Here is a 144,179-nt window from a genome sequence, read left to right on the forward strand (position 1 = left end):
AGCAGTGGTATTTTATGTCAGGCACAGTAAGTCATGCAATCAATTGCAATTAATTAAATTAATCTTGACAGCCCTAATTTTTATAGCATGTTTTGAAAAATGGACATTTTTGTCCACTGATAGCTCAGTAGGGTAGTATATTTTTAATTTTACACTACACAAAAAAATAATAATGCATCAAAACAAGTTTTGTTGGTAATAATCTTTGACATATCCAGAACTTTGCTTGAAAAAATCCCCCAGCAAACTAACATCATTTTAGAAAATAACTAATTTTTGTCATTTCTTTTGTTTGTTTGTTTCATTAAAAAACAATGACTTATTGCATTCAAACTGGCATTTAAGGTGTTAAAATTCCTCAAATATTTAGAAAATAAGGATATGTTGATCAGGAATAAAGTCAAAAATAACTAATCCAAAAACATGGGGAACAAATATATGTATGTGTGTATACACACACACACACACACACCCCCACCCACCCCCACACACACACACACACATATATATATATGGGCTATTAAATTTTTAGTACTCAAATTTCCCTATTTTCAGCACAAAATTTCAGCCATTAAAAGAAACACTTACGTCATAGTTTCATCATATTTCTTCTTAGGTATGACCCAACAGATGACACAGGATTCTGTTGTACCTGTCTAAAGTTCTCTTTTTCAGATGACGGTAGATGTTACATTACATTTGAAATCAAGGCTCAGGGGTCAGGAAGAACAGTGGACAGTCACAAAATCTAAGATGCTCTTCTCCAGTGGTTTCAGTCAGTGATGGTTTTTGGTGACATATTATCTGCTAATATTATTATTTTATAAGTAATAAAAATAGTTTTGAAAAATAACAACCAACTCACCTTCCCTGAGGTTTTGTCAAGAGAAAAAAGAGGGGCAGCAGACCGGCTGCAGACCCCAGCTCTCAGACGCCCCCCTTCTGTAGACCACCACTGGGACACCACCTCCATTCAGACAGGGTGACGTAATTTGCTATTACAATGAGTTTACCATTTCAGAAGCAGTTACTCTGATGATGGTGAGCTTTAGTTACGTTTGTGTGTTTTCATGGAGGACAGGCTTTTTTCTGTTGCCACATTGTTAAGTCGGCTGTATTAAATATTTTGTAATTCAGTTTTGTGGATCAGGTTAGTTACTTTTGATGTAAAAGGCTAAAAAGTTATTAATAAAACAGTAAGTTTTACTGTGGTTCACGCCATTCCTAGCCCAACCCTAACCCTAAACTCCTTTAACTACTTTTATCTAAAAATATTGATCAAGCACAGGAGACCTAACCTTGCAAAGCACATGGATACGCTGTTTCCTTGTTTCTCACTAGCGAATCCATCTTGCAAAGCTTCCATCTGAACCATCTGGGCTGGTTAGAAAGTGACAGGACCAATCAACGATGAGGGGCAGTACTTTCAGGTGCGGCAGAGTCATGACGTAAGCAAGCAGCAACAAGAGGCCGGTGCAGTTATGGTGGAAGAGCTTAGCGTGGATGCTGCTAAAGCGCCAGTTTCATCAGAACTTGACAACATTAAAGGAAGAACAAAGAATAGCAGTGAATTGTTTCCTTTTCAAAAACGACAAAAGTCGTGTACTGACATGTCTACAGTTGCCATGGTTCACATTATTCCTCGGTAGCTGCGCATGCTCACCTGAGTCGCGGCTACGTCACGTGTTTTGTTGCACTGATTTGTCCGTAAAGATGTGACAGACACAATGTTCATCCAATCACACTCCGAGTTTTTTTTTTTTTTCAAATCCTCTGCACTTACCCAAACAATTAGTATTGAAGGTTTTCTAGATGGATGTGTAAAACCCTAACCCAAAAAAATAATAAATGAACATTCCTAATTTTAACTTCTTGATTTTGTAGTTATTACATTTTATTATTAAACATATTTTACAGTTTGTTGTATTTGACCTTCTACCTGTTTTACAGTTATGTTTTATCCTTTTTTTTTTTTAATTCTAAAGCACTTATTTTATATGTGTGTGGGTTTCCAAATATGTGACCAAAGCTGGTAAAAACTCCTGCAAGTTGTCCAAGGTCATTTTTGAGTTTTTTACACATTATGAAAGCATAGATTCAAAGCTTTCAAATGGTGTATCATACACCTTAATCTGAGCATATTTTACAAAGATATGCTCATTTGAATGTTAACTTGTAGTTCCTGTTTGTTCTGAGAAAACCAGGCTCAAAGTTTCAGGACTTTTCCTACCTTCAGGTAGGCCAGGTAATGGGCGTGAACAATAGAGCCACATTTACATAAAGTCCACCCAAACCAAGCTTCTGAATCGGACTGGTGACGCTCATCAAAATATTCCTAAAGGAAATCCGCCTTCATCAAACTTTCACTGTTGAGCGATCCTGAAGTCATCCCAAGTCTGTTGATAATTCTTGCTGCTTCTTCATCGTCTCTTCTACTTTTCTTCGCTGCAGGGTGCATCTTGAGGCTTGTTAATAAAAGGTGATGACTAGAAACAGCTGTATTTACGTGCTGGGGAGGGGTGGCGTTTGAGCCGTGCGGTGTTTGTTATTGTCCATCTCAATGGGCGAAACTGGGAACAATGCCAGGCTGTGTGGCCAGTTATCACCCAGCAATATTGCTTTCCCCTCCCCTCAATCTCCCTGTAGTAACTTTGAAAACAGGGCATTTTAAAACACAATATTGGCTTTTAAATATCACATTTGTGTTACTTTTTTCATCGAATGAGTTGCATAAAATGAGAAAAAAAACAAAAAATGATCATTTTGAAGAAAACAACTTTGTATTTATTTTTCTCAACCACCAAAATGCCAACTTGTGGGAACTTTATCTGGCTTCGGTCACGTATTTTTGATCTTATGTCCTTATAGTCCTTACTTACTTCCTTACTTACAGTCTCAGAGAGCCCATGTTTTAAGTAGTCTTACCCTAAATGGACATATAGTCCAATTTTCTTTTAAAGGAATTTGTGTGTTTTTCCTTCCTGATAGAGATGGGATCTGAGAGCAGTGGTCAGCAGCCAGGATGTTTTGCATGGATGCAGTAATTCATGCTTAAAAGGGCTCCAACCAAGTATTAAGGGTATGAATTAACAAATGTTTCCGAAGGTTTACATTTCTGTTTTAGATTAGTAAAATTGTCATATTTTAAGATACAGATTTATTTTAATGATCTATAAGCCACAATCATCAAGAATGAAATAAAAAATGCTTGAAATATTTAATTTTATGTGGTATGAGAATAGGATACATGAATGTCTTTATGAATTAAATTACAGGTAAAATACAATTCCCGTGATATACCATTATTTTTAGATGTACCTGTAAATACACACTTTAATGCTTCTGTAGAGTAGATGGCAGTCACTGTTAAAATTCAATTCAAAATGGCACATTTACTTTTGTTTATGAATTACCTTTCCTTTATTTAGGGCAGGTGTCAGTGGATGACTTTAAAAACAAGGTCTGTATCCTGCAATGTTGGGAAAGAACAAAATGTGTGAATTCACACCAGAAAAAAACAACAAAGCAACAGTAATAATAATTATTATAATAATAATATCTAAAATGTTGCACAAGCAACCAAAACAAAATGTTTGCTTTCTACTCACATTGTGTGGATGTACACAGATTTTCAAACCTTGCAAAGCAGGCTGATTGTCCAGAATCTCTGTGGTCTTAAAATGAACTTGACCAATCAGCGTCCTTTGAGGACAACAAGGCAGTAGCTTCAGTCTACTGCCAGTCTTATTTGTTCTGTAAGCTTGTATATAAAATGTCTGCAGCTTGTGTAGTGTTTAGCTCAGATGTAGCTATAGTAAACGTTTTATCAGAAAAGGATCACATTTCTTTATAAACACTGAAAGATTTTCTTGGTGGAGAAGACGTTTTTGCACTTCTCCCAAACTATTCTCAGCAGCATGCTTCACTGTCCGTAGCCTGGTCCAGTGTCTCTGTGCCAGGCTCAGGTCACTACCAGGGCTGTGCACGCTTACCACTGTTATCTTGTCGCTCTGATTGGCCCGTAATAAATGTGACAGCCTGAACATTCATATAACCATGTTCCAAGTCTATCTGTTGTGTCAGGTTCTAAGATTCCTTCTCACACTGGGGCTCCTTATGCCATCTTTCTTGGACCGTAGTTCATCATGTCTAGCTGCTTTTTTCCTTATTCTAGTTCCACATTCTATGATAACACTAAGCTTCTTATTGAGGCTTGCATTTACAACATAATGGTAGTAGAGATGGCAAGGCTTCAAACTAAAGGAAGGCTTTCATTTACAGTTTTACAGTGATCCATTCATGCTTGCATTGTACTTTATTTTATTTAGAATGTCTTTTAGATTGAATGTTCACCCTTTGTAAATTGAGCCTACAGAATTTTACATGGCTGCTCTTAATCTTGGTTTTTCTTTTTCACTATCAACACCATGCCACATTTCCTGTGGATGTTTACGGATGTGTTGTCAGCCTGCACATGTAGAGTATACTATGGTATACAGTTTAGTTTTAGTGATGGTTTAAAGGGAAAGTGAAATGCAGAATTTAGGACACAGTAAGTGGTTCTTATGGACAGAGAGGCCTGGGATGAAGCCAATCCCTCCATCCTGTGTCTGCTTCTGCTTATGATTTGTTTCACATAACACAAGATATGGCCTCACAGTCTTGCTAAGTGATATTTCACATGGTCTTATTGTAGGGAAATTCTTGTGAAACAAACATCCCACCCAGCCCTGAACGGAAGCTGACCTACAGAGTAAAGTAGGAAGTTGATCTTTAGGTCAGGAACTCGTTTCACTTATTTCTACACAACCACACCATGATTCATCACTTCCATTGCTAATCAGTGATTGTGATCATAATTCCAGAGAATTGACCCAGTAGTTGACACTTGCAGAAACCACAAACACAGAGGCAGTTACAGTATTTTCAATGCCCCTATGTTGCATGTTGCAACACAGGGACATTTTCCACTTTGCTTAAAACATTTATAGCTGGAGTAGAGAAGTGGTCTCAGTAATCAAAGACACATAAAAACACAACTGCTGCCAAATGCAAGCAAGCACTATTTGATCATCACTTCTTCTTTGAATAAAATCACAACTGAAATTCCACACTTCTGTCCAGCATGTTTCAAGACAAGGTTATCTTGTAAAAATCAAAAATATTCCCACACTGCAGCTATAGTATCAGTTCTATACACTTTGGGCATTACTGAAAGCACTTTTGATACCTTCCTCACAATTGATGCACACCTTTGCCTCTGCCTGGAGGCCCCTTGGTGCATGAGTCCCCTGGTAATGCCTACCTTTGCCTAATGGTACATCTGCAGCTATACACACTCATTTTCCTCATAGCTATTTTTCACCCCTTTTAAAATGGACCTTTTCATCACTGATGTCAGGCTTCAGGTGTCAGGTTGGGCCTGGTTAGTACTGAGATGGAAGCAGTATGGTGGTGCAGTGGTTAAGAGGACTGTCACCCCACAACAGCAAGAAGGTTCCTGGTTTGAATCCAGGTCAGACAGAGCTCCTCTAAATGGAGTCTGCATGTTCTCCTCATAGATGCATGGGCTCTCTGCGGGTAGTACATGCTAAAACTTTCAAAATAAAATTTGATAAAACTTCCTGTTGGGGTTAGGGTAAGGGTAAAGGTAAGAGATAGGCTACTAATAGTTAAAAGTAAAAAAAAACCTGACCTGCAAAACTTAATTACAAAACATTTGATAAAGCCGAGTTTACAGTCTGCTTACAGGAAAAAAGCTCATCCTCTGCTAACAAATATGCATAAGCTACATAAACTGCATAGGTAACGAAGGTTAGGGAGGTGATGTGGGTTACGTAGCTAAGGTAGCTAATAAACCAACATCAGCTACATTAGCTAATGCTACATTTGCTAAAGCTCCCGTAGCTACATAGTTATCTGAGCTTCTTTTTTTCCAACTTCTCCAAGGCCTCTGACATTGTGGATCACAGTATCTTTCTGGATCACCCCAAATGTACTGGGTTTTCAGAGCGTGCTGTCGGATGGTTTGCTAACCATCTTACTGGCAGAACTCAGGCTTCATTCAGAGCGAGCTAAATCGGAGTTATGAGAAATTCACTAGGGAATACAACAGGGTCTTGTGCTGGGCCCTCTGGTATTTACCATCTATATGAATTACCTTGGACAGAATATGTCCAATGCTTCATTGCATTTTTATGCTGATGATAAGGTTATTTACTGATATGCACCTACACCTGCAGAAGCGTTTGCACATCTTCAGCATGCTTTTGACATGGTACATCTTTGTCAGCTGCAACATCTTCTAAATGCAGAAAACACTAAACAGTACTGTAACAGTGCTATGCTGTTTTCTAAAACCTGATTGAAACAATGCTAAAATATTATTTGACTCTAAAAAATCCTTTAATTGTTCACTGACGATCCTTTCAAACATTTTAGCTAAAATACATAATTTAGAAATTGGTCTGTAGTTATTTACATTAGTAGGTTCACCCCCTTTTAACAGGGGAGAACGAATGCAGACTTCCAAACTTTAGGTATTTTATTACTGATAAAACTCAGGTTAAAAATATGTGCCAGAGGCTCAGCAATAAAATCAGCAGCCAATTAAAAAAAAAGGATCTACATTATCAGGGCCAGCTGCTTTACCTGTATCCAGTCTCTTCAGAGCACTCTGAACCTCAGAGGCAGTCACAGCAGTAAACTCAAAAGGACAGGCCATGCCACCACTTGCAGATGTCGGGAACAAGGGTGAGTTTACACTGGCTGGATCAGCTTTAGTCAGCTCAGGGTGTAAAGACTCAAACAAGGAGCCAGCAGAAATAAAATGGTCATTAAAACAATTTAAAATGGCTGTCTTATCAGACAGGGGGCCAGAATCTGTAATTAAAGAACTTGGCAGGTCACTAGTCATTACATGACTAGTTGATTTTATGACCTGCCAGAATTTTTTGGGATCATTCAAATTTTTTGGTTGATTCAGTCAGATAAAAGTCAGATTTAGCTTTTTTAATAAGAGAAGTACATTTGTTCCTAAGCTGTTGAAAGCTGAGCCAATCTGCCTCAGATTTGGTTTTTCAAGCCCTTGCTCAGGCAATGTCCCTTTCCTTGAGAAGGTTTCCTAAGTCAGTGGAAAACCAAGGAACTTTCTGTCCCTTCACCCTGAATTTTCAACTGGGAACATGCTTATTAATGATGGGACTGAACTCATCATAAAAGTATTTCAAGACCAGCTCAACATAATTAAATAAGGAGATTCTGCTCCATTTTAACACGGCCAAATCATGCAGAAAAGCTTGCACACAAAAGTTTTGTGTTTCTGTGTTTCTAACTGGCAAATCCATCTTGCAAAGCTCCTGTCTGAACCATTTGGGCCCGGTTAGAAAGTGACAGGACCATTTAGCCTCAAGGGCCAGTACTTTTGGGCGTGGCGGAGTCGTGACGTAAGCAAGCAGCGACAAGAGGCCGGTGCCGTAATGGCGGAAGACATTAGCGTGGATGCTGCTAAAGCGCCAGTTTCATCAGAACTTGATGATATTTCTTCGTTAAAAGAAGAACAAAGAACAGCACTGAGTTGTTTTCTATTCAAAAACAACAAAAATTGTGTACTGACATGTCTACAGTCACCATGGTTCGCGTTATGCAGTTCTATGGGGTTTATTCTTTGGTAGCTGCTCACGCGTACCTCGGTAGTGGCAACAGCATCTCGTGTTTTTATGCTCTGATAAACCTCTGGTTCCAAATGTATGCCTTTGAAACAAGAGGAAAAAAGACCAGAGAAAAACAACACAAAAAACTGACCAACACAGCTAACCCAAACATCATACAAAACCAAAGCAAAAAAAAAAAATAAACTACATAGACTGAGACCAAGATAGTCAAATTCTGAATGTAAAAGGATATAAGCAATTTAAAGTGACAAAACCAATAGTGAACTAAAACAATGCAACATGGTAATACCCCTTACTTAAAGGATGTATGAGCAATAAAACAGAAAGAGAATCAGAAGTCATAGGAATCAAATGAATCAACTAGAACTATAGGTTACAAGGAGAGTACAGTCATGGATCAAGAAGAAGGTTGGGTGGTGTTTGACCCTGACCTTGACCTTCAGCATGCTCTTTGTTCATCCTTGAGTCAGAGTGGATATTTGTACGAAGTTTCCAGAAAATCCCTCAAAGCTTTCTTGAGACATTGCATTTGAAAGCAAAGGATAAACATGACGCCCACAGGACAACAACTTCCACAATGACATCAGTACATCCTTGAGTAAGAATGGAAAATATTCAAAGTTTGAAGGAAACCCCTTACACTGTGCTTACAAGAATGGCCTGGACATTTGCATGGATGTACAGAAAATCTATACATGCCCCCTGCACTTGATTATCATCCATGCAAGGGTTTGAAATGAACACAAGATTTCTATTGAAAGGATAAAACCTCAGTGAAAAAAACTCTAAACCCAGTTATGCCCTCAATATTTGACCCCACAAATCAACCACACAGACTAGTGAGCTGCAAAAACCTCCTGAGGGCTGAGTTGTGCTCGCTTAATGCCAGCCACCTCCATGTTAAATCTTTTACTGCCCACCATGCCAGCTCAGAGACATTCTTTATTACCTCCGCCAAGGAGGTTATGTGATCAGCAGGGTTTGTTAGTTATTTTGTTATCAACATAACTCAAAAAGTTATGGACAGATTTTGATGAAATTTCAGGAAATGTCAGAAATGGCAAAAGGAAGAACTGTTTAGATTTTGGGAGTAATCCAGATCACTGTCTGGATCCAGGAATTTTCTAAAGGATTCTGTACTATTGGGAGATATGGCTAATGGGGGAGGTCTGTGCTCTGCGAGTGCTTTTCTAGTCTTACCAATACCACATGGCTATCACAGCCCAAACAGCGCTGCCACCTTCAACTGATCCAGGCTCTGTACAAGTAAGCTCCAGGTAGTGACAATGCCTGCACAGGGTTCATATGTCTAAAAAGGGTGTTGTATGTCTAAAAACCCCTCTGTTTCAGCCCTGCTCAGAACTAGCTGTTTCTGTGTCTGTGGATTTAAATGTTACTGAGCTGTCTGACTCCAACCCTGACTCCGCCACTCTCAGGAAATGGATGTGGCTTCAGAGCGGAACTTTCTTCCAAGACGGGAGAGCCAGCTGAACCTGGGGGCGGTGCTAACTCCCCATGTGACATCATGAGGGGAAAATCTGAGAACAGCTTGTTTTAACACACATTTTCTGAAAGGTGGAGAAAGAAAGGGGGGGCAGAATAGATTTTTCTGGTGCTTGAGGGGATTGTGGACAGGCCAGAGGCACATGTTTTGTTAGAAAAGCCTGAAAAAGTGATTTTTGCACATGTCCTGTTTAATTTGAACGCTTCTGAATACTAACTCAAAAGGCCAGATAGACTTGATTAGATTTCACATCCATCCTTCCATCCATCTGTCCATTTTCTATTCTTAATACTGCCATCTGGGTCGCAGGGGAACTGGATCCTATCCCAGCTGTCTTTAGGCAAGAGGCTGGGTACACCCTGGACTGGTCACCAGCCAATCCCAGGGCTCTACATTTTACATTCATTGCAGAAACCTCCCATTTAAAGGTACAGTGTGTAAAATTGGGACTATCAACATCTAACAGTCAATTCTGGAGTGTGATGCTCATTTCTCTGGTGATAACTGTGGGAACCAGTGAAGTTTAAAAATCAATACATGCTTAACTGTTATTTGGTTCCTTCTATGGTGTCATAGAAACAGGCAAAATGCAAAAATCCAAGATGGAGGGGACCCTCCCTATGTATGAATAAAAGGCTTATTCTGAGTTAATTTAAAACATAAATTTAAAAAATGTGTTATCAGATGTCAACACTAATTTAGATCAATTTACTTATAAATGTTATGTTTCATTTTAACCAAGCTTGTTTTGCTAAATGCTAATAGGCTAAATATTACACACTGCACCTTTAAAGCATTTAGGAAGGGCAGGACTTTTCAAATAATTTTCAGAAGGTGATTGGATGAACGTTCTGTCCGTCACATTCATGACGGGTCAATCAGAGTGACAAGACAAATTAGGTAGAACACATGCACAGCTCCGGTGCTTAACAGCCTGTTGCTGCTGCAGTGTTTGTATGAAGGAGTTTGTGTGTGGTGAAAAATAATGGGACTGGGAGATATGCTAAAACATCTTCTCTGCTTAGAAAAGCTTTTGGAATGGCTCTTTGCTCTTCTTTGAATAAAGAAATGTGGTCAAGGTCTGTTTAAACTGATGCTTTTCTACAGCTACGTCCAGGCAAATCACTACCATGGCAGTAGCCATTGTATACATCGACTTACAGTACAACTCAACCCCACCACAACAATTACAAACTCAGGCTGAAATGGTCGGCAGAAGAGTGAAAACATCTTTTTCGTAACAAAAACAATTTCAGTGTTGCTCTTTTTACTTGTTTTAATAAAGAAACGTGAACAGTTCCAATAAAACTGCCACTATGCTACAGCTACTCCTGGGCTAATTGCTACACTGGCTCATAGTACAGCTACAACCTGCCCTTAGATACCTACCTTAAAAACTCATTCCCCTCCCAGACGCTGAATGGTCGGAACCCTGTTTGGTTCAGTAAACGTTGTAGTCTGGAGCTTTTCAATCTGGATTTTTCCTAATAACAGTCTGGCTAATCCATCTACTTTGCAAGGTCATCTGTTCACAGTAACAGTTCATTAATTTAATTCATCCAACCTGGAGTCTGTGCACCATTCTGGGGGTAACCAAAGATTTTAGGGAGTGTGAGTGGTCTCCAGCATTATATGTAGCTCTCCTCAGTCATGTAGTTGTTTAAACCGGACTGTGGTTGCAGAGAGAGAACCACAATCTGTTGGTGTGACTCCAGATCTTACTGTGTAGTGTTAAATACCTCAGCCAACACTGGTAACTGTTGATAGCAGCTGTATTGTCTGGTTCAGGATGATAAGGAGGTCTGTGATAGGCTGATAAACCTAAAAATAAGCACATGAACTGAACACAGAATAATAAATGGATACGAAAATACTTACCACACATCAACAGAATAGGATTTTCACTCCTGTGTGACATTAATGATGCACACTGACGGACTAGGTGTTTTATTTACTCACACTTACTCTCAGACTTATAAAGTGATGCATGCAGCATACATATGACCCCGAGAGACTCATTCAAAGATAACTGTCCACATAGCTTCATTATGGATTTTGTCATGTTTTTTTTAATTCGATGAGTCAATATCACTACAGGGAATCTTTCACCTGCTTCAACTGCGACAGCACCTCGCTGCTGCTTTGATAGGCTTCCACTTTAGTTGTAAGTGAGATCATAGATTTACAGACACCACCATAAACGATCAGATAAACTACATGGACTAAAGTTCTTGGTCACATCTGTTAATCATTGAATTCAGGTGTTTCAGGTGTTTCAGTCAAACCAGTTGCCAGGTAAAATCAAGCATCTGGCCATGCAGTCTTCATTTGCAAACATTTGTGATGCATAATGGGTCGTTCTGAAGAGCTCAGTGATGGGTAGTGATGGTACAGTGATATTTGCAATGAATGGAATTGGAAGACCATGAAAAATCCCAGGGCGAAGACACATTTATTTAATTTTATTTCTCTAACACTTTGAGGAGGAAATGAAGCAGGGTTTTATTTACAGTTTTCTAAAATTTAGATTTTTTTTTTTTTTCAACAGAAGTAAATAAGGAAATGAAAAAAAATGGATTTTGCCTCGAGGAGGAGAGAAGATTTGTTCCTTAGCTTTCTAAACATGTGCCAATCATTATCTAAACCAGTCTCACATTTTAGACATTTTAACCAGCATAACTGATAAAAATTAAAAAACATTTTAATCAAAAAGTCCTCCCATTTTAGTCTTTACCTTAGGTAATTTGTTTGAAATGTAGAGAGAATATGCTACAAACTCAATGGGAATTTTCAATCAATTTTTAGGAAATTGGATTGGATATTCTGAGGAATTGGCTTGGAAACCTAAAAGTATTTTCATGGAAATTGAAGTGTCAGCAAAGGTTTGAGGAAGATTTGCATTGAATATTTTCATAATTTTGGGAACTTTGTTCGAAAATTTTGGGTATTTTTTTAAAATGTAAATTGTGGAAATATAGTAGACATTTTTGGGAATTTTATTTTAAATTTGAGGGAATATGATTAAAATTTTAAAAATTTTTTCATGGAATTTGGGATATGTATCTTCAATTTTGGAGAACTGAATTTATTTTGGGGGGTGCTTTAATTTTTTTTTATATCTTAATTGGATTGTTTTTTGATTTACATTAATTTAAAAAAGGATAAAAATTGGGGGAAGTTTGATTGGGGATGCACGTGTGGATGGGTTTCCTTTGAAACTTTCATGAAATTTCATGTCAATTTCAAGTGGTTTGATGTTTGAAGTGGTTTTATGTAATTTTCATTGAATTTTGGAGAACATATGTGGACATTTTTAAAAATTTGATAAGAAATATCAGGAGGGAATTTGTGTGAAAATTGAATTTACATCGACTTCTAAGGAACATTTTAATAGGATGTTTAGGCTTTCTGAAACAGTTCCACTGTAACATTTGGGGATTATTTGGAAAACCTGTGGGACTTTTTAAGGGATACTTTAAGAATCTAGAGACATTTCTCTGATATTTTGGGGGATTTGTGTGGGTTTTGGAAAGGAAAATTTCAGAATCTTTAGTGTAAATATTGTTTCTGTTTGGCCTTAACAAGTCCTCATGATCCATCATTAAAAAAAAAACAAGAAAAAATTTTCCACCTAGACTGACACCGGCTGACGAACTGCTAAAGGAAACGCTCTTAAACTGATCCAGTGCTGGATTTTCTGCAGAAACAGGATCATCAGGAGATTTTTTTGGTTAAAAGTAATTCTTGTTCAAAGACAAGAATGAGCTTCTAAACCTGCCAGGTCCTACTAATCACTAGTGAGTGGGAGAAACCAAAAATGCTTTTGAAACAAAAGCTCAGGTCTCAGGAGGTTAAAATGATAAGATACTGACTTACTATATATGCACAGCAGAGAAATATGTTTTTAATGACCAACATTTCAGTCTCCTCAACAAAGCTTATCTAAATTTTCATCAGTTTTTACCTTCAAAGATCTTTTTTCTAGCTAGTCTGAGTCTCACTTATGGAAAAAAGGTAGTTGACTAACATCTTTGATCACAGTTTTAGTCGATGAAAATAACGCTGTTGATGGGCCCCTGGAGAATAGCTAATACTTGCTGACTATTGTGTGTGAAATAAAGAAAGATGAATCTTTGGTCGACTGTTGTTTTATCAGTATTAGCTTTTTGAGCCATTGAATAATCTCTTCTGCGCACCTTACAGTTTTATAATGCCTGTCCTGACTACAGAGTCTAGCATGTTCAACGGAGAAATACAATAGTCCTCAAAGTATATGTGGTATGAGTACGTTTACTGTCTGCCCGTTCAATATATTTGTGCTCTAAGTGCTGTAGAAAAGTGCCCTATGAGACAACCCTGACGGACGGGACTTTGACATAAAGCAAAAGAGCAAATATTAGCCTGGTGAGAGGGAAATCTGCCTGAGCGGGAAACAGAGCATTTATCAGTGTGATACTGAGCTGAGGAATGCCTCAACAGTCATGTTTCGGGAAAATGAGGTCTTTGACTGACCTCAGCCTCCCGATCACACTAGAGTGTTAACAAAGTGACACACCGACCAGAATGCGTGTGTGAGTGTGTCACAGATGCTTAAATATAAAGAGAAAAGTAAAACACATGACACATGAATAAATGTTTCATGACGAGCATGCATCACTGTAGTGAGGATTGCTTTCCAACATGGGTCCTGTCATAAGAAATCACATACAATAATGCTCTAAAGTAGGGGGTTCCAAACTTTTTTCAGCCCGGATGAGAAGTCTGCAGTCTCCCTGTGGTCGAAACCTACAAATACAGAACAGTGACTACCATAAACAAATCCACCTATGGGTGTTGAATAAAATGACCTTTTCTTTACATTTAAATATTTAAAATTTTTCAGTTCCTTGTGGCTGTTGTGCTTTTTTGGGAGCACTTGAATTCACTGTAAATTTTATACAATGACAATAAAGAAATCTAATCTGATCTAATATTTTGTTGGGATACACAATACTAGTACTCATGATTATTTATTAGCAGGGTTTTGTTGCTCTCTCTCTCTCTCTCGTGCAGTCAAGCCAGAGGGCACAGGCCACTACAACAGCATATGGTCCAGCAGTGGGTATGAGGACCTCATTCCGCTACCTAATGGCAGTCAGGGTACCTCTGGCTAGCACATGGAGGTCTGTGTGGGTCTCCAAGGATATGCCTCCCCAGACCATCACTGACCCACACGTCAAACTGGTCATGCTGTTGCAGTCAGAAGAACGTCTCCAGACTCTCTCATGTCTGTCACATGTGCTCAGTGTGACCCTGCTCTCATCTGTGAGGAGCACAGGGTGCCAATGGCAGATCTGCCAATTCTGGTGTTCTCTGGGAAATGCCAATTGAGCTGCACAGTGCTGGGCTGTGAGCACAGGCCCCACTTGTGGATGTCAGGGCTTCATACCACCCTCATGGAGTCTTTCTGACAGTCTGAGCAGAAACATGACAGTAGTGGCCTGCTGGACATCATTTTTGATGGCTCTGGCGCTCCTCCTGTTCCTCCTTGCACAAAGGAGCAGATAGCAGTCCTGCTGCTGGGTTATTGCCCTTCTATGGCCCCTTCCACGTCTCCTGGTGTACTGGCCTGTCTCCTGGTATCTCCTCCACCCTCTTGACAGTGTGCTGGGTGGCATGGCAAACCTTTTTGACACAGCGTGCATGGATGTACCATCCTGGATGAGATGCACCTGAGTAGCGTCTGTGGGTTGCAGATTCCGTCACATAATGAGGGCACTGGAAAAATGCAAAAGTAACCAAAAATCCTCCAGAATTAATCGATGAAACCAAAATCCTGGTTTACTTTAGAGTAAATATAACTTATAGGTCAGCAAAAAACCACTGTAGGGTCAGTGGCAGGTCAAGACTTTATAGCCATGTCATGGCCATCAGAGGAGTGATGCAAGAGGAAACTGTGGCAACTTTCCAAGGAAATCTCAACCCTAAAAATTTACTGTGAAGACAATTTTCATCACCAAAATGTGCACGAAATGCTGCTCATCTAACGTGTTACTATCGATAAAGCACATCTGTGTAGAGTGCTCATTTACTGGACTCTAAAAATTAATATTTTTTCTTACTATGAAAACTGTTTGAAATATTTAAGGAAGTACAAGCACAAGAACACATAAAAAAATCTATATAATTAGCAGTAATCATTTGTACTGAAATAGATCATCGTTGCAAAGATTCTACCAATTGTACCTTTTTTTTTTTTTTTTTTTTTTTAATTAATGCAAAATAAACAAAACAAACAAGGACCAAGACATGCGACAAGACAGGATACATACAAGCAGGCTGGTTTTACCATTTTGGGGGAAACACAATAGACAAAACAAAACAAACAAAACACACATTCACAAAAATAAAATAAAATTACTAATGGTGCTATTTGTACCTTTAAGTTAAAGACTTTTAATATTGTACATCAAGGATACATTTAGGATGTCAGTTGTTATCATGCATTGAAAGACATTTGTATCACCTTGAAAACACACACAGCTGTTGCACTCAAGTAAAAGTACAGTTACTCTGGTTAGAATTTACTTATGTAAAAGTAAAAGAACTGGTCTATAGATCTACTCAGTAGAAGTTAAAGTATTTAACTTAAAAGTTTACTGTAAGTACTGCATAGCTACTGAAAAGCTGTACAGTGAAATTGGATTTTTCTTTCTTGGCAAGGACAACAAGAGAATAGATCTAAAACCAGGCTGTTCAGGTAAAGGCACACTTTTATAGCAATGTTCAAATTAACTCTTTGAGTTAATTTAAACATGTTGAAAGTTTATTTGTCCACTTATAGTTAAACTACACTTTTGAGAGTGTAAAATATTTTACAGAGCTCTTGGAGATCCATGTCATTGTGGCAAGATGCTTTGTGCATCCTTAGGGAACACCTAAAGTCACAGGAACTTGAACTCAATGGATAACTTCACTCATGGTGCAAATGTGTCCAGCATGTAACACAACAACAATCCACCATAAGCATGACCAGAAGAATCCCAGCAGGAATCACTGTACTACAGGCAACATCCAAACACAACAAAACACATCTTAACACTCATGGCAGGCCGAGGGCATGATGGGTAACTCAGAATGGAGTTAAAATTAAACTTAAGGAGTTCAAATCAACTCTGAAATGTTTAACCCTGAAATATTGACACTCCATTTCTGCTGTTCATGGATGTGATGTGGAATCATTTTCTTGTTATGTGCTACTGTGTAGTCAACAGAGGTGGGAAAAATTGCAAGACTACTGTATTTAAGTATAAGTTAGCATAGTTACTCTGGTTAAAACTTTCTGAAGTAGAAGTTAAAGAACTGATTTCAAAATGTACTCAAAGAAGTACAAATACCCCAAACCACTCCTCAATAACAGTAACTTTATTTAAATGTGATTATTTAATTTCAACCCCTGCACCTACAATATTTTATATAAATACCAAAAATCTTATTTTAGATAGCATTTTAAAATTCCAAGGGTACGATTTTTACAAGGTAATTGTTATTTCAAGGTATTTCCATATAAGTTAGATTTAACCAGAACACAATTTTGAGTCATTGAAAACCTTAGGAACTCATTGAGGTTGTATAAAAAGGATTCTGTCCCCTTGAAATAAGTAATCAAGAAGCATCAAATATACATTACTCTAGATTAAAGCAACTGTGAGGATCTTTTACTTTGTGTGGGTTTTAGCATCCCAGTGGATAATGTATATGTTTTTAACTCTCCTATAAGATACTGGTTATCAGGATTTGGTAAACCGTACAAGTAAATTTCTCCATCTGTGTGGTCACATCTACTTTTTCTTTGAACAGTAACAAAAGTCAGATGAATAATGACATTCTTGGTCAAACGAGAATGGATTATCAAATTAATATCACTTTAAAGGTGGATGAAACTTTTGAACCATCAGGCTCTGAACTCAGTAAAAGTGTAGGATTGAGATGCTCTTTGGTTTGGGGTTCATTTAGTCAATTTAGTCAGAAGAAAACCAGGCACATGATGGTCACTCTCTTGGCATACTGCGCATGCGCCGGATGTGTGAGGACGCTGGCGTGTTTGTCGCCGCTTCACAATCCTAAGAAAACTGTCTGCTTTCGCTTAACATCGATTATTTCTTGTGGTTCTGCTGTTCCTCTGCTGTTGCTAAACCATCCAGTCGAGCGCTGATTGATATCAGTTAGCTCTAACTTTGTTACAACGAACCTTGTGTTGTCGTCAGCCGAAGTACTCACCGCCCCACAGCTGTTAGCGTCCTCCGGCTAACCTCTAGCCCCCTGTCTTAGCAAGTGTCCCACCGGAGCTCCGAATGTGCTTTTCCCCTTCGAATCTTGAGCATTCTCTCCTGACCACCTGTGGATCTTCCATCAGGTTTTCCCAGCTAGACGCATGTGAACCGTAATTCCTCTCGGATTAGCTGTTAGCTCGTAGCCGCCGATCAGCTGTTAGCGTCCTCTGGCTAACCTCTAGCCTCCTGGCTTAGCTAGTGACCCACCGGAGCTCTGACTGTGCTTTTCCCCTTCGAATCTTGAGCATTCTCTCTTGACCACCTGTGAATCTTCCATCAGGATTTCCCGGCTAGACACCAGTTTAGCTGTTAGCTTGTAGCCGCCGATCAGCTGTTAGCCTCTGTGGGCTAGCGGCTAGCTAGCTAGCAGCAGCCTGCTCCCACCGCTTCCTTGCGCAGCTAACATGGTTCTCCTCAAATACTCGCCCCAGCAGCTTCTCAACCTCATCACTTTCTCCACTCCAACCTGTCTTACAGACATTAAATCCCTTGGCCTTCTGCGTCGTCCTCGTTATATCCACAGAGCACAGAAACATAAGTTTGTTTACTCCAGCCATGCCGTCCCCACAGTCCAGTCGAACCGGCGCCCTGCCCACTCTCGACGACGTCATCACAACAAACCACACATACAGCTCAGTAACCTGAGACCTCTCAGATGCACCAACGTCCCTCCCACTCCCCTCTGCTTATCATCTTCAAACATTTCCACAACATTTATGCTGCAAAATGCCCGGTCCATAAACAATAAAGCCCACCTCATCCATCACATCATCACAGACAGGAAAGTAGACTTCTTATGTCTGACTGAAACCTGGCAAAGCCCAAACGACTACTTCACACTAAATCAAGCAACCCCACCTGGCTATGTGTATATCCAAAAACCTCACACCACTGGTTGCGGTGGGGGGCTGGCCATGATATATAGAGAAGATTTCCAGGTTAAGGAGCTACCAGCACCCAGCACCTCAGCTCTCGAGTGTCTAATCATCTCTCTCACTGGATCAGCTCCGCTACAGATCGTCCTCATCTACGGGCCTCCCAAAGCAACTACCACCTTCCTGTCTGACCTGTCTGAGCTCCTCACCTCTGTCTGCTCCAGGTCTTCTTCCATACTTCTCCTTGGAGACTTCAATATCCACGGTGACTCCACCAGCTGCACACTCACCTCCTAATTTCTATCACTACTGGACTGCTTCAACATCACACAGCATGTCCAAGGACCCACCCACTCCAAAGGTCACACACTGGATCTTGTGTGCTCCACTGGTCTCACCCCATTCATTCCACAATGCCTGGACCTAGCCATCTCAGATCACCATGCTGTTTTCTTCTCTATCCCCACCCCCCTCCCCAGACAGCTTACAAAACGCAACATCACTTTCCGTAACCTCAAGTCAATAAGCATCCCAGCCCTCAAGAACATGTTAGCTACCAACCTGACCACTACACACCCTATAACCACAGTTGATGCCCTGGCGAATCACTACAATACAGCACTATCCCTCAGCCTGGATTCTCTCGCCCCCCTGAAGACTCGCTCAGTCTCCTTTACCCACCCAGCCCCCTGGTACACTGCTGAACTCCGCTCCATGAAGGCTTCTGGCCGACAGCTGGAGAGACTTTCTAAAAAATCTGGCCTCACCGTCCATCTGGAGGCCTATAAAGAAGCGCATGTGCGCTCCTACAAAGAAGCTCTCTCCAGAGCAAAGTCCAGCTACCACTCATCCCTCATCAGTGAACAGCAAAACCATCCACAGATGCTCTTCTCCACAATAAATCGCCTTCTCCGCCCCTTTGACAACCTTCATCCCCCAGCCGACTTCAACCGCTGCACTAGGCACCTGCACTTTTTCCAGGATAAAGTTACCTCCATCCAGCAGCAACTTTCATCTGGACCTCCACCTCAGGATTTCACTTCACATCAGGACACCACTCCTCCGCCTCACTGACGTCTTTCCTGCTTCACACCCGTGGACACTCTCCAAGTGGCTGAATGGGTCAAGAAGGCCAAGGGATCCAGCTGCTCCCTCCCTCGACCCCATGCCCACACCACTGGTGAAAGCATCTCTGTCTGTTCTGTGCCCCATCATGGTAGACATCATCAATACCTCATTATCATCTGGAATTGTCCCCTCATCCTTCAAAACTGCCCCAGTAACCCCCATCATCAAGAAGCATGGGTCAGACCCGGAGGACCTCTCCAACCATCGACCGATCTCAAACCTTCCCTTCATCAGCAAAATTCTCGAAAAAGCAGTTGCTGCCCAACTCCAGCAACACATGTCCAACCATGAGCTCCATGAACCTCTTCAATCAGGATTTTGCACTCACCACAGCACTGAGACTGCCCTTATCAAAATAACCAATGACCTCCTCACAGCTGCAGATTCTGGACACATCAGCCTCCTCATTCTCCTTGACCTAACCGCTGCCTTCGACACAATATCCCACACCATCCTCCTTGACCGCCTGTCTCACCATCTTGGCATCACTGGTACAGCTCTCTCCTGGTTTCACTCATATCTCTCACAAAGAAAACAGTTTGTTACCATCGGCACCTCTCACTCATCCCCCGCCCCAGTTAACCAGGGCGTGCCTCAAGGCTCTGTTCTTGGACCTCTCCTTTTCACCATCTACATGCTTCCCCTTGGACAGATTATTCACAAACACGGTCTCAGCTTTCACTCTTATGCAGATGACACCCAACTCTATCTCAGCACCAAACCATCCACTCAGCTCCCTCCCCACTCCCTGGTAAACTGCCTCCACGGCATCAAAGCCTGGATGACCTCTAACCAACTCAAACTCAACAGCAATAAAACAGAGCTCATGGTGGTGGCCCCCAAAGCGCTGCTGCAGAAGGTTGGAGATCTCATGCTCGATGTGGACGGGACCTCCATCTGTCCGTCCTCCGAGGTCCGAAACCTGGGTGTCATCCTGGACTCCACCTTCTCCTTCCAGTCCCACATAAAGTCTGTCACCAAATCTGCCTTCTATCATCTCAAGAACATCTCCAGACTCCGACCATCACTGCCTGATTCTGTGGCTGAAACACTCATTCATGCTTTCATAACCTCCCGCCTGGACTACTGTAATGGAGTCATGTCTGGAGTTCCCAGCAAAACCCTGGACAGGCTTCAGTACGTCCAAAACTCTGCAGCTAGAGTTCTCACCCACACTAGACCCTGGCAACATATCACTCCGACCCTCATCCACCTCCACTGGCTCCCTATCAAGTCCCGTATCAACTACAAAGTCCTCCTCCTCACATACAAATCTCTCCATGCTCTGGCTCCCCAGTACCATTCTGATCTCCTCCATCCATACACACCATCCCGCAACCTTCAATCTTCAGACACCGGCCTACTTTCCATGCCCAAAACCAAACGCCGAACCTATGGAGACAGAGCCTTCAGTGCTGCAGCTCCCACCCTCTGGAACACTCTTCCTGCAGACATTCATAGCGCTCCATCTCTGGACATTTTTAAAAAACGTCTCAAGCACCACCTGTTCACCACAGCCTACAGTCTTCACTAAACCACCCCTTACACTCATCCTACCCCTCACATAGTTTGTCCATGTATATGTGTTCCTGTAAAGCGTCCTTGGGTTTCTTAAAAGGCGCTATATAAATTCAAGATATTATTATTATTATTATTAAAGGTCTGTCAAGCCAATCAATGGAATTTTGGATGAGACAGATGAAAATGCTGTTGAAATCATCAAAATATGATGAAATGAAGTTGTGATCACATTTTATTCTCTTGGAAAAAGTAGATTATAGCGCATTTTATTGGATTAATGTATTGTAATTTTAGTAGTCACTTTTTGTCAAATAGAAGACTTTCTAATATACAGTAATATATATATAGTGACTTGTCTTCTTTAAAATAGTAAATAAAGGACTGAGCGTTCCTCATTTAAAAAAAAAAAAAAAAAAAAAAAAACTCATGTAGGCTATTCAGGCTATCAGAGTCGCTCAGTAATAACCATGTCAACAGAACCGTTTAAACTGATTTAAGTTTTGCCACTGATGACAGGTCACTTTGCATCTATATTTACTTTGTTTTTGTTTCCCATTTATCTGGGGTTTGTACTAAAACAAATAGGCTGGAGCCAAGATTCTACAGAAAAACCCTCCCATTTCCAGACTGATTTACAGACAAGATTTCATTCTAAACAAGCACAGCTTTGATTCATTCAATGCTTGGAAGTGTAACCACTAATCACTGCCTTGTTTGAGTTTTTGCCAGTTTCACTTATTGCTAGATGTTAATCTTACAGTCCAGAAGTTTCCTTAACAAAATAATGTTTAGTTGTTTTACTGCCCTCAAATATTCTGTCTAAAAAATATTGAAGCCCCTCTCTAATTATTGCCTTCACAGATGACAGAGTGTTCTTTACTTTGGGCACTACAATGTTCCTGTTTTTCTCTAAGCTGTACTCTCAAAAGGAAAGTGTTAACATTTGCCAGAACTTCTAAGGTGTTGTTCCAACATTATCAGGAACTGTTTCAGTCGACAGAGTTCAACAGTATTTGTCTTCTCCTGTTTAACTGGTAACCCATAAAGTCACATTAACAAGTATAATGCAAACCCGTGTGAAGCACTGGCCTCCTTATTTATCTGTGTATTTCTTTCTATTAATACAAATGTTCTGATATCTGCTGAAATTAAATTGCTATTTTTTTACTTTAGTTTGTGTCTTTTATATTTAATAATAACATTTTGGAGCCTCCCAATAGAACATTCGAAAGTTTGCACCTCATTTGTTGTGACAATAATCACTTGACTTTTGTTAAACTAAAACCAGACTAAAACCTGCCCATGAGTGCCCTCTAGTGGTGTTAAGGTGTGATCTAAGGCCAAAACAAGTAGCATTAAATTTAACTCAAGGTGAACTGTTGTAAAAACAATGTCACTTCTTTTTATACAGCAGGACTTCAACCTAAAATTTCATTGAAGTAAACAATAAAACCACTGACCTGGACTCCTTTTGTTGGCCAGAAACAACAATCCACACTACCTTAATTCTTTTAATTTAAAGTAAACATTGCAGTCTGAATATACAAACTAGGACTAAATGATATTAAATTATTGTGAAAAGCAACTCTTTTTTCAAATGCATGATATAAGAAAATGTGAAATTAGCAATATTGTTCAATATTATGATAATCAAATAAAAGTGATAAATAAACTACTCCTGAATTTTATGCAATGGCATTTATTTTGCAACAACTTTCTCCAGGATCAAAAAAAAGAAAAAAAAAAAGCTAAACCCCCTTTTGTTGCATCTCTAAATTGGCATCAGTTAATGATGGATCAAAATTGTGTCAGATCACAGCAGTAATTCACTGGCCTCCATTCAACTGAATAATGAGCAAAGAGGAAAAGTGTTGTTTATGTGAATTATTTTTTTAATATTTCCTGCTGTTAGTTCAGATATTTGGTGCATGTTTACCAGGGATGCATTGGTTTAATATCCGTATAAGCTGATACAGGTCCTGTTGACAATCATCAGCCATTAATGTGCATAAATAGAAAGCAGTAGCCATTGATTTTCTGCTGTCTAATCAATTTCAGGCTGAAATCTGGTATATCTACTGTACTTGCTGAATGAAATAAGGAATTTCAACAGGCCAATAGACATCACCAGTTGGACAAACCCTGAACCATGGTCAAAGATAAGAGACGATATTGGCATCACGGGAGTGTTAGTGGTGAAGAAAAAAAATTGGTATCAGCATTGTTTCTTAGCTAAATTATTTCAAATATTGATATTATCACAGATTTTCCCATTCTGTGCATTAATCTGATTTATAATGCCACCCCAGCATAAACATTGTTATAGATTAGCCATTTAAGTTCACTTTTGACTGCACTGCACACTACAAAGCCAAAACAAGAGCATCTAAAAAAAGCAGAATCATGAAAAAGTTCATTTTTTCCCATGATTTAATTTAAGATGCAAAACTACCATATATTCTAGATCTATCTCATACAAAGTGAAAATATTTCAAGAGTTTGTTTTAATTTTGATGATTGCAGCTTACAGTTCACAAAAATCAAGAATCCACTATAATATTAGAATATCACAACACCAGTCCAACAAAGGATTTATGATACAGAAATGTTGACTGTTGGGAGAATTCTGCTAATTTTTGCTCTCAGTAACTGGTTTGAGCTCCTTTTGCACAAATCACTTTATCCATGACATAGAGCCAATCAGTCTGTGGCACTGCTGGGGTGTTATGAAGCCCAGTTTGCTCTGATAGCAGCCTATCATGAAGGACTATAAAACCTCCTGGTAGGCATTGACAGCATAGCAGCAGATGACATGGCACCTCAAACAATCACTGACAAACTTAAAACACTGAGCTTCAAGCACCTTGGATTCTGTGCCGCTCTGATCCTCCTCCAGACTCTGGGACCTTGATTTCCAAAAGAAATTAAATATTTACTTTGATCTGAAAACAGGACTTTAGACCACAGAGCAAAGGTCCAGCTCTTTTTTCCCTTAGCCCAGGTGAAATGCTTATGACATCTGTGGTTCAGGAGTGACTTGCCACTAAGAGCACGACACATGTAGCCCATTACCTGGACCAGTCTGTGTTTGGCAACTCTTTATCAACTGACTCCAGCCTTAGTTCACTCCTTGTGAAGCTCCCCTAAGTTCTTGAATCTGCTTTGTTTGACAGTCCTTTGAAGGTTGAGCTCATCTCTGTTGCTTGTGCACCTTTTCTTACCACACTTCTCTCTTCCAGTCAACTTTCCATGAATATGCTTTGATACGGCCCCTGAGAACAGCCTGCCCTTTCAGCATTGACCTTCTGTGACCCTCCCTGTGAAGAGTCAGTAGTCTTCTCCATGATTGCAGTTGTGTGTAACTGAGCCAGAAAAAAGATGAAGGTTCAGGAAACCTTTGAAAATGTGACTTTTCCACAATATTCTAATATTTTGAGATAGTGGATTTTTGAGCTTCATAAGTTTTTGTAACCAATACTAAAATAAAAGTAGTAGAGAAATGTTTCACTTAGTATGAGATTAATCCTGAATATATGAAAATGTAACTTTCTGAAGAAAATCGTGGGAAAATGGACCTTTATGTAATATTCTAACTTTTATACTGCACATGTATATTTGAATCCATATTGCTGAAATCTGTGGAAATCATTATCAATAAAATATAAAAGAATCAGTCTTCTTTTTTTCAGATTTTAATGGGAAAATTTTAAATTGGAGAGCTGGAAAATATAAGGTAGAAAAAGTATAAATTTAGTAGTTATTGCTGAAGAAGTCTCTCAGCTCTCTGATGGTGGGGGTGCAGCCCTGCGCACGGCTTTAGCCAAGGCCTGTTGGATGACCGGGTACAGTTTATAGCATCCCTCTATACAGGTTCGAACCCCAGCAGTCAGAGTCTCTTCAGTCATTTCTCCATCAGACTGCAGCCCAGAAATCTGGTTTAAACTGGGAAGAAAAGCAACTGTCAGACGACCCTGGTTCTCACTGCCGACGGAGCTACAGCTGTTTTCCTCCATGTACGTGGGATCAACCACATAGGAGGCACCATCCTGGCGGATGGAACAACCAAGCACCAGATCATACATTTCAATACCAGCGTCTGCAAGAGCAAGGGAGGCACATGTGACTGCATGGGCCAGAACTGAACCGCTGTTTTCAAGGACCATCACGTTGACCTCGATCTGAGAGCGGGGATATTTGTGGAGGCACAGAGCCGGCTGCAAACTCTCATGCAGCATCAGAGAGAAATCCTTGTCCTGACTTCCCTGAATCCAAGACCCCCTCTCCGGGCAGGAAAATGGAGCAAAACGCATGTCGGTAGTCAACCTGCATGCACAAAAAGACAGGGTTTATTGTCAACATAAAATCACTTTAACAGTATATTTTAAATACAGACAAGAATAGTCTTCATGAAATGTATGTTAAGCTTGTCATGGCACCGAAATTTTATACTTCAGTATAATCAGTGTGAATCAATAATTATTGATAAAATTTTTGAAACCCGAAAATAAAAATAGAAAACCAAGGCACCCACTGATGGATAACTTCTTGTCAAAACCCTCACAATTTGGGGGAATTTGTTTGGAAATTTTCAGCCATTTTCATGGAAATTTGGAAAATGTGTTTGTAATTTTGGGGAAATTGATGTGATTTTATATGGAAATTTTAAGAAATTTGATCGGATTTTTAGGGGAATTTTTCCCCATTCCTAACGAATTTCTGGGAATGTATTTGTTAATTTTTTAAACTTGGTCAAGGAAGTTAGCGAGTAAATTTGCTTTTTAATTTTTGGGAATTTCCTTGAAAGTGTTTAGTTTTAGTAAAACATTTTTTGAAGAAATTTTAGTGTATTTTTATTGGATACTTTGAAAATATGTTAAATAACTGTCACAGAAATTACAGGTAATTATTGAAATTTTAAGGAAAATTGTGAATTTTTGAAAGGCAAATGTCCAAGAAATTAAAAATCTTTAGTGGCTATTGTTCATGCTTGCCCTTGACAAGTCCATATGGTCCATCATCAAAACTACTTCCCCATCCCTCTCTCAATGACTGACACCATTTCCTACTGACTGAAGACAGCCAACAAGCAACCAACATGTGCTCTAAACACTGATCCAAACTGCTGCAATTTCTTGCGAAACAGGACTTTAAAGAGATGTGTGGATATCATATTTGTTAAAAAACTAATTCCTGTTTTAAGACAAGGCTGGGCTTTTTTTTAATTATCAGGTCCTACTGATCCCAAATAAGTGGAATAAATTGAAAATGCATTCAGAACAAAAGTTCGAGTCTAAGGAAGTTAAGGAAAAATCATAAATCACTGTACAAGCACCTTGGTTATCAAAAGTAACGACACGGTACTTTGAGTGATCTACTTTTTCTTTTTACTTCAGTAGGTTTATGGGACAGTAATTGTCCTTCCACTTAAGTATATTATCTCCAATGTTAACCGACTGTGTTTTTAAGTGCATTAGGTGGTGAAATAACATTATCTTTAACTGCTTATGGGGACGACTTGTCATTTATCAAAAGTAGACTGTGTAAGTTTACCAGTAACTCTTTAAATCAACAGTTTCTTAACATAAATGTTATGTATAGTTCAAAAAGCCTTCATACCTTCCACATTTCATATCTGTCTCATCTTTGCGCTCTGTCTCTCTGGGGCCGTAAACACAGCACATGAGCTTGGTGTTTCCAGCCTCGATGTACGCGGAGCCTTTAGCCTGGCTCACCAGCCCACAGCGGACGAACACCGGCCGGACGTCCACCTGATCCCGCTGCCGACCGTCCGCTCTGCGGCCATGCGGAGGGGGAACCACTGTCGGCTTACACAAAAACAGTGACGGGCTTTGGGAAACTTCAGGACCGCGAACACGTTTCGTGTCAGTCGGCATGGTGCTGCGAAATGGAAAACAGCCCGGTGTGAAGAACTCCAACCTCAAAATTGTCCCGCGGAAACAGAGCCAGCACATGAATGGTTCCGCCAATTTTTGAAGGGAAGTTACATCAGAAATTTACCACGTCCGATGAGTGATGCAACAACAGAAAATATCAAAATCAAAAGATGTCACACAAAGCCGATCCTAAACTAAATAAGCAGAAATGTGTCATAATTAGGAACACAAATATTAATCACATACACTTCTTTGTTGAACAATGCTTAATCATTCACGAAAGTTTTGAACAATTTTAAGATCTTGTGTATTTTAAACTCATTTTTCAAAACACCACATAAAACTCGACTTACAAAATTAAATACATGCACTGACAGCTGTGTCTTTTCCATTGCATCAGCCAAGCCGGTTTCGTTCGAACCACTGGTGTGGCGGGCTCGGCTGAGATTGACAGCGAGCTTCACTAATAGAAATCGAGAATCACGGATGTGCCGGCGCAGCCGACCAATGAGGACAAGCGTGGGCGTGTTCTCAAAGTCTGTGCTTTCCTTCTCGTCGAGCAGCGTGGGCTTAAGCTGTGTGTTTGGGAGCAGCAAGTAATTCATTCTGCCAGAATAGCGACTTCTGTGAGTATTAACACTTTCTTAGGAGTCATTTCATTATAGAAAGTTTCCTCAAACATTGAGTTGAATACATTTTCATTCACATGTGCGTCTTAAATATCTTTCTTTCACGGAGAAGTAGCTTGTGTTGCTAACATGTAGCCTGCTAACGTCAAGTTGTCAAGCTAACTTGTGCCTTTGCTCTCAGCAGTTTACAATCAGCTGATGATGCAGTTATGCGCCAAACCTGTTTTACAACCAGTCTGGGACCTTTTATTTAGTATGAGTTAAAACTTCTGGGGGCAAAATTATTCCCTGTGAGCTTTTATACAGCAGAAGTGAATGTAAAAGTGGTGTAGTTGGCATGAGAAGGTTATTAACCCATGATACCGTAAGGTTGTCAAATGTCTAACGACTCTTTTTCGATAATATATGATTTTACACGAGGGATTCTGTTATTCTGATAATCTAAATTATAGAACATGTACCAAAACCGCATCTACTTCATAAGACGGACCCACAGGAAAGAAATAAATCAAATAAAAGTACAGAAGAACTCCTACCCACTGTCTAAATTGCTTGAAATATTGGAAACCGGAGCGCAGATAATGATTTGTGAAATCTAAACAGTGTTCAGGAATTTGATTTAATCACTGAAAACAAGGCAAGTACTCTGTATATGGTGGCTATAACTTCTTTTGTAGTTGCTGTGACCTCAGGATTTGACTGATTCCTGTATGTATTTGTAGACTCTAAAAGACAGCAACTGATCTAGAAATTTCAAAACAAAGATTTGGCTACACAGTCTCCCCACAGACTTGGATTTAAAATTTATGGACATTAAAATGTTGAATTCAGATATTTTTTATTTACTGCCCACCTTTGCTCAACATAAAGTGTCTCCTGTGCTTCCGCGCTGTTTTCTGTCTCCCTAACCAAGTTTTATTTATCACTCTAATTCCCTTTTTTATTGCATGCTCTTTCTTCTTACCACCCTTTTTCAGTGGTTAAAATTTCCATCCCCTCACTCTAGTGTTGCAACTTTCTCCGGTTGCCAACAATGTGGTTTGGTAGTCAGGATGGGGACAGTGGCTGTTTACCATCTGCTTACCTGCCCCAGAGAGTTACAGGCACCAGCTGAGGGTTTCCTTTTCTCCCTAGTTTATGAAAGAATCCCTCATGGGAATTTAACTCTGCTGCCTTTTAATTAAAGACAGCATACCAAGCTTTTGACTCTGCAGATTTGGGGCTAAATACTAAATACTCATTTGAAATACTTAATTATTTCAAACTAAAATCCTTCATGCTCTGATCAGTTTTCTGCAGTGACTCTAAAGGTTTTGGTATTCTGTTCTTGCAGAATTGCTCCCAATATTTATTTTGAATTTTGACCTTTTTTTCCTGTTTTGCGAGTAACTTTTCCTCCACATGTGGTGAAGTTAACCCATCATAGGGTTTAATATGACTTTTATTGGTTAAGGAAAGAAATCAAAGTTATATGATGCATGCAGGTTTTACATGAAGCACCTCAATGAAATCCAGAGACCCAAATCATCAAGAGTGGCTCATCCAGCTTTAGGGAAAAAAGGACAAAAGAGAAACCACAAAAGAAGTATTTCAATTTTAAATAAACACTTTCATTCAGTATTGAGCTTCAACCTCAGAAGAAGCCATATTTAATGCTTGTCCTGGAGTCACAGAGAAACGGCATTGTTACTGTGGAGTGAGTTTTTTTTTTTTTTTTCACAAGTTTTTGTGTTTGCAACACAATTCAGTACTGAATTGGACTGGATTAGTGCTTCATGATTTGGTAATAATGTGCAATTTTGCTGGACTATATTGTGATTATGATATAACACAAGTGGTAACGTGAGTGTACTTGCTTGGTTGTCTGCAAGAATAATGATAGTTTTTAAGTGTTTTTTTTTTGTTTGTGTGTTTGTTTGTTTGTTTTTACTCAAAACATACAATTATTAAGAAGCATTACAAATGCAAAACCATACATTTTTATTGTACTGCTTTCAAAATAACTTGATATTTTCCTTAATGATAAAAAATATTTTCTTGTTTCGAAAAATAAAGGTACTTCTACAAAGTGCAATTGTGGCACTATTGTAAACAGAAAGGTCTTTCTGTGGGCATTTTTGTAAACCTTTCAAGTTTGCATTAATAAAAGAATAATTTCAGCCTTTTACGCGACTATATAATTGCAGAGTCTGACGTTTTGATAGCTATTAGTTTGATTGTGCAGCACTAGATTAGAGTTTCATCTTTTAATCTTTAACTACATTAGTTCCCAACTTGGGGTCCAGAACCCCCTGTTGAGGGGCATCGAAGATCTCAGGGGGGTGCAAGACTTTGTCTGCCGCTCTGTATTAACTATAATTATGATGAAACACTTATTAGATAATTTATACAAACATATTTTGCCAGAAATGAAACAATTAGAATTGAAGTTGATTTTTTTTAAATAAATTTTACAGCAGTGTATAGCTTTTTCCATATGGGTCCTGGGGGGGCTCAGCTTTTCTTATGTATGAATGGGGGGGACTTCAAGGAAAAAGGTTGGGAACCACTGGTTTAACTATAATGCACCATTTTTTTTTTTCCAAAGCCCAAGGTGAGTTATCAAAATCTGGACAATCTTAACCAGGCCTGCACAATCGGAGAAAAATATGTCATGATTCCTGACACTATTCACCCATAGAAAATGCTAAAAAGGGCTGTAGCAAATGGAGTGTGAGCATGACCATTGCATCCAGGCATCCATAGTTAAATAGTAAGCACAGTGAGTTAGTAAGCATTGCTTGTGTACAATAAATGCTCTTATTATTCACTGCGATAAACTCAGGCCTTCTGTGATTGCATTAATTTTGATGCTCGTACCATGATAGTGTTAAAATTCAGGTTAAGAGTTTAGTCCTAGTGTTAATTGTTAATATTATAAAGGGGAAAGCCATTCCTCAGTAGAGACAGATTGAATAGCAGTATTTATTAGGGATGCATGATTTTGGAATTTTTGCCTATATTTAATAATATTTACAGATTAATTTTAGCGGATACTGATACCAATATTCAAAGAAATTTCAGTCCTTTAGAGCAGTGGTTCTCAACTGGTCTGGCCTCAGGACCCACCCGTCCGTCCTACAACGGATCGCTACCCAAGTTTCCAAAAATGTTTCAACAACTCATGTTAAGTTAATTGAATATGCAGTTTGTAACATGATTGGACCAAAATGTCTGATATAAAAAGAAATGGGACAGAAATGACAAATTTTATATCCTCTTTCCCCATCATTATGTGTAAATTTTTGCAAAATTTCCAGAGAACTTGTGAAATTTCTGAATTATCATGGGAAAAGTAGCCATTTATTCAAAGAAGAGGAGATAATTTAGGTGAAATATTGATCAAACTTTCAAATTTACCAATGTCACAATAAAGCAGGGTAGAATAAAAGGTATCGATGCATGTCCAGAAAGGACTTCAGGACTTTTGCCACCTTTTTTTTTTTTTTTTTTTTTAGACACCTAGTCACAACCCACTGAAAACTGCCCCGCGACCCACTTTTGGGTCCCGACCGACCAGTTGAGAACCACTGCTTTAGAGACACACATTAAAGTTTGAGGATGACCAAGAAAACTAACTTTAGTCCTTAAAAACGCTTTTAAGTTTAAAGAATGAGGATAAATAGAGATAAAGACCTCACCTGACATAGGTCTGTTGGTTCAGCCTAAAACTCCACAAATTTAATGGTATATGGATACATTTTACAGTCAATGTATGCTGAAATACACAGGCAAAATATCAGATGTAAATATCAGCAGAAATTTTGATATCTGCCATACCAATATTTGCCTTTTTAAGCTAATATCTGCTGATACCAGACCAATAACATCATGCATCCCTAGTATTTATATATATATTTTTTAACTTAAGATCATTTTCAGTTCACTTTCTGTCTTTTGAGTGACCCATGAGTTTCATTTTTGCATTGCAGTCTGTGTAAGCAAAGGCACTTAGTGGCAGTTGTAACATGTTTGCATTTTTTTTTCTCTAATTATCATGTGAAGCAGCAGAAGTAGTGGTGGGTACTTTAAATACATTCAAACCTTCCACTTGTTACTTGGTGTGGTTTAGATTAAAGAAATAACCCAGATGAACTTCACAAACCAAATCTCCTATTAGCAGAGTTATTCACTGATGACTTATTGCAGAAAATTTCCACATAATCCAAAACTTATTGCTCCAGATCTATTCCTGTTACGACAGCTTGTCTGTGCAGTGAACAAATTCCTGAGTGCCTGATGGTTTATGACAAGAGCCAAAGGCCACTTTGTTGATGGGAAATGACAGAGTAGAGAAAGAGTCCACTGACAGCCACGGTCTGAAATTACTTTTTTCTTCTTCATGTGCCACTGTGGCAAGTAAGAAAAAAAGAAACCACGAGAGACCTCGGGGAAAATCGAAAAACGACATTGAAGATTTAGTTGATCTGTTTCCCCTTAACCGGATTATCAAGCTCTGGTGTTAGCCCATGGCAAAATTAAGTTTGACGATTTCTATCTGCTGTGATGCTACAATTAACAAGTGAACAAACATGATCATTCCATATAAAGTGACTGGGGGTTCTTGTCTGGTTTTATTCTGAAATGTGTCTATCACAGGGAGGGAGCTGAAGCAAATTTCCCCCCTGAGGCAAATGTGTAACTTGCTGGACAGCCTGGCTGGTTTTACCTGTTGTTACTAGTTTAATTGCCTTACGGTGTTTTATGACCAGTTCTGCACTGCACTGTTGCTGACTTTAAACGGCTTCATTAGAACCTTTAGACCAGCAGTGCTTTAGTGTCTCTGTTAAGCCAGCTGAAATAGTCAGATGATTCATTATAGAATCTACAAAATACTGCTAAATTAGAGGGTGAACAATACTATCGGTATGATACTGGTTTGATCAGATATTTTAAAAACTTGAAAATGTTCGTATTGGCAGATACGAAAGTTTCAGTCTTTTTACAGTTGATATGTTGGTCCTACATATCAGCAGGATTTAGAAATGTACCATATGCTTCACTCCTTAAATTTTAAAGTGGGCTTCATGGACTGAAGTTTTAGGTTTTAACTACTGCTGGGTTAATTTTTTTACACTTGTGTTTTATGTTTAGTTTCAAACCTTTTCAGGATTGTATCAGGGAACCACCCCGTAAACTTGTTTTTGAATTAAGATAATTTGTTTTAATTGAAGTAGAGTCTGAATAAAAACTGTCAGATTTTTTTCATACCCTATGACAGTGTCACTCACGGTCTGTCAGCAGATTGTCACAGTGCCTTACGTAGTTCCCAAAGGGGGCAGATGAATGTTGGTTTGACAGTACCGTCTAAGAATACATTTTTTATAATGTACACCCAAACAGACTACTTTGTCATCATCTATGAACCTGAAAGAATACATTAATCATTTATCAGGACTTGAATATTTATCTGATTTACTGTCACCAATTGTAGAACAGGACAGACTTGATGATTTAAAAAAAAATCAAAACTGGTGGGTGCATCTGATATTGACACAAGTTTTGGCAAAAAGGAAATTATAAATTTCATAGATCCTTACTGTTTTTATACATTTATAAAAGTATCATGACCTCCTCATGACATTTTTATAATGCATCTAAATTCCCCCTGCTAACTGTTGACTATTTTCAACAAGGATAAGATCAGAACAACAAACACCAGCTACTGTTTGATATGACTGGTTGGACAGGAGTACCTGTTCTTTAAGCTTTGTTGTTTTGTTATGCTGAAAAACTTTAACTTTTGCCAAATCAGCTCTGCGGTAGGCTTAAACTTTTGTCTTTTTCTGTTTAAATTGAAAATAAAGGTTCTTTGCTTTGACATCTTAAAGATCTGGAAATCAGACAATGAAAAAAAACATCTAAGTTTATCTAAGTTTAATGCACAGTTGTTGATGTAGAAAAAATGGTTCCAGCATTTCACTCAACATTTTAACTAATTTTAGGAACAGTTTGAATTAATCGGTGTCAATAATTGGCTATATTAATGTTTTAACTTTGAGTGGTATGCTGCTTTTACTTTATTTTCTTACTCAGTCACTAATTGTTTATTTTTGTTTTGTATTACCTTTTTATTTGTTTTTTTAATGTTGGTTAGTCTTAAAAAAAAAAAACAATGTGTAGAACATTTTTTGTCAAACTGATATACTGTAAAAAAAACTGAAAACAAAGTAATTGTTCTCTCTGTTATGGTAACTGTGTCAGTGTCAGTGTCAGTGACCCAGGATAATTTAATGAGGTGTAGAACTTAATTAAAGCAGTCTGACACCCTTGAGAGCTGCTTGTTCAAACATGCTGAAGTTTACACTCTCATTTATTTGCTTTTCTCATAGAGCAGGCTCAGAATGGACTCCTCTATGAGTGCAGCCCAAATCCGTCAGAAGTTCATTGACTTCTTCCGTCGCTATGAGCACCACTACGTCCACTCTTCATCCACCATCCCACTGGATGACCCCACGCTGCTCTTTGCCAATGCTGGCATGAACCAGGTACAACTTCAGCGCCTCTACATGTCTTTTCAAAATATCTGCTTCTCTCTTCTTCAGACTGGCTCTTGAAATATACAGATGAAGATGGAATTATAGCCCCCCCATGATAAGTATTTCCAAGTGCTTTTAAAGAGAGCAAGAAATTTTTACAACAGCTTTTCCAACATTTTCCAAACATTTGAGCCGTCATTGAAAGAAATCATCATGGCAAAAACAAAAGAAATCAGTGTGGAGTTGAGAAAAATTGTTGATGTGAACAAAACAGGAGAATATTATCCAAAGTTATCCCAGCCCCTAACCCTAGCCCTATTTTTCATTGGGTCTGGGTCATCGCTTTGTCTTCCAACATGACGACCCAAAAGGTACTTGGCTCCTGGGGACAACTCCCCCTAGAAGACCAAAGTGAATGTTATTGCCTGGCATGCACATAGCCTTGACATATATCCCATTGAAAATCTGAGGGTGAAGTGAAGACCAAGGACCATGCCAGAAGACCATCAAATCTGGAGGATCTTAAAGAATTTGCCAAATAACAATGGGCTGGGATTCCTCAGGAGATGTGTCAGAGACTTGTTGAAAACTAAAACTAAAAATGACTGCAGGCTGTTATGCAGCAGGGCTAATAATTTAGACCCTGGTGATTTTTTGTGAAATAACTTTGCAAAGTAAAATAATGTAAGTATCCAAAACAAAACTAGGATCTTTGGAAAAGCTTTTTAAAGGGGGGCTAATAATTTAATCCTCATCTGTTCCCACTTGTTTACAGCTTCCAGCCTTTCGTTCCAAAATTCTTGGTGGAAACTCTTAATTTCTAATTTATTTTTGCTCCATTTCCTTAGTTCAAGCCCATATTCCTCAACACCATCGATCCGTCCCATCCTATGGCTAAGCTGCGACGTGCTGCCAACACCCAGAAGTGCATCAGAGCAGGAGGCAAACACAATGACCTGGACGACGTGGGGAAAGATGTCTACCACCACACATTCTTTGAGATGCTGGGGTCCTGGTCCTTTGGGGACTATTTCAAGGTATTAAAGTGCCATCCTTTTCAGCTGTGTCTCTGCCAAAGTGCAGCAGCATGGTTTTAAGTCAACAGCCAAATTTTCAGTGCACCTTTTTCTTGATATCCTCAACTGTAGTTTGACTTTTCTCTGCTCCAGTTCTTTCTCACATTAGAATTCCCACCTATTCAGGTTTCTATATTTAACCTTTATTTACATGGTAGGATTTTGGCAATCTTGGTCTACTTGTTTGCTAGTTGTCCCAGTGATCTTGCTTTTATTTATTTTTCAGGTTATATTTGAGCTATTTGACATTTCATTGGTTGACAGGTTAACAGTGGAAGAGGTTCAGGTATAACACATAGGATGCAATATAACCAACGATTTTGCAGCCACCTGCACACTGTTACAGCTGCTCAAAGTGCTCTTGAGGTTGGTCTGATTTATTTTGACCACCAGTGGTATGCAGCCACACATAATTGTGTGTTTAAGTGTACTTCAGTGTCATTTCCCACAACATTGCTCATTCATTTGGGAGACAATATTTGGAAATTGTCTTTATTAACTCGCAAGAACTAGCTAAGGATCAGCAATACCCATTTGCGTGGTGGTGTCTGCAGAAGTGCATACGTTCTTAATTTACACCCCACATTTTTAGGGACCTATCTAGCAAAGAATAAACAGCCTGTTATAGCTTGCTCTCGTAGTTTGCCTAATAATATGCATCTGGTACTTCCATATTGACCTTCAACTCCTGCTGCTTTGCAAGAATCATTATGAAATTATGATGAGGGATGCAAAGCTAATTGAAAGTAGGTAGATAACTCATGGGATGGCAAAGTCTGATTGGCTTAACCTTTTTCCCCATCCATCTGAAATATGAAGGCAATAACAAATAATAGCTGAAAAGTCAAAGAAGAAAGGGTACAGTGGGTTATGAAAAATGCAGCATTCATCTTTATAACGACCATCAGAGGGGATTTTGGTAGTAACAGCTTGTAAACCAGTGGCTTTGTCGCTTCACATCCTCTGCGTATATTTCTAGTTTGTATGTTTGAGTTCTTTTGCTCTTCTGTCCTGATGTCTTTGCTCTTACTCTTCCCTTTGCTCATTTTGCATCTTTCCACCTCTCTCTGCAGCACCTGGCCTGCGAGATGGCCTTGGAGCTGCTGACTAAGGAGTTTGGCATTCCCATCGAACGTCTGTATGTGACCTATTTTGGGGGCAGCACTGAAGCAGGCCTGGAGCCTGACCTGGAGTGCAGACAGATTTGGATAGATCTAGGGTGAGCCCGACATTGAAAATGGATTAACTGCTGAACATGGAATATTGAGACTGTTTTGTCAGAGCATCTTTGAGCAACTTATCCCTGTGTTCACTCCTTAGATTTCCTGCCAACTTCTATGCAAATCATCCACAGCTGCATGTCATTAGTCAGGCTTTTAGCTACTTTAGTCATTGTCCTACTTTCCCTGCTCTACTACCAAGATAAACACCAGCTCAGTGGACGGCTGGTATCTTGTAAGAGTATTTTTATTTGGAAAACTGAGATAAAGTTGTGTGTAGGTGGCATCAGGTTAAAGTGGTGTATACCGACTGGACAGGAGAATCGATAATCACATTTAGTGCAGATAATGTGTATGCAGAAGTGTGTTGACTATGCATCTCTTAACTTAATTATCTATTTTACCGAAAATCTTTATATAAATAAAAAGCGTAAATATCTATTTAACTTAGTATTGTCAAGGGAAATGGATACCTGAAGTTAAAATGTGTGTAGGGCATTGTTAAAGCTGTTAGCTTATTAATGACAAGAATTTTAAATGTAAAAGAAATGCCGTTATGTGTTGATTTTCCTTTTTTTCAAGTTTTTCCAGAGAATGTGCCATCATTGTTAGATTTCTCAAAAATTAAAGGGAGAAGGTGCAATTAATTTTATAATTTTGTTGACTTATATTTGTTAAATTGTAGTCATGCTTTGTGGGAGAATGTGCCATGTTCATATTGCATGTTGCACAGGACCGCTTGATTCAGCAGCGTTATAAAGTGACATTGAAGAATGTGATGAGCTGGTTACAGCAATTATGTGCAGTGTACAGCTTTGCTTAAGAAAAAATGAGCAAATTTTGTCTGGGCTATAGACTGGACTGAATAGGAAATCCCAGATGACTTTTCTCCTTTTTAGAGTTATTGCATAATCTTGTGTGATTACTCCCAGAGGAGCAGTATTTCCTCTTCATCATAAATCCCACTGAGGCATCACACTGCCTGAAACAACTGCATTGTTCTTCTCTGTTTTTATTTCTCCACCAACCTCTCTGGAGTCATTTGGATCTTGTCAAGTCTAAAAAATCAAACCTTAACCATTTTAACAGTAAATGGTGTCAATCTACCAAGTTAATCGAAATTTCCAGTCATTTTTCCACTTTCTTTGATCTGTCACTTTTTTTTATAACACTGCTTTTTTTAATGCTACACTGTCAGTGTGTAAATGTGTGTGTAAACTTGAAGCGGCTAGAATGGATTCTGGCACAGCATCATAATTTTTTATTAATTTTCCCTTTAAATGATAAAATGAAATCCTGTATCTGCTCTGCCTTTACCCCAGGATGGAGGAGGCTCGTATCCTTCCTGGCAGCATGAAGGATAACTTCTGGGAGATGGGAGACACCGGCCCTTGCGGCCCCTGCAGTGAAATCCACTACGACCGAATTGGAGGCAGAGACGCCTCTCACCTGGTGAACATGGACGATCCAAACGTGCTGGAGATCTGGAACCTGGTGTTCATCCAGTTCAACAGGTAAGAGTTAAAAACACTCATACCAGGCAAGGATTGCTTTGTGGTTAGTTTGCACACTCCATGCACAAAGGCCATAGTAATGAGCAGCCCAGATTCTAGCCATGGCTCATTTTCTGCATGTCATTCTCCACTCTCTTTCTTCCTGATACGTGACTCCATCCGCTGTCCTGTATCTCCTATAAGCGCTTACAAAAAGCCCTGAAATAAATCTTAAAAGGAAAGACATACGTACGGTATGTTTAAAGAGAACAAAGAGGAAAAAAATAAAGACCAAGCCAAGTGTGTTGAAAAAGCTTCTGAACACGAAGTTTTTCAATCCAATTTTCTGCTCAGCCTTCAAAGCATCTATTTCCTTTCTCATGAGGTGGATTGTTCAAATTTTCTGCTTTGGATTCCTGCTACTGATGCTCAGTTTTTTATATATTTGGATTGTTTGGATATCTGACCAGCAGTTGTGTGAAAATAAATCAAACAAAACACAAAACTCTGCTTGTAGCAGTGTGGTTAACAGTGTTCATGTTTCAGCTTAAGCATTTCACTGTTCAGGTGCATTTTAGATCATTTTCACGGATGACTTTCTTCACAAGGACAAAAAAAGACAAACCCTAATCATAAATCAAGATGGCTGAAGAATTTTAGACACACCTTTGGCCTTGTGTGTTTTGTACACATGGTTATGAGTTCCTACTACACTATTATGTGTGCACATCCTTTCCGTGCAACCATTAACATTTCCTTGTATTGTCTGTGTATCCATGTACTCTTGTGCGACTGTGGTAAACAAGTGATTTTATTTGAAAGATGTTTATCTCATCAAAAAGTACTTTACGAATTACTTTCAGCTGGAATACATAGAAAACATTTCTAAATTTAGTGAAAAGTGCATACATACTGTATTTTTACTGGTCACTGAATCAGGGTTGTTTGTCTCAATTTTTAGAGAGTCAGAGACCTTGCTGAAGCCGCTGCCTAAGAAGAGCATCGACACAGGGATGGGTCTGGAGCGGCTGGTGTCTGTGCTGCAGAACAAGATGTCAAACTATGACACTGACCTCTTTGTCCCGTACTTTGAAGCCATTCAAAAGGTACAGACGTATCCTGTGTTGGTCAATGAAGGCACTTATTAGGACTGTAACCTTTAATTGAAATTCAAATTTTCGTTTGAACCAATGAGGAGAAAGTTCATATTAGAACTGTAATGAGCTGTTCAAAGTCGAAATACAAAACCAATCAGCACACCATGGCGCCTGAAGTAGTTTGACTTGTCTTCCAGTAGATGACACTCTTAAGGTCTTTGCAAACTGGGTCTGTTATTTTCAGCGACCTTTTTATCAGATCCATGATCCAAAAAAACATCACACACTTGAACCTTGCACACCGAGTCAGATACCTCCTACTAAAGACCAAAAAATCCATGTCCAGGGTGAGAAGGGTTGGCCACAGTTTTACTTAGGGATGCACTGATCCACCTTTTCTGGTCCCGATACTGATTTTGATACCTGGGCTTTGGGTATCGACCGATACCGATACTGATCCGATACCAGTGTTAAAAGAATAACCTGCATGCCCTACTGTAAATTAAGACTGGTAATTGTTCTGGGTAAAAGGCTAAAAATTAGTACATATAGATTACTGAAGTTCATATTTATTTAAACTATGAAGTGTTTAAATGTTTACCAGCAGTTTGGTAAAAACAGTGCTTCAGGACTTACAGAAATTACCATTCAATTATAAACTTTTATACCCTGTAGACTGGTAAAGCAGCAAAAAACAAAGAAAGTGCATCAGAGGTGACATTCCAGTACAAAACTGTATTACACAGGTGTTTTTAACCACATACTGTAAACAAAGTAACAATTCTGTGAGAAAATAATGCAAACAACCTTGTAAAAAGGCTTGGAGCTGGTTGCCTGGATCGGCACCACGGATCGGCCCTTTCCCAACGATACCCGATCCAGCTTTGAGGGGCTGGATACCCAATACCAGGATTGGTATCAGTGCATCCCTAGTTTTACTTGCACACCTCAGAGTCCTGGAGGCATACAGGTCATGGAGAGATTGAAGATTGCAGCCAATCACCCTCTCTGCAGAGTGGATGATATGCTGCCGCCTTTTTCTGTAGTCTGACACTCGGCCCCTGTGCTATCAGTGTTTTATTCTCATTGTTCACACAACTATTGTGATTAAGTATCATGCCATACATTGCTAAAGAGTTATTATTCTTGTGACTCAGACACTAGCAAACAAACAACAACATATGGAGTCATTAAACATAACATTTTAAGATCTCCTGCACACGTCATTCAAGAAGCTTTCTTTCAAGTACAGGAGACCATATGCTCTTGGTTTAAAACGTTAACTATATTGAATGTAAGACAAAGTTAAAGCTTCTATTATTGATTTTCAAATTAACATCCATGTTATTAATGACCTGACCCAGTGGTAACTCAGTAATGCTGCATTTTCTAGTTCAAACAATATTAACACTTGAGAATTAAGACGGATGATTAAATGTTTGTGTTTTCGTTTTATTTGGGCCATTTCTAAATGGCAGTTTAAATGCATATCCAGAGAAACAGAGTCTGAGCCAAAGTTGTGTTTTAGGGAACAGGTGCTCGACCTTACACAGGTAAAGTGGGTGCTGAGGATGCTGATGGAATTGACATGGCATACCGTGTGCTGGCTGACCACGCCCGCACCATCACCATTGCCCTATCAGACGGTGGCCGGCCTGACAACACAGGAAGAGGGTGAGCTGTGAACATTACAGAGAATATACTAACTAAGAACATAAACAAACCTGTGTCACCCTCTGAAAAAAGGTGGAGCACAGAACTCTGTAATTTCTATGTTGAAGACTCTAAATAAAATGTTTTTACAGTTTAATAGTTTCATTTCCAGATTTTACTGGAGTCATTTTTATTACTCCCAAACACATTATAGAGTATTTACATGTCAGTACTGCAAAATGGCTCAAGGAATGATAGTGTAGAGCCAATGTTCTTCTGTGTGTTTTGAACTTCATTGTTACCTGATTTGCTGTCTTCATTATTTTAGGTATGTGTTGAGGAGGATCCTGCGTCGTGCTGTCCGTTATTCCCATGAGAAGCTGGGAGCTCAGAAAGGCTTTTTTGCCTCTCTGGTGGATGTGGTGGTGGATTCTCTGGTGAGTTTTTTTTAATGGTGACTGTTTTTTGTTGTTTTTCCAGCATACAAGATAGATTACCTAAGCGTGCTGGGCATACAGTGCTGTGAAAAAGTATTTGCCCCTTTCTGATTCCTGAGATTTTTAAATATTTATCACACTTTAAAGGGATCCTGCATGATCAGACAAGTTCATCTTGTTGGATAAATACTTATATGTCTCAAATGTATATTAAACTAAAAAACTCGCTAAATATCCCACATATCAGCATTTTGAGTACATTTCAGCTCATAAACTCAGCAGGAGACCACCATGTTTTGATCCGCACTGATAGTGTGACGTCACAGTTCCGCAGCCCTCCTCTCCGTTGCTAAGCAGTAACCGTTTTTCAGATGTTATTTCTGCTTGCAGCTGTTGCTGCCATGAGTTTGCTGCGTGTTGGTTTTGTCTCCCTGTTGTCAAAGCTCTGTCATTCCTCTTAAGTTTTACCTCAATAAACCTCCTACAAGAGACTGGATTCAGTGTATGGTGGAAGCGTGCCAGGAGCTTTTCAAACGAAAGTATTCTGTACATACGAACGGAGTTTCTCCAAAAAAATGCTAAAGTGCACTTTTACTTTCAAAGGCACAAACCGGAAGTCCTTTCGTATTGTGTTTATTTTCATCTGAACCGTGTGGAAACAGAAAGCCTCGTAAAGAAGAGAAGTTCGTGGAACAACTTTATTAAACACACATTTTAGCTTGTGGCCTTCATCTGGTTCATCAAAAAAAAGATTTCAAACATTTTCTACCCATGTGGGTGTACATATTTGCTACAAGGTAAATATGGCTGTGTATTTATCATTTTCCTGTCTAGATGGATAGATAACTGCTCGTGTTGCAAATACAAAATAGAAGGGACCTCAAATTTTAGAATTCTCTGTGCGTGAGACATGCTGTGTTTCTGAGATGCAGCCCTAACACTGGCTGCCAGTCTGAAACAGGTTACAGCATAGGAACGGTGAGGATCACCGCAGAACTGTGACGTCACGGTGCCAGCGCAGACCAAAACATGGGGGTATATTCAGTATGTTCATGAGAGATACAAATATGTATCCAACAAGATGAACTTGTCTGATCATGCAGGGTCCCCTTTTAATGTTTCGGATCATCAAACCAATTTTTATATTTCACAGAGACAACCCAAGTAAATAAAAAATGCAGTGTCTGAATGATTATTTAATTTTTTTAAGGGGGGAAAGTGATGTGAAATATAAAAATTAGTTTGATGATCCAAAACATTTAAGTGTGATAAATATGCAAAAAACTCAGGAATCAGGGGGCAATGCTTTTTCACAGCACTGTACACAGGTTAAATTATTTGTGAACTATTATTTCCTTTATGAATGTTCAAGAACCTTATATTTTACCATAGGGATATGAAGTTTAAGACAAGGGTTACATGCTACTAACCCTAAACCTAAGCTGTTTTTTGTTGTACAAATAGGCAGAAATTTCAATATCATGCCAATAATTTCATGCATCCCCAAAAACAGGGCATTATTTTGGGATCTTACCCAACCTCTTTGTGGGTTTTTGTTGCTACTGCAATGTGAAATTGATGAGTTTCAGTCCTAACAAAACAAAAAACTATTCATGTTGTATTAGGTAAAGAAAAGTTACTTTGCCATGTTCTTCATGTATTGAATTCAATGCAAAAGTGTGCAGGAACCTTACTAACATTCAACATATCCTTATTTACCCTTCACTTTCCATCAAATTTCCTCTCTGATCTCCATATCCTTTTGTTTACATTCTCCAGGGTGACGCATTCCCAGAGTTGAAGAAAGACCCAGAAATGGTGAAGGAAATTATTAATGAGGAGGAGACGCAGTTCCTTAAAACGCTCAGTAGGGGGCGACGTATCCTTGATAGGAAAATCATCAGCCTGGGAGAATGCAAGACCATCCCAGGTATCTTTGGCAATGGCATGTCTTTAGATTCTGTATCATGTGAATTTTATTTTATTGAAGAGAGCAAAAATGCTTTAGCCACCTTGTTCCTTGTCCCTATGATACTCCAGTCACTTAGTAAATCATTGGGAGAATTATGTTTTTGCTATTTCCACTACTGTATCGGAGGTTCCACCTACATTCATAGCTACATTTCACCCCCAATGGATAGAGCTATTGTTTCTTTGAAGATAGCCTTTCTTTTCTAATGGCTTGGTGACCTTTTAGCCCTTTCACAATCTGCTGTAACATAATGTATGCTAGGCCTGGGTGATGAATCAATTTCATTGATTAATCCTCCCTGTGGAAAATCTAGATTTTGAAATGAAACTAGATTTTCTCATAAACTTCCTCCACCACTTCCCTTGGGCTTTGCTGAGTTAAGTACAGGACAGACTGGTTGGAAATGCATCCGGGGTCTTTGAGTACTGTAGCTCTAAACAGAAACCTGTCAGGCATCATAATCTTTTTTACTCTTTCTGTCTGTGATTCTAGGCGACACAGCCTGGCTGCTGTACGACACATACGGCTTCCCTCCAGACCTGACATCCCTCATAGCAGAGGAGAAAGGCATGGTGGTGGACTTTGCTGCTTTTGAAGAGGAGAAGAAGGCAGCACAGGTGAGCAGATGACAAGAGGAGTAGGAAACTTCTCTTACTTACTGGACTCAGATTTCATTGCTCTATGAGGGGGAACTCTGCTTTGTCCCTCTCCCATGAGAATAATATTTCACTGTGCATCAGCATTCTCCAATATTGCACTGTAAGTAAGAATCAGGAGCTATGCACCTGATGTAAACCTTTACCCTTAATCACCACAGAGCTGTTTTCTTATGCCACAATGTTTTGTTCTGTTGCAACAACATTTATGTCTTCCCTGGTTTACTGCAACCTCACACTGATTTCCAACACATCTAAGTCAACACAGAGATTGTCAAATTTTTCTTGTACTTTTTTGTACTTTGTACGTTTTGGATTGATTACATTTATTATTTTGTCATTTTAGTAAAAATAAGAAATATTAGACACCCTCATTGATGCTGTGGGATAACAGGGGTTTTTGCAAGATAAAAACTGAAGGATAACCAACTGTCTTTCCTAACTTTGAAATATTTTTTCTGGGCTTAATAGACAAACTGATAACAACAAATCAAGTTCAAGATTAATACTGTCATTCCAAATTATTGTTGTTATCCTTTTGTCAGTTGTTTATTCGCTGTCATCTGCTGCGCTCCCGCAGAAACTTGTAGTTGGGAGGGATGGGGGTAGAGCATTTGTTTTGGTCTGAAAATCTGCTCTAAATCTCATTGGAATGGTTTCATTTAACATCCATTTTTGGAGCTGGATATCAGGTCAACTGCACTCTATACAAATCTCATCTCAGATACACAGAGAAAAGAAATAACCATGTTTTGCGACATGTAGACGATTACTCACATTAAGAGGAATTATGAAAGGAAAAAATGTATATAAAGCTGTTTTAATTTGACTGTTTTCAGTATTATTTTAACCCCTTATTCTCCTCTACTAGCAGACACACAGAGCTTGATCCAAATCTACTTGTGACTCTAAATTTGTTTTAATTTGTGCTTCTTGGGAAAATTTGACATTTATTTCGTACTGTTATTGGGTTATTCATAATGTTAAGGAAGTTACAAGTACAGAACGATGAACATGTACCAGTAAAAACTTATTTTACTGTTTATCCCCCAATTTAATGTGTAAGTAAGACACCTGGGCACCTTGGTGTGATGAAAACTTTCTTAAACATAATTACAGAACGTTAGCCCACGAGGCCTGGCATTTAGTCTGTTTTATGAATAAGATCAAATAAACTAAGTTTATTATGAAATTATCTTGTTTTCCCATTTTTTGCTCATTTTTGTTAAAGCAAAAAGTTATTTTGATTCTATAATCAGATTGTACGGAATCAGATCGGACCAAATTGTTCTGTATTTTAATAATCGTAAGTGAATCGAATCATAGTCTGTGAATCGAGATTTGAATTGAATCATCTTGAGAAGACAAGATTCACACCCCTAACACTGATGGAAAACCAAGAGACAGCTTTGTTAAAGACAGTTATAAATCTTCTCAAGAACTAAATCTGGGGTTTCACTTTGATTTCCAGCGTGAGTCACCGCTGCGTCAGGAAGCAGAAGGGGAGAGGGAGCAAAGAGCTAGACGTAAAAGAGAGGATTCTACAATAAAACAACTTTTGCAGATCGCCAGTGCATTCTATTTCTTCACAATCTGAGACCATCCTATTGCGCACCCCTAAGTGAAAGCTGTGTTTTTAAGTATTAGTAGTCTTATTTTTATTCTTTTATTTCTCCTACAGGCTTTTAAGAGCCTACTGTACTGCTGTTGCCCATGGTGTGTTAAAGTGTTACTTACGTGTTAATAAGAGATGTCTGTGTGGTTGTAGTTGAAATCCCAGGGTAAGGGTGCTGGAGACGAGGACCACATCATGTTGGACATCTATGCCATTGAAGAGCTGAGAAACAAGAAGATTCCCGCCACAGATGACTCTCCCAAATACAGATACACCTCTGACCATAACGGGAACTACAGTCAGTGATTTTCCTTCCTCAGAGATGTCATTTTCCTTTAGTGTATATTCAGGACATTTTCACTCTAGCCCTGATCTTTTCTTCATGTGTAGCATTTGAGCAGGCCTCTGCCACAGTGCTGGCCCTCCGCCGTGACCGTGTCTTCTGTGATGAGGTGACGACAGGTCAGCAGTGTGGCGTGCTGCTTGACCAGACGTCTTTCTATGCCGAGCAGGGCGGACAGACATTTGACGAGGGCTACATGCTGCGAGAGGACGACAGCTCAGAGGATGTAAGTGAAATAAAAGAGATGTTTGAGCTTCCTGGTTTCTCATAATGAGCTCTGATGATGTTATAGAGCATTGTTTTGATTCACCATGAGGTCAGTGGTGTTCAACAGCCCTTATTTAGGTATTTTTTCCTGAGACGGAGTTTCGCAACCATAGCTGTCACATTGCTGAAACAAAAACACAGATTTCTATAAAAGCTTCAATGAAATCTAATTGTGTCTTTCAGTAATTTAGGGATGACAATCACACAGTGACTCAGCCTCTGTTGAACATTTATTTAAATAAGACTGACTGAAGGTGGAAGAAAAGCCTGCAAGCAGAAAGACCTTCTGTTACACAACAAAGACCGCCAAATGAAACAGAACGATTCTGACAAGAGCATAAATTAAAGATAAAAATCTGTGTTCAACTTTGTTTAATGAATGAATAAATGGCATGAAAACCCTTTTATTTCATTGTTGGCAGGAAACCATTTGTCTTTAAAAATCATTTAAATGCCAGAAACACAAAAGGCACAAATTACTATTGTTTTCTGATAAATGTCAGTTTTGATGAAAGCTGTTCAGCCCCTGTTTCTTTGTGTCTGACAGTTTTTTGAAAGATATTTCAGGCCTGCTTTTTTTTTTTTTGTGAAAATGTTTAATCTCCACATATTGAAAACAAAATACATGTAAAATACACAAGTGAATGTTCTAACAGTGTCCAAATCTTTGCTTTCATCTCACAAGACATGCCTAACCGTGCTGTCTCTCCAACTTTCTTTGTTGCTTTGCAGAGGACAGAGTTCACAGTGAAGAACACGCAGGTCAGAGGAGGTTATGTTCTCCATGTGGGGACAGTTTACGGCACGCTGAAGGTTGGAGACCGTGTCAGCTTACGTGTGGATGAGGTGAGAACATCTGCAGGATTTGAAAGGCTATCAGTGAAGTTATAAAGTTGAATGTAAAGGTTTAATCCAGGGGTTTTCAGTATTGATAGGGATGCCATTTTGATGCATAATTATAGTTGTACTTTTGTCTGTCATTTTCTCTTTCAAGACTCGTCGTAGGCCCATCATGAGCAACCACACTGCCACACACATCTTAAACTTCGCCCTGCGGGGGGTGTTGGGGGAGGCAGACCAGAGAGGCTCCCTGGTTGCTGCAGACCGCCTTCGCTTTGACTTCACAGCTAAAGGTGCTCTGAGCACGGGGGAGGTCCGACGGACTGAGGAGATCGCTTGTGCCATGATAAGAGATGCTAAGGTGAGAAGATGAAACGATAACATGGTTTTCCTTTTTCTTTTTCTTTCAGTGTCTGAATTAAAACTCAATTTCGATCATCAGCTAACTGCTCGCTCTCACACTGCGCTCTCTGCAGGGGGTGTATGCCATGGAGGCTCCACTCGCAGAAGCCAAAGCCATCCAGGGTCTGCGTGCTGTGTTTGACGAGACCTACCCTGACCCCGTCAGAGTCGTGTCTATTGGTATCCCCGTTGAGGAGCTGCTGAAGGACCCCAACAGTGCTGCTGGTTCTCTGACCTCTATCGAATTTTGTGGTGGAACGTGAGTGTGATGCTTTGTTTTGTTTTGCATGTGACTCAGGAACAAAACAGTAAACTATGCCATGTCTGTACTAAAATATAGAGCTGAGCAAAAACCTTCAGCAGCCTATAATTAAGGGGAAAGTTTCCACCAAGGTTATTATAGTTCACTTAAACTAAATAAATAACTAACACTAAAATTTAAAAATCATTTTAGTTTACTGAAACTAAATTATAACCAAACTTTCCAAAAAAAAAAAAAAAAAAACTAAAACTAAATTCTGTGCTTAGAAAAATAAAATAAGATTAAAGACAAATTCTCCTTAGTTTTAGTCTTTGACAGCCGCAAACTGACCGACATGTATGCCCAAGCCTGGAGAGTGTAAAATCCCCTGATTTGATTGGAGATTTCAGACAATGGAAATTTTTTTATTTAAGTTGTAAAACAGAAATGAAAAGTGATGGACCCTTTTGGAAAAATAAAAACTAAACTAAATTAGCAACCCAGCAGGAAAAACTAATTAAAACTGAACTGAAATGTAAAACAAAAGATAAAAACTAATGAAAAATTCATAACTATTACAACTTTGGTTTCAATGACTTGTTTTCAGACATTGCTGCTTATAAATCTAGAGGGCTTTCCTGCTTAACCTTAAATCTAATGTAGCTTACCAAGCTGAGAGGCAGCCAATACATCAAGTGCTTTGACAATTTTACTAAATGTCTAAATCTTTTGATGGTGAGTAATATTATTAATGGAACTATTTAGGGATGTTATGGTCATGTTTTTTAACTGCTGATACTGATAACCTAAAAATAAAATACTGACACAGATGTCAGTTTTGTTTTGTGTCTTGTTATATCTGCTGGTTTAGCTTTTGGTCAGTATTTAGCACTTTAGTTGGCTGGGACGTCCTACAGTGGGCAGCATGACCTGACAAAGGAGCCCAAAAGTCATCTTTATTCAATTAGCAACATGCTTTTACTTACTTAGTTTAACAGAGCAGTACAAAAACCTCACAAGGATGAATTCAACAGGTGTCGTATAATAAAGACAATTGAATTATTATTACATATATTAATATAAGGCATTGGGTAACACAATCATTTACAGACTTTTAAAAAAGTCTGAGATCATTAGCTCAGTCTGAAGTAGTTATTTCCTTTTCTTGAAGATACATTTGAACAAATCATAATTTACTCCTGCCTGTGAGTAACTTTACAGACTCGACTTTAAACGCATCATAAAGCAGCAGGTATGTCCCTTGTTTGATTAGCTTTCTTTCTTTTGTCTTGTTGGTTTCATCAGATACTTTAATTGCAATATTGGATGATTATTTATCTGAAGGGAAACAAAGTCTGGGGGGATTTTATCACTGCTGCTTTAGGTTTATTAGCATGGCTGACCTGCAGCAGCTGCAGACAAGGTGATGGAGGTGTTTTCAAACCAGCAGTTGAAGGTTCTGCATCCATCCATTACCCATCCTGCTTATCCCATTCAGGGTCACAGGGAGGTTGGAGCCAATCCCTGCTGTTACTGGGCCAGGCAGGGTACATCCTGGTCACTCAGAGGACCCCTATATGCACAAGTAGATCATACAAACTTCACATAGAAAGGGCCTGTGCGACAGGGATCTGAACCAGGAACTTTCCTGCTTCCAGATGACAGTGCTAATCTCTGCAGCACTGTGCACCTATGAAGGTGCTGCATTTCTCTTCAATGTGATGCTAAAGCTGATGTTCTCATTATCTGACAGTCAAATCATTGGATTACCCTGCACCAGTAGGTCCCAAACCCACAGAGTAAAGAGGCCAGTCAGTGTATCTTTAGAAATTTTAACAGAAGCTGGAGCGACAGAAAAATAATATCAAACTTTTTGAATAATGTCTGATTCACAAAGCTAAAAAAATAATTTCCATAAAAATTTAATTTCTTTAGTTATCCTGGAGGAAAGACCCAAAGTGTGTTTTTAATAAGGGATATGTATCTGACAATACAACATCTTTTCTAAGGCTTAAGAGATTAGAAACCTTTATTCAGTGGCATTCAAGAAACAGTAAGTCCCTCTGTCCAGCAGCTCTTGGCCCGCTGCTTTCTTTGGAGCCACACAGTTTATGACGATGTTTACTTCTGAGCTCAGATGCTATGTTAACTCTGAGTCAGCCTCACAGCTTCAACACTTGCACTCTCTGTAACTGTGTGTCATCGTAACACATAAATAATGTTTGTTTAATGTGTGTGTGTAAACCTGCTTGAATGAGTAAAGAGTAGCAGAACAGAAACACATGGCTGGATGGGAATTGTTAGGGTTAATGTGTTTATCATTAAATATGAGGTGTTGCTGGTAATTACTGTTAATGTTGCCGCATGAGTCTGATGTGAGGGCTTAAATTGAGCCAGAGAGGAAGAGTTGAAAACGTGTCCGTAATTGCATGAAGTCGCCTGTTGCCAGGGGTGTTTGACTTGCCCAGTGGCGGTGTTAAAGGTATAACTCATTAATTGGATTTGTGGGTTTAGGGTGTGACAGTTGTGTCGCCGTGCAGAGCTCAATCCAATGATTAGATGTGCTTCAGTGACTTTTACAATGTCTGCTCCTGGCTGTAATATTCACCTGAATGCCATGATGTTCTCTCCCCTGCATGGATTTAAAAAAAAAGCCCCACTTTTTATCTCACTCCATTAATTTTAGAGCCAGAGCAGTGTCTAATTTTATATGCAAAGGTGAAAACGTGCATTTCTGTACTTTTCAATGCCCAGGAGTTTAGAATTGTACAGTCTCTGTTTTTTGACTCATCAATAGTACTGAAACATTCAGAATATTCCAATTAGCTGCAGTTTTTTGTCATATTTTAACCAAAAGCTGCCATATAACAATGAAGGAACCAAGGTACCAAAACCTTTGGTTCCCAATTTAGACACTAAGAAATTATCTGATATTGGTAACCAATTGTTTGTTAATTTTATGTACACATAATTTTTATCATGCCTGTGCATGACACATGATAAATATTCAGTTACGGATTGATCAGCGATCGCATTATCTCTTCAATAATACATCAATTAAGTATTTATAGGCTTCCTGGGAGTGATGCCCTTAAAAAACAGTGACATCTGTCCCTCTGGAACTGTCCCAGCTATGACGGGATGAGACCTTCAGCACCACAGATAGTATGTGTGTTCACTCAATGACAGACGCACAGTGCTGGATCACTTTATTTATTCTAGAGTAAACCAATACATATAAATCCTGGTAAAGCATAAGTGTTGGAAACAGCCATTACCTTTGTAATATTTCTCACATAGACAGCTGCCTGGTGAGAGGAAAGAAGAAAAGACACTTGTGTGATTGTTTCTGAAGCTCCTTCAGGTCTGTCTGTAGTTTAAATGTGTTTTTCTCTGGCTATGGTGGCTGATTTAAATCAGAAAAGCTCAATGCTTCCTGAATACGACCAGATCAAGGTCAGTTTCTTACCACAAACAAACGGGACCAGAGTGTGAATGTAAGCAAACCTAGAGCTACCCTTTCAAGCAGTCTTAGTCTGGTTGTTTGGTCCGCACCAGAGTTCGGCACTCAGCTTTCACACTAGTGCAAATGAACCAAACTAGTGCTGCAAAAACACAAATTTTTTTCCATCGAAACCAAACAGGTTAGGTGTGAAAGCACCCTTAAGCCTGAGTGCCACTGACAGAGTAAGCATATGTCATTGATTCCCATCTTCCTGCTGCTGGTATCACATGCTCTGTTTCTCGTGTTGATAGCGTTTGTGCAGATGTGTTTGTTTTACTTCATTTTTTTTTTCTAATCTTACAATTTAACTTGTTCATATTAAGTAATTTTTTTGCCATAATAAATGCATATTGATTCCAAAGAACAGTCAAATTTTAGTCTTTTGATCTACTTATAAGGTGTTGGTATTAGGGATGCAACTAACGACTATTCCTGTAGTTGACTAGTCACCAGCCACTGAAACAATAAGTCAACTAGTCAGGTGGCGCGTTGTGGATCCCTTGCTGGCTTTGACAGCTCAATTTTGTTTTTTGTTTTTACCTACAGCTGAAAACAAAACCTATGAATCGTTGCACCCCTAACTGGTATCAGCCCTTAAAGAGCAATATCAGTTAATCACCAAGTATTAATAAATCGGGGAAAATAAATGATCCCATCCTTCCTGTAAAAATACAGTAATTGTGCAAAAGTCCTGCAGTCAAGGTATGTCAGTGTTTTCATCTGTAGATGTTGAAATAACTTGAATATATGTTTTAACACACTAGATATGTTAGAATATGGTTGCTGTAAACATGTGAAAACACTGAGATACATATGACTGAAATTTGGATTTAGACTGTTGGAAAATGTTTCACCTCTTTCCTGGGTGGGTTTAATCTGGGCAGGGCAAATATGAGGACACGAGCCACAATGGGGAATAACCCCAACCCCTAATGTTACAATGATATAAAATCACATCGGCTGAAATGAATTTGTTTCTATTGTATTTTGTTTATTGCCAAAAATCTAGTGTTGTGTTTTCTTTTTAGACACTGGGACAAAATCTTAAATGGAAGCCAAATTAACACTGAATTGTGACAGATCTTCTGGCTGTATCATGCCACCTGATGTTCAAAAGGATTCCTCTTTAGTGAATTGTTGTTTTGCCTCTTGATGTCATCTTTGATGTAGTTTTAATCCACAGCATTTCAAAGATCCCCTTGTTCCTATCACTGCTCTGTAATGTTTTCTCCTTCTCTGCTCGTGTTCCTCCTGCTCCTCGGCGCTCTCCCTCTCCTCCCACAGTTGTGTAACCCCGTTGGTAATGTGCCGTTGTTTCTCTTATCTGCAGCCATCTGCAGAACTCGGGTCACGCAGCACCGTTTGTTATCGTCTCAGAGGAGGCCATCGCTAAGGGCATCCGCCGTATTGTTGCTGTGACAGGAGCAGAGGCCCAGAAGGTCAGGACACACACGCTGGCATACTTACAACCACACATACACGCTTTGGCCTGAAGGATTATGCCTGTATTCACACATCCACCTACACTTTAAAAAAGAAAACTTTTTTTTTGTTTATTTTTTTAAAGAAAGAACATGGGTTGAATATTCCTAAAATTTATGCTGTTATGCTGTGTCTGAAATTACAAGATTACCTGATTGTGGTCATAAAATAGTGAGAATTTTCTTGTAGCTCATTCTAAAAATCAAAATCTTTAATAATAATGTGCTCTGACTGAGAGGCTGCATCCTATTTGGGTCCCTGGTGAGAACTAGCAGCCCAACTTTGAAACTTTAATGAAGCTTGTTTTTGACTTGTTGAACTTGGAGAAAGAAGGAAGCATTTTGCATTCTCCCCCTCTGCAGGCTCAAGGACAAATTAATCTGTTCTAATTTTAGAAACAATTGCTGTTTGATCCTCCTCTTTATCTTTTTTTTGTCCTTATATGCTCTGCTTGTTGTTCTTTCTCCCTCATCTCTTCCTCATTGCTCCTCTGCTTGCCCTTGTCTCACCCCCCTCTTCTGTCTTGCATCCCCCAGGCCCAGAGAAAAGCCGATTCCCTGCAACAGTCTCTGTCCTCCCTGGGAGGCAAGGTGAAGCAGCAGAAAGCGCCAAACAAGGACATCCAGAAAGAGATCGCAGACATGACAGAGGTAAGACCCACAAAGACGCCAGGGGCCTGTTGCAACAGCTATGTGTAAGTTCTGACTGCACGTCCCATGTAAAGTTTTCACTGAACCAGTTGTTCTCAGCTGTTCTAGCCACAGGATGCGCCGCCAACTCTTGAAAAAGGAATTGTCAACAAAATATAGATATTTAGCAATCACTCAGATTTACATGAGAAAATGATGCAAATCAGACACATGGTCACTTAAGTTTTATCACTGGTGGATTGCACAGCATAAATGCAAAGTTTATCTTAACTTGTTGAGTGTAATATCCAAAATAACCAAAATGTTGTTGCAAAAGTGATTTTTTTTTTTTTTTTTAACATGATGTCACAATCAATAAAAAGCATTTTTCTTAATGCAGTGTTTGTTAGGTGCGTTGCCTCTTATTCAGAATTGTCTCTTAACTCCCAGTTACAAGCAGCACCAAAAATACATATAACATAAAATAAAGAATTATGATTTGGTGATTACAACAGCAGTAGCCAAAATCATGCAGGTGTAAGATGTTTGTTGGTACATTCACATGCAGAAAAAAAAGAATTATTGCTTTAGTCTGGCCTTTGAAATGCATATAAACCTGGTAGTCCAACTGAAATCATACTAAATCACACACCAAGATACTGTGGTTAAAGATTGATTTATTTTTGCATATGTACTGGGGGTGTAATGTTTTTTTGTGTTGATCCCGAGCGGTCACAGTTTGGTGCACGTTGTTATACGACAAATATGTCGAACCATTAAGAAGTGTTAGCTAACCACTATTAAACCACCAACAAAAAAGAGGAAGCAGCCAACAGAACATACGAAGAAGAAAAGTGGGCTCCCTGCTCCAGTTCCTGCTGCTCTTCATCTCTGCGCTGTTTTTAAAAACCCTTCGGATGTGAAAGCAGAGAGTGTTGGAGATATTACCACTTCTAAAAAATTTTAAAGACTATGCATGAGTAAAAGTAAAAGACACAGAAAACAAGTGTGCTTTATGCGCTCTGCTCAGACTCTGTTGTAAACCATCCTGTGTTTACATGAGCCAGTCTGGGGTCCTTGACTGACATAGATGAGTCAGGATTTAGCATTTTTCAAATTATGAGATATAAGGCTGTTACGGCTTTGTTTTTCATTTTTTAAATTTGTATTAAACTGGTCGTCTTCTCACACAATTTTGACATAAGGGAGAAAAGCAGTTAAAAAGAGGTGCAAAGCCCTGCTAGGCTGGTTTGTATCATAATGTATTCCTGCCTATACTCAGCAGCTTGCAATATATCCAGTGGTTCCCAAAGTGGGCCATGGGGCCCCCCCAGGGGGGTGCAGGGTCATAACAGAGGGGGCGCAGCAAGGCCAGGCTAAGCGGCACCAGCTCATGACTTCAGCCCTATAGAAGAGTTGAAGTTTATTGAAGTCTCCTTAGATTCAATGATATCATTGCAGTTTAAGTCCGAGACATTGCTGGCATTTGGACAGGAGTAGTAGAGGCTAGGCACACTTTGCCACACTTTGTTCTTTTGCATCATCCTACCTATATGAGGATGTTGTAACAGGCTGTTGCCTCTTGAAGAAAAAACTAAATCATAGCTGGACACTGAAAATGAACTGAGAGTGGCAGTCTCACAGCTGCACCCAAGATGCAAAGTGATCTGAAGCACCAAATAAGCCCAAAGTTGTCACTGAAGTTCATGCAGGACTGGGTGTTTAAATCTTAAGGATGTTTACTAATTTTCATTATCAGGGAATTATTCATCTTTATAGAGTCAGGTTTTTAAAACTCAGAAATTTTAGGTTTTATGTTGTGGTAAATTCTAAAAACAGGAATTTGCAAAAATTGCGAGTAATGGTGTGTTTGTTGTACATTTACATGTTTTTACACATTGATACGCATGGTGAGTGGTAGGGGGGCCTAAAATACTTTCATCTGCCAAAGGGGGGCCTGATAGAAGAAGTTTGGGAACCACTGGTATAATGAATGGAGTGAATTTTCAATCCCGCTGGGTAATGTGAAGTTTGTGACTGTGGTAGGTGCATGCTTTGTGTAGCTGCATCAGTAAATAAGCCACAGCCAACTTTTTGATGAAAAATAGGTCAACAGTTTGACAGATGTGAAATGAAAGCATGTGTAAAAACAAAGTCATCATACATTTCTGAGGGATTTATCTACGACAGAACTACAGCCACTAAAAATTGGAAGATGAGGCAGAGCAGAGAGTTTTAGTCAAGTATTCAGCCTCTTCAAATGATACACCATGACAACAGTATTTTATTGATGATGTTTCACCGTGTAGTAGCTTGGTGTAAGACTTGATTAATAACTTGTGTCTGTGTTTGAGCTGCATCAACCGGTGCAACACCTTGAATGTAAATGGTGTGTATTCTCTGTCATAAGTTTCGACTAACACTTAAACTAGGGTACATCTAAACTGAAGCACAGCTGGTGCAGATTGTTCCACTATGTCCTGAAAATAATCTGAGCTGTGGCATCGATATGTCCCTCTGCAGCTAATAGGCACAGCAGTGATCTCCCAGTGGAGAAAGGACGAGATGAGGGAAACCTTGAAGGGCTTGAAGAAGACGATGGACGACCTGGACCGCAGCTACAAGGCTGACATCCAGAAAAGAGTCCTAGAAAAAACCAACGAGGTGATCGCCAGTAGCCCTAACCAGCCGCTGCTCGTCATGGTGATGGAGAGCGGAGCCTCTGCCAAGGTGAGAGTTTATGGGAGACATTAAATAACCTCTGAATTTAAAGGACTTCTTTAATTTAAATGACAATTGAAATGATGCAACTTAAAACACTTTTTACTTGTTTAAATGTTTTAAATTTGATGATGTGTCAGCCCCAAAGAAGACCTTATATAAACATGTTAGAGGAAATCTTTAATTCAAACCCTACAACTTCATCATTATCCTATACAAAAATAAAAGTGCAGACAGTATTAAAATTCAGTTTATCTGCGCTGCAGCACAGTTCTCAGGCAGGCTCATAGCTTATCTCATTGTGTTATTGCCATGGGACCAAATCAGCTCTGTGGCCCATTAATTCTGACCTTGAGACATCAATAGTGCTGATTAGGAGGCTTTTTTTCTCTTTCCTCCTTGCTCCTTCCTTCTTACTTCCTTTTTTTCACCCTTTGCAATTATGCTTCAACTTTTTCTCTCCTTACACCTCTGTCAGGCTCTCAATGATTCACTCAAGCTGCTAAAGACTCAGTCCCCTCAGACCGCTGCAATGCTCTTCACCATTGACCCTGAGGCCGGCAAGATCATCTGCCTGTGTCAAGTCCCAGAGGTAACATCCACTTATTTATTTGCCAAGTACACTGCACGCTTATTACAGTGAAGTCCCAGTTGTTTTAGTGCTCGGGCTTGAACTGGAGATGGGACCACAGTGCGCTAGAAGCCTCTGGGTATGAGATTTGTGTTCAGCCTCTCCTCTGCTTTACAGGAAGTCACCAAACGGGGTCTGAAGGCCAACGAGTGGGTCCAGGAGATTTGCCCCCTGATGGATGGAAAAGGAGGCGGCAAAGAGATGTCAGCCCAGGCCACGGGAAAGAACACACAGTGCCTGCAGGATGCATTGGAGATAGCCAACGAGTTTGCACGGCTCAAACTGGGAGAAAATTGAGATGAGAGGAGGCGGGGTTTAGAGATATGTGATGGCGCCTCCTGAGTCAGAATTCCTCCTTTTCCTCTCCTCTTTTCTTCTCTCTTTGGATTAGAAGATCGGATAAATCTCCTAAAAGGATTCAAACTCCTAAAAGAAGACCTCTGACACTCAGCCAGCACTTAATGAGCCACATGTTTTCTACTCGGACTATTATTAGAAACTTCCAACTGTCACTTTGTCCCTTTGAAAATTGCTCACTTATATACGAAAACCCTCGTATGAAGTTAAGCCTAAAGATAGAAGCTAAGATATAAATCTCCTCCCTGTCATTATTTCATGTTTGAAAATAAAAGGGGAGGAACTTTTGATGGGTAGAGCCTCCTGTAAGTACCACACAGCTCAGGTGATGTGACTGAAGCTATACTCTTGTGTCAAACTTGTGTCTCGATCGTGATCGCTGGTTAACCGTCATCCTGTCTCTGTGTTTGTGTCTCAGTTCTCTGTAGCCTTGTTTATTAAATAAATCCTCTGAAGCACTTTGTCTTCAAAGTGCTTCAGGTTACTTTTTGTCTTCCTCTGCCACTGGAGATCAGCCTGGCTTAAAAAGTGAGGCACGGTTTCATCTCTAATATATAATTTAGAAGCAGCTTACGCTGGTGTTCTGCAGTGGCTCTGCACCTCGGTTCTTTCTGATTTGTACAAACAGTAGCTGTATCCTTTTTTCAAATAAGCCATTTTCTGACATGTTTCTGTTCATTAATAATTCATTAACAGTATAAATGATCATGAGTTTGTCCCATAATAAATCTGTCTAACTTCATTCTGCTGACATTTGATATGGATCGAATCCAGAATGTTGAAAATGTCCATCATTGTAGCTGTCAGAGAAATGTCACGTTATGAGACTGGAATAAATACGACTGGTAAATGCCACGTGTGCTTTTTGTTCTTGTCAGGCATTGATTTCTAAGTATTGGTGATTCATGTCAGGTACAGTTTACTGTGAACTTCAGTAAAGTTCAGATGTAATCAATAATGCCACAAAGTCACACTGAAATCATTAGATATGGATCAGTGAAGAAAAAGGTATAAATCATCAGGTAGAATAGTGTGTGAACACTGGTGACTTAAAGAGAAACAACCGTGTCATCCTCACACTGAATGTTAAGTATCGTATTGGAAAGTCTCCGCAGGGACAGCTTTAGTGGCTTGGCAGGCAAAAACCAGTAGGATGCTCTTCTCCATTTAGCTTCAAATATTCAACACCAGTGAAGAAAATATTTGAGTCATCTCTACTCGGGTAACAAAGCAGGAAACTACAGTATGTACCCATATCTGAATTATAAATACGCAAATATGCAACAGTTCCTACTCCTCACCTCTTACAACAGCATCATAACTCAATCTTACCACATCTAAATTATTAACATGAGACTGATATAAAGAAAAATGTATATGCCATGGCAGTATCTGTTATGCTGCATGCCATAATTTTTTATTTACCTATGTCCTTTTAGTACACAGTAATCCACAGATTTATTGCTTCAGGATGTTTATGGGATCCTCCTAATTATAACTAATTTGATACTAAGATATTGAGGTGCTTGGGACTTGCTGTTGGGGTCAGGGGTTTCTTACCGGGGACTGTTTTTCGGATATTCTAAAGCTGGGGTGTCAAACTCAAGGCCCAGGGGCCAAATCCGGCCCGTGGTACAGTTATACCCGGCCCATAAGATCATATATTTTGATTATAGCTGGTCCACCGGTATGAGGTCTGCTGATTTCCTCCATTATAAAAATGTGAATTTAATCTTGAAGATTAAAAATATCCTTGTTAAGTGATAAAGATTTGAAGTGGAGTTAAAATAAGAAAATAAAAAGTGATGAAATGTGAAAAAATGGTTTTCACTTTCACAATTTTGCATCTCACACTTATGACTTAAACTTATGATTTCTTTTTATTTTCACCTTTTCAATTTATAATTTTGATTTTTTTTGGTCTCATATCTTCACCTTTTAGACTCAATTTTAAAATTTAAGTCATATTTTGACATTTTTAACTAATTATTTTTCAATTTTATCTCATGTTTTTACCTTTTTAACTCTTAACTTTGACTGTAAACTCATATTTTGACCCTAGAGACTCATGATCTTGACTTCTAATATATTTGCCTTTTAAAAACATTTTGACCTTTAATTTTGCATTCTGACCTTTTGAACAAATAAGTTTGACTTTTAATCTCAGATCTTGAGCATTTAAACTTAACATTTTGACTTTTTATAATCTCAAAACCATTTATCATCAGTGCTTGTATGTTTTTACCCAAGATGTTGAACTGGATTAATGATGACCCTGTTAGGGATTCAGATTAGACCTAAATTCAGAATCCAGGCCCTGCTGTGATTAAATTTAACACTTCTGCTCTAAAGCTATTTTAATGCCATTCTATCCACTCTTTACTCATTGTTTACACTAAAAATACGTTGAAAGTAATTTTCATATTTTTATGCACATCTATAATGACTACATGCCCCTTGGAGCACAGGACCCCTGGCAACTGCCTACTTTTACTTAATAGTAAACCTGCCTAAATCGAAACAAAAACCTATTTGCAAATCCGTACCCATCCTTGGCTGTGCAATATATATACATAAGTAAACCTTTTTTTTCACATTACTTACAAACTACAATAAAACTCACATATCACCTCATTTTTGTTGTCAGACTTTATGGAAAGATCCAACATCAATATGCAAGTTGTTTCAGATTCCAGCACCTCTTAAAGCACACTGTATTTGTCTGAGCAGTTAACATTATTTAAAAAAAATAAAAGAATAGTTTTTCATATTTTTTACAAGCACAGAAATATTTTATTTATCATTTCACCTTTGTGGTTGATCTTTTGTATATGGATGTATTTCTTTAAATGGTATGTTTTTAGTTCAACTGATATTAAACCACTGATGGAAAGTATGAAACTACAGTGCCTATAAAAAGTATACAAAGTAATGTCAAATAAAAACATGTAAGGTAAAATAAATGATTGTATAAATATTCATCCTTTTAAAGTGACTGACCTTATTCAACAGAGGTCCAGCTAATTGTGGCTAGAAGTCTCACAGTTAATGAAACGGAGGTCACCTGAGTGCAGTGAATGAGTCTAAATTGGCTCTAGTATAAAGACACCTGAGACTGGAAGGTCTACCTCTTGGTTGATCATTATTCCTGGCTACTGTTACAGCATGAAGACAAAATAACACTCATAGAAAGGGTTACTGCAAAGTTAAAAAAAAGAAAAAGAAAAAGAGGTAGAAACTTCTTTGGTCTGATGAGACAAAAATGGTGCTTTTTGGCTATCAGTCAAATCACGATGTTGGACACACACCATCCTCAATGTGAGGCACGGTGGTGGCAGCATCACGCTGTGGGGATTCTTCTCAGCAGCCAGCCCTGGAAGGCTTGTAGGGGTAGAGGGAAAAATGAATGCAGAAAAATAAAGGAAAATCCTGGAGGACAATCTTATTCAGGCTGCAAGAGAACTATGGCTTGGGAGATTTATTTTCCAGGGAGTTCAAATGTACATTTGTGCCAAATTAAACATAAATCCCTTCATGCATTCCTGAAACAATGGACTCATGAGATTTGTAGTCTTAGTGGCCTTGACCTTGTCCCAAATCTAATAAGTTCATACTTGACCTTCAAGATCTAATCGGCTTATCCCTGAGTTAGTGTGGACATTAGTGCAAAGCCTCTGGTCTTAGTTATTGTTAGTGTTGAGGCATATTTAAAGCCATAGTCAATAAGACTCCAGGCATTGACATCTTGTTTCATGAAGCTTTTATTCGTACAGTAGCATTAGATACAAAGAGTTGATCACATATCATACATATGTTTGACTGTAGTAAATAACACGTGTACCAAAAGGTAGTGCTACTTAAGAATGAGACAACAAAGCCAGGCTAGATGATGACAGATCCAGACAGCAGGAAACCATCCACACACTGACACACTAAACTCTTTAACTACTCTTTATTCCTATATTATCCTCACAGTAGCCACCTGAATGTTTGTTGATAGATGTATTCACTAAAGCCGTGTGTAATCCTATGTGATTGTTTGCAGAGTTCTGGCACAACAGCTGAAGGAGGTACGAGTTTAAGCTCTACAGTCCATTGAGACACTCTGATATGTGCTTTTTCAGCTCACTGACTGCTGCTTAAGAGGAAACTTTCAGTTCAATGCAGACCAGTGAAGTGATCATCTCTCCTCATCTCAGCCTCAAACATCACAGGAACCCATCGACAGACGCCAGGCGGTATCGTTACGGCTACATCCACAGCTGGCGCTGTTTGGATCAGGATGTGTTTTCTCCTTAACACTCTTTTTCTATCAGTCTGTAGATTTCCACCCCTGCTACAGAAACCTTTTCCTCTGTACACCAGAGCTGCAGACATCTTAACCATAGCAACAAGACAGGAACATCAGAGATGGGAGCTGTATGAAAGTAGGTTTCAATTCACAAGAGCTGAGATTTCCTTTTCTCTGGCAGAGTATCTGTTAAAGCTGGAGATGCTGCATGGATTATTCTTTAACCTACCAGGACACAAATGGATCTAAATTTGTTCATTCCAGTTCATTAATGAACCATTGACCAATATTTTACAGTAAAGAAGGCTAAAGGACTGCACACAGAAAAGAAACAATTTGCCTCACTTATATGCTGTGAACAGTTTCAAACTTTGGGGGAAATACTCATCTAATTCCTTAGTAGGAGATAAAATTTGATGAATGACACCCCTCTCTCATCTCTACATTTAAAATGAAGCTACAACTATGGCACCATTAGCTTAGCTTAGACTGGCTAGCTTTGAGCTTTAAATGACATATTATGGACTCAAATGTTTTATTTTGTGCAATTCAGAAACACAAACAAAAGTAATAAAAAAAAACGTTATTATTTCACTTTGTGTCTTAATTTATCTTTGCAGGTTGCTACGTCTTAGCTGTTTGACAGTTTTCTGTCCCTATCAATATAATCTACTCTAGCTGTCTCCTCATAAAAGTGGCATCAGTCCTCCGAACTTTCACTCAGTGATATGATAAATATCTTTCCAAAAGCTCAAACCATTCTTTCCTATACATGAGGGATTTGATACTGACATTTGTCTCTTAGATGAAAACAGTTGTTTATAAGTTGAACAGGTCATACAGGAGCCCCAAATGGACATGCAAAGCTATTTATTTAACTCTGTTTTCTGCAATAGGAAGCAAATTTTGGTTGTTCTCTCAAGTCTTCAACTTCTGATGAGTTAAATAAAACTCAACATCTCAGGATACCTCTTGATTTTCTGGGACAACTTTTCATTCTTGGCTGTTTTCCAAAGATCCTGAGAATGAGCTCCAGCGTTGCTTTTATGACATAAAAAGAAATAAATGAGCTGATGTCACAGAAAAAAAAACTAAAATGTACTTGTAACTGGGTATCAGAGTAAAATAAAATACATGGATGCATGTCTGCTTATGTCTTCTGTATTTCCAGACTGCTTTCATCACAGGATTCATCAGGAAAATATAATGAATTCCTGTTGGTTTTGTCAGCTGCTTCATACAGTTGTAAATGACTTAATAGGATATTTCCAGTAAATCAGTGTTTTGGTGTTTCTAGCTTTAAAGCAATATGTAACTTTTGCACCTTAAAATAGCAGTTACAAAATCGATCATGAGCCCAGTTCAGACCAAACAGTACATTTACTCAGATTAATGTATGTGAGGAGTTTTTTTCCAAATCACATCCCAAAACAGTTGTTTTTTTAACTTTATTAGAAGAGGTGATACTTTACCTGAAAAACCTGGTTGGAGATCTATTCTCATGTTGTTATTGGCAAAGTTTGTGTCTTACTGTACAACTCCAGAGTAGCTATTAAGGCTGGGCTATTAATCTAAAATCAAATTAAATCTCATTATGTCCTACTTATGTCCAATTTTAAAGGGATACTTCAACATTTTGGCAAATTCTCCCATTGCCATAATTCCTATAATATTAGTAATAGGTTCATTACCTTTAGTTGTCGGTGCAAGCTGTTTCTATATCGGCGCTGCCGAGTTCGGGCCTGCTGTGCCAACTCAATGTAAGCAGACGGTATTCTGGTTTTCCCTCATCAAACTCATCAAATACACAATCCAACTACTCCAAAACGCTCTTGTGGACAAGTTGTGACCTGCACATTCACCATGCTATGAAATAATAATGTATAATTATGTAACATTATGACACATGAAGCAAATACTTGGAACTATTTCTTGAGTGAACCACTGGGCGGAGTGACACAGTGCAGCAGGCGATGTCTGGAGTGTAGTTTCGGCTTTGCATTTAGCTTTAAAACATCACTGTCTCATAATGTTCCATGATTATTTCATAAAATGGTGGATGTACAGGTCAAGACTTGTCCACGAGACCGTTTTGGAGTTGTTGGATTGTGTATTTGATGAGTTTGATGAGGGAAAGCCAGAATACCGTCTGCTTACATTGAGTTGGCACAGCAGGTTCAAACTCGGCAGCGCTGATCGAGAAACAGCTTGCACCGACAACCAAAGGTAACGAACCTATTACTAACTGCGAATTTTCCAAAATGTTGAAGTATCCCTTTAAGGTTAAAAAAAAAAATATTTAACCTGAAATGTGTGTCAAAATAACAGTTTCATACAATTATTATTATTATTATTATTATTATTATTATTTTTAACAGCAGAGATGTTATTATGCTCTGCACATCTTGCAAACATTGAAGCATTTTTTCTAGAAAAGACAATTTCAATTGCATCTGCAATATGATTCAAAATAATTCCAGTTAGGTTATTTTTCAAAATTGTTCAGCCTTATTTTTCATAATGAATGCTGTAACTAAAAAATAAATCAGTAAATTAAGTACTGTGATTGAAGTACATGAATAAAGATATGTCATTCATGCTGATTCATGCATCATGTTATGTCATCTTACATACAGTATATGCCCAGCCTACAGGAAAGAACAGTTTATATTTAATCTCTCTAAAAGTGTGGGTTATAATTTAGGATGATTTAATGCTTATGTTTCTTGAAAAAAAAAAAAAAGAAACAAGATAAGGAACTTCAAAAATAATGTCAAATTGCAAGTGCAGTACTGCAGGGAAAAAAATAACATGTAGGTTATTTTCCCAAATCATTCTGCCATGCAATCAGTACTGAGTACTTGCAGTAATCTTCAGATTTAATACTTTTTACTTTTACTTGAGTAGATTTATAGATCGGTACATATACTCTTGCTTAAGTAAAATTTTAACAAGAGTAACTGTACTTTTACTTGAGTACAATAGTTGTGTATGTTTCCTACCCCTGACGTTTAAGTTGTACGATTCATCTCTAATTCTTTTATCATTACCACTGTAGCGCCGAAGCACAATTTCACTGAACATATAAATAATGTTCTACTTGCTCAGTCTAGTTAAAACTAATTTTTAAATTTATTTATTTGTTTACCATTATTTGTTGAAATTGCAGGCAACATCTTCCAACAGCCTGATTCTCAGTCCCTAGTGATGTTTTGAAATTGACTCATTGCATTAAAAATTTCTGGTCAGAACTGGGCTCAATAGTACAAAAACTTTCAATAGGGAGACTGGCATGTTGACAAAGCTACCTGGTCACCTGCTTTTAGCACAATGGAACTTTTGCTGCCTATCTCTCTCTCGAGAGAGAGAGAGAGAGAGAGAGAAAGCCTACAGCTTTATGGCACTAGTTTTACTACTTTTCCTAGTGGGGTATGTGTTACATCCATTTTGGCAACACCTCATAAGCAGTAATTAGGAGTGGCTGAACCTTTGAAGAAAATCCCAGAGGGTGATAGGAAAACTGTTCTGTCCATCGAATTGATTACTGGCCAATCAGCTCCACCAAACATAGCACAGAGTAGCAGTGCTCTAGTCTGGTTGGTAAACATAGGAAATGTTCTCAATTTCTGATAAAAACAAAGTAGCTGCATCCATGCTAATCTGTTCACCAGCCACCACTGTTTGCAGGCTTGCAGTTGCTTCAACTAAACCACGCCCCCTCTTTTTCATCCAATGATGCAGATTGCTCCGATCACTCTCTGACTGGGAACAAGCATTTCAGCTTGAAGCTCTGCAAGATGGATCTTCCTGATGACAGACATGGAATCAAGCCTATCTATCAGAACTGCAGAGTTATCATGGAGCATCATTTTAAAAAAGGCAGTTAAAGCCCACCTCTTTCCTGTTTGATACAATGGCTAAGGCTAAGAGACAGCAGAGGATGGTGAAAGTTGAAGCTAAGAAGAGAAAAAGAGAACGAGAAGCCAAACTAGAGTAAACACTGGGCAGACTTTTATGCCTTGGCGAAAGCATTGCAAAACAGTAGGCTGGAAGTCTGAAACCCAGCTGGCACTATTAATGTTGGATGGTAGCAAGCACAAACTCTATATGCAAACAGTGGGCTGTAGATGCTGGCAGAAACATATTTGTGCAAAGTCCATACCCTGTCAGCTGATCTGTCTTTGCTGATGTTCTGCTACTTGACCAATCAGTAATTCCTACATATTGTTGCTTTAAAGAAATACTCGGCCCCAGGACATTACCATAGAGAGAAAGATGGGAGGAATAAAACATGTTAAATACCCATGTGTGAAGTTAACCCTGCTCTACTGTTTCTGTTCAACAGAAATGCTTTTAGGCTAAGAATGCATTTGGGAGTCTGGCTTGAAATAAAAATAAAAGCTAAAAGAAAATGGTGCATCTTCAACATTGAACCCCACATTCAGAGTTCACCAAAGAAAACTAACAACTCCCTTGACATCCAACTGTCTCAATTAACAACTATATTTCTGGAAATTCTCTCAACAAACAGCTCCTTATTTCCTTACAAAGTTCCAGACACGGCCAAGACTAAAGCGGTGTGACCTAAAAATTTGTGCTCCAAATTATCTTAAGAATCGACTCCAGCTGAGAAAGAATGAGTGTATTGGGTCAGCAACAGGAGGAAAGACCTACTTTATGTCTGAAATGCTCCAGGGAACACACTCAGATATGTGCGGTGTACCAAAGGAGGAAAACTCTCTAATTTGAGAGAACGCACAGCAGAGAGGGATCACCCTGCTCCTGTTTGATCACAATGTCCTGGTCTGCAGCTGTGAGATACTGAAGGAGCTGATAGCAGTGTGAATGCTGGGACAGGAGCCCGCCTCTTTGGTGGCACAGTTGATTCTTTCAACCTGCCGCTGGCTGCACTGATAGGATGTGAATGTGTAATTCTCCTGCCAGAGGGTCCAAGACAACAAAATTACGCTCTCATTTTGAAGCAGGAAGGAGCATCTTGGAAAAGAGACATCAGTAACATTAGCTGAACAACAAAAAAAAAAACAAAAACAAAAAAACATGGCACCACATTAGCAGCAGTTTACTGATATGTCTCAAATAATTTGTCATCAATTGACCCTTTGTTTGCTCCCTGATTGGTCCACAGCCTCATCAATCAGAGAGCTCAAAATAATAACTGCTGTTAAGCTACATCCAGTCTGACATTTTTGCCCAGCCGCATCTTTTCAGTGTATGATAAAATTAGATTTTTAAATTTTGATCTCAAATTCATAAGTTCAGCTTTGGTTAAAGCTGTGCAGAGCATCTGCTAGAGCAAATAATGATACCCACATCTTAATCAATTTAACCAACCTAAATTCACCAAGAACACTCAGAAAAGCTTGAATGTAAGTAACTACAGCTATGTTAAGAAGCTATAGCGTTACTTAACATCTTAGTAGAAGTGTAAGCAGAATGAAATGTTGTTGCTATTCTGCAACATTAGCTAACTAGATTAACTCTTAGTGTTAATGTTGATTTGAATGAGTAAGTGAAGAAGTTATCAGAGGCAAGATAGCTAGCAGCCATGGTGGACAGCTATGTTAGCCAGCATCATTAGAATCAGAAATCAGTAAAGCCGGGGGCACCCTGTGCGATTTCCTGCCAATTCAGACCCAAATTTTGAGCCACACAACTTCCTTGGAAGTAGGACTGACTTTCAGTCTGATCATGTGTTGATGTAGTGTTGTGCACAGAGGGACATGACAGTTGACAATGGCTCTATCAGCTGCTCCCTATCAGCACAACCAACAGAGAGGAAGATAGAGACAGGGCGATGGGGGAAAATAATACTCTGCTTTGTGCTGCACTGCTCACAGGCTGCCAGGATACTACAGTAGGAATCAACGTAATTGAGCTGATTTTGTTGCTCTTTCTTTGAGGTAAACTTTATGAGAGAATCAAATCAGTTAAATACTAATAAAACTTGTCAAATCAGTCATTTCAGTTGTTTCACACAGGAAGGGGTATTCATTTTGGCAGCTATTTTAAATTTTGTCTTACAAGTGATTTCCACATACACCGGCTGAACCACTCCCTACTGTCACAGTTTTTCTACGACCAAAGACGAGCGACCTCGCAAACTGGAAGCGTGTAAACTGTGCAACGTAGTCTAGATAAGTTTGAGACAAGAGGGTAGAGATCACAGGAGAACTGTGAGTTTGCGCAGGAATACTTTGTCAACAGCAGATTATTTTTCCCTTCTGGGTGTTGATTTGTCAATCATTTCACATGATTCCATAGTTTTATCGTTTCCACCATGGGTTAGTATGTTATGAAGATAAAAGGTTAATGTTTGCTAGCAGTTTTCTCCTCAAAAGTGAACTTTTCCTCATCAAGGGTACCGTTGTAGCTCTGTGACCCACTGACCTTCTTTTAACCCTTTGCCTGTACTGCAGGATGTCAAGTAATGCCGATTATTAACAATAAGGAGTCTGTGCATTGTGTTGTATTTGAGGTTGACCAGATACTTTGCATGTTATCTGGCCCTGTTTGGATTGATCTGATCTGAGTGGACTGATGTGATTTGGCAGTGGCCAAATCAAATCAGGAAGGGGAACTGCTCTAACTGACTTGAGATGGAGCAAACTGCTCTGCAGTGCGTTTTACTGGCAGATCACAGCACAGCCAGTGTGCATGGAAATTGGAGGCAAATCTTTATATCAAGATGCTTTTTCATTTAAGTCACATCTGAGTCATTTTTCACTTTCGAGAACTTAAGTCTAGTTTTAGTCGACGAAAACTCAAACATTTTAATCCAGCTTCAGCCATAAAATACTTGTATTTTAGTTTTTACTACTAATCAAAACACTTAGTTTCTTGAAAATAATTTTAGTAGCCATATTGTAAAATTAATATAGACTTTAAATGCACTACTAATACTTTAATTACTTTAAAATGTACTGACGAATATACCGATACATACTGTATGCTCTCTCCCCAATCCTTCATGTTTTACAGGTTAAATCTACAGTGGAGAAATATCCCTGGAACATTTCAGTCTTGTTTAACTCTCTATGAGGAAACCCACAAACAGTAATCCGTGCAAGGCTTAACAAAGGGTCAATTGCTGTCAAACTGTTTTTTTCTAAAGTGAAGCATAAAGAAAAGACAGGTACCTGCAATTTTACACTTGAATCCAGCAGCTGACTCTCTCTGACAGCCATCTTTCCTGCCATTTTTCACTATGCATTATCTAGAAAAGCAGAAATGGTTTCGAACTAAACACTGTATGCCAAGAAAAGTAGCAAATGTCCTACTACGAATCCACAGCGAGTCACTCTGCATCACGCGTCCACATTTTTTTCTTAGCCCGCAGCCATCTTTAAAAAATGTCAGTGTACAAAGCAGTAAGAAGTGAAGAGCGGGAGGCGTCTGTGCCCCGAGCAGAAGGCAGTGTGTGTGTATGTAGGTGTGTGTGTTCAGCTCAGAAGGCACAGCTCTCAGCCAAGAAGATGTGTGAATGTGTAAGTGGCTAAAAATACACAAAGGTGGCAGGTGTGTGTTGCAGATGGAGCAGCTGTAGGCGAGAGACGTCCAGCAGCAGCAGGACAAGGCACGAAAGCATGAGAATATGAGCGTGTATGTTTGGTGACAGAAAACACAAACAGTACGTCCAGAAGCAGCCACACTCACCCTCAAAACGAGCCCAGCTCAACACCGAAGCATCACATCACAGCTGTTATGTGCAAAAAGGACAAAAACAGAGAAAGCAGAAAAATAACAGTGGCAACACATGAGTGGTTAAATGATACCAACAGAATTAATCAAATAAAACACAATATTACAGCTGATTTCATTCAGGAGGCACAGTTCTTCACATCACCTGCTGGGGGCAGCTTGTGGCAGCCTTTCTCAGCAGGAGTGACGGTTAAACTGCATGTACAATAAACACGTGTTAACAATGAGCTTTAAAATGCCAAGTGGTGAAATCCTCCACTTTTAACAACACTCTGACTTTCTCTTCTTACACAAACACAAGTGTTTTTCCACGTTTATGTACCATCTGCTGCAGCGGCTGGCTCTCATGGTTCCTACGCAGCCCTTTTCCAACTTTTTTTTTTTTGTTGTTGTTGGCAGATTTGTTTCTCTTGAGCTCTGTTTATAGCACATTATGAGTCACTGAGACAATACAAGGATTCCTTCTGAAGGAAAGGAAAACTCAGAGAAGTTCTGGTAAACTCTTAGCTAAATAAAACTGCTTTTCTCTGTTTGAAGGGAGCATTTAAGGTCATGAAAAGCTAAGGTTTTCATCTTATTTTTACTGGTAATTACTTCATAAAAAACTGGCAGGTTTGATTATTTCTGGGAAAAATGTTTTTCCTTTTCTTGGTTCTTAGGTATGCTTGTATGGGGGGTTTAAAGAGGGTGAGATATAGAGGGAAGAACCTGATCTGACCTGTTTTTGTGCACTTAAACCTTGCACAATTTCAGCCACATCTGGAAACAGTCAATGAAGTAGAAACACAGCACACAGGCTGAATATAAAAGTGTTAGATTTAGTCCTGAGTATTTAAAGATTTTCACTTTCTATGTCTTTTAAAGTGCCCTGGGGAGTTTTGTTTTTGTTCACTGTTACTCAAGAAAGCACGGAGTCCCATCTACAGCAGAGAATGTACAGTATATAAAATTGTAGCGTCAATCATGAAATGTTTACAACTTGTTTACTTCCCATTGTTTGCTTCTATTCTGACATTCCAGATAGGCCCTTTTACATATCTGTGACAAGGTATGTAATTTGAATCCATCTGGGCAGCATAGACAGTGTTTGTGATGGGCAGAACCTTTAAAAAAAAATCAGAGGTTGGCGTTCTGTCACAGTCATTACGGGCCAATCAGAGCAACAAAAAATATAATCTAGTAGGTGTTTGGTGCTGCTAAGAACTACACTACATAACTTAAGCTAAACAGGTAGCTGTTGTGCCAATACACAGTTCTCATCTATCACTCGAGCCAGTTGGTGATTTAAATTCTTCCCAAAGCTGGTCAGAAGAACAGCAAAGACATATTTTTACTATATGATCCTTGCTTTTCTTTTAATTGATAAGGGCAGCCGGATCACTTCTCACTCTCCAGAGTGACCAAGCCCCCATTTGGGTGAGAACAAGTCCCAAGACTGAATAACAGTAGATTAGAAAACAATCATACAATAAAACCCTATTTGGTTGTGTTTTTTCCTTAAAAAATCACACTTTACAATATGGTTATCATCTTCAAATAGCAAAAGAGTATAAGAGAAGAGCTCTGTGGCTATGGGCTGAACTTAGTGAGGAGTAAAGGGGGGTTGAATGTTGGACCAGTGTTGTGTTCCTATTGACCTCAAGCTGGTTACGCTCTGAGACAGCATGAGCTGTAGTCTCCCTGCCTGTTTATAGATTCATCACACACTGACTTACATATTAAGAAAATTTTAAAAATTAAGATCCAACTCCGATAACATGATTAAAATACACACATAAGGTATGTGGTGTCTGTTTATAACATCTCTGGTCAAAAATGGGGCCGTCTCTCCAGTTTAATGAAGAGAGAGTTATAAACCTATAACTTGGTTTGTTTTTTGTTATGATGCCAATCCCTGGTCAGAGAAAGCAATTTTAATGATCAGCATTCATTGGATCTGGACTCCTAAACTGTAAGGTTGAAATATTTTAAGCTTTTGAATCACTCAAGACCCCATCGTTCATATTAACTCTTGGACAAAATACCTGACTGGATTGCTCTTATCAATAAAGAAATGTTATCCAGTTCTCATAAAACTGCCACTATAGTTAGATTTATCGGAACCTGCTCTTTACAGGCATGTAGTTGCTTCAACTAAACCAAACTCATAGCTACTACCTTTTTCTCCTCAAATGATGCTGACTGGACTGGTCATTCTCTAACTGGTAACAAATGTTATCAGCTTGAAGCTTTGCCAAATGGATCTGTTTTAAGGCAGACATGGAAGCAGACCATCTGCTTTTTGAGGTTGGTTTACCTTATCTCTGTAAAATAATGTTCATATAAAGTAGGTGGGATGTTTGAAACTATTAGCTGGATCAAGTTATATTGTTTGTCCTTTTTTGCATGCGAAACAAAATACAAAACAGAGATCCTTGCATGAAGAAAATCTCCATAGCATTACTACTGGTCAAACAGTACAAGGCAGCTTTAAGTTTTTAATATCATCATTTAAGCTATGTTTTGAATTTGTTTTATCCTTTTTTGATACTACAGCTGAACAGACTTGGCTGTATTATCAATGAATGCACACTAAAGTGAGGAGATATTGGATAATGGCATCCAGAGAGGAGCAGAGGGTCAGAGTTGGTAAATGGGGTACATGCTGAAAATTATCAAAATTCAAAAGCAGAGTTTAAGTATGTAAATATGACCACCAGGGGGCACTTAATAAAAAACAATAAAAGATTAGGTCAATGGTATTAGGGAATCATGAAAGTGATTCCCTACAACTCATTTTCTCCTGTTGCTTTGTCTCTCTTTCCTCCCCCCTCCCTCGCTGTCTGTCCTGTATCCCGGCTGTCTGGTGCGTGGAAAAAGCAATGCTCCACTGCAATTTCATACACCACAGGCCACCATCACCATCAACATAAATCAAGCATGGAGGTTTCACTGAAAACCATGGTAAAATATGATTTTGATTTCTCCTCTCATCTTAACCTCATCTACACCTACACAGTCTCCAGTCTGTTTACCAGCTTCCCTCTTTGCCTCCTTTTAATTTACACATTTGGTTTGTTGGCGTTTTGTCTCTAATCTCTCCCTCTGCATCACTACTAAAGTTCAAATCTGTAACCATGTAAAAAAGGTACCACAGTTGCAGATATCAGATGTTTTTGAAATGTGACAACCTGTTCTATTCTCACTTCCAATTATTTTGCCCACGGGGCCCCTGCAGCTTTAACAACCTCAGCTTCAATGAAGAGAAAAGCTACTGCTATGCAAACAGGAGGAAAATGTGTGCTTACAAATCTTTTTCAGAAGATTTAAATTAGCACAACCACAGAATAGTCTGCAATAGATACACTGTTTTGAACTATTCATATAAACCCTTGGATGGATATGTTAAACCAGTTCATGTCAAGGTGTTATTTATGAATTACTTGCTATTTAAAAATAGTAAGTAAATTTTGCCACCAAGGGATTCTCAGTCAAAACATGACATTGAGGGTAGGGGGGAATGATAACATTCTCTGTTACTCCAATGCCCATCCCCTGACAACAGACTCAAACAGACCATAGTCAGGATTTTTAGGGGGATGACAGAACACATAGAAAATAATAACAGTCCATCACAAGTAAGCAGCAAAAAGCATGAATAAGATACAGCAACAGAACAGCAGCTTTGTGTAGCAGTTCCTGCTTCCTTGTGTGGTAGTCTTCGACCTAGCTAGGTATTCACCAATTGTGAAAATAAGTGCCAGTACCGATGTTGCCAATAAAGGATATTGTTTTTCCAGTGCTTCTTTTGGAGTTAAGCTTCCAATGTGGCTAAATTGTTTCTTGTGTTGAATAAAAGCATCAGAATTTGTCTAACAGCTGACTTCTTCTGCCCAGTAAAAAATCTATTTTTTGATTTAGCAATAAGCTCTACCAGATACCAGCTTAAAATTGATTGAACACAATAGATAAACATCTGCTACTGATATCTGTTCATGCCTCATGATTTGCCAATGGCTGACAGGCCTGATGTCAGCCAACACCGATGCATCAGGGCATCCTAGACTTAACATCTGGTGTCTAAACAAACATATCATATTCATCATTATGACAGCATGTTCCATTACAGCTATCTAAATTAAGGATTTCTCTGGCTTAAAAAAAAAGATTGGAAATATCTGAGGTCATGCAATCTCTCAACTACAAAAACATAATATACGTTTGGCCTATTTGAACAATTATAGATGTTTCAGTGGAAAAATGTCCCATATTGTAGCTTTAAGGGGCAAGTTAAGTATAAATTGTTGCTCCTTTATGCTGTGAATAGAGCTTTGGTCAGTTGTGATTACATGTGCTTTTCAAATACATTTGAATGATATTTTGTCCTACACCATCCTTAATTACTGTAATTGACATATGTTCTCAGTTAGTTTTCTGAGAATTAGATCATTGGTAAGGAAAACCATTTTAAGGCCAATTATGTTTGACTTTAGCAAGGGAAACAAGTCAAATTTATGCTCATTTTGACAACAATATATCAGGTTTCTCCTTGATGTGGGGGGCTCAGGTTATTACTAATCAATTACCATTAAAAATCAATGCATAAGTAGTGGGTCTGGTAAAAATTGTAACCATGTTTCAGGACCTGCGGAAGAGCCATGAGTAGTTTTTGCCAAACACCAGCCGCTTCTTGATTAACACACCTCTGGAGTGATGAGTTTTCTTTTTCTTTCTCTATGTGACTCATAACTCCTCTCAGACTGACACCAGTCCAACACCACTTCCATCAGTGCTATTTGCTTTGAGGCTATAGATGTGTATATAGGTATTACTGGATGATATGAAAGAATGTGGCACCTGGGTGGAGAGGATGATGTAATCCAAACCAGAATAATAGATCCAGACAAAGTGTAAACTCAAACAGTACATAGAACTAACACTGCAGTCTGCAGGGGGATATGCAAACATGGAAAAAATCAGAATAAAAAGTGCAGATGATGCGTACAGAGCTGGAGTCTAAGGCGTCTGGTGGCCCCGTCCTCTCCAGACCGAGCTGAAGTTTTAATTGGCTGAGCAGGAACCGGGGCAAGTGGTTAATGAAGCTAATCTGCTGACAGGTAGAGCGATTCCCAGATCCAATGGGACTTTCTCTCCCCCCGTCATATGAGCTTTAATCGGGAGCCAAAAGCTCTGGACAGTCTCTGACTCCTCTGGGATCCAGGAGTCAGGCTGCAGTTTAAAGTCTGTGAAAGGGAAAAGAAGCAGAGCAGGGTCTCTTTAAAACTTCAGTCCTTTCAAAACCAACGCGGTTAGCTCGGTCCAGTTTGTTGATGCAGCACAGTAGCAGCTGTGAACTGACGTCTTTTGTTTTTATCATGAAAAACACAGGAGAAAATAATGGATTTCTCATGCTGGCTTTGTCAGACTGGATCTTCGTGTGCCAACCTCGCCGGCTCCAGTCCTCCTCTCCAAAAATAGACTCTGACAGACCACATGGGGATTAAACTCTGGTCCAGAAACCAGCATGCCTCCATCCAAACATGAAATCCCAGGAGACGGACTTTTGGCCTCATTAAAGTCTGATTCAGTCAAACCGGCACTTCCCGTGAACACTTTTTTTTTTTTCTGGGCCGTGATATGAAAAAAGATCGCAGCAGTGCTTGTGGTCGCTGTGGTGTTTAAAATCATCCCTCTCTACAGAGGCTGAGGCTCATGCTGCTGTGCAGTGATCTTTCTGAGTCAGAATGGCCAAAAGGTAAAAGTCTTCATCACTTGTCTGTGACTCTGTTGCAAGGTGACGAGGCCCTGCTTAGCTGTGCTAAGGACTTGGGGGGACAATTTAGAGGAAAGTCATATGATATAAACTCACAGCCATCACTTCCCGTCTCATAACCAACCGTTTTACTGCCATCCCAGTCAGACAAGGTGCCTGTAATACTGTCATCTGAGGCAGAGCTCGCATTAAGTGGAGTTATGACAGTGAAAAGTGGTAAAGTGAGGTGTTTGCCTCATGCAGGGGAATAAATCTTTCTCAGAGGAGTCAAGGCCCAGCGTCCTGAAAAGATGGGAATTTAGGCCCTCAGCCTTAAAATTCAAACAGCACACAGGCTCCTGAAAGCACCACATTTAGTGTCCACATTTAGCGGCCTCTCTTTGCTGCAGTACAGTGTCAACATCCAGCCACTTCAGAAGCGAAACAGATATGTGTATAGTTAACCTCTATATCATACAGGTTTTTGATGGGGGGATTTCCATGTGAGATCGCTCTTCTCCAGCTTTTTCTCTGCAGTGTTTCTGGTGATTGGTTAAGTTTTCCTCCTCACCAGCTGTCATGTGCCTCTTCTCTCAATTCTTAAACCGGCTCTCACTGGAAAACCTGATTATGAGCCAATCTCTTCCTCGCAAATTTAAGGCTTAACCATTACATTTAAGTCACTATTTAGGCCACTTTTAGTTTCATGAGCAGAGCTGAGTTTTGATCCACATGCGCCCTTGTCCTGATTTCTGGTGAGCGTGCACCATGTTCTCCAGTCAGAACCTCCGGCTACCTCCCAAAGACAAGGGGAAGTAAATGGAATAACATATTTGGTACCTTTGAGTGACCAGTTTGTTCTGCTTTCTGGGAGCATTTGGTTAACTTAAACTGGGAACCCAAACTGGTGCAGGTACAGTAAGTAAAAGCCAGAGTACAAACTCATTGTAAGCAGCCTTGTCTGGTGCTGCTATACTAATGTTGAAACATCAGATAATAAATTGCGATGCTGGTTATTTCCCAGGGAACACAGTGATTTTGCCAGCCTTGGCCAGCCGCTGAATGATCTGAGCTTCATAGTCCGCGTCATGGACGCCAGTTTTCCTGAACTCTCCAGAGTAGCGATTCTGTTCCCAGTAGTGATGCCAGTTCCCTCGACTGTCTGCACCAAATCCAAACACGTTCACCTAGAAAAGAGACAAAAAAGAGTGTCAGAGAGCAGGCGTGTGCTTCCAGGTGTGTGTATTATTGATGATGGTGTGGTGTAAGTGTGGTTTCAGCATGATGCAATGATTTACGGAGTTTGATTTGGTGAAAGCAGAGAAAGAGAAAAAAGCTGACCTCATCACACACATGCAGGGCAAAGAAGAGCACCAGCATTCCAGTGGAGGGGTAGCGTCCATGATGTCTGGTCCAGCGGTCGTGGATGTATTTGAAGAATGCTGGGTTGAAGATCTGGACCTGGTGGTGAAAAGAGACACAAGCAATGTAAATTTAAGTATAGTACATGTAACTCTAAGTGAAGTTGGTTTCACCGTTGTGCTTGTGAAAATTTTCAAGCAGCTGAGTCAACAAGAGTTATAACCTGACACACTTGATTGACAGTTTCATAAATCCATGGCATATGATATATTTCACAATCATCTGGGTATGCATAGCCCTGTAAAGCAGATGGATTCGCTCTTCTCCTGACCTGCTTTGGCATGAGTTGGCGATAGTTACAGGTAGGGTTTAGTCTGCAGGTGAAACTATTAACCCGGATGTAGCTTTAGAGACGGCTTAATCAGATCTGACCATCATTTCTTAATTGAAAGAAGAGCAAAGAACCACATGAAAAGTTTTTCATGGCAGGGAAGATGTTTTTGTACTTTTCTTGACCGGCCTCATGATGTAGTGAGCGTATGCAGCTCCAGTAAGTAAACTAGATAATGTGAGCTTGACTGGCAAGCGATGTTGATGACAGTGGAGCCAGTTTGGGAATCCAACTCTTGCCAAAGCTGGTCAGAGAACAAAAACATCTTGCTGCCAAGAAAAGCTGTCAGCGCAGTTATTTGTACATCTTTAACAATTAATTGTCCTGTTTTGGTTAAACTGCTGCTTTAGTTGTCTTCAATCACATGATCCAAAATGTCTGTTTTAGGGTCAGCCATAAGGAATGCATGGGACCAGTGAAAAGTTACAAATTTACAACTTTACTTTACAACTTTAAATGGACCTGTATGCTGCAATTAGCATCAGAAATTTTAACATACATAGAGTACAATCCCTGAGCGTCACGAAAAGGTCATTTTTCACCAAAGATTAACAGATCTACCTGGAGCGGGTGTGAGCAATATCACAAATTACTCAGTCCTGGAGGGCTTGTAGCATCTAGAGTCATCTAGCCGGATGAAGGGAAGCAAGTGTGTAGAGTTTTGTACTGAGCCAGACTGCTAGCTGAGCCCTTTTAAAATCTCTCATGTTGTCATAAACATGCTTCTAATTGAAACAGTGATGTACTATTAATGAAATAGACCTTGTGGGGTAAGCGGCCGAGTAAAAGTGTACCGTCTGTGAATGAGCCTTTTCTACAAAACGGCTCCTTGATGTGAGCCACAGTGGCTAGCTCCCATTCGAATGCCAGTTTCCTCTCCTCCATCCTTTGTTGTTATTTAAGTAACACTTAAAGCCAAACTGTTACCAAATAAAGAGCTGTTTAGGAGCCAGACAACCATCTCTACTGAGCTAAGACAAATGATCAGGATCTCTGTAAAAGAGACAGTTTCCTGTCACGAGCTGAGGAAATGCAGGTAAGACCAGAGTTCAAACCTAAACCATGACAAACTGTACTGAACCAAACCAGACCAATTTGTTGAAATGGACCATACATGAGTGTTGTGTGACAACGCTCCAGGTTTAAGACAGAGGTTTTTTCAATCCTCCTTTTTTTTTTACGAGGCTTTATCTGCCTACATTTTTCACTACTTTTGGGACACAAAAGTAGAATGAGAAATAAAAATGTTTATTTTTTTATACTTTGACCACTTTGCATATTTGTAAACAGCTCAAAACATGGCCTTTTTGGTAATGTTTCTCTATTCAGAAATCATTTTTTGCTTTCCAAGCGGAGTTCTCCACTGCTGCATGACTTCATCTGCAAAGAACCTTCATCTGCATCCAAGCTAATCGTTTCACCTGAAGAAGCCATTGTTCACCAGCTTCCAGTACAACTAAACTACACCCATAGCTACATCCTCATTCTCCTCAAATAATGCTAACTGGTCAGGAAATTTCTCATTGCAGACTCAAACTTTTCAGAATTGAGCATTACAATATGGATCTGCCTGATGACAGACATGGAATCTGGCCAAATTAGCAGCTTTGCAAGGTTACAAGAGTTAGAAGTTTGAAACAATCGCACACAGAGGTTAAGCAAGTATATCTCTGTTATTAGTATCAAACTCCTACAACATAATGTAGGTAGAGTACTTTATTGCAAGAAGACATTCTGTACTTGTTTGTTGTGTGGGTTTGCCCCTCAGTTTATGTTCAGTAATCTCCGAAAGCCTCTGAACTCAGATTTAGAGTTTTCACTCAGATGATTAACACGATGATACAGGCAAAATAATGTCATGCAATCCCTGCTGCTGCTGCATATTCAAAAGGTCCAACAAAACAAAAATAGATTTGCCAAGTTAAATTTTAATACTGCCTGAGGTTGTGATGGTTGTGAAAGATTAAAATCACTTTTAACCAAATGAATAGTAATTATGTATTAATCAACTCCCTCCAGGTGATGTACAGCTCCAATAAACAGAGCTTTAGGCTGATCAGAGTGCCACAGTGGAGGAGAAAATCGTATAAATCTATAATTCTGGGTCGACGCCAAAGATGCCAAAGGAAAAAAAAAAAAATAGCGTCTCCGACCAGGCGAAGATTTTCACAGGCAGGGATTAGAATGACTTTTTTATTTTCAGGGATTAAAGAGCCAACAGAAGATTATTTAAAACAAAGGAAAGGTTTATAATCTCACTGTAATCCTTCACCAATAATGGGGAGTGGGGCTTTAATTGCTGCAAAGCAGGGCCACTCTGTGTGTGTGGACGTGTTTGTGGCTGTGTTTGTGAGGGTATGTTTGTGTTGGCCTATTACTGTGAGTGTTAGAGGCTGGCAGAGAGTAATTGCAGTGAAAGCAGAAAATACACACCTTGTCTTTATCTACTCGGAGGAACTGCTTCACTGGAGCGTACGTACTGATGGAGAGAGAGAGGGAGAAATTGATTAAATAAATTCAGTCAACTCTTCATGTGATGCTGCAGCTATGAATTCCGGGTGATTGACAGCTGACAGATTGTTACAGCCCAATGACTCTTTGCCTTCACGTCATTTGCCTGTGTTTGTGAGAGTATGTTTATGCCCACAAATTGAAATTCATGTCCCAAAGCTGTGTGCACTGTAGAACTGTCTTTATGTTTCTGTGCCCTCACATGTGTGTTAATCCGTTCTTATGCACATCTGTGTTTGTGTGTCTGTGCCCCTTCTTACAATCGAATCTGGCCGGTGGACAAAGCGCTGGTGATCCACACGAGATCCAGTGTTTTGAAAGGAACTAGGACGAAGCTGACGTTTGCGGCCAGGTTCTTGGCGCTCTCTGGATACATGAAGTGGTGTGTTGTTTGGCTGCCGGCATCTTCTTCATAGCCTACCGTGGGGGCCAGGTTTATCCTGGGAGCAGGAGAGGAACAGCATGAAGGATGCATTTCTCAGGGCTGTGCTTTGTTTGCAAACATATTTGGTATCCAGTTTCAACTGTGGTCACATGGGTACAAAAACTGTTTCACAGAGTTCTCATTTCATGCTGACTTGTCAGACTGATTAATTTTGTCATAAAAGGAAATGAGAAAACTCACGTTTTGTATTGCAGCAAGCTGTTAACATATTGCCTCAGTCAACTGTGTTTTTTTTTTTGGAGAGGGCTATGTTTGTGGTTTTTTGTATGTATTAGGGATGAATTATGGCCACATTTAATTTTAGCTATAACTGTGGTTAATGGGCAATGAAGGACTAGACCAGTAGTCTCCAACCTTTTTCCTTGGAGCAATCCCTACTTGTATTGCACAAAACAGTGGGCCCCCTCATGATCAACATGGGAAAAAAAGTAATACATTACTGTCAAAGATTAGCATCAATTTTGATTTGTTTTCAGTGATAAAATAAGAACACCCCCCTGAAATCTTTGGTGCACCCCCTAGGGGGGCCCAGACCCCAGGTTGGGAACCAGTGGATTAGACCATATATGAATTTAACTTTGATTCAGAACAACCTATCAACAAGCCATTCAAATCAGAACATTTGTCGAAAACAGACTTTGGGGCTGTTTAGACCAGTGGTTCCCAACCATTTTTCCTTCAAGCCCCCCCTTATCTGTGTATAATAATGCTTAGCCCCCCATGACCCTAAATAAAGAAATACAGATGCTTTGGTGTCAAAAACTCACATAGATTATAATAATTTCATTAACAAAACCCAAAAGAAATAAGTATACATTGAATTCTTTTTTCTGGTTTGAATTCCAATGGGACAGGGCCTTTCTGTCCTGAGTTGGCCCGGTCTCTCTGTGCACACTCAGGTTCTCTCAGGCTACTCCAGCTTCCTCCCACAGACCAAATACATATTTGTTGGGTTAACTGGAGATTCTGAACTGGCCGTAGGTGTGAGTGGTTGTTTGTTGCTATATGTCAGCCCTGCACTTGACTGGCAACCAGTCCAGAGTGTACCTGCTTTTCACCCAATGGCAGCTGGAATTGGTTCCAGCACACCATGATCTAGGACAGCATGTTATGGATGTTATGGATGAAAAGATTTTATTCTTACCAAATTACTGAAACTAATTTTGATAACCTCAGAGCACACAAAGTCTTACTTCATTATCATTATTATCATTATTACATTGGACATTTTTATTTTTGCACGAGCAGCTTGTTTAAGGTCATGCCAAAGCATCTCAATAGGATTGCAGTCTAGACTATTGTGCCAGTGTTCCTCTTCCTCAAAGCTTCAAACCTGAATACTCCCAGGTTACATCATGCTGAACATGTCCTCATCTTTCTGACAATAAATTGAGATCAGCTGAAAGACAGAACAAGTCTCTAGACAAGGACTGTCACATAGAATTAGGGGTGTGACAAGATCTCGCAAGATCAAAACGTCACAAGATTTCTCGTCGAGGTGAAAACCATCTTGCGAGATCAATATTGCGCAGACACCAGGGGTCCGTTTGAAAAGTTCAAACAATTACTTCCTGAGTCCTTTACTATCCACTTTTCTTAACCCCGGTGAAAAACGTCACAGCGTCAAGGATAGGAAAGAGGATAGGATTCTCTGCACAAGATGAAGAAGCCTCTGTGATAAATATAAGCTCATTACGATTTTTGTATCCTAATAGCTCTTTAGGACGAGGCACAATAACTGTGAACACCTAGAACAGTAGAAACGTTTCTCTTAATCTGAACTCACTTCATAGTCAGTGCAACTGGATGAAAAATATTCAGGTCCTTTTATTTTGCAATGGTATTAAATAGTTTTGTTTTATTCCATTCTTCTTTAATTCTCTTGTTTCTATTAATTATATAAGTCAACTCTGGTTCTGTCTTTCTTTCAGCTCATTATGTCATTTTGTGAATCTGATCTCAGCGTAGCTGTGCCATAAAAGAAATCTCCAGTCACCCATCCTCTCTATAAACCTCAAATAAAATGAAAAAAAAAAAACATCAATGGCTAAAGATTTTTCTCGTCTTAATTTCGTAACTATGATGAGAAATATAATAACCACAATTCAGAAATATGCCAACTTTATCACTTGAAATTAGTGTGATTTATAAACTTTCGTCACACTAACTTTAACATTTCAAAATAGCAAAACAAATGCAGTTTGAAAAACAAATGTATTTACTGTAAAACAAACTCTGAGCACCATAGAGTCCACTGTTAGCTCCAAAAACTGAAGTTATAGCCCCAGTTAAATGATCCCTGTTTGTTGTCTGACAGCAGGCAGAGCAGAGACACACACTCGCTCACCAACTAGCTCACCAGCGCACACGTTGACACACACACTCATCTGTGCATCATGTTCAACACTGTCAAACCTCTTAAGAGAAAAGAAGACCACAAAATGATGAAATAATCTATTTCTGTAAATAAGGCCTACTTTAAAAAACGCAAGCGTCTTTTTGACAAAAGATTTGTTTTGAGTGTTTCAAATATGGATGTACTTACAGAGGATGAGAAATAGTTCAAATTTACTGATGTAGTTCTTTATATTTCAGTCTGTTGTGAACAGTTTTTAAAGTACTTTCAAAATAGTCTAAATGCTTTTATTATGGTTGTAATAATAGCAATGAGCACAAAGTGTCACAAAATAAAGATGTGGTAAACTATTAAAATGAAAGGTTTGATTTGAAGAGCGTTAAAAAGTTTGAGTCAGAGTTAGACTAGACAAACTGCATAAGCACTGATAGCCTGTTCAGCACAAGAGTAGTTAGTTTAAATATTTCTGAATAGACCTGAATGCTTTTGCAATTAAGACTTCTGGCGTATAAAGGACATAATTTCCACTCATATATTTTTTTTTCCAAAATTAAAAAGTAAAAAGTGTAAAGTCTCGTCTTGTCTCGTCTCGTGAGATAACAATCTCGTCACAATCCTATTTAGCATTTTTTATGCTTTAATATTAAAAGATTTCTTCTTGTCTGACCTTTAGTCAGACAGTAAGTGAACAGCTCAGCTCTGTCTGTATTCTTCAGACCTAAGCTGTATTTACAGTAGATGTGACTCACTGTCTGAAGAAGTGAGAAGTTTATATAAACAGGAAAACACACCTGAAGAGAACAGGGCACTGCGTGTGCCTGTCCATATGTCTACGAACAAAACAGATGTTTGTTCTGATAGGAAGAGAAGGCAGACAGACAGGAGGTGGGCCGTGCTGCTGTGTGGGATTCATTTAAAACACAAATGAGAAGCTAACCACAGCGATGAAGAGTGTAACTGGAGCTGGACGTTGGAGGCCTCCCACACAGGTCTGCTGAGAGAGCAGCGCTAATGGATGCTAATGCTGTTAGCACACAGAGATGCACAAAATACTTGTCATTCCTGCTGAGGCTTTTGTGCAGCAACACACACGCTCTTCTCAGAACAACATATAGCTGTGTGTTCATGCCAAGTGACAACAATCAGGCTCTGTGATTCAGTGCTGCTGCGCGACACTGAGCGGGGGAAGAGATGCAGACAAAGGGATTTATGTGCCTCTCTGCATGGGTGTGTATCTATAGGACACAATGTATATGTTTAGATCCTTAGGACGTCTGTGGTGACCTCGAAAAAATCACATGACCTCCCAGTCAACCAATGGGAGAGCAGCATTAAACAATGGGGTTAAATATAGTATTAGACAGACATCACAGGCACATTTCTGCTGTTGCTCTTTCATGTCTATGCAGGAGCATCTGATATTATAAAGTCTGTCCAGTATGATCCTGACCCCACCTACATGGTAAAAGGGAATGTTAATCACTGGATGCTAGAGCTAAATAAATACACCAGTATTCTGTGCTGAAAAATTCCCCCCAGCCTTTGTGCCCATTTTGTACATAGAAAGTTCAGAAAGCTTGAAATGTCAATATTAGAAGCCTGAAGATCATTTTAAACTTAACACTAAACTTTTTTAATAGCAAAATCTCATTTACAACAGAATCACTGACTGGGCTAATGCTAAGGATAGTAAATGCCAGTATAAGGGCGCTTTTAGTGCTGGCAGTTTTCGCAGCCTCTGTTTCATGAATAGCTCTGTGTGCAATTAATTTCTCAAGGAAATATCAACAAAAAAAAAATGTAAATAATATCCAGCCTGACAGAGGTAGTGGCTGAATACCTGCAAATGTTAACTTCACAGACTAGACAGTTTGTTATCCCTTGTGCCATTATCAGAAGTCCCGCCCATTTAACTTTGACACTGAAGAAGTAACACTGATGAGCATGGCACTGTTTTCAGCTAGTTGTGAGTGCAGAGTAAATAACATTAACACTATGGGCATTTTTCTGCTCAGGTTGCTGAGCAATGAAAACGCTAGACTTTGTACTGAAATGAGCTCTACAAGTGCTAAAAATGACAGGTGTGGACACAGACCCTTGCAGTTTCTCCAAACATGACCCCAATCACTGGTGACTTTCAGCTCAATGGGATGCTGAAAACAGAACGCCTCTTTGTGCTATCTGATGAGCATATTTTGACATTCTAGTGAACAACTAAACAAAGAGATATTCATGAGGGCAGCTACGTAGGCATTGGGTTTTTTGTATGTTTAGGATGCTTCGGACCACTGCCAGTTTCCTGAAAAATGCCTCTCTAAGTCTGCTCCTCAACAGTTTCTTTTATGTGAACTCCCTCGAGGTAAATAGCTGAATTTGAAAGATTCACTGACATTTGTGTTAAGTAGGTTAATTCTACTTTCTTTTACACCTAGAATATAATCCATCCATTATAAACACAGCTTGGAGTTGGAGTCAACCCTAAGTTTTCCCTGGGTAAGAGGCAGGGTGCACCATGGACTGGTTTCCAGCCAATCAAAGGGCTGACAGATAAAGCCACTCACACAACTATGATCAATTTAGAGTCACCAATTAGCCAAACAAGCATGTATGTGGACTGTGTTAATTCTAGGGGTGTAACAGTTCATAGAGGTCACGGTTTGGTTCATATCTCAGTTTTGGGGTCATGGTTCAATCAGTACGGGTTCAGTTCATTGGTAAAAAAGGAACATGAAGTCCTGAATTCATAAGCCTAATTCTATGTTTCTTACATACTTTTTAGCTGACAGGAGTGTTGCTTACAGTCTGATACTTCTGGTTATGCTGAGAACTACCTGTGATAGTTGGTACAGCCTGTGGTGTACTAAAAATTATAAAAGAGGAAGTACATTCAAACAAAGATACAGAAATAAAAAGCAACTGAGAAATAAATAGTCTAATACCTCCTTACAAGGATAGAATTATTAAAACGTAATAATTAAAATGAAATAGTGTATTTTACAGCATTTTTAAGGTTTCATATTTCTGTTTTATGTGCTGTAAGACCTTACATAGCTGTTATTAAACAGTATATTAAAGGCTATGAGCAGATATGAAGAGGTAGAGAAGACTGGCTAATGAGCATACTCGTGCAAAATTCTGACTCGTGTTCATCAGTGAGGAACCATGAAATTTCTCATGTAAAAACAGGGTAGAACATAGTAACAAAATCTAAGCTGAGATAAATATACAATTAACCTGCTATTCTCTATTTCCATGCAGGTATGGCATTTAAGATGTGTAAGTGCTGCTAATGTCCTCGACCCTCTCTGCTTTTACATCCAGAGACAGAAGCCAATGGTCTCGCAACTCCTCTGCACCTGTATTTAACTTTTCTTCTTTCTGTGTTTTGTTATGCCTGCTTCCTCTTCTTCTCTGGTGGTTGTTTAAAAGTGGTTAGCAGACAGTAATGAGAATTACTGGCACAAAGATTTGTGGTTTAAAGGAGACATATTATGCAAAAATCACTTTTTCAGGCTTTTCTAACACAAATATGTGCCCCTGGCCTGTCTACAATCCCCTCAAATACCAGAAAAATCCATTCCCTCTCCCCCTCTCTTTCTTCACCTTTCAGAAAATGTGTGCTGAAACAAGCTGTTCTCAGATTTAGCTCCTGGTGACCTCACCAGGAGCGTAAGCACCCGCCCCCAGGTTTGGTTGGCCCTCCCCCACTTGGAGGAAAGTTCTGCCCTCCTCTACTGATCCTCTCAGCTACCAGCTGAGATGCTGGATAGCTCAATGGGTTATCCTGCTGACTACAGTTTGGGAGGTTGATGGTTCAAATCCCAGTCAAGTTCTATACTTTGGATAAAAGTGTCTGTAGTACCAGGAGTACTGCATCCATTTCCTGAGAGGGGTGTGGTCAGGGGCGGGGTCAGACAGCTAATTACCATTTAAAGCCACAGACACAGAAATGGCTCGTTCTGAGAAGGGCTGAAATAGAGGGGGTTTTAAACGTACAAAAATCATATACTGGAGTGCTTTTTCAGCAACAAACTTCACAGACATGTTTTGTGGACCTCTGAGACCAATATCAGCTTGTCTTAAAAGGGTATAACATGTCTCCTTTAAACTGTCATCTATGATAAGTGTTTTTCTCTATTCAGACCAAAGACATTACAGAAAATTCAGATGTATTCGTTGTGGGACTACGTGCAACGAAATGTGACCCTAGCCATGATTACAAATACCATTACACCCCTAATTATTCCTGCTAGTTGTTAGTTTTGTTAGTTTTATTTTCCAAAAATGCTTTGTTTTAGTTTAGTTTTTATGAATTTAGTGTTAGTTTTTCTAGTAATATGGGAGAAAAGTTTGGGTGGCCCAAAGTATTAAGTAGATATGATTGTTGGAGATATGCTAAAGAACATGTAAATAAATTATATTCAAACTTAATTCCCCTCCTACTGTCCATAAATCAGTGTCCCAGGTGCCCTAAGTTCTAAGAAAAAGTTAAAGAATTGTCAAAGAAGACACATTTCTGACTTCCACACAGAACAAGGTCATCCAAAATGTAAATCACAGTGCTTAAGACAAATCATAAAAGACATGTCAGGCAGCATGCACTCTAATTTTATTCATTTTAGTTAGTTTTTTAGGCACAGAATTAAGTTTATTTCTGCAAAGCTTAGACCCTATTTTAATTTCAGTTAACTAAAATGATTTTGACATTTTCAGTTTTAATTATTTAGTTAGTTTTAGTTAACTATAATAACCTTGATTCCATCCAGGAGGCAACAGTGCACCTGCAGTCCCATCACTTCACATCAATGATGACTAAAATGCATTAATAGTCTAGTCTAATGTCAGCACTTGCACGTTTGCCGTCCACTGTAGTAACTGACATCATGATATTGCAAAAAGATACTTTGCACACACGATCAATCCTGCTGAATATACTGTACTGTTATGCTGCTCTCCTCACATGAACTCTGTCCTCTCCAGCAGTCTCCCTCCTCCTTTTTTCATCTCTCTGTTTGATTTTAGCCTGTCTGCTTTTCTAACACAGCCTTGCACACAATTCCAGTCTTCCCCATCTCTCTCACCTCATGATGTAGTTGTGTCCATCAATGATTGGGCCATATCCTGCCCCTCGGAGATTCCCAGAGTTTCCCACCACGGCGCAGCGCAGACACCGCCCTGGATCCCACGAGCCGTATGGCGACCTTCCGGGAATCACCTGTGATAGAGAGGCTTTATCAAAATGAGCTGTGAAGATTTAAGCTACACAGGAAATTAAACACAATGCTGGACAGAGGAAGGGACACAAAAAAAGCTAACCTGCAGCTCAGTTGTCATTGTAAAAAACGCATTCTGCTCCCACAGGAGGGAGGAATCCTTCAGGAGACCATTCATGAAAAATACATGAGCTATTTCTGCCCACAGGGAGTCAGAATGAGATATTTAGGCATACAGACTTAATGTGAATGCAATGCTCCTTGTATTTAGAGTCAGAGTTAAAAACATACAAACACATTTAAAAGGAGCGAGCTGGTTCACTGACACACCTAATGACTAATAATGACAATCTGCTCGTGTCAGCTCTGCCCAGGAGTGCTGAGTAATGACTCTGCTGATATGAAAGTACCAGCCTAATGGAAAGATGAATTAATAATATTAAATACCTGAAACAACCTCAGGAGCACCTGCTGGATACTGTGAGGTTTGAACTGGGGCTGTAACATCTAGAAAGAAATAGAAAATATGGTCAGGGTCTGCAGGTTCAGGCTTTAGACATATTCAATAAGACAACAGATGATATATTCAGTTATTTGATGTGTGCACACATCCATTTCACAGCATTCATGCGAAAAACAAGCAGGTGTTTGTGCTTGTGCCTGTGGGTGTGTGCGTGTGCTGAGGTAACAGCCATGTGACAGACTGACGGGATGAAGTCAGACTGGACGAGCCGTGGTCAGAGGAGCAGAGCCTCACACACGTCCACATGTCAAACCAAGCTGAATCATGATTAATAAAACAGATCACAGAAGATGATAAATTAAAAATGTCAAAGCCAGTCTTCCTTTGTCTTTCTAAGAAAGTTTTCTTTTACATTCTTCTTCACCAACAACAGCGAGATGTCCAGAGGTCATGCAGTTCCACTCAAAAGGAAAAACAAAAGTGACAGCAAACATGACAACAAACGTCTTCTGTCTGACAGAGACAAAAACCGTCTGAATAAATAAAGGGTGTGTTACAAAGAAAAGTTATGTGTTGAATGTTAAGAGGAATGAACCGAGGCACTTCTAGAAGTTCAAAGTAGGGAGAACTAAAAGGAAATGAAAGAGATCTATGATTTTGAGCTTTCAGACGGTGACTGTCAAAGCCTTAACCCACCTTTCCGACATAAAGATAGCATAAGTGAGTCGACTTCTGCATTGAAATTACACTTAGTGACCAACGCCGCTGAGAGCTCAGATACTTGTGCATAAGTGCAATATGCATGTTTAGAAAATGGTCTTTTAGTAAGAACACATGTAGCCCATTCTGTAAACATTAAAACCATTAATATTTGACAATAATGCATCATTCTTGTGGTTCTTCTCTGGAAGGGCGTCCAGAGTGCTGCACCACGGCGCGCAGTGCTGATCAGCAGGCAGAGATTACGGGAGAACTGCGAGTTCACGCAGCAATAGTATGTCAACAGCAAATTATTTTACCTTTTGGGGTTAATTTATCATCCATTCCGGTATAAGTCCATGATGTTATTGCTCCCACCATTGGGTGAGTACATTAAGAAGTTAAAAGGTTAATGTTTGCTTAAAGGATCTGTGGTTTTATGTAAGATTCTTTGGCTAAATTTGTTCAAAAGTTAACAATTCCTTGTCAATGGCACCATTGTAGCTCTGTGACCCACTGACCTCCCGGTGACCCTTTACTCTTGCTGCAGGATGAGATGAATTATAGTGATGATTTACAATCAGCATTATGTTGTATTTTGAAAGAACTGGATAGTCTATGCCCGTGACTTCCTGTTTGAAGCTTTCTGATCGATGGAAAGATGGGGTGTTGCAGCAGCCAGTGCTGAAAATAGACCTGTAGCGTATCTTAAACGAAGCGGTGTGAAGTGGCGCTCCATCGAAGCTAATATATGGGGTCTTGAGGAGACCCAAACTTTGCTAAGAGGTTAGACATCCCTCATAACTTCCTCATAGCTCTTCTCTCTCATTTTGAAATAAACAAGCTTTTTATTTTTTTTCTACCTGACTGTGTCACTGCTTTTGATTCAAGGTAGATTTTTGTTTGTTTATTTTGTTATATTTATGTATTTATTTTTTCAATTTGAATTTTTGGCACAGCCATAAATAGTGCAATACTTTGACATTTTGATATTTATTTAGAAATGACTTCCTGCCTTCCGTCTGTGGTTCTTCACTGTGACAAGATGTTAACAGCAAACAATCTATTAGAGGTAACACCACTTCCTTTGAGACACAAACCTGCTCCAGGAATTACCAAGTGGGAATAAGTGACAAAAAAATAAGGATACAGTATATTTGGCTTAAGCCCCCAGGGCATTCCATTGAAGCACCTGCTTACTGATTCAGGGTCTGTGTCCTTTTCTTACTTTTTTTTATTTTTTTACTATTTTGACCAAACCAGAATTGTAACTGTAGCAAGTCACTCACTAAAACTGTCCTGATTTATATTGTATGTCTAATGTTATATGCACCTTCAAGACAGACATGAAAAAGTAGAAATTGAAGCACAGAGTCTAGCTTCTTGCAGCAGTTTCTGAATGATATACAGTGGCCTGCTGCAAGTTTCCTCTTAATTCTTTGGTCTGAACTGAGATGATGAAGAAACACCACAATTATGTTTTTCAATGTATATGCAAGATATTTCCTCTTTGGTTATATGAAAGTCACTTAAATGTCAATACAATGAAACATAATATAAAAGTGGAGAGTCATTGATGTCTATACAGTAAAAGCACCCTTGGAATAGAGCACTGGAAACATGACACTGACATATTCCTCTGGAAAGTATTAGAGTGGACAGTTATCTGTATGTATTTTTTAAAAATATAAATTTAAATTTTATATCACCATTTATACAGAACTTACTGTTATCATTAAAGTGATAAATGTCAACAAGATGCATGTTCTCTAAAGTAAAGACAGTTATTATAAAGAAACAGTCAAGGCAGTGATCTAAACAAACCAGGAAGGACAGGAATGAGAAACAACAAAATCAAGGGAAAATATCAATACAACCCAATTTAAATAGCTTATATCAAATCTTGAACACTGATTTTTTTTTAAAAGCAGAGGCACTTGTAATCTAATAAGAGCCTGACTTTGGAGGAAACCCATAACCCAGACATCTGAAACATCAAAATCCCTCCAAAAAACTCAGTTATATGCTACACAAACAAAAAGAAATGGATTTAATACTGGCATTACTATATCTGATATTATTTTATTGGGTTGCCTGTCTGCCATCAGGCATTTATTCTTTGGCTACTTCCTCTTGTCCTGAGATTTTCAGCAGCCAATAAAATGAAAGCTACTTTATGCTCACTTCAGGCTAAACAGTGTACTGAAACAGCCTGAAAAAGCACTGAGATACCAAGCAGGGCATTTGGTTCAAAGTCTGACTTAAGCCAAACAATGTATGCCACAGAGCTTTTTCACATTAGAGGAGAATTATTAGATTTCTCATATTCGGTCAGGAAGCGTAATGCATAAAAACTATGTAATATTAAGAAGCATACAGATGTATTAAGCTACATTAGATGCATATAGATGTTGTTTTTTAAATTTCTTCTCTGTGTTCTCAGGATTGTATAGGACAGATTGACTTTTACATGTGCATGCCATGTCACTGTTAATGAAACAGTCACATACGTTCAACAAAGGAGGGCAGTGGTATGGATGGATGGATGGATGGATGGATGGATGGATGGATGGATGGATGATGCATGGATAGATAGATGGGTGGATGCATGGATGGATGGATGGATGGATGGATAGATAGATGGGTGGATGCATGGATGGGTGGATGAATGGATAGATGGATAGATGGATGGATAGGTGGATGGATGGATGGATGGATGGATGGATGGATGGATGAAATTTCACATCCTTATAGGCAACAGCCTATAAAGGGGGTTTGGCAAAGGCGAAGCCTTCACAGTATGAACCCTCTCTTTGTCACATTACAGGCCAATCAGAGAAACCATATCACATAGTAGGTGTGTGCTTCCACCAAGAAATTAACAGCATAAAATGACAGGCAGGCCTCAGAAGAAACATATTTTCAACAAAAAAGAAAATGAGTGGTTCTTTGCTTTTTTTTAAAAAAGAAATGTTATCCAGGTTAGATACAACTGTTTTAGCTACAGTTGGGGTCTTAGTTTAAGGCATGTAGGGTGCTAAGGATTCATCAAGGGATCCAATGTGTCACAAACAGAGGCTGGGGTGGGGGGGTGGGGGTTTGACCAGAGTCAAGCTCGGCACATGATGACACTCGTGTGCCACTCTGCAGTATAGATCAAGCACATTGGTGTCTCTTCGGTCCGGGCATTTTCACCACTGGTAATAAGCTGGGAGACTGCCAGTGGTTTTCAGGCCCTTGGGACATCCTAAGCATGACTAGGAGCTCATGGCAACTCTACTGCCCAACCAGATGGTATACTAGGCCCTGCTTGCTTGCCGCATCAACCCCCTTACTCTACCCTAATGATGTGGACTTTTGTTAATTTTTTTAACCGATTGTTTTTCCATACCCCTGATAATATGCAGACATCCAGACAGAGCATGACTGGGGTTGTGTCAATACTCATTCCTGCCCAATGGTGCTCTTAGGTGGCTTACTTGCCACTTGTATGCCTTACTTCAGCCTCAATTTTTGGCACAAACATGCCTTCAAGTTCTACACTGTACATCCAAGCTAATCTTCTTACTGGCAAAGGTGACATGGGGGGGGGGCAATTTCATTCACGTCCCATCCCACTCCCACAGAAATGTTCCAGTCCTGTTCCAACCCTAAACCAACGTAAAAAAAAAAAAAAAAAAAAAAAAAAAAGAACAGTCCCATCACAGTATAATAACTCCCACCCCCATCCCACTTCCCTTTTTGTTTTTAACCCCTGTCCCATTGATTTGAATAGTTGAGTATAGTGTGTTTTTTTTATATATATATATATACATTTTGCCTCATCTGACTGACAGCTCTCACCTTGCTCAATATCAAAAAGGGTCGTTGGAGGAAGTGTCGGCTGTAGCAGTACTGTTTCAGATGTGGGAAGTGTAGTTTGTTTGACTAGAATTGCAGTGTTGGCTAACTGAAAGAAAACTACAGGCAAAATAGCTGCCAAGTGTAGTCAATTGTGGTGCTTGTGTCCATTTCCACAAAAAACCCCAAACAAACACACATTAAAAACTGCATGTGCACATTTATAAATAAAAATTGGTCGGCTGCTATGGTGGTTCCCGCTTCCACACCCACTCCCGCTCACTTTATTTCCCATCCCAGTCACGTGACTGAATAGTGGAATGACACCCATCTAGCAGGAATCCTGTCACCCGTGGGTATCCTGAAAAAATGTCAGCCTTTACTGGCTGCCATGTTTACAAAATTGCAATACAACTGAACCACGCCCATAGCTATCTCCTCTTTCTCCTCAAATGATGCTGATTGTACTGGTCATTGTCTGACCAAAATCAAATGTATCAGATTGAAGCTTTGCAAGATGGATCTGCCTGATCCACGGAAATAGATATGGAATCTGGCACGTCCATCTGCTTTGTAAGGTTCATCAACAGCTGCCACTTTTCAGCTACCACATCAGTTTCCAGACTTCCAGACTAGGTTCTTACAGACTGAGCTATTGCCACATCCAGAGCACTTCTATTTTATTTAGGAGCCAGTGTACGGCTGCTCAGATGTTTAAATGCAGCATTATTGTGTTAACAATGGAGAGATATGGTGAAGACGGATGGGACCACACATGCAATCCTTTTGAAGAGTGCTATTCCATTATAGCATCGTCACAAAGCTCTGCCGTCATTATGCCAGTACATTTATACTGATCGTGCAGTGGTATTCATTTTAGTCCCTGTCTGTGAATTATCATTGTGTTACAAGATTTTAGGAGACAAAATACAACCAGACACTATGATATGTTGGATATTGCATTTTAGTTATTAAAACTATTAAGTTAAATTCATCACTTTAATTCAAGTTGTGATTTTTTCATCTGTGGCATGGGTTAAGAATCATTCAAATGTATTAACATGGGGAAACATTACATCAAGCTCATTCTATTTTAGCCTAATGGGCACCTGCTGTCCTCGACAGACTTGAAAAATTGTTAAATCAGCCTTTAACATCAGCGCCTTCTAGGGCAGACATCCGTCGGTCAGATTGATAGAGTGCTCCTGTTAATGAAGCATAAAAAATTGTGAAGCCACATGTTCAGAATCAAGAGTAAGAATCTGTCCATCTTTGGCTTTTCGTGTTATTTTATAAATTGGAAATGAATTTTGGGATCACTTCTCTAAACTGCATCTGTGTGTGATAAACAAAGAGATGACACACATTAGCAGTAACAGAGAATGTGCTTGAAAGGAAAACAATAATCACGCTCCAGTTTTAGACTCTGCCAAACCACACAGGCAAAAGTGCACTCAAGCATGTAAAGAGAAAGTGAGCACCTGCACACACATAAAAATCCCCACAACACAAATTCACACACAGTAAACTTCCATCAGGATACTAGCAAACACTAAATGGTTGTTTTTTCTCTCCATTGCCATCTTTTTCACTCGGTCTCTCTCCTTCTCTCCCACACAGCAATATTCATTTTGCATTCTTTTGTCACTACTTCCTTTTCACCCACCATCGGCCTTAATTCGCATTTCCCAACACAGATCTCATTCTCTTACAAATTCATTCACACATCCTCTCCTGCAATCTCCTTGCCCTCATGTCTAATTCCCTCTCTTTAATTTCCCTTGCTCCCTCTTTGTTTCTCCTCCTCCTCCTCGTCTTTCTTCATCTCTTCGTCTCTCTGGGACTCCTGTGCACCACGCAGCTCATCAGTGCTGATCAGACACCACTACATCTTTCTTTTACTCTCTCACTCTTTGTTTCTCATGCCGTTTGCTCTCTGCATTTTTATCCTTTCCACCTTCCCTTGCATTCCTTTCTCTTTGATCCCTCCATCCTTTGCCTTCCTCTGTCTCTGAGTCCCTGCATGATGCCAGAGCCAGCTTGGCAGGCCGTGCTGCCGTTGTTCAAGGGATTCTAATTTTTGGCAGATGTTTTTTGGCAGCTTTGCTTCTTCCTCTCTCTGCTGTCCTGTGACTCCTAAAAGTAAAAGCTTCTGGCATCTGCATTAAAATATAAAAGTATAAATTGGCAGAACAGTCATACTTCCAGGAGCCAGTGCAACAGCTATTCAGATGTTTAAATGCAGCCTTAGTGTAATAGGCACTAACAATTTAGAGATTTGATAAAAAAGGATGGGACCACACATACAAGCCCTTTTTCAAGAGTTTTTCCACAACAACACCACAACGAAGCTCGGCATTCATTACGTCTCTGAACAGTCACACTGACTCCCTAAAGAAATTAATTTCAGGGTCCCAATCTTTGAATTTATAGTCAGCATGGATATTTATATCAAGCTATGGTTATAGTGTGAATGGGGAATTTAACTGGACTGCTGTCCATGTCCAAGTATTTATGCTACATTAATTAATAAATCGATGTATTTACAAGAGCATGTCTGGCTCTACTACCGTGGATGGCAATAGGCCCTATTTAGCTAGTTACCATGAACATTTCCTGTTGACTTGCTAACAAGTTAGAGAGCAGCTAAGTGGTTGTGTGTCAAAGGGTGAGGCACATTTTACACCTCAGTGCATTTCGTGCAGAACCTATGCTTTACGTTCCTTACAAATCAGGTGAACATCATACTTCTAGCCAGTGTTAATATAAGAAGGCAAATGACGATGCAACATATATTTTCCTTAGCAATTATGCTGTCCAACTTCTGCTAAAGACCAGAGCAAGACTATTCAGCAAGCACAGAACACCTAGTCCAGTGTGGTTTTATTGAGCTGTGTACATGTAAAGGTTAATTCCTTTACGTCTGAAAATAGATTTGTGTGTTTTAAATCAGAATTCGGGAACAGAATTGGGTTTTTATTGCCTTGTAGGGATGAGTATGACAAGATGAGATGAGATGGGATGAGAAATGTGTTATGGAAATTGTGTGATTAATGCGTTAAGTTACACCATTTTCCTTTTATAGCTTATGTTCGACTGGCACTTTATAAAGATATTTCTGCAAATCATTTATGATACCAGGACAGCTCTTATTCTCCTGATAACTTTCAACACACATTTTCTCCCCTCAAAAGCATCAATTTAGGCAACATTTAGGCACTGGCATCATATTAAAAGTATCGATTTAGCATCGGTATCAGAAAAAAACTAGAAAAGCACTCAGAGAGCACAGACCTCCGCCATTAGCCCTATCTCCCAATAGTGAAGAATCCTTTGTAAACATTCCTGGATTCAGACAGTGATCTGGATCACTCCTAAAATCTAATTCGCTGATTACTCCCTCCCCGGTGGGGTGGAGACACAGTGAGGCAAAGCATTGGCTTCGCTATGTGTGGACTGTCATGGCGGAAGCACCCATGGTCTCATTGGACGACTGAAAGTCATGGCAAAGGTTGAATATACCTCTATTCCTCCCAGCATTGTAAGTATTCTCGCTACAATTCGCTGTCTTTCTCTCTGTTATGCTCTGACGCGTCTCCTCGACCGGACGTGTGTCTTTCAAAGTCTATAAACTCCAAAACTTTGAATAGAAACACACCAAAAACATGTTCCTGGGATTGAAGTTAATCATGTCCGCCATCTCCTGGTGTAAATTGGCAACAGCGCAGACCTCCACCATTAGCCCTATCTCCCAATAGTAAAGAATTCTTTAAAAAATTCCTGAATCCAAAAGATGATCTGGATCAGTCCCAAAATCTAATCAGTTCTTCCTTATGCCATATCTGACATTTCCTGAAAATTTCATGAAAATCTATGACTTTTTGAGTTATGTTGCTAACAAACTAACAAACAAATAAACAAACCCACCTGATCACATAACCTCCTTCGCGGAGGTAAAAACATATGATACCCAAGCCTATTGTCTATTACATTATTACAAACAAGGAATATGACTTGGTGTTTGGTCCAAAACAAATAACATAGAAGAAGAGGAAAAATTAAGAGGCAAATAAGAATATTCAAGATCACATATTATGCAAAATACACCTTTTCAGGCTTTTCTAGCAAAAATATGTGCCTGTCCACAATCCCCCCAAAATTCAGGAAGCCATCCCACCCCCCACCCCCGTTTGCTGAAACGAGTCATTCTCAGATTTTCCCCTGATGTCATGCAAGGGTTAGCACCACCCCCAGGTTTGGTTGACCCTCCCTGCTTGGAATTAAGTTCCTCCCTCCTCTCCTGATCCTCCTCTCATGACAGTCTCATCCATTTCCTGAGAGGGGCGGAGTCAGACAGCTCAGTAACATTTAAATCCAGAGATGCAGAAACAACTCGTTCTGAGCAGGGCTGAAACAGGGCTTCTCAGACATGAGAAAATCCAACACTGGAGTGTTTTATCAGCAAAAAAACTTCACAGGTATGTTTTGGGGACCTCTGAGACTAATATAAACTTGTCTTAAAGAGGTAAAATATGTGACCTTTAAGAGGCTAGAATGGCAAAACTACTATAACCACAACTGCCCACATACTCTTGCACATCTGTTATTCTGGAGTGGACAGTAAAACCAGTATCAATACTGTCACTGGTAAAACTTCTGCCACAAAATCAAATTTCGCAACTCTGACATTAAAGCGCAGCCTGGTAACAGGCCAAACATCACTTGTTTGTGTATGTGTAATTCACATAAGCACAGCAATGAGATAAAACATGTATTCTTTCCTCTCCTAGTTTAATGCATATATTAAAAGCACCATACGGTGAGTGTGCTGGCTTTGCAGGGTGCCTCATTGGCCTGTCTGGGACTTTAATACAAGCTATGATGCGCAACAAATCGACTCTAGTCCAGCGCTGCAGTGATTCATAAATTAAATTCCTAAACAACTTCTTAAAGATGTGTTTTTACTGATAAAATGATGATTAAGGTCCACAATGATTCGAATAAGTGGATGGGGGCATTAAAGAGGACTAGGAAGCAGCTGCAAACATGGTAGTCAGCAGAAAACAGACAGACTTCAAAAATCCTTTTTTTCTGATCCTGTGCTCAGTTATGAGTTCAGTGTGCCACCTGAAAATGCATTTTTTAATTAATTAACAAACACTCATTTTCTTTTTAAAATATTCTATTTCTTTCTTCCTGTTTTTTGTCTTTAAGGATTTTAAACTTTGTTAACTTTTTCTGTTTTTATTTCATGTTCTGCTTTTATTTAATGTATATCTGTTTTAGGCACTTTGAGCGGCATGCTTCTGTGTATGAAACATGCTTTATAAATAAAGCTGAGTTGAACAGAATAAACAAGTGAGACGAAGGATTTTGTTTCAGAAGTTATAAAAGCAAGCAATTATTTGAAGCACTCACACATCTTCTTGGAACTGTGCATCAGCAATGCCTTCTTCCTTTACTCGTTACCAGGAAACTTTTATTTGTTCTCTCTGCCAAACAGAAATGAAAAACCTTCCCTTCATCTTTACATTTTCCTAGTTTTATTACCAAAATATAGTTTTTCCAAATCAATGTTTTCATATTCTGCATACTCATTTGTTAAGGTTTGTAATTTGAAACGCATGTAAAAACAATATTAGTCTTTAATGTGTGTTCATTTAAGCTCACACAAATCTTGGGCCTCAGCCAAAAGCAACAGACAATTATAGCTACATAATGTATTCATAGCCAGTGTTTCTCTGGAAATAGAAAAGGGAGTGTTTGAAATCTGGCTGAGATTTTGTAGCTACAGATATTTGCAGGCAGGGCAAGGTCAGACAGCCTTGTGCAATTGGATGTTTTGTTTTGTTCGATATGGAACAATAGAGAGGCATCCCTGACAAGGAAACAGATAAACCTTCGATCAAGGTCTGCAGAGAGTGCTTTGTTTATCCTGCTTTTGTCTTATTTTCTCCAGCTCTTTTATTTATACCCTCTTCTACTTCCTCTTTCCCTTTTTTTAAAACTTATTTGAAAATGTATTCCCTCATCGAGCCCCTCTTTTGTATCTTCTCATCTTCTGTGTATCTTTGTTCTTTATGGGATCTCCCTGTTCTGCATCCAATCTCGACCTTTCCATCTTTTTATCCTCTCATTCATGTCTCTCTCTCTGTTGCTCTTTCTCGCCCCTCTCTCCCAGTTCATCACCCCCATGTTGCAGCGTGACCTAATGACTTGGCAGCTGTTGGCCTGTGTTTGCAGTTTTGTGCCATTACTGAGCTGGACTGAGGCTACAGCCTGAAAACAGGCCTCTGGACCAGCCACCAAAGGGAACTAAAGAGATTAAAGATAACACAAGAAACGCATCCATTCTCTGATTCAAGCAGATATTAAGATACAAATGAGCTTACACCACAGAAACACACCCACAAAGGCTCTAATGCTTCCTGTCTCTCTTGCATTGACTCAGGAGGCATATTAATTTCAGTTCTACAGACATTACTGGGCAGTGGTTTAAGAAAAGCTCAGTAATCAAGCATGTGATTTATCCACTAAAACATATGACTGGCACAAGGAACATGAACTCTCTGGAAGAGAGGATTGGCTGGAAGAGAGAGGATGAGGGGAGATCTGTGATTATGATGTATTACTCCCCCGTATGTTGGTGTCCTAATCAGAATCTCACATGAGACTGCCTGCCCTCTTCCTCCACTACAGACATACAAACATGGAAAGTTTTTAATGATGCTGCATAAACATAAAAATAACAACAAACAAAATTTTTGCTGTTGGGAATTATTTAAATTGTATTAAAATGTAAAGAGGAAGAAACATCTTACACAGTGCAAAACTACTTTGAAAGCTGATTTTGCATGAATGGAACATGGAATGATCTGTTTCTGTGCCTTATCAATGGTCTGATCACACTCAGGCTGAAAAGATGTAATCATGCATTAAGGGAGAATTGGGTGTTATCCAATTTCTAACACCAGTAATCCTTCCCCAAATTTTCCCGTGGTATACAGCATTACCCCCATGTGATCAAAAATCACTAACAGCTCAGAACCATAATGTTCCTATGTTCATATTTTTCATGAAATTAAACATAAATTATCAAACTAAAATTGTGTTGGGCAGGGCTGTAGTCAACCAAAGAAAATCTTGGTCATCCAAAATCATACCCAAACACCTACCAATTGATTGGTTGTGTAGGTGCAAAAAAAAAAAAAAAAAACAATCTCAAAAATCAGTTTAATCTCTGGCAGGCTACTCATTACATCCGTCTGGTAATCTGATTACCCCACGCTGATGAAATCGGCAGGGGGTTATGTAAAGGGTTCTGTACCTTTGTTTGTTTGTATGTGTACAAGATAACTCGAGAACAGATAGTCGTATCTTCACCAAACTTTCAGGGAATATTGGGATAGTGACAGGGAAGAATCGATTAGATTTTGGTGATGATCCGCGCACCCATTCAGTTTTTCTCGGACTTCAAATTTTGAACACCATAGTAATCAATGGGAGCGTGAGTTCCTCAGTGGCGCTGCTTAGGCGTGGGTCTGCCGCCTCAGACGGCCATTCTAGTTATTATTATACTATTACTTATTTCAAACTCACTACATTGTACTAAAATAACAGCTGACTCAGAAACAATCAGCATGCACCTACCTTTAACCATATAATTTCTGTGATCATGGCATGATAACTCTTCAGTATCATAAAGCCTACAGAATATCTCCAGACTTTTGTTTTAATTGACTTAGGATGATAACTATTAACAGAACTAGTCTGTGCTGTGTAATTAACAAGCAAATATCAGACCATATGCTGCATTTGTTTACTGTAGTGAAGTGAAAAAAGGTCAATGGTCAGGACTTCATGACCAAGAGACCTCATGTTTTCTCTCTGTCTGTCTGTCTGTAACAGACACTAACTCTGATGTGAACATTTTAATCTGATGATAAAGGGACAATGTCCCATAATTAGTGACCAGTGAATTAAACAGGCCACGGGAGTTGGGGCTCTGACTGAGGGCAGATTCACAGTGTAACAGGTGAGAAGTTGGTTTACAGTATCTGGTTAACATCAGTGCTAGCACTACTGGCCTTCGATCCTCTTTACAGCTTAACATCTACATTCCTGTGCTGAGCATTTTACTCATTGCTTTGGATGTGAGTTTAACCTGAATCAGCCTAGATACAACTTTATCCTAGTTTTACTAGGTCAAAACAGTGCTACTGTTCCTACTTGTTTCAATCAGTGCTGTCAGTTCACAGCAATGTTAATTTTGGCATATATTTTTAATTTTAATCTTAGTCTTTAGATGAAATGTCTTTTAGTTTTAGTCACATTTTGGTCATTTCTACCCCTTAGTTTTAGTCTAGTTTTAGTCGACGAAAAATTTAAAAAACATTAACGTCTAGTTTTAGTCCATAAAAAGTCCTCACATTTTAGTCTTTACTTTTAGTCCAAGCATTTATTCTCTTGCTTAAATCTGGTACCACATCATGGTTGTGGGTTCTATGCACTCTACCAAACCTGGGGTCCCTGCTTTCTACAGCTGAGAGACAGAATAGCTATAGATGTAATTTTTTTTGACAGATTTACCCACAGTGGAGAAATATCATGGATTTTGAAAGTCTGACAAAAAATAAATTACATTTTAGTCTCAGTCACCTTGACGAAAACTAAACGTACTTTTTGTCATTTTAGTCATCACAGATCTACTTTTGTAAGTCTTAGTCTAGTTTTTGTCATGGAAAAAAAGGCTGTCGACGAACATTTTTAGCCATAGTTTTAGTTGAGAAAATTAACACTGGTTCACAGTTGTTTATATCAGATTAAAGAGCATTGTGGCAGCAAGGCAGGAGTCATTAAGAACAGCTACAGGGGTTACCAGTGGCAGATGGCTGCATTACTGTTTAGAAGGAGTGATTGATTGAGACTGTGGGCCTGAACTGACAAAAAATATTAGCTTAACCATCTCATAATTCCAGTGCCAGGCCCACTTAAACATTGGATTCATATCTTTAACAAGCAAGACTTGTGCCAAAGTTTGGGAGTACTTAATCATGGATTTTCCAAGCAGCTGAGGAGCAGCAAAAGCAGGTGAGTAAATGCTGCTCTCACAGTCCAAGTTGTTGAGTATTCTTTCTTCTCGACAGTCAAAGGTGCTGAATTTTGGTTTAATATGATTCAAAATTTGTATGCGTTTTGAGTTGATAAATTCATATGCCTATGGCTAAAGCACTCTTTAAAGTCCAGAGAGCAGAGGATAGACAGCGATGCCTCCTCCCTAAGATGTTGGGCGCCCCACCCCCCACCACTGTTTAAAAAAAAAAAAAAAAAAAAAAAAAAAAAAAAAAACTAGTACACAGCATGCTCCTGGACATTATTTATCATGATATTATAGTATGGTTATTGCTGACGGTTAAATTGGTAATTAAAATATGAAAGGTATGATAGCCATGGGGAAATTTTATCACAGTTACCATTAATACAGGTAACTGTTTCATCTCTAGTTGTGAGTTTACTCTGCAGGGAGTTTTCTAAAGTTATATTAGCTCATAATAAAAGGGGTTAAATAAACTGATCCCATCACAGCAAGCTATAACTTTTAGAATTCAAAGTCTTCAAGGAAAACCATAAGTGATGGCATCACATGGTGTGAGAGTATGAGCGTGTTTAAAATGTAAGTCCTCTAATACTGGTTCTTTATTTGACAGATTAGGTCTCCATCATTTACAGGAGTTCTGCCACTTTTACAAAATCTTTAAAAAACAGACAGTGTTCCTGCTGCTGAAAACAGACACACACTATTCATTTGTTACTCGTTTTAACTGTTTTGAAGCAGTGATGATGAGTTTTGTGGATGGAGCACTACTGGCGGCAGAGAGTTAGCTAGCGGTAGCTTGAGGCTGTAAAGGTTTGTTAGCTTTAGGCTAATCATGCATGATCAGAAGGCATTCTGATCATGCAGAACTTGAATAAACTTGAATAAACTGGCTGTAATGTATGCAGTACTGCAGTAATTAAAGGTTATTTAATAGGGACATTTGTCGGTTTTGTCTCGTCATAAAGGTGTGTGCAACCATAAACGAGTCAAAAAAACTACTGTTAACTACACTTGTATGACTGGGTTAGATTTGAGTTTTTGTTAATTATTTAATTGTTTGATGTATTGTAGTTTAGAATAAGGTTAAATCGCATGAAATGCTTTTTCTGCTACTATATACGCACCCATTAACGCTTGTGTTTTGCTTAAAAGACTTCTTTGACGGTGGTATTCCCCAGAAATGTAGGTCATGTTTTTCATATTCCTATACTGACATCTAGGAGCACAATCAAACACTTTCCCCGTTATACTAGAAATATAATTTGCTTTTCAATTTCCCTCCTCTCATTTCTACTGTTTTTACCACGATTATGGGGAAGCAACTGCTGTGATGTAATATTGACGTCTTTTCCAAATTGGTCCACAGGGAGTTCAATCTTGGGCTAGTCTTTAAGGTGCAACATATTTGACAACTTAATAACTCAGTCAAAACTTATATCATTCAGTCAATTATGAGCTGATGTCACTGTGATTGTGTTTACAGCTAAGAATGCATTCCTTTATTCTCGTCCTGATTTCTATGAACTATCAAATACGTTATTCATCAAGAATCTTTGCTGTAGAAAAATCTTGATATCATTATGTTTCATAACCAGCTAAAAACTCCTCAGAGAAGCTTCCAGATGGGCTGAGTGCTGATATAGGTAACTGTTCCACAAATGTTCACAAACATGTTGCTTTAACTCATAGGATGAAGGGATGCATTATATATAGAATTTTTGCCAGGGTCCAATATGCCGATATTCTCAAACTTATTATTGTAGATTCTAGGGGTGTAACGGTTTTTTAAATTAAACCAAAAGGGTCCCGGCTCAGGGGTCATGGTTTGGTGCACATAGTGCTGCAATAAATATGTCTGAACCATTAAAAAAAAGACAAGAAAACAAATGTGACACTATTTATTTGCCAGTCAGACTGGTTGTATCCTGTGTTTACATGAGCCAGTCTGGCATCCTTCACTGACACACGAGTCAGAATTTTCCATGAGGAATCACTGCACCTGCTTTTTTTAAAACTCCAAACGGTGTTACAGCACTTTTTATTAATAATAAATATGAGATATTGCTCTAAAAAGCACACAGGCTGTACCAACTATCACTGATAGTTCCTAATAACACAAGACGGAACAAAGTATTGATCAATTGATTCAAATTTATATTTCAAACATCTGAATAAAGTATTAGCTGCACTAACAATGGTAAAAGAAAAAATAATAAGTGAGGGAAATCTAGAATTATAAATCTGAGACTTTTCTGTTTTATCGACAAACCAAACCTGAACCAAAACCTTGACCTCAAAACCGAGGTATAAACCAAACAGTGACCTCTAGGGGTGTTAGAAAATATCAATACACTGATATATCACGATACTTCGCAGCGCAATACTGTATTGATATTTTAAAATGCAGTATCGATATGTTTTTAATTTATAATTTACTTTGTTGGTGCGGTAGTTTGTGGTGTAATTTCACCCCCTGACTGCTAGTTGGCATCAGGCACCGTCAGCCAGCTGCAGGCGGTTGACTCTTCCTTCTTCTCCACTACTTAAGACAACGAGATCACGCAAGCGGTTGCCGGTTGCTCATGGTTACCCAGCTGTGCAGCTTCTGCTGCGTTTGTAGCAGATACGTGGATTTGTTTTGGCTTCCAAAAGATTGAAGACGGTACAGACTTCTACAGGAGTCAAGTCGTTTGTAAGATATGCCACGCCAGAGTTAAATACTGGAAGACATGACGAACCTGAGCGCGAGACATCATGATAGCTTAGCGGCTAACAGCTAATGTGAGAGAAGCCTGCTGAAGCTACTGCTGCTTTTTAGCCATGTAACCATAATTATTCTGTCAATACTAAATGACGGCTTCCGTAGAACGAAAAAAAAAAAAAGCACTAGTCTGTCACGTAATGCCTTCCTCACAACAAGTCCATCAGTCCTTAAAGCTAGACATGAAGATCAGTCTACCTCAACATGCACCTTGTCATTACACTAAGGCATACAAGCTAATGTACCACGAAATATAAAAGATTTGAGTACATTTACTCTATATTGATTTATTTTTCCACTGTTCTTTTAGAAATCCTGAAAGCATTTTAATTCATGACAGCAAATGGGAAAAAAATCCTCATCTTCAAATAACACAAAATGGTTAAAACTCTAGATGATGCAGGACCATATATTTTATAATACACCATATAATTTGAAATTTACATACTATACTTATAATTTTAATAGATTTTTATTAATAGCCTAATTGTGTTCTGTTATATTCCACACTAACATTACATAGTTATTTATTTCTATGAATATACACACCAACATATACATGCAAATATATAAATTACAAAAATATTGCAGTATTTCGCCTTGCTCATAGTATCGCAATTTATCGCAACATATCGATATCGATATCGGCACCCCTGTATCGCGATACATATAGCCAGATTCTTGCCAGTACACACCCCTAGTGACCTCTGTGAACCATTACACCCTAGCAGATACTGATTTTGATACCAATATTCTGCCTAAAACTCGATAGATAAAATTTTGGGTGAAGCAAGATAAAAACAATGATTTTGGACATTCAGTCATTTTTTAAACAAAATTGTTCATGCAACAATAATTCTAATTTATATATATACTTTTTACATAATATATTACCAGTGCCTGGTTATAATGAGGTGCCTTTAAATAACAAAAGAAGAAGCAGAAAAGTGTGTGACAAAACAAAGATGCTTAGGAACTAACTTCACTTCTCTTAACTTAAGATTACTTCGGATTACTGAACATTTTTGGGATGCAGAACATTATCTGTATGATACTGGTATAATATCGTAATTAGCAGATTTGAGCTTGAACTAACCCATATTTTGGCTGTAAAGATCTGCCTTGATCAGCTGTTAACATTGGCCATGGGAAAAAATAGGTTAGTAAAATTTTAGGCTGGACCAACAGACCTACATCAGCTGAAGTCTTTTACTTTGTTCATCATCACAGATCACACTTTAAAGTGTGTTTTAAGGACTGAAATGTGTTTATGTTTTCACCCTCAAACTGTAAATAATGAGTTAAAGGACTGAAGATGTAGGTCTGAACAACATTTAAACATCAGTATCTATATCAGTATCAGCTAGAATTATTTTATGAATATCTGCATACAGGACATCAGCAAAAATCCAATATTGCTCATCCCTATTTTTTATGTTTATGCTCAATAAAAAATTGTTTTAACCAAATGTTGTCAAGTAAAATACTTAATGTTTCTTAAGTTTAAATTTACATCAAGCAATGCTAAATATTTTGGCCAATTATAATCAATTTCCATTATTTGTTAGCCTAAAGCTAATAAACCTTAACAAGTCCTCTGATTTTTATTTCCAATTTTCTTAAAGGTGACTTTCAAACAGTAATTTTCTTTGGAGTGCATGTCCCTTAATGCCTATTTGTACAGCCAATATGTCCACTTAAGAAAATGGCAGAAATTGTACAATCTGACATTTTAAGCTAACACCTGCTGAGATCAATATGCTAATGCGAACATGCATTCCTAATAGGAGGGCCTGATGTTTCTCTGAATTTTAACTCTACATTGTTTTCTCAACTATCGTTCAATCAGAAAGCATTATAACCATTTTATTATTACAATCAGATTATCTGATATCAGTAAACTTGGATCCAAGCATAAAAAATTACTACTCAACTCACTACATGCATTGCCTGTAGCACTGCGAAACAGCGCCTGTGTCTGATTGGGCTTGAAACACTTAGTGACCCTTATAGCTGATTCCTCCTGTCTAGATCTTTTCTTTTCTTGCACTGCTTTGGACAAAAGCGCCTGCTAAATGATGTCTTAACACTGTGACATTGTAACCTCAGCTGCTACTGTGAGCCTGCAGTGAAAGGAAAATGGCTGATGTCTTTATAAAGTTTCACTTTCTTGAATTGTATAGTCAGATGACAGAAAATCAATAGCTCTCTCATTTATGTAAGTATGGAAATTGAACTTGTGTTAATTAACTTAGATTTAGGGAAATGCTATCAGGGCTGCATCCAAATTTCAGAAACTTGCCCAGTGTATTGTATATAATTTGTTTAATCTCTTGAAAACTTTATCTTCTTCTAACAGACCCAGAAAAGACAATTAACCTAAGAAAAGTGGAGAACTGGTTTGCTCTATATTCTCACACTTCATGCACACATGAGAGTGATATTAATCCTGTAATTTTACATTTCGTTAAAAACCTATCTTTCCCCATTATTGTCAGAACATCTGTGTCATGCCTCCAGAATGTAAAATTAAATAATGTTGGTACTTACCACCCACCAGTAGTAGACATCAGACGGCAGCTGGATGTTGTCTCTGGTCCACACAGGTGAGATATCTGGGTCATAGCTCTCATCAAACCAATCGGAGACGCCGGGATCTCCTACACAGCGTGAGCAGGCACAGGTCTTCTGCTGTGGGGCATCCGGTGGTGACAGCCTTCGTGCACCCATGTAACTGGGTACCAACTTCACCCGTCTCGACTCCTCCCAGCCGGGTGGCTCCAGATAGTTGAAGCCGACACTGCCCCGGAGCGAGACGGAGAAGAAGAGCGAGGTGAGAAAGACAAGAGCCAGCGAGCCCAGGACGACCCAGACTCTGCGGGAACATCTCACTTTGCCTCCTTTTTCCCCCATGCCTCCTCCACCGGTACTACCTGCACCTCCTGCCGTCCCGACTGTGCCTCCGCTCAGCCAGGGCCTGAGCTCGGAGAGTCTGGGAGCTCCTCTGAATGGACCCCCACCCCAAGACCCCCAGCCCCAGCGCCTGTCCCGGTTCAAAGCGGAGGACGGGATGCGGCCCCCCCATGGCCATGACCCCACCCCTAGGCCTGCCACTGTCCCAACTCCACCACCACCTCCTCTGCCTACTCCGCCCTCACGCAGCAGCCACCAAGACCTGGTCAGTGTGATGGAGCGACCCCCTGACTAACTCAAGACCACTCACTTTGTCAGTGTGGTAAAAACACAGACTCACACACAGAAGACAATGTGTCAGAGTCAATTTGTTTCACAGTCAAGCTGTGCGCTCAGCGTTGCTCCTACGCTTTCTCTCCGTCTCAGGCTGGAGCCTCTCCCTCCCTCTTTTTCACAGTTGTGTGCTTGTCTCGCACACACAAAAATGTCTCGGCACACACTGGAGTCGCAGCTGAATTACACACAGCTGTAGTCTGACAGCCTTAGAAGTCCTTTACCCTCGATGGGAGGTGATCTCTCCTTCAGCTTCGATCACAGTCTCTGCTTTTCCCACCTTTCTACCTTTTGTTCATTCTCTACTTCTTCATATCCTAACTTTCTCTTTTCTGACTGCTGCTCTCTCTTTTTATCCCTCTCTCTTTTTCAGATTAACTGCAATGTCCATCTTCATTGAAACCCCATGCCTGGTGTGAATGGACGCAGCAGGTCCTTGCTGTTCTCTCTGCCATCTGTGTGAGCTCGGCTCCAGCGCTCTGATTTCTCTCTTTTTCTGTCTCTCTCGTTGCACTGAAGCGACGTAGCCAAAGAAAGCTGGCAGACTAGTTGAGAGCAGTGGAGAGAGGGAGAGAAGAAGGAAGGAGGAGGAAGAGAGGGAGGAGGAGCAGCAGAAGGGAGGTGGTCTGGCCTGACGGGTGTTCCATCACATCTCTAGCCATCCTAGACCCAAAACAGATCTATTTTCTGTCTTTCTTTGCTCCATTTCCTCTTGATTCCACAGATACTTGAGGTAGTTTTATTATTCTTTTTCCTGTTTTTCTATCCTTTTTCTCCAGAGCTACCTCACACTGCTCCCCACTGTGTTTCACAAAGGCTCCAAGACCTACTTTATGTCAAGTTTAAAGCACTCCACTGTTGTGTACCTCTCCACACTATCACTGAAGCAAACTCAAAAAAGTTGCAACAGCAAAAAACAAGTTTGGAGTAAAGGATGCGACTCAGAAGAGCTACATGTCAGATGTGCAGTTACGTGTTCTTCCAACCCTTCCTGAAATAATGTCCATTAAAAAGTCCAAAGAAGTCCTTTCCTTGCTCCTCTTTTTTAGCCATAGAGATGAAAACAATTAAAAAAGAGATGGCAGAAAGAAATAACTCAGTGAGAAGTAATCAAAGCATCACAAGCTGATTGCCCGACTCACTTCAGATTAAAAAAGATTTTTATGAAGATGCTTTATCCAGAGATGACGCTGCACTGAGGAAACAGAGGCAGCGGTGGATGCAGCGATGCCCAGAGGATGTGATGGGAAAAAAACAAAACCAATCAGCCCCAAATCTCATCTTCTTTCCAGCTGGCTTTGGGAGGGTGATGGGAGGAAGGGTGGGGGCAGCGTCTGTCCTGCAGCTCACGGTGCATGAGTGTTTGTGTGTCTTGGTGCCTGTGATTTAATGTGTGTATGGTGTTAAGCTTCAGTTGTACACTGTCTGCCAGTTGCACTAATTTAATTGTGTTCTACAGCTGTGGTGCAGTGTGCGTACGTGTATGTGTTTGTGCGTGCCCTATTGGCTTACGGCGGAAGTTTCATGAGGCTGCTGAGCCTGAGGTGACTGCTGCTTAGCTCTAATCTCCTAAACTGTAATCCCAGGGTAAGACCCCTGCAGCGCCCACTTAATGCCAGCTGTCTGCGATGCACATGTTCATCTGATGCCCGATAAAACACCTGCCTTGCTCACCTGCACGCATACTCACTGTTGCACTGCTGCATCAATAACCAGTTCTGATATGTGTGTCTTTGTGTTTCTAAGGCACAAACAGCTGCTCCCTCTAGGTTTTCACTTCATGATCAAATGTGTGTGACGGTGCTTGTGTGTGTTTGTGTGTCCTTCAGGGGGTTGACAGCCATGTCTGGCCTGAGGTCTGGCTTCCTCTTCCGAGGAGAAACTCTGGAGAGAGAAAGAGAGATAAAAGACAAGATGTCATTTACAGCCATTAGCCTCATTGACCATATTGGCAACTTTAATCCCCCTGTCCTTTTCCACTTTGATCCATTCTCCCTCTTTTTAACTCTCATTTCCTCTTCTCTCCAGGCAAACTGTCCTTGCTCACCCCAAACTGTCTCTTTCTTCTTTTTATTTGTCTACAGCAGCTCCTTTTTCTCTCTGCTGCTGCTGTTCCAGTAAAATATGCTCCATCTCTTTCCTGTTTTCATCTCACCTCACTCAGTTTTCCTCAGATAGTCTACCAGAACAGACAAGGTCAAACATAAAACCAAATTCTGCTTTGTCCTGTTTTTGTGTTGATTGATTTTTCTTGAATCCATTCCTAAAACGTCATTTTGCTGAGTTGGAGATGTTGAAGGAAACTGACAGGGCACAGATTGAAAGATTCAGGCAGAATGTCAAACAGACCTCCTGTACAAACTGCCCTCAGATCCTGTAGTCACTTTACGAGATGCTCATGCATCTGTGGGGAATATTTTCAAAACACTGTCAGGCTGCAATATCATGCGTAGTTTAGTCTTTCAGTGTAGAAACTGTGTTTATTGCGTCTACAACTGTACATGAGCTTAGCCTACACGCTTCAGATTTCTGACATAGTGAGTCCTGCTAATTGAGATCTGATGCTTGTTGTTTTGACGCCTAACGCTGGGAGGTGGAGGAACTAAAACTGTAAAGCAGTGATCATCATCTGGTGGCCCGAGGGCCCCCCGCAGCTTTCCATCCAACCCCCACAAGTTTCATAAATTCAGAAAAATTCTTGTGGTATTTAGGTGATCTTTTTTAATCCCCACAGCTATTAAATAATTGAGACTTAGACAATTTTATCAGGAATGACTCAGTGTTTGATATCAGCCATTATTAAACATGATCCATGATTTACACATACAACACAACATTCTTGATTCGAGCTGCCATTCTCTGCTCAACTTTCCACATCAGGGTTTTTAAGAGCGCAATATCACTGCATAAGAATCAACGCCAAAGACCTGTTTCATGCACAAATTTTCCACCGATCAAAACACACACATGAGCATCAAACCTAGAGATGGGCAGCACAACAGCCTCAGAAAAAAGTGGCAAAAACATCTCAATTGCTTCCTTATGGCTGGCTGCAGTATCGGTGATCTCAGTGCTCAAGGCGGAAAATTGCATTAGTTTCAAATAAAAATAAAAATATTTGACATTAATTTGTTAATTAGACCAGAATTTTTATGTTAGTTACTTTGAAAGTCCGGCTCTAAAAGTGTCTGTTAAGAAAAAAGCTGGCCCTTATACAAATACACCTGAGAACCACGGCTATCAATCCAGTAGGGATTGATACAAGCACTTCAAGTAGCCGTCATTATTTGAGTAATATTTCATTACTTGTGCACGGTGCACACGCTGATTTAAGCTACATTATTATAACTCATTAAGTGTAAGTAAACTTCTGGGTTCACCTAAATGAATACTTGGTATGAAATGATGTTAATAAGGAAACTAATTAAAAAATATACAAAGGTGACTTCTCCTGCCACTTCTCTGGCTTTACAAGCACAGTAAGTTGAACTAAAGCAACAGCAACTACAGCTTTACGACAGCCACAGAGATGAGATACTCAACAGTTAGCCTGGTTGGTTAGCACACACTGTAAAACAAAATACGTTGAGCTTACATTAAAAAATCATGGAAACTTGTTGCCTCAAAAATAACAAGTAAACTACACTTGACATTTGTGAGTTCAAAAAACATGTTTATTTTTAGTGTGCAATACTAGTTAACCATTTAAGTATTCACTACTAGTTTAAACATTATTTTAAGTGCTCAAAACTGAGATCCAAAAGCTAATCTGAGTTTGCAGAACTTAGGCTATATCATCTCCTAATATTTTTTTTTTTTAAGCGCACTCTAAACACTGATAGGTTAATAGAACTCAAAATATTTCAAGTCACTGACTACCTTAAAAAGTTACTCAAAGAAAAATTATTTTTTTAGGGGTTTTCATTCCACCCAAGGTGGACTAAGTTGTGCTAACATATGCAACAATGGCTGTTGGTGACCCATTGAACTAGTAGTAATGAACACTGCACTACAAAAATGTGGGCCACAAGCAGGTCTGCGTGTGACATTCAAAAAATTTAATACAAAAAACAGGTAAAATTGAATTAGTAGGAGTGTAATGATCCATGGTTGTATAGTAATAAATTGGGTGATCAATCCAATCAGATCAACAGAAAGTCAAACCATTGATCTACACCGTCACCTTTATGCTACTGTATGCTTTAATTTTGAAATCCCTCTCAGATGCCTCTTGACAGTTTCTCCCCACGTCCTCAACAAGCACCAGTCAACGCCAGTTGCTAACAGTTAGCTGCCGATATGCAGAAAATACCTACTCCTCTCTCAGCTGTGAGGACAGATTCTGGACAGAGACTACTGCTGGGCCGACATCTCGCCTTATTTTTCCATCTACATCTGCATTTTCTATCCATATTCAAGGGCCATATGAGATCATTCATGGATAAATATAAACACTCTCCTCTTGTTATGGCTGAAGTAGCACAATCACAGAGAGGAAAAAGTCTGCTGCATACCATCTTTGATTCACAAATCGAAGTCTGATGTCTCCCATCAAAATTATAACAAAAATAAAATCATCTGACCTCGACATGATTCAAGCAGGACAGCTGTTCTCTTTCTTCACCCCACCTCCCCTCTTGTGTTAGAGATCCATCATTGACACGGGCTAAAATTTATTTATTTATTTATTAAAATAAAAAATAACATATAACGTCACAGATCAAATCTCATAATACGCGGCACAGATGGCCTAGCGGTTAGGTTGCGCCCCATGTACACAGGCGGCCTGGGTTCAAGTCTGCCCTGCGACTCATCTCTGTTTCTGACTCTATCTAATGTCCTTCTATCTAAATAAATGTGTAAAAAGCCCAAAAATATATCTTTAAAAATTCCCATAATGCCTTAAAAAATACTAGTGAACTGTATGTCACAGTAATAAGCCCTCATGTGAAGTATGATAAAACAGAAATAACTATGCAAGTCCACATGTGGGTAAATGAGTTCAAGAAAAACTCTAAACTGGGAAAAAAAAAAGAGGCCAAAAGATTTGATCATGATTAGAAAAGGTTGCAGAAATAGCACATAATGCTTTGTAGTGATCAGAGTAAATGAAAGGAAATAAAAATGTTATAATGCTCACCAATTCTTTACAAAGTGCTACTTTAAAGCCTCTGAGTGGAAACTCAGAATGTGCTGCCCCCCTGACGGTGCAGACGTTTGGTGTCAGTGTGTTGTATATTCATTTTTGAGACAAAATTGCTCAAAGAAACATGCAACTAGCCAGTATAACTGACAATCCCATCCATTACCATCCAGAGAAACACAAACTCATCAGCCAAGCTGGCATGCATGCTCTGGCAGCAAATTTAATTCAAACTTTGAAGAACCATCTTGGTTGTTGAAATTACGTATGGCTACTCATAACTCAAATACTCCTGACCAATCCCAGTAAAACTCCCTCTTGACATCATCTGCTGTCTTTCAAATATGCATTCAATTTTTTCATAAATCTGATGAAGGGAAGACAATCAGCACAACTTTGAGTTCACTGTCATTGGCAATATGATGATGGCGTTAATTTTCTCACTCTATAAACACTGAAAGAGATGTTTTTCAGATTTGAGAATTCTGAGACCTGCTTTTTGCTTTCTGTGATTTATATGGTTAGAACAACCTGACTGCAGCTTGCAGCTGTGATAAAAACTTTATCACTTTACAGCTTTAATCAGTTGAACTTTTCTGAGACTTTTTCTCAGATTTTTTCCCTTTTAAAGAAGCAAAACAAAATTTCAGCTTCTGAGGTCTGGTCCGATTTGAAAGTTAAATAAAACTTTAAAGGTCATTGGCAAGATCAAGTACTTTGATAAAATTATCAACGAGTGATAACCTTCTTTTCTAATCTGAATCTGAATACACTGTTTTATCAAAAGTTAAGGGAAAATCAGCAAAACAATCAATTATGAAAATTGTCTAATTTCAGGATTTTTTGTACAGTTCTCCTAGCTTCAATTTCACACTCCTGTGAGGAGCTTTTGTTTTGTGCTCATCTTAGTGTTCCTAGTGAGATGAACAGTATATATCGTCCCTGATTTTTTAATGGTGTCTAAGTATTTAGGAACATAAAAGCTCCTCCTTCTTTAAACTGTCAAATGTCTCACTCACATTTATTCTTTCCATGAATATTCACATTAATCAAGATTATTCAGAGCATTAGGGGCTGAGTTTTTGTGGAACTTGCTTGTCAAAATTTTACCTTACAATTGGATATTACCTGTCCAAGGAGCTTTCACAAATTTAAATCGTGAGATTAGAACTGGGAAGAAATAGAGTAACACTGTATCCTGGGTTATCAAAAAAGCCATGATAATGCTTCAGTTAAAGTCATGAAGACGGTGCTGTGTGATGAACAAATATTCATAATAAAGTCCTTGTGAATATGTGTCTGTGTCCACCGTCCACCACTGCCTGCATGTGATGACAGAACTTCTGTCAATGGTGTCGGGCCAAGTTTGCAAACACCAAACACGCTCATACATATTGATGCACATACACAGCACTCTAGTCCTCTCTTAAGTAAAACTGTTAAATGTGCACCATTAGCTATAATGTCATCGACGGCAATCTGAGCTTGAAAACACATTAACTTTTCTTTCCGGATGTGGATCAGTGATGATAAATGATACAAGTTTCTTCATAACCATACATAAGCAATGAACTATTAAAACAACCAACAGTTTTAAAAACAATTAAACTTATCTTAACCCTTTTTGTGTGAAATATAGATAAAGTTAATGGGTGTTTGTTGGTTATTCTAGGTGTGAAGAATTCTTCAACTTTTTATAAGCTTCCCCTAAAGTGAACACACAGCTTGATGCAGCTTGCCATTGTTGCACAAAGCACATAATATTTAATAATATGTCCAATCTTTATCTGTTTAAAAGCCCACAGAACATAACCTCACATTCCCAGATCTTACATGATAATAGTTTTGATAATTATTTCTCATAGTACCTCTGTGAGGAAAGTAGGGAAGAGGAAGGAAATGGGAGCGTGCCATAAAAGGAGAGGAAAAAGAGAAACTTCATTTGACGCCTGTCCTGATGTAACTCAGTTTATCTGAGTTGAAAACAATGCTTTAACTACAAATCACTTCCAGTGCCGCTGGAGTTGCCTAATAGACATTGTTTTTTAAGACTCAAACCATTTTGTTATAGGAATTAATGAAGTGTCTGTAGAGGTGTGCGCTCTGCCAGCTGTACTTGTGTATGCTGCCAGCAAGTCCTTGGTACCTGGCAGTTTTCCCATGTACCAGAGGTGGAGAAAGTACAAGTTATAGCACTCAAATAAAAGTTCAATTACTCTGGTTAAACCATGATTAAAGTAAAAGTAAAAGTACTGATTTCCAAATGTACTTAAAAAATTACAAGTACACAAAAGAACTACTCAATTACAGCAATGAGTTTAAAAGTAATAAGTTACTTTACCCCATGAAAATGTGGTGAAGGTTTAACGTTATTAAAGGAATACTGCCAGATCCTACGTGAGATCAGGTGGAAAAGAAGAAGGCATATTCTATAACAGTAACTGTTTTTGGGTTAAAATGAGTATAACATACATGGAGAAGACTGGAGAAGACAAACAGAGGAAAAAAATACAGAAGAATCATGACCACACTGGGATCTGCTGTGTTAATATGCTTATCCCAGCCTCTTGGTGGCAGGTAGCAAAGTCAGATTAAAATGATTTGGCAGTTAGCAATGATATTTAATCTTTCTAGGCTATGGTTCCCCAAACGTTGCTATGACAAGTACCCCTATATGTCACTACTGTAAAGGACCCTCTCTACGAAAGTTTCTTAAATTCATCATGTATGATGATAACAAATGTCATAAGTTAGACATACAACTTCAAATATTTCCTTATCTCTGCTGATAGTTAATAAAGCATTTTATTCAATGTAATTTTGTAGATAGTCATTTACAATTTTACTTGGTGTTCATATTTTTATAAATTCTCCAATTTTTTTCAAATATAAGTGCCATAGGCAGCTCTCTTTTGATTGGCTTTAGTTGCTTCCTTTTCTAAAGGTTTGCCTTTGAAGAACAGAAAGACTTTTGAGATGTGCAGTCATTAAGATGTTGTCTCGTTATGTTACAGTATCCTTTTTAGCTTTCTTCCATTTCCCCTTCAGTCTATCCTTTAGCTGGCTTCTGTGACCTTTGTAGCACCTCAAGCACCCGAGGGATCACTTTGAAAAAAATATATTCAGGACAATGTTGGGAAAATTTCAGGTGCACATGTGTGAAAGTGTCTGTTTGCAGTGAGCTGTTCATTGCCTTGTCTGGTACAGATAAAGCAGCTGCAGCATTACACACATTGAAAGAACTGAATGGCTGAAGTTTATTGTTTCCTGATGCTCTAGTTTGCTTTTGTAGGTCAGGCAGAAGCAATGGTGTCAGTTACTGTCTCTTATAGACAGTTGAAAACTATTAGGAAGAGCTTTAACCATGATTAACTCCTTCAGTAAAAAGCCATTTAGTTTTCAGTGACAAAAAGCTCCATAAATCTTTTTTTTTTTTTTTCAAAATAACTATCACATTAATAATTCTTACTTTCAACCCAGAAACCCAACCATCCAGCATTTCTATTTTTGATACATCGCCATGGCAGCCAGCAAGCGATAGAAGGTTGTTACGGCAACAGGAACCAATGAGCCCCCAACCTTGACCCACAGTGAGAGAACTGGGGCACTTTTTCTCTTTCCATATTGCTATCTTCGGTTCTGCTTCTGTATCAGCTGTATACATATATCATGCCTTCCAAAACACACATTTACTCCTCTCCCCGGCTGTCCTGGTGGTTTCTCATTACTTTTACTGTTGTCACCGGATTTTTGTCCTCTGGGTATAAAACCACAGTGACAAACAGCAGCCAGATGCACATCATCTCACAAACAGTCGTGCAAAGAAACTGACGGAGCTTGAGACGTTACTACAGCTGTCGTCTGAGGCCTAACAAGCTACCCATTTACAAGCTGCTTGGTTTTTCCACACAATTACACTTCCTTCACATCCTGTGTTCTTCTTTTTGTCAGTTTAGGAAAAGGATTTTGTTAATTGGAGCATGAAGCCTTCTTTGGATTCATAAATCCTAATTCCAAAAAAAGTTGGGACATTGTGTGATTTATTTGTAAACACTTAACAACTGTTATTTGATTTGATACAGCACAAAGATGAGACATTTCATGTCCAAACTGACAAACTGCGATGTTTGGGGGAAATACACACACATTCTGAATATGATGCCTGTAGCACGTTACAAAAAAAGTTGGGACAGGAGCATGTTTCCAACTGCATTACGTCACCTTTATGTTAGCATCTGGGGAGTTGAGACGATAACTGTCCCACACACATCCTAAAGGTGCAGCATATAAAATCAGGAGTATTAGCCACTTCTAACAGTCAGATTCCAGATTGCTTTGTTCACTTCTTGTGGTTACTCTGGCAATCAGTGGTATTAAGAAATATGATTATGTGTTAATTGGCCCCTTTTTGTGGTACTGTAGAAACATGCAAGATGCAAAAATCCAGGACAGAAGAGTCCATGGAGGGGACCTTTCCTATGTATGAATAAAAGCTTATTCTAAAATAATCAAAGATCAAATAATTGTTTACATTCAGGAGAATTTAGACGGACCTACTTATAAAGATTCTGTTTCATTTTTGACAAGTTTTTTTCTGCTAAATGCTACTAACTTAATATTACACATTGCACCTTTAGGTTGCACATTTGCAATGGGAGACAGGTCTGGACTACATGCAGGCCAGTCTAGTACCCTCTTTAACTATGAAGCCATGCTGTTGTAGCTCTTGTTGAATGTAGCTAGACATTGTCTTGCTGAAACAGTCCTACTGTCTTGTGTTTCTGAAAAGAAGTCTGGATAGAGGCTCACTTTGCATGGTGCTTTTTTGGTCCACCCATTTTCTATACCACTTGTCCCATTGGGGGTCGCGGGGGCTGGAACCTATCCCAGCTGTCATTGGGCGAGAGGCGGGGCACACCCTGGACTGGTTGCCTGTCAATCGCATGGCTGACATATAGAGACAGACAACCAGGCATGTTCACACTCACCTACAGCCAATTTAGAATGATCAGTTAATCTAACGAGCATGGTGTTGGTGGTAGGAGGAAGCCAGAGTACCCGGAGAGAACCCATGCATGCATGAGGAGAATATGCAAACTCCACACAGAAAGGCCCTGACTGGGAAGCAAACCAGGGACCTTCTTGCTGTGAGGCAACAGCACTAATCCCTGCACTGCCATACAGCCCTTTGGTCTTGCCCCTTACATGCAAATATTTCACCAGATTCGTCATTAATGATATTATTACTAGGAATGCTCCTTTTACACCCAATCATTTTACAATCACCTGGTGACACAAGCATCTCAATACCATCTTGGATATGTGACGGTTTCAAATGATAGGTCTTTAGGGCAGAAAGTGTAGTTTTCTTTAGTGGAGCAGAGCGAAGGGAAATGGGAACTGCATGTACCATCAGCCCTTGTGCACCCACAGTCTTTGCGCCCTCGCTCACTGGCTTGATGTAACAGTGCAAAAATGGTGGATGCCACAAGTGGGTAAAAGAACCAAGTGACAAAGTTTTAGAGATTCTTGTTTGCTGGTGTCAAGAAATGAAGCCTAGTGTTAGCCCATGCAGGACACAGAAGTCATATGCCCAGCCATGATGAGCCAATGGCCAGCTGATCCCAATTATCACCTCCTAACTCTCACAGCCAATCTCAGTTCTTTCCTTCCACAGAGCAGACCATTCAAATATGGCGTCCCTCTCACTAATCCCTGCCTGCACCAACACTGATGCACCACACTGCTGCTGGCAAAGCTAATCCCCTCCACCCCAGCCTCCTCCTTTGTAGCACAAGCTTGTTGCACCCTCATATTCAGATTCATGCTACCATGGATTCATTGCCTTTTAACTAATTTTCAGTGTATTTAATACGCATTGTCATAAATATATATCTATATGGGGGTTTTAGTTATGTGCACACTGGAAGGTCAAAGCATGCTGCTTGACAAACCCAGGAAGCATCTTTTGAGCAAAGCTCTTCTCCACCTGCATATCCATTTTAAAAAAAATGGTTAAAATGTATGATGAGAGTGCTCTTGACTGAAAGGAGAAAAAGGACAATGGAAGAAAAAGGTGCAGACACTGCCAGACTGGTAACACTTGATGGAGAATACAAGTAACATAAGGAGCCACTTGTCAAATCATCACCCCGAAAAGATTCACAGAGATGCGAGGAGCAGAATCCAACCAGGCCAAAAGACTCTTACAGAAGCATTCACACGTATATCGGTGGATATATCACCAAAGTTTAAATATATGTATTTCAAAGCCTAATGAACAACTATGGCTTTTTGCACATATTCCCATGATCAAAGTGCTACTGGTGTGTAATAAATCCCATGTTACTTTTTTTCTAAGTTTTAATTCATTGATTTTGCTTTGTTTTTCTTTTTGTTTAATACCCCAATCAATGCTGTGGTGGACTTGTTTTTGAACTATTGTCATTCTGTAAGATTTTAATATTGTCACATGATACAATTAAACTACTTACCTGTGCAGTGTTCCAGGATTTTTTAAAACATTCCGCAACCTCCTCCATCTTTTCCTGTCCCTGCCCCGTTTTTTAGACTGTGCTGCAGTCATCAGATTTTAATGTATACATTAAAAAAATAAAAAATAAAAGGTTAGTTTGGGCATTAAGTATCTTGGTATTGTGCTGTATTACATTAAATAAATGTTAAGAGTATTAAAGAAATTGTGTTCTCTATTTATTCACAGTTAACACAACTTTTTAGAATCGTATAGTTTTTAATCAGAAATGCATCCAATGCAGTTAAGAGCAATCGTGTTTTTTTTTTAATATATTTGAGAATGCAAAGGACAAATGTGGAAATCACTGAAACTTCCAGTTGTTTATGAGAGTAGCTGTCTGTATATTTAGCTGTATCTGGCACTGTAATCCATAATGTCCTGTACAGTCCACACAGCTGTCATTGAAATCATCTGTTATGTGGTTCGTCATATCCATTTTTATCATTCAACAAATGCTTCTTTCTACACAAAGACTGCAGCTCCTTCCCTAAAAGAAAAGCTGTGTATATTTATATTGCATTAGTTTTAGTAAAGCCTTACATAAACTGCAGCTGAAATGTTTCTTGTTTTTCACCGGCTCAGAGATCACCATCACAGCAGCAGTGACCTTGGCTTAAGTGTTTTGTATTCTGCTCATTTTTCTACAGTCTTCTGGATGGTAGTGTTTCTCTTGCACTGCTCTATGTCCAACTTTCACCGGAGCTCAACACTTTCCACTGTCAATCACCTCCCCCACATTTCCTCACCTGTACTTTCTCCATTTCAAACTTTAGGTACGACTATTATCCTGTCATACTTATTTGACACCATCAAACCCTTAACAACTAGCAATTATCACCCTATAGTACCCTACAGGTCCCTTTTCTGTAACAACAGTTCTAACAAGTGCTGGAAAATTTCAATCTTCTCTCACTCAGCCTCCTGTTGAGAGCTCTCGTCTAGTCTCACCTCCTCGTTTCATTGTGTCAAAAAATCTGAACAAAACAATGAATAACTCAAGTACAAATCGATCTCCAAGCAAGCAGCTTTCAGGGCCCTGTTGGTATAAAACCCAGGACTAATGCTTCACAGTGCATGTACGGCAGACAGATCTGACACCCCTAGCAGCAGTTTCACTGCACATTTCTGTTCCTGTCTGCAGTGAGTACCATTATTACCACTGACACTGAAAACATGCCCTTGGAAACTGACAGCCGTTCTACAGGTCTGCGCTCTAACTCTAACCTCAACAAGTTTATTGGTGCAATTCATGCGTAGGGCAATAGAATGATACAAAAAAGAAAAAAAGTTACTGGCATAATAAAAATGCTTTTAGTGAGAGGTGTATTAAGTAAGGATTTGTGCCAGCAAGAATCTGATAAAATGATGAGAATTAGAATACATGGCTAATGTCTCATTATATTACAGAGAGCTAGGTGTTTCTGTCCATTTAATAATATTCTCCACGACTTTGACCAATCGTCTTAGCTCCCATCTCCTACAAAACATCTAGGTCTTCAGTCTTATTACTTTATTGACTGAGACAATGTAAAGCACAAACAACTCAAATTATTAACGAAAATAAATTCTCAAGTTCACATATTTTACCCCTTTAAGACAAGTTTATGTTGGTCTCAAAGTCCCCAAAACATGCCTGGGAAGTTTGTTCCTGAAAAAAAACACTCCAGTATAGGTATTTTGCATGTCTAAAAACCCTTCTATTTCAGCCCCGCTCAGAACGAGCTGTTTCTGTGTCCGTGGCTTTAAATGTTACTGTGTTGTCTGACTCTGCCCCTCTCAGGAAAAGGATGTGGCTTCATGGATGTGGCTCTCCTGATCCTCCTCTCAGCTGGCAGCTAAGAGGAGGATAAGGGAAGGAGGGCGGAAAGGGGAGGACCAATCGAACCTGGGGGCAGTGCTTCCTCCCCACATGACATCATGAGGGGCAAATCTGAGAATGGCTTGTTTTAGCACACATTTTCTGAATTTTTCTAATTCTTGAGGGGATTGTGGACAGGCCAAGGGTGCATATTTTTGTTCGAAAACCCTGAAAAAGTATATTTTGCATAATGTGACCTTTAAGTTTTTAGCAAGTCACTTTCCACTTTTCAGAATTACAAAAGCGGGGGTAAACTGTGGATCGCATGATTGCTGTGGTGCAACATGAACAAAATGCATTACTTTACAAGTGCTCCCCTTCTGCAAAACATGTCCTAAGGACAGCTGCTGGTGCACCTGCATGTGGGTATGAAAGCGAGAGATCAGAGATGGACTATGTGTCAGACAGTGTTTTTGTTTGTGCTGACTGAGCCTAGGTTGGTTAGGCTGCTTAGAGAACTAAACAAAGTAGCACCAAAATGTTCTAATATAATAATAATGATATTTATTTAAAAGGGACAGTGTGTCTTAATAAATGATACTAGTACACGTGTAGACAGTGTAAATAGCCACTGGCTAATTTCCATCAGTTATCCCTGGAAGATGTAGCTTAAAAACAGAATTAAAACATGCAAACAAGCAAACCTCCTTATCGAATGAGTAAAATCCTATGATAGTATAAATATACAACAATCTTATAATCAGCAAAACACATCAATGTCATGTTAAATATGACACTCTAAGAAGCAACATTGCACACAAAATTCTACATACATTACACTGTATGTACTGTCAGAAAAAAAGCAGCTGTCGTGAGTCCAAATCTAAATAACCCGTCCCTTTAACTGAGGTTTAATAGTGCCATGTATAGGACATTGTCTGTTTGTAGATGGTGTCTGTGTGGTACATCACCATTAGCACTGAAAGTGGCTCTAGTTGTCTTACTAGTCGACTCTCCATGTGTAGATTCACTGCATGGAGAGGTTGCTAAGCAGCAAGCACTGTGCAGACAAGACAAAATAATCTTAATTTTAAGAGGATGTAAAAATTACTATAAGATACAGAATAGGAGTCGCCCCAGTATACAAGCTGCAGTTTGTTTTTCTGAACCCTCCAAAGTGTAAAAAAGTTTAATAGATAAATCTATCTATCTATCTATCTCTCTATCTCTCTCTCTCTCTATCTATCTATCTATCTATCTATCTACACATACATAGCTTAACAAATTTATTAGATCACCTGTCATATTTGTATAAGAGACTATCCAGCATCATGAAGTGCTTTAATGCGGACTCTTTCATTTTTAGTGAGCTCTCTCAAAGTTTTACCATTTTGAACAGGAATGAGGAATTTCAAACTGAATTCACCTTTTTATACCCAAATTGGAGCTGGCTCACTGGGCTTCTCTGAGAAGTCAGAAATGAATCAAGCATAACATTCAACCACTAAAACTCATTTTTCTGTTCAGGAATGCAAGTAAATAACTATAATTTGACATATTAATCAAGAAATTTTAACGTGCTTTACTATTTTTTAAGTTTTTTTGTGAATCAGTAAATGTGAAAATTCATGGATAACAAAAATAATTATATTTTAGCATTAAAAATATCATTTGGGTTAAAGAGTTTTCTACATATTGGTGTATTAACCATTGCAGAAACATAAAAAAAGATTTTGGTAATTACCAATGCTGTTAATTTAGGGCAGCTGTGGCACTGTGGTATAAGCCTTACTTTGGGTGGTGGTCTAATAAATTTGTTAAGCACTGTGTGTATGTGTGTACATATATATATATAGATATATAGATATATATATCTATATAGATATATATATATATCTATATAGATATATAGATATATCTATATCTATATCTATCTATCTATCTATCTATATATAGATAGATAGATAGATATAGATATATAGATATATCTATATATATATTGATATATATTTGGGGCTTTATGCCTTCATTTAGCGAGGTGGAAATTTGATAGTCAGAGAGAAGGATGAGAGAGTGGGAGTGAGACTTTGAACCCAGGCTGCCAGCGTACTTGGGGTGCAACCTGACCCCGGCCTAGGCCATCTGCACCCCAACCAGCAGTTTCTGTGAAGCTGCGTCCCTTTATTAGTTCCATCTGTTTTCACTGTATGGCGCTGCCCATCTACTAGCTTAAACACAGTAGTAGTGCTCTCAGCCTGCAGGGATTGTAATGAGAGACTCAAAGCCTGTGAGACACTCTGCCCTCCTCTGTCTGTCATTTGTTGCCCTTACATCAGGGTGTTTCCAGCCAATCAAGGACTCAACAGTAACAGCAACACTACCGGTACACTTCTTGTTTTCCTTAAATGCACAATTATGACATAATGAGGGAGAAAAGCGGTTCAAAAGTGAGCTAATCCCCTCATCCTGGTTTGTGTCACGTATTCCAGCACGCTCTAAGCAGTGAAGCGGCCACTTCACTATTTATTAGGGGAATTGCCAGTTGTGTGTGGTAGACACTTGCAGTACAGACGGCACGAGTCTCAGCACTTTATAGTGGTAGATAAACAGCAGCCAACTTTTTACATGAGAAGAATCAGTGGATTTTATGCTACATTTATCTAATATATTCCAATGATGCAAGGAGAGGGTGTTTTTTGGTTTGTTTGTTTTTCTTTACAAATATCTTTAAGGATATTTTAGTAGTGATTCTTTCAATTTAAGATTGTCAGCATGCAAGCTGTTTGGATAAATGTTAATGTGTGGGGAAAAAAAACTCACTGTGAGCAAGAACATCTAAGCTGCATTTGCTGTCAGCTTATCTCTGATTTGCTTAAAGTTCTGAAGGTTAAACTAAATTGAGTTTGTCACCCTTTTCACACTTTAGCATGCTCCTGTGATGTCACAGAAAAAAACTTACAATTTAACAGCAACTTTCCTAAAAGTTTACACAAAATCAGGCAAGAAGTCCTGCAAAATCCAGGAGGGACCAATCAACAATGACACACTGACTGTACCCGCACCTATTGCCTGTGAAGCAAAAGCATGACAAAGATTATTTGTCTGTGCCATAAAGCTTCATTGTTGTCTAAAAGACAAAGCAACTCTCAGACTGACGCCAACCTTGAATGAAAAATTTAAGCCCTGTCTTTCATTTGACTGAGAACTGACCAGAGGCACAGTGGGGGCTCCTTTAGATCTGAGCCTGAGAAGGCGCTGCATTGATCAATCAAAAACATGAAAGTAAACATTCCCTCTTAAGATTAATGTAACAAGGAGGAAGATTCCCACTATGCTCTTGTATTGCAAATTGCTCTGCAGTGTTTTGCATTTCCTGTTGCATTAAAGCAACAATAATTTGGTCATTTCTCAGAGCACCATGGGTTTTAGTCAGCCTGTGTGTCAGCCTCTTGGATCTGTTTGACTCCTGTCCCAGGTTTTATTACCATATTTCATTACTCTAATTACGCTCCCAAACCGCTACTGTCACGAAGCACGTAGTCAGCAGCATGCCATTAACCCACCTGGATGAGTCAACTCTTGTTCCAGTCGACCTGTGTCTCATTTTTTTCCATCTCCTGTCTCTTTTTCTCTCATTATCACATTTAAAATTAAGCGTCAGCACAATCCTGCAGTAGAAGCATCTGTTATTAGCAGCTGTCATGGTTGTACTGAGCGTTTTCAATTACTTTGCCCAATCACCCTCTCATAATCTGTTCCCCCACCTCCTGCTTTTTCCTCCATCTCCTGCAGTCTCCATTTATTTGATTATTTTTCAGTCAGCTCATTCATCTCTAACTCTAATCAGGACTAGGACTGAGGGATACAGACCAATGATCATATCATATATTGATATTTTTCAGCTGAATGGTGATACATGATGTATAGATCAATACTGCTTTCTGTAAGGAAATAATGAATGGTTGTCATGATACCAGGATTAAAAACTTTGAAATGATTCTAGTGTAACCTGTTCTGATACCGCAGCAATTAAGATTTAAGTCCTGCTTGTTTTGTTAAAGCTCAATAAATGCATTTAATGTAGATGATGCTAATCAAAGAGAAATCATGTTTCTCAGTATCACTTAAAATAATTGTGATTTTCATTTTTGCCCTAAAAGACCACTGTGCCAAGGACTGTAGTCTGTGCATGGATGCCTCCTCTACCAGCTAAGCCAAACTGGTGCCGAGCAGAGCCTCTTTAACAGCTTTTCTTCTTCATTTTTCACACACATCCTCTTAAAAGAAATGACTGGATGGTAACTGTAAATAAATCTTTTGAGGTACAGGTTAAATTGAAATTACAACTCAGTTCCGATGCTATGTTAAGATGGAACTTTCATGCAGTTTTCATTTTGGCAGCTATTTTTTTTTTTATTCTTTAAATGAAATACATTTTAGTTTTAGTCAAATTTTAGTCATTTCTTTCCTTTTTAGTTTTAGTCTAGGTTTAGTTGACGAAAACTCAAAAGATTTAAATCTAGTTTTAGTCCATAAATAGTCCTCATATTTTAGTCTTTACTTTTTTATTTTCTTGCCTAAATCTGGTACCAAATCATGGCCGTGTGCTCTCTGCACCCTGCCAAACCTTGGGTCCCTGCTTTGTACAGCCGAGAGGCAGAATAGCTACAGCTGCATTGTTTTTTGACAGATTTACCCACAGTGGAGAAATATCACAGATTTTGAATGTCTGACGAAAACTACATCACATTTTAGTCTAGTTTTAGTCATCTTGACAAAAATTAAACTTAGTTTTTTTCCTTTTTTTCCATCACAGATCTATTTTTTTAAGTCTTAGTCTAGTGTTTGTCATGGAAAAAAAGGCTGTCGACGAACATTTTTAGTCATAGTTTTAGTCGACTAAATTAACAATGGTGTGATGTGAAAACCTGTTTCAAAGAGCTCTAGACCAGCTCCTGTTTGAGGGTTGATAAACTTTTTTCCTCCATCTTTATTAAAGAGATGTAAGAGGCAGAATGATACCAAATGTAACAGTTAATGAGGATCTCTAAAATGAGCTGCATTTCCACTCTGAATGAGGCAGGATGGATATAAAGAAAACCAGGCTTTTTGTGTTCACTAGCATTATATAGCACATCACAACAGTTGACGCGCCAGTCCTCAGTACCAGTACATGCTGCATTTACATGACTAATCCAGTCTTGATGAAGGCATCCCAAACCACCTCATTGTGAAGTCTGAGATGAAAATCAAACGGTTTTCAGTACACACAGGGGTGTGTCCACACAGAGCATTTAAGCTTTCCACTTAGTATCTGTTGGTCCAGAATGGACATAATTCCTGGTTAATGCATTGTATAAATGGGATTAATTGATAGCTCTAAATTGCCTGTATAGGTGTAAGCATGGCTGGATGTTGTCGGCCCTGCAATTGACTGGCGACCAGTCCAGGATGTGCCCTGCCTCTTGCCCAGAAGCAGTTTGGATTGTCTCCAGCCCCCTGTAACCACAATCACGAACACTGTGGATAAAGGATGGTTGGATGGATGTTATTAGTACGCTTCATTCAGTGTTTTAACCAAAAGAGAGGGAGCTATGTTTCAACTGGGAAATCATCTCTCCCTATTGGTTCAAACCACGTTTCCAGATGTTGCCAGTGTATTCATGCAATTTAGACAGTGTGCAGGAGCTTGAGAGTAAATTTTGATAATTAAAGATGTTATTTTGCCAATTAATAAATCTTCTGACTGTGCATTACGCCTGGCATTTATTTCCTTTTTTCAGTCGTCAACAAACTATTTCAAAACAATTTTGTCATAACCTACTTGTTGTAGGAAAAAAAAAATTCCCCTATATTTTTCCCAGCCCCAGTTTTGACCCTAACTAGAGTGTATTTATGGCCATGAAAGCTTGACATTACAGGAACACAGTTTTCAGAGTTAGACTGTCCAATCAGACATCCAGTCTCTATTATTCCCTCCCCAGCATCCATCCCTGCAGTTGATGCCTCTGTGAAAAGAAGTTGAACTCATTGATTTTTTAAAAGGTTCAAGCAGGTTCCAATAATTTTCCAGCACTCCTCCTCCCCTCGCTTTCTTCCATTTCATTTCTCCTAACCTTGCTGTCTCATTTGTCATTGTTTTCCACGGTTCCCCTCCATCAGCCCTCGCTCCCTTTCCATTTCAATCACCGCTGCAGATGGCACCAGGCAGAAACAATAAAATGCAGCCATTTTGGTTGTTACAGGTGCCTGATCTCCCCCTTCACTCTACCAACACACATAAACACACCCTCCTATTGCTCTGTCTGTCTTTCCTCCCCCCTCCCTCGCTGTCTGTCCTGTATCCCGGCTGTCTGGTGCGTGGAAAAGGCAATGCTCCACTGCAATTTCATACACCACAGGCCACCATCACCATCAACATAAATCAAATATGGAGGTTTCACTGAAAAACCACAGTAAAATGTGATTTAGATTTTTGTTACACAATCGTCTCATCTTAACCTCGTCTACACCTACACAGTCTCCAGTCTGTTTACCAGCTTCTCTCTTTGCCTCCTTTTAATCTACACATTTGGTTTGTTGGAGATTTACCTCTCATCTCTCCCTCTTCTGCTCTACTGTAGTTCAGATCTGTAACCGTGTAAAAATGGTACCACAGCTGCAGATATCAGATGTTTTTGAAATGTGACAATCCGTTCTGTTCTGACTTCCAATTATTTTGTCCACGGGGCCCCTGCAGCTTTAACACCATCGGCTTAAATGATGAGAACAGCTACTGCTATGCAAAAAGGAGGAAAAAGGATTGAATTGTGCTTAGAAATATTTTTAGGAGATTATGAGCAAAATTGAAAATTAGCACCATGTATAGTCTGCAACAGGTTCATTGCCTTGAACTATTCAAATAAGCATTCTATTGTTTTGAAACACAAGTGACTGACATTTGTGTAAGGCCAATGTTCACTAGTTGAGAGTTCAACAAGTTTTCAGATACCAGATACATCCAACCAGTTTAGGTCATGGTAATATTATTTGCTTTTTACAGCTTACTTGTTTTTAACACCTTATTTTGCAAATCTCTATCAAAAGAATAACAAAAGATGATATTGAGGTAGTGAGAAACCATGGGAGTGATTCCCTGCCACTCTACACCCCCACTCCATGAAAACAAATTTCAAATAGACCATAGTCAAGGTAAGCTGTCCCAACAGACCGATAGAAGAGAGCTCTGGCTACAGAATGCTTGGCCAATGGTAGAGAATAATTGTGGTCCATCACAAGTGAGCAGAACAAAACATAAATTAGTTACAGAAACAGAACAGCAGTTTATAAGAGGAATTCTTTTTGGTGTGTTCCAGTTAATCTTGGAACTTAGGAATTCTGAGCTAAGGCTCATTTATGAGGGTCTATGTTTAAGAATGCCTATATGGAAGGACCTATCTGTCCACACTCTGTCATTTCGTCTGATTTTGATGCATCATCCCAAAGCTTACAGATCCTGACAAAATGTTGCATGTAGCATATGTTTCCTTTTATATGTTTATATGTTTCCTTTTATAATTGACAGAAAATTTCGCATATTTTACCTTTAATACTTCATCATCTAATTTTACTCTCAAATTAGTGTTATAGGAATGGAGGGACTACTTCAAGTTAACTTATTTGAGATAGCAGGGATGCAAAATACTACTGGCCTGATATCAGTATCGGCAGAAACTAGCTTAAAAAGTGAATTACTGGTATCAGCAGATATGAACATTTCTGCCAATATTTGCAACTAATATTTTGGTTGTAAAAATCTGCCTATTTTAGCTGGAAATATTGGCTGTACAAACAAATAAGTAAGTGGCGTTTGAGGCTGGACCAACAGACCTACTTCAGCTGAAGTCTTCCTCTTTATTCATGATTAATCTTTACTCTTTAAAGTGTGTTTTAAGGACCAAAATGTGTCACTTTGTTAAACCTCAAATTTAAAAATGTGTGTTTTAAGGGCTTAAGGTTCAGGCCAGAACTGCTTTCAAATATTGGTATCCATATCATTCGGCTAAAATTCATTGGTAAATATCAGCATATCAGCAAAAATTCAATATTATGCACCCTTAAGAGTTAGCATATGAGCTTATTGTGATCATGCTAATCAGTAAACTTCAGTCATGGCATGTTATCTCCAGACACCTAACAAGAAAATCTGGAGTTGTGTGCCACAAAAAGCTAGCCTAGAATTTGATTTTTCCTGTGCCATGAAGCTGGCTTTCTTTTAACATGGCTGAATCAGCATGCAAGTTACCGCCCTGTCAGTACCAGATTATGGTCAGAGACACAGCCTCAAAAACTGGTGGTAAATTTCTGTCATTTTCATTAATTATCATTTGTGAATATTCTCTTTGGACATTACAGCTCATGCATCACACCCCATAATCTTGCCCCTTGTTACTGCTGCGACATGTAGACTGCTAGAGCTAGAAATCAAACTACCAACCTTGCTGTCAAAAGATGACAAACTCTTCCATAGCCCTCAAATTACTTCACTTCAGTGGAGCAATTTTTGAGTCCAAGCATGGATTAAAACTGAACAGTGTCTCCTAAGGAAGCATCTATGCAGCAGTTTAACACTGGTACTGGCCAATATCAGCTCTGTTAATGAATATCAGCCATCTGCAAAGAATGCGTCATGAGCAGATATCACTAGCCAATGTTTATCTGTTGTGCCCAATAATTTAATGCTGGCATCTGGTACATCTAAGTATGAAATCAAATAGGATATTTTTTAATGGGCAGAGGAAGTCACCTGTTAGACAACGTGATTTGCACATGCTCAAATATGAGAGAAAATGGCAGTGATGGTGGAAGTCTTACAGAAAAAGGAAGTCATCATAAAAATTTAGTATAATAACAGTATCAGCTAAATTGTTATTGCAAACATCAGTATTGGTGTGGGCTCTCAATTGTGGACATTTGAGCTCCCTTTTTCTTGAAGGCATGTAGAAAAGAGTTTGCTATTGGCCAGTTTATCAAGATGAAAGATACAATATGTAGAATTTATGGACTGAAATGTCTATGTAAGTCTAAAAAGATACCATGGCTATGTTATATGTTTTTTAATTGAGGCGCAGTCTCTCAATTATTTCCTTGAGCATTCAAAAACAAAGAAATTCTTAATTTTTATAATTGTAACAGGACGTGTCTTGTTACGATGGCTGCCATAGGTGTAAGTTCAATCGCCCTAACTCACCTCCTTAACATGAAATCCCCACATACTGTGCATCTCCAGCAAGTTGAGATCAGCACTGCCCATCTCCATGGCGACCTTCTCAGTACTCCTTCTAGTTTAAATTGAGGACTCTGTGTTATTTTTCACTCATAAATTTCTCATAATGAGGGAGACATGCATTTAAAAAATGCACTTCCACATTCGCGTTGGAAGCAAAACCCACAGAACATGTGCATCCTGGGACTATTTCCAGTGTCAATACAGAAGCGCACTTTTAGGTGCATTTCTCCCTCATTATGAGCATTTATAAGTGAAACTGATAAAAGAAAACATTGTTTTGCTGTTTAGTTACGATGCCTTATGAGGTGTCATTTTGTTCAACAGTCATGTTTTGATTGAGGGCCCCCTGGTGGTGGAATTTTTGTGTGGCATATATTATAGACATTCTATTAAAAAAAATATTTACCTGATTAGTAACACAAATTTTAGGCTTCTGTGGAATGGCTTGAGTTTCTTTATTGACATAAGAAAATATGCGCATGCAAATGCAAAGGTGGCTAACCTTAGGTGGACTCACCCCATCTTTATTGCTGGCTCTCTATTGAAGTATTGGAATGCTATTAGGACATTCAAAATGGGATTCGCACGACTGAAAAATAGTGAATTTTAATTTTAATCAGTCACTATATTACATTCAAAAAGTCTCCTGTCTGGATCAGAGAATTCTTCTAGTCTGAGAGAAATCAACCAGGATCTCCTGTTTCTGCTTGGATTTATGTGAGGAAAACACCTCAGACTTTAACTACTCAATAAAATGGCCAACACGAAGAAAGAGTTTTTACCAGCACGGGGTGATACATCGACAAGAGAAAATGAAATTGTGAAATGAAATATAGCAAGACGGGAAATAACCCCAGCCACAGCCAAAGAGCAGCCTATTCGTGGAAGAAGATAATGAGTTATTTATCACCAAATTCAAGTGTCTACATTTTTATAAACTGCAAGCAAAAAGCCTTGCTCTGCAACAGGGCTGTAACCATGGAAACCCACTATCTGTATCCTATGGAAAGAGTTTATTCTTTCACTCCTGCTCTCAGTTCATTATATCACTAGTCACTCTGGTTATAGGAATTACTGTTAAGATCTAGACCTGAGCAAAACTTGAGCAGTCTGTTCATATTTGTGATGACGGTGTTGTTGGGTCAGATTGTTTTTGGGACAACTTCTTATCTTAATGTCTACATCAGACACTATTACATTTCTCAGCATATTTGTCTTACTTTAAAAAAGTGACACATGTCAGAAATGCACTCGGATATGCTGCCAGGATCATCGACTCGAAAATCAGCCACAAGCAGTGACTGGAAAGATCAGAGTTATTTGTTTTTTATTTTTATGCTTCTTGTGTACTGGAGTGTTGTTCTCACTGTTACATCAATATTCTTTGATGGTAGATGTGGAGAGTTTAACTAATTTGGCTCATGCAGTTTGTTTCAATGTTTAAAGGATATCCAAATTCTTAGTTGCAACATTGACGGCATTCAGATGAAGGAGCTTCATTGAAAGAAAGATGTAAAACATGGATGACATGAAAACCACAGAAGCCTACTCAGTGAGAAAAGCACATCTAGAACATGTCAAAAGCTATCTCAGTTTTGAGTTGACTACCAATATGTGGGGAGAGATTTCACATTGAGCCTAAAAACTGTCAGCTTTATTAAATGTTTCCTACTTTGCATTTTTTTGTTTTTGCACATAAAGTTTCTGGTTTTTAGCATTAATCTTTTTGGGATGCTAAAAATGAGCAGCATGTCAGAGAGTCTGAGAAACGCAGATTTGACATGTGATTGCTCAGAGGATTGTAGCTGTTTCCTGATGTCAGAGGTTTTAGATCGTAGTTTGGCAGCTTGAACTAGAGTAGGTTAAAAAAATCTGAACTTAAGCAAATCCTTAGAGTTGAACTTTAAAAACTTTTCAAAGTGGACAGCTTGCCCAGCAGCTCAAAAGTATAAAGGGCTAAACATCAACACTGACTTTACTCAGAATGATTTTCCAACCATTCTTCCCCTTAAAAGACAATGACAATGGTAGTTTCAGTGCCAGGAGTGATATCTGAAGAAGTGCTACTCTTTCATACTCAACTGCAAAACTCAAGAAATCTTCACAGAGAGCACAGAAACATTTAAAGTAGAGATAAATCGGTTACTGGTATTAATGACAACTGAGAATATTTCCCCATGGTTATTATATTCAAATTATCATCAAAACCTTCAGCGATAGCTTAATTTCATGGTAAACAGGGGTTCACAGAAGTCCCAGTCCAGTACAGGTTCTGTTCATCAGTAAAGAAGGAACATAAAGTCCTGAATTTTAAAGGCCTAATTATGGCTTTTATTGGTATGAATGTATTCAGGATCAATGTGTGACACATTGTGAAGTTTGCTGATGACTGATACACATTAAAAAGTTAAAAGGCACTATTGTTGTATCTTCAGAGCAAAACTGTAAAAAAAAGTAGTTTAAGTTCAGGCTCCAGTCATGGCCCTGCCCTATAGTGAAAACTCATAGTTCCCACAATTTTAGGTCTTCAGGTTGTCTAGTATGAGCGAAAAAACTGTGGAGTCAATCGGATGAAATCCCTCAGACTAGTTTGTTAAAATATGAAACTTGTGAATAGTCCAGAAATGCCAAAATTTTACCTTAAGCTATTTGTAGTGATCTTCCTGTACGTTTAAGAGGATGCCCCAAGAGACTTTAAAAAGTCTCTTGGGGCAAAAAAAGTGTAAAAAAAAGTCTAATCATGAAACATTTGTGTACCAGTTTTGATGCACATAGCTCTTACCCAGTCCCCTAGCTCACATTTGGGGTGCCCTGCTTGATGGACTTTCATAATTCCACCAAAATATAAAAAAATACCAAATGTTAAAGCCCCCAAATTAGGGATTCTTCTGACAGAAAAATGACATATACAGATACAATAGGGACATCACTGACCAAGGTCCATGCTTGGGCCCTAAAAAGATGCAAAAAAAAAAAAAAAAAAGGCAACCCAGAAATAAATAGTCTGATATATCCTAAGGATGATAAATTAATAAAACACAGTAATGAAAATAAAATAAGTGTTTTTAGATTCATTTTAAGGTATCATGTTTATGTTTTACGTTATGTGCCGTGACATCGTTCCTCAGTTGTCAGAAAACAGCATATTAAAGGATATACGCAGATATGTAAAAGTAGATAACACTGACTAAAAAGTATATTCTCGTGCAAAATCCTGACTCATGTTCAGCATAGAAGGACCGCAGATTAGCTCATGTAAAAACAGGATGGGACATTTTAACAGAGTCTAAGCAGAATGCCTAAATTCACACTTGCAGCCGCTGTTCTCTGTGCATATCTGTGTATGGCCTTTAAAATACATTAGTCTCGCTTAACTCCTCGACCCTCTCCACTTCTACATCCACGGGCTTTTTAAAAACTTAGTGGATAGGTTGGTAAGAGAAAGAAGCCGACGGGTGTCGACACTCCTCTGTTACTGCACCCACGACTGACTTTTCTTTATTGTGTGTTTTGTTTTGCCTGCATCTTCCTCTTAGCAATTATGATTTGCAGTATTTGCATGTGAAATTATTTACCTACGAACATCCCTAGTCTCTAGTGGTGCGTGCAGAAGTGGATGTATTCTTCATTTTAAAGAGGGTTTGGTGGCAAAAAAAGAGGGTACACCCTGTATACCAGCGTATGCCCTGCACTCCACCACTGCTAGTCCCCACTGAGTGTTAATCCTTTTGAAAGGAGCGAAAGCAGCTTGTGTTTATTTGAAATTAAATGAAAACTGCTCTAAGTGTAAACTGTGTCAGCCTCACTCCTCCAGTTCTGTGGTTTTATGCCCAAAAGAGAAATGGATGCAGGTTTTACAATTTACTGTTGGGGACAAACAGAGGGAGAGCTGAAGTATAAAACCACAGGCAGCCACAAATCTTTGAGGGAACTAATCCATTAAAATGTTTACAGATATTTCAAAGGGACCATAACTCAGAAAGTATGGGTGCTACGTGGTCTCTCCATATGGTCTTTGCAAAGATCAAAAGACTGTTTAAACTTTTTCCAGCTCTGCATTTGCTGAGTCAAATTTCTTTGTTGAGCATCCTCAGTATAACTACAATTTCTACAAGTTCTACAGGGAAAATGATCATCCCAGAGAGAATCAAAATATTCCAGAAACACTATTGAAGGAACGAAGGCCAGATTTATTTTCAATAATATTGATGCTTTTTTTAAAAAGGTCATGTTACGTAGAAACACAGTTCCTGTTCAACTTTTGACTATTTGAGGCTAATTTATCAGTCCTGTCACAAAAATGACCTTTGATTAGGATAAAAAGCTCTACTTTATTTTAGGGAAAAGACAACACAGTAATTTTAGTGAACTAGTAGTCACATTATCTTCTTCTATCTTCTATAATAGCTGAAAATACTTTATTATGTTAATTAGGGATGCACAATACTATTAGCGTGACATATGTGTTCGCAGATGTGAAAATGTCTGCCCATAGCTGGTATACAGTGCTTAACAAATTTATTAGACCACCTGTCATATTTGTCTCAGAGACCATCCAGCATCATGAAGTGCTTTAATGCGGACTCTTTCATTTTCACTGAGCTCTCCACTGAATTCACTCAAATTTGAGCCGGCTCACTGGGCTTCTCTGAGAGAAGTTTTTTTGCAAATAAGTACATTTGAAAATTCATGGATAACAATAATATTTATATTTTAGCATTAAAAATATCATTTGGGTTAAAGAGCTTCTACATATTGGTGTATTAACCATTGCAGAAACATAAAAAAAGATTTTGGTAATTACCAATGCTGTTAATTTAGGGCAGCTGTGGCATAAACCTTACTTTGGTTAAGGTTAGGGTGGTCTAATAAACTTGTTAAGCAGTGTATGTGGAAAAGGGAAATAGAAATATCATTTTGAAAAGGCATTTTTCTTGCTGTGCTCGTAAGCAGGATGCTATGAGATAATCCATGAGAAATTCAAGGCTGTAGGAGCAACAACTGAGTATTCTCATCAGATATCTTTGTCAAAATAATTGTGTTTATGTGCACAGTGAAACTGCGCTGCCACTATGATGTTGATGACAAGGAAGATTTTATAATGACTCCTTCCCTAGTACAACCAATTAATCGGTTGTACTAGGGACAACGCTCACTGAAATCATAGGAGGGTAGTGTCATTGCTACTGCTACATACAGTACCTTATACAACTCAACTGCAAAAATACTGAATTATCTCTTTCAGAGAGAAATCACTTGAAACTGAGGGACCGTGTAACCTGACACGCTAGATAGATTTGTTTCACACATCCATGGAAAACCTTCCATAGACTGTGTTTGGGAAAGGGCAGAGCCTTTAAAAAAACTCGGAGGGTGATTGGATGAAAGTTCTCTGTCAAATCTTTACGGGCCACTCAGAGCAACAAAACACGTGATGTCGAAGGTGTGCACTGCTACCGAAGAGTACTCAACTGTACATATCAGTACACGACTTTTGTTGTTCTTGAAAAGAAAACAACTCAATGTTGTTCTTTGTTCTTCTTTTGACGAAGAAATGTCATCAAGTTCTGATAAAACTGACGCTACAGCTGCATCCATGCTAATCTCTTTCGCCATAACTGCACCGGCCTCTTGTTGCTGCTTGCTTACGTCACAACTCCGCCGTGCCCAAAGTACTGCCTCTTACTCCTAAGTGGTCCTGTCACTTTCTTACAGGGCCCAATCTGTTCAGGTGGGAGCTTTTTAAGATGGATTTGCCAGTGAGAAACACGGAGTAATTGAATTCATCTGCTTTGCAAGGTTAGAGACTGTGAGAGCTGTTGCTACAACAACAATAGATTGTCTCTTTCAGTTGCAGTGGTCTAAAATAGCACGTGCTTAGACAGGTCCCATTGTAAGCAGTTGTGTTTTTCAACTCGTGTTTTCATAAATCTCTGATTTAAATGGGCTTAAGTGTTATCATAGCTGCAGTTTAACAGTTGGTGTTGCTGTGTAATGAAAGCTAAAGCTGTGACTGGAGAAGTACTTCTGTGTAGTGTGATTGCCTTACTTCTTATTATTTCTTCAGCTAGATAAAAACAAGAAGGTTTGGTTACGCATGTAATACGTTTGGAATGGCAATCTTTATTTCCAGATTTTACCTAGAGATGCAGAATCTATGCACAGAGATTGTCATATTCTCTCTGTTTAATGGTAAATGGACTTTAGCTAGCATAGCGCTTTAGTCATCTGACAATGCCAAACACTTGTACACCACAGGTCACGTTTACCCTTTCACACCCTCACACACCGATGACAAAGGTTGCTATGGAGCATGGCCTTTCGCATTAAATAATCCTATTCATAAGCATCAATACACATTTACACACCACTGATGCAGCAGTGATGCAGTTTGGGGTTAAGTGCCTTACCTACGTCATGGACATGCCACTGCAGGAGCTGGGGATCAAGTTGAGAAACAGCCAACTCTATGTATTGTGCCACAGTTCAGAGCTCTGGTTTCTTTTGTAGTATATCTTTACTAAGCTGTATCTGACCATCACATATCAGCAGACTTTGGTGTGAAGAGGTAAAACACTCCATGCTGACAACAACAAACACAAGAAACTCTGTTTGCACTCTTTAGTCAGCTCCTAAATGGTATTCATAGGCCATTATGAACAAAATTCGGCATCAAACATTTAAATTTGGGCAACAAATCTACTAGACACAGAGTATAAAGCTTACCAGCTTTTATATTCCCTCTTTACCTGAAACAAATGGGAAAGTATCAGCATAAACCCCATTAAAAACATGACATTTGAAGGTTGTATTCTTCTTGAAAAAAAGAACGCAGTGTTTAGGAATTCCTTGAACTTAGATCAACCTCTGACAGAAACTCTCAAGATTTGTTTTACTAAACGTGACAATCATATTTTCTTGGAGCTCTTTAATTAGGCAGTCCAAAGTTTTCACAGCTACATAGCTAGACAAAATTTAATGGTATAGTTAAATATTTTGAACTTCGTCTTTTCAAACACACTCTCTGAACATCATCCTGACCGATTCAAAGTCTTTGGAAACTTGCAGGATATACTTTATAATTAGAATTTATTATACAGTTTGGCAGAGCTGTTTAATTCAGGTTCTTAGAGGTTACTAAAGGAACTCGGAAACTTTTTTTGCATAAGACAGGAGTGCACCAACAGAGGTCTCAGGAACTGACAAAGACTCGCAGAGATAATCATGCCAGATGGGAATTTGCATATGGAGGAATAATGCCGGAGAAGTGTTATATGCATAGAAAATTAATAAATGGGAGGGTACACAGCAATGTCATTGTTAATGACTTTCTATAACAAGGGTCAAGAGGCCATTCATGATGGTTCATTAGGTGAAATTTTGTCCCCTAAGAATAAAGTCAACAGCAAAAGTAGTGTTCCACTTTGAACTACTGACACTGATAAATTACTATTATTACTTGGCTTTTATTTGCTTTAATTGCCCAGAAGGCTTCTAGAAACATCCTTGGCATTACAAACAGGGTAGCTCAAATGGAGCTGAGGCGTAGTGAAGCAAACTAAAGGAGTAGCCCTGACCTCTATGAAAAGATGTACTGGCTTTTACACTATGTTACAAATTTTAATCCAACATAGGCACTGAGTTTTAAATTAGACAGTCTAATCACCAAAGCTCCTGACAGGGAAACTTTTCGTTTGTGTTGATTTTGGTGCCTTCTGTTTGCTGATTTTGCCCCATATATGTGATTTTTTTTTTTTTGGAAATACATTTTGGGAAGCTTTTATCTTTATTTGGTCAGGACAGTTGAAGATAGACAGGAAATATGAGAAGAGAGTGAGGGGGACATAAACCAAAACTTAGAAAGCATCAGGACTGAACAGGAATCAAACATGGAAACAGTGTGACAGGTATACAGCCTCTGTCCTTTGTTTTCCCTGCTCTACGAATGGAGATAAACCACAACCCTAAGCAGGGTTGAGGCACCATTTATAAGTAACACATTACAATAAAGGAAAGAAAAGTAACTTGTTAGATTACTTTGCATTACAAAAACTTAAGATCTTTGGTAAAATGTTGGTGTAGACAGGCCCACCCACAGAAGTGGCTGGCCCCTGAAAAACCCGGAGAAGGGGCCCTCCCTAGTTGTGATTTATTGATGAGGTCAGCGTGTGTGTGCTAGACCAGTAGCACTGGCACTAGCCCCTAGGGGTTAGGTAAAAATCAATACATCATAGTATCATGATATTTTGCGCGGCGATATTTCGTATTGTATCTTCCGACAAGTATCTTTTTTTTTCAAATTAATTGCTAATATGAACTGAAGTCTATGACACTAGATAAATAGCATCAGTTGCTTTTCTGTCCACTTGATGATGCTGTTGCGCTCTTTGTCCATTGAGGTCAGCAGGGGTGACGGTCACACAGTAGGACAATGTTAGTACAATTAATATAGCAGCACCGAGGAAAGGACATTAGGAATGCAAGCAGCGTTAACACGATAAAAATGAAGGCAAGACTAATGCTAAATCAGCGAAACAGATGTAAAAATGGTATAGATAGCAATGTAGATCACAATATATGGTATCGCAATACTCGGTGTATTGCAAAACATTTGAAATCGCAATAATATGGAATACTGGCATAAGTATGGTGTTAATATCGTATCATAGGGCCACTAGTGATTCCTTCTCCTACTAGCCTTCATGCTAGCAGTTCCCTAGTTTTGGAGCAGAAACATATGCTGAGCTATTATAGGGTTCTAATGTTGAAATCATGCTACTTTAAAGCCCATTTCACCACTTTTTCTATCAATTTTTGCTACTTTTAACCCATTTCTTGCTGCTTTTAGCCCTTGTTTTTCAATATATATATATTTTTTTTCGGCTACTCTTAACCCATTTTTGCCATTTTTAGCCAACTGTGGCCCATTTTTGCCACTTCTCTTTGCCACTTTAAGCCATTTTTCTTATTTTTATCACCCTATTTTTGCCACTTTTTACCACATTTTCACCACTGTTAACCCATTTTTTTCCCACTTGAACCCAGTTTTGCTAATTTTCACGACTATTCAGTTCTTTTCTATTAAAGTTGTCAAAGTTTATTTTCTGGTATCCTGATGTTTGAGCATATTATGGCCCATGAGGTTGACATTCCTTCCCTAATCATTTAGTTTAGTGTGCCTACCTATACTGTTAACATCACCAATAAGAAGGTAATTCTGTTTTTAAAAAGGGGTTTACATTTTTAAGGCTATATTGTACCAAAACAAATTTGAATTGAATTTGCTGACCTGCATGGGTCCCCAGTTTGGCTGGGCCCCAGAACCCCCCCCCCCCCCACATACACTTTTCCCCCCTTATGGGCAGCCTTGGGTGTAGATACCACATCTGCTTGAGTGTCAGATCTGCTCAGGGTCTTGCATCTGCTTGTGACATTGCACAATGTGATTAGCTGTACATTGGTATGATAAAGTGGCACACATATATTATTCTTAAATACATAAGTATGTATGAGGGGAGTCCTTCAAATGCTTCTGACATTATGACACAGGCCTTTGTCTGTCACTAATAGGCCAACTATGGCAAGCTTGTTAATTAAAGCACATTGTCAAGTCAGTTTTCATTTCTGTGGCTCTTATTAACTGATCCACACACAAACATGCATACACAACACAAACACACACACACACACACAAGCAACTGCTGCTCTCACCCTGTGCCTGCAGCACACACACATACATCCTTCTCTCCAGCTTTAATATTAATGGACATAGGACACACAGTGCGGAGAAATATCATGGATTTTGAATGACTGACAGCCCATCACTAATGTTTTTTTATCTGGTCACGCCTCACAACAGAAAAAACCTTGATTCAGAGTCAGAGTTTTTACTACAAAGATCTGTGTTAGCAGCGTCTTGTCTATCGCTGAGCAAATGGCTGTTGATGAACATTTCTACACAAAACTTCTATTAATCATAAGATTAGCATCACAGTTTCCACCTTGTCCATGATGCTTAGTGTGAACTGTGGTTGAGACTTCCGATGCCTTCTGTCACATTGGGATTTTGTATTGTAATGAGATGAAAATCCTGATTATTAGAGCAATTTGGAGATTAAAATGTGCAAACATCATCTGTTACACCTTAAACAGGCTAATATCATTGTTCCTCACCTTCTTTTGCAGAAAATGAATTCTTTTTCAATTCTGTAATCCTCTGTTATTTTTATCGGTCTTTTATTGAGGGTCTCTTCTGGTTTCACAGCCTTTCAGTGAAAGACAGAAACAGTCTGAGAGCACTGTTAAAATCTGTTCTGAGATCACTGGTGTGAAACAGAAAGATCTGGATTTCGTGTTCAGCAGATCCTTGATGATGAAAACTTTTTTTGGAAATGATAATAGGATAAATTTTTGTGAGGTTTCTTGGAAACAGTTTGTGAGATCTTGCAAAAGTAGAATGAAGTTATGTAGCAGTGACTACTTCCGGGTCAAACCAACCAAAACAACAGAGGATGAGTATTTGTGGGGGAGATTCATTGAATTTTACTTTGAAATTGGCCTTACATAAGAAGACATTCAATCCATGCTTCAACGAAAGACACTTGAAAAGAATTTTGGGTGAAAGGAAACTCATTGTAAAACTTGGATCTGGCGGACCTGGTTGAATTCATCAGCAACCACGTGCAATCCTCTGGACAGCTGCACAGGCACAGATGGGTGTATGCCAAATGCAGAGAGCAAATATAACATTGAAGGAAAGAAGGTGTACGAATGGTTTTGAAAGAGATAGATCCCATCTTTCACCCAGGTTTTACGATGAAACAGTCCCCTTTCACCCAAAATTCTCTCCGATTCCCTTTGCTGATATGAAAAGTGTGCCTGCAACTAAGCACGGATTGAATATCTTTATATTTCAGGCCAATTTCAAAGTAAAATGTCATTAATTTTCACCAAGGATGCCAGAAGTAATCACTGCTACATCATTTCGATCTACTTTTGCGAGATCTCACAAACAGTGTAAACTATTTAAAAAAAATTTGCCCATCATCATATCCAAAAAAATAAATTTTCCATCATCATTTTTATTTTTTCCCCCATGCTCTGTAATTTTAAAATCGTAAAAGGTGCAATATTTCTTTGAAAAATGTGTTAAAATACCAGTTTAATAAAAATATGCTTGCAGCAGGGCTACGTTCCACCCATCATGCAAACATCTTAGTGTCAAGTTTAGAATAGTTTGCAAAAATCCAACTTTCCTTATTTTACTAGATTTTTCTAAATCAAAATGAGAATAACATGAAAATACTCATTCCTTTCAACACAACAAATCATACTGAATTTGAAATTTGAGTCAAAATAATTGCAATTAAATATTTTTCAAAACCATTCAGCCCTAGTTTAATCTATTTAATGTTGCGGTGGTTAAAATATAGAATGATTTACTGCTCGTGTTTGTTGGAAATATGCAAGATGATGAACTTCACACATTAAATTGCCATCGCAATATTGGAAAAAATAAATAGGTTTTTTTCCAAAATCATTCAGCCCTAGCTCAAATTAATTTATTTGGGGAAAAAAATATCCCTTTCCATGCAAATTGACATTATTGCATTTAGCATCTAATGATGAGGACAGCAATAACACAGCATAAATAGAGTAAAGTTTAGCCTATTTTCTAAGCGAGCCATTGGAGGGGTGCTGCTGTATTTATGACACACAAACTTTCAAAAGATCAGAAAACAATTTCACCTCTGTATGGCTTAAAAGGAAATGATGATAAATGATGTGTACATAAGGTTGGTAAATATTACTCTGACATTGCTATTACTAAGCTATAACCAGGAGTTAAATCAGTCTGAGGATCTGAGCTGTTTTTTAATCCATGTGGCACCATTACAACTGACAAAAACCTGGTTGTTTCCTTAGGTTTTCCTTCAATCAGAGAGGAAACTTTATCAGGGTGGTGCTTAAGTGAACATATCAATATTGCCTTTAATTAATGCACGGTCTGTTATTCTGAATATTTAACATGGACTGTCAGAATCCGTGTGGGATACGACCGGGATGTGACACACCTGTTGCAGGCACAGGCAGGAGTGGACGGCACGTGCTGTGGGAGCTGGCTTTAATGGTCAGAAATCCAGCGGGAGCAAGATCAAGAAAATTCTTCAGAAAATCATATTTTTCCTTTAGTTACTATTGGCAGTGTGTTTCATTTTGGTAGGTGTTCAGTGGCTCTTAAGTAATATAATTAAATCTTAGTCTATTTTAAATCAAGTGTTCAAAATACATTGTTTTCTATGTAGTTTTGCAGGGGTTTATTTTCAGTGATAAGTCTGAATCAAGAATCTTTGTTTCCACCAACTTTTGGGCTTTAATCAGCAGTCACACAGGAGGAGGTGGGAGGTGGAGAGAATGAATGCTAGATACAAGGGAGGAGGCTTAGAGAGACAGTGAGAGGAAGACAAAGACAAACACATAAAAAGAGAGAGAGTGGGAGAGAGAGAGAGGTCCATCCAAAAACTCCCCAGTGGCCAATTAGACACATCAGACACATTTCTACTGGAGGAATTCAAATGAGTAATGCCTGCGTGTTAGTGAGCGAGTGTGTTTGTGTGCTTTTTAAGTACATTTTATCTGTAATTTAGCCAGAGTGAGACAGAGAGGGAAAGCAGGGCAAGTGAGAAAAAAATGTGCGATCCAACTTTTGAGCAGACTGAGAGTGATGAACGCTCGCTCCCCTGCTGAGCTGCTACAAGGTGCAAAAGAGGTCACAAATTTGATTTCTCAACTGACAGGGGACTTATTCCCAAGCCAAACCGTGCACTGTTCTGTGCAGCTTTACTGTGACAAAACTCAACTTTATGTTGACAACACTGCCTTTATTACTACTGCTTTTCTTTTACTGTAAGACTAAATGAATAACAGTGCAGCCACATTAAAGCAAAAATAACGAAACAGATCTGTCACAAGTTACAAAAAAGGAAAAGACAAGAAGCCTATGAATTAATAAAAGGAGCCTTTAAGCAGTGCTTAACTGCAGAAATGAGAACGGGGTATTTTTCTTCTTAGTGTCTGGGACTTGTAAATTAGCTCACTGGGACATTAAACTTAGGGATCACAGTGATTATAGCCTAAATGGCAGACTGATTCTTTAAGTATTTATTACTTTTAAGCTGCAAAATGATCAATTCTCTGATAAATATCAATCTGCATTCTTACAATAAAAATCACAATATAAAACTTGTTATTTTTTCATTCAAAATATCCAAAAGTTGAATCCACATGGGCCAAATGTCAAATGTGACAAAGGCACTTTTATTAAAAGCCAGCTGCACAATGTTAACATGCACATGAAAATAACAAGAAAATAAATGTGGAATAAAAAAACAAAACTGAATTACAATTTTCCCCTTAACAACTACAAAAATAAAACAATAATAATTCAATAATAATTCAATGAGCCAAACATTTTAAATAGTAGTAGCTGTCATTATGAACAATCTTTTTACTGAACATTAGCCCTTGCCTCTATTTTCTAAAACCAGTTCATTTAATGCTGTACTCACTAGTGGATTGATGAATTGGAACATTATTTTAAACCAAATTAAACTGGATCAATATGAAGAATAATGTCCTAATCAACACTTGTTTGATAATATACTGATTTATCTTAAAAGCTTGATATATTGCCAAGTTCTGTGTCCAAACTTGTATTAAGGGATTGCCTCATAAAATTGTCAGTTCTGATGATTGGTTTGCAGCTTTTTAATGCCCAACATGGAGGTAATTCTGTTTCCTGTTTTGATTGAAAAAAAACGAAGTGTTTGAAAGCAAAAGCTATTTTGCCTCAATTGCAAAGTTATCAGAGTAAATTCAAAAAGCTAAAGGGGCAGAGGTAAAAGACGAGTACAAGCATGCTGCATGCATGCTGTAGCAAAGCAGGTGTGGAGACACTACTGCCAAAATTCAGGCAGAGAAGCAGGAAAGAAAGAAACTGTCAACTAGTTTATTGACAGTGGATGGCAATCTTATATTAAAAAACTGCACAGCCCTCATCAGCTGTTGTCATGTTTGCATGGCTCTTTACAGCTACAGAGAGACATGAGGACCTCCTAAAAGAAAAGTCAAAAGCACAAAGCATCTTTAAAAAGGTGAATCCCTATAATTATCTTGCACTGTTGAGGTCAAGCACTGATGTTGGGAGCTAAAGACTTGTCTTCCACATCAAACTCCTCAAACCTCATCAAACCATGTTTTTATAGTCTTTGCTTTGTGTACGGGGGCATGGACATGTTGGAATAGAAAAGGGTCTTCCCTGAACTGTGCCACAGAGTTGGAAGCCTAGCATTGTCCAAATGTCTCTGTTTGTGAAGCATTAAGATCGCCCTTTAATGGAGGTAAGGGGCTTCTAGCCCGACCCTGAAAATAGCCCCATACTATTATCCCTCCACCAAATGTCATAGTTGGAACAATACAGTCATGCAGGTAACGTTTTCCCAGAATCATCCTAACCTAGACTTGCCCATTTGACAGCCAAACAGAAAAGCGTGATTCGTCACTCTATAGAGCATCTTTCTACTGCTCCAGAGTCCAGTGTGGGCTTCCCTTACACCACTC

At 39.0% G+C, this 144,179-nt stretch overlaps 3 protein-coding genes across 5 annotated transcripts; 1 reads left to right on the plus strand and 2 right to left on the minus strand.

The window, feature by feature from the left end:
• Positions 1-24,689: 24,689 nt before the first annotated feature.
• On the minus strand, positions 24,690-27,277 carry exosc6 (exosome component 6). 2 transcript variants are annotated; one of them, XM_041795854.1, is made up of 4 exons: positions 27,261-27,277; positions 26,630-26,950; positions 25,094-25,336; positions 24,690-24,955 (listed from the first exon to the last, which is right to left on the minus strand). In XM_041795854.1, exons 1-4 carry the CDS (start codon positions 27,272-27,274, stop codon positions 24,790-24,792), a joined length of 744 nt encoding a protein of 247 aa, XP_041651788.1. In that variant the 5' UTR covers positions 27,275-27,277; the 3' UTR covers positions 24,690-24,789. The 2 variants fall into 2 exon arrangements, with proteins under 2 accessions (XP_041651788.1, XP_041651786.1); XM_041795852.1 differs by lacking the exon at positions 27,261-27,277 and having other exon boundaries at positions 24,690-25,336; positions 26,630-27,017.
• A 165-nt stretch (positions 27,278-27,442) lies between these two features.
• Positions 27,443-57,546, plus strand: aars1 (alanyl-tRNA synthetase 1). Of its 2 annotated transcripts, none has more exons than XM_041795867.1 (20): positions 27,443-27,533; positions 33,908-34,063; positions 34,903-35,091; positions 36,204-36,349; positions 37,673-37,864; positions 38,805-38,949; positions 40,469-40,614; positions 40,922-41,030; positions 42,810-42,960; positions 43,495-43,619; positions 45,427-45,571; positions 45,664-45,842; positions 46,616-46,729; positions 46,878-47,084; positions 47,200-47,384; positions 52,202-52,310; positions 52,890-53,003; positions 55,506-55,712; positions 56,182-56,295; positions 56,452-57,546. In XM_041795867.1, exons 2-20 carry the CDS (start codon positions 33,920-33,922, stop codon positions 56,629-56,631), a joined length of 2,901 nt encoding a protein of 966 aa, XP_041651801.1. In that variant the 5' UTR covers positions 27,443-27,533; positions 33,908-33,919; the 3' UTR covers positions 56,632-57,546. The 2 variants fall into 2 exon arrangements, with proteins under 2 accessions (XP_041651801.1, XP_041651799.1); XM_041795865.1 differs by having other exon boundaries at positions 27,445-27,533; positions 33,913-34,063.
• Positions 57,547-72,726: 15,180 nt separating this feature from the next.
• st3gal2 (ST3 beta-galactoside alpha-2,3-sialyltransferase 2) lies at positions 72,727-107,478 on the minus strand. The gene is made up of 8 exons (XM_041795200.1): positions 107,467-107,478; positions 106,121-106,774; positions 87,158-87,217; positions 86,579-86,712; positions 78,957-79,136; positions 78,619-78,664; positions 75,774-75,893; positions 72,727-75,619 (listed from the first exon to the last, which is right to left on the minus strand). Exons 1-8 carry the CDS (start codon positions 107,476-107,478, stop codon positions 75,446-75,448), a joined length of 1,380 nt encoding a protein of 459 aa, XP_041651134.1. The 3' UTR covers positions 72,727-75,445.
• Positions 107,479-144,179: the final 36,701 nt, after the last annotated feature.

This window comes from Cheilinus undulatus, linkage group 9 (assembly GCF_018320785.1).
Source record: "Cheilinus undulatus linkage group 9, ASM1832078v1, whole genome shotgun sequence".
Classification (NCBI taxonomy): Eukaryota; Metazoa; Chordata; class Actinopteri; order Labriformes; family Labridae; genus Cheilinus; species Cheilinus undulatus.

What these genes read in the sequence shown, in the direction of transcription:
- exosc6 (XM_041795852.1), bottom strand. Translation starts at nt 26,985, where the DNA reads ATGTGCTGGCTCTGTTTCCGCGGGACAATTTTGAGGTTGGAGTTCTTC. An exon ending in ACAGATATGAAATGTGGAAG is followed by an intron (nt 25,337 to 26,629) that starts GTATGAAGGCTT and finishes TTGTGCATGCAG; the next exon opens with GTTGACTACCGACATGCGTT.
- aars1 (XM_041795867.1), top strand. Translation starts at nt 33,920, where the DNA reads ATGGACTCCTCTATGAGTGCAGCCCAAATCCGTCAGAAGTTCATTGAC. An exon ending in CCTTTGGGGACTATTTCAAG is followed by an intron (nt 35,092 to 36,203) that starts GTATTAAAGTGC and finishes CTCTCTCTGCAG; the next exon opens with CACCTGGCCTGCGAGATGGC. An exon ending in GCCTGTGTCAAGTCCCAGAG is followed by an intron (nt 56,296 to 56,451) that starts GTAACATCCACT and finishes TCTGCTTTACAG; the next exon opens with GAAGTCACCAAACGGGGTCT.
- st3gal2 (XM_041795200.1), bottom strand. An exon ending in GGACACAACTACATCATGAG is followed by an intron (nt 79,137 to 86,578) that starts GTGAGAGAGATG and finishes TCCTGCTCCCAG; the next exon opens with GATAAACCTGGCCCCCACGG. An exon ending in TCCGAGTAGATAAAGACAAG is followed by an intron (nt 75,894 to 78,618) that starts GTGTGTATTTTC and finishes TTTCACCACCAG; the next exon opens with GTCCAGATCTTCAACCCAGC.